General features: G+C 36.2%; 1 protein-coding gene across 1 annotated transcript; it reads right to left on the bottom strand.

The window, feature by feature from the left end:
- Positions 1-115,525: 115,525 nt before the first annotated feature.
- Positions 115,526-119,925, bottom strand: LOC131044664 (exocyst complex component SEC15B). Its single transcript, XM_057978034.2, has 2 exons — positions 118,695-119,925; positions 115,526-118,286 (listed from the first exon to the last, which is right to left on the bottom strand). Exons 1-2 carry the CDS (start codon positions 119,091-119,093, stop codon positions 116,310-116,312), a joined length of 2,376 nt encoding a protein of 791 aa, XP_057834017.2. The 5' UTR covers positions 119,094-119,925; the 3' UTR covers positions 115,526-116,309.
- Positions 119,926-144,179: the final 24,254 nt, after the last annotated feature.

The raw sequence follows: 144,179 nt of genomic DNA, 5'->3' as shown, positions 1-144,179 counted from the left end.
CCCATGTGTACCTTTTATTATTGTTGCTCCTCTTGGAACAGCTCTTTTCTTTATTTTGATTAATACGGCAATTTATTTGTCCGGCAATTTATTTGTTCTCCCATGTGTACCATGTGTAACACCTCCTTTTATTATTGTTGTTCGTCTTGGAGCAGCCATTTTGGATCCAAGTTGGACCCCTTGCAAGATGTGAGTGGAAAATTCCCTTTTCGTTCTCAATTCTGTTTGGAAACGTCATTTTGCAACTGTGCATTTGACGTCAATATGGACACAAATTTCTTCCATCCAATGAATGAATGTGGAGCAAAATTCAACACGTACACCTTGGTGGAAGACAATTTCAAAACGGAATGCTTGTACTAAAAAGCAATCAGTGTGTAGTAAATAGGTGAAACATTTAACCTAGTAAGACATTCACGTACTTACAAAAGTGTTGCCCATGTTTCATTTAGTTTCATTACATCAATGATACCAATAACTCAGTCATTGTGAATGCCTCAAGTCTTAGAAACTTAGCTTGATCATAATGCGTGGGAAAAGCAATTTGTTTTCGATTTTCCGAGAGTCAATGTATTTTTGAGTGACGTAAGAGATTGCTTAATAAGATTCAGCTTCATCAAGGATAACTAAGGCTTATCTCTGACGTCATATTCACACATGAATTGCGCCTGCCCTCGCCTTTTGGGATACAGCTGCATACCAATAATTGGACGTATTAGTTTACCCAATTTAACTTTCAACATTTAGCATGCTTCCTGGGGAATTGATTACGAAAGCTTCAATGATTTATTTGTTGAGCTCATCTCATTTCAGATATTAAATTTCAGCTGTCTTTATTGTAGGAAAATATGATAACCTAATTCATTGAATGCATACTTTCTGTTTAAAGGTAGAGCAGATATATGAATGAAGTATGAACAGAAAAGTGTCATTGTTATGTGTGGTGACAGTGTCTGTATTTATATATCATGCATTAAATATACATACATGTGCAGAGAATGCCATTTTCATTGGTGACAGTGTCTGTATTTATATATCATGCATTAAATATACATACATGTGCAGAGAATGCCATTTTCATTGTTGTCAATGAATGCTAGCCATCTCATGGGTCCATCCTAAATAGTGTTTATACCGCAGGCAACTTACATGATTTTATTTAGATATCCACACAGACATAGCCGTGTAGTCTGTTCACATACTTTGACAATGGCATATCAGTACCTGCTGGCATGCCTGTTCTCATGCACAATAGCTGTTATAGTCTTAGTTAAGGAATGTAATATAAGTTTCTTGAGATGTGGGAACTTTAGCTGAAATGGTTTGATTACTCCTTTTCCATCAGGTGCTAATATAATGCATTTGGGCTTTAAATTTCCATGACTTTTGTGCATGCCAACATGATGAAAATGAATACATACCATTTGTCAGTACAACATTTATAACATGACTAACCACTTAAACAAGCTTTCTTTGGCTCAATAACATGGGACCAAGACCGTTTTAGGTTCCTGGAGACTTCATATGTAATATATTAGGGAAGGAGACTAGGCATAGGACACGAGATACTAGCCAATCAAGGATAGCTTGCATCAATATCATTGTAGAGGGATAAGAATTATAAGGGCTATGAAAAAAATGTAATATGAGTTTCTTGAGATGTGGGAACTTTAGCTGAAATGGTTTGATTACTCCTTTTCCATCAGGTGCCAATATAATGCACTTGGGCTTTAAATTTCCATGACTTTTGTGCATGCCAACATGATGAAAATGAATACATACCATTTGTCAGTACAACATTTATAACATGACTAACCACTTAAACAAGCTTTCTTTGGCTCAATAACATGGGACCAAGACCGTTTTAGGTTCCTGGAGACTTCATATGTAATATATTAGGGAAGGAGACTAGGCATAGGACACGAGATACTAGCCAATCAAGGATAGCTTCCATCAATATCATTGTAGAGGGATAAGAATTATAAGGGCTATGAAAAATGGATGAGAAAGTAATATATCAAACTAAAAAAAAACCATTAAGAAATATAGTGTAAAATCTAAGTTACAATTCTTATGCTATTTCTAATTTTTTTTGTTTGTGTCCATGTATTATTTTTATGCTAGTAGTTACTAATATGCAACACTATATTCTAATATACTTCGCTGAACTTGTAAGAAAGTTTGATATCATTGTAGAGTTCTACCTATCAATGCAATATTTTAAAAGACATTTTAATACACCAAGAAAAATGAGCCAACTTAGACTCGACAATGGCAACCATATAGTTTGAAAGATCTGTGATGCCATATATGTGTTGCAATGACTGCAAATGCCATTGGAGATTCATAGTCGAGACTATAGGAAATACAGGCACAAGCCAATGGTAACCCAACTTGGGCTTGTAATTGCAAAAGCGCATGTTGGGAAACAATGCCAATCTTTCCACTAGGGTTTGATGGACTGAATGCCCAATTATAATTTTGATGAAAACATATATTTGTTTTTATGTGGTGTTTAGTTTGGAATTATTATGTTTACAATTCTATGTAAAATACATTGATAGATATCAAATTTTAAAAATATAATTAAAGTAGAGAAAGTAATCTTTATCTAGCACAATCATTTGCTCTTTTTCTTAAAAAACCAAGATAAAGATAACTTGCACAACAAATCCCAAAAATAAAATAAAAAACTTACCTTCCAAATAATTAGAAAAATAATAAAAATGAAAAAAAATTAACCATTTTCAAAAACAAAACTAAATATCAACCATTGTAGATCGTTCATCTATGCAAAGTGGTATTAGAGAAAGAGTTGAATCCTTTGGGAGTAAATTAATTTGAAAATATCCTAAGGTGAATAGATCACCAACTTGAGGCAACCTATAAGTGATTGCCAACATAGTGTTGATTGTGAGGTAATTGCAACCTTGTTGCTAGATCACCAACTTGAGAAAATTTCTCTAGATCCAAAGGAGGATGTTATTAAAAGGATGCTTGATATGGCCAATGCTATTGGAAGAATGGAAGAAATTCTATATACGATGAAGATTCAACAGGATGATGTAGAAGAAGATAGGAAAAGAGGTCTAAAACCTAGACATGAGGATGAGGATGATGATGATGAAAAATTAAGTGCTCCATATTTGAATGAGGAAACCATAAAGAAGAATAATTAGACCAAATCAAGATCTGTTCAAATCCATCTCCAAAATTGGTAAGAGACTTAGAATTGAAATTTTTAATAATAGTAGTAATTTTAATCCTTGGGAATTGATTGATTGGATAAATGATATGGAAGAATATTTCGAGTATGAATAAATTGAAGATATAGAAAGGGTGAAATTTGTATAAATTAAGATGAAAGGTCATGCTGCTATTTGGTGGAGGGAAGTTCAGTAAGATAAAAGTAGGAGAGGAAAGAAAGGAATAAAAAAATGGGATAGCATAGTGATAAAGTGACAAAATCAATTCATACCTATGATTATGAATTAGAATTACCAAAAAGATTGCAAAACCTAAGGTAAAAGGACAAGACAATGATGGAGTACATAGAAAAATTCCATAAAATGATCATCAAAACTGGACATAGTCAAGCCAACAAGGAGAAAGTGGCATGGTACATAAATAGCCTAGAATAAACATTTGAAAATAATTAAGCTTGATAAGGATGAAACATTTAAATAATCCTATTGATTTGTACTAAAATTTGAACAAATGTTTTTAATAAAAGGATGAAATTCTAGTTTTAATATGAAGGATCCCCTGAAAAAAGATCTTTGTCCCAATTCATGATTACATGCATAATCCCCATAATATCTCAATAAGTATAAAAATAAAGAAGTGTGAAAGCATACAAGATACAACATATGTATTACATGCCCCCTTGGTTAAGTTTTAGAGACCCCTAGTTACAATTGCCACTTTATGGGTGTAGTGTATAGGAATGTTCACAAATTGGAGTGAAAATTGACAATGTATAATGTGTTGGCATTATGTGAACCGACATGAGCCTTATGTAAACTGGCATGAAGACATAATGATATTGTATGTTGTCATTGATGTCAATATGAGACATGGTAAGAACCAACACATGTGATAGGTGAAGAGAGAGGAACCGGCATATGTATGAACCGGTTTATATGCCAAAGTAAAGCGGCACATTTGTTCAAGGTGAACCAGCATGTAGTTATGTGAACTGGCACATGGAAGCACTGTATGGTTATCGGGTTGTAGGTAGCTTCCACTTTAGGGTTTCCGGTTGGAGCAACTCAAGTGACTCAATCGGTAATCTTTGTGTGATGAGTTAGCAGTATGATGGAGGACAGATCGTGTTGCCACGTAAGCTCTATGCGCGTGAAGGATCTTGCATGAAGAAGATTATTCCTATCCACCTCGGGAAAGTGCGAAGTCTGTCAAACGGTGATAATGCGTGATGGGTTATCAGCCGCCATGAAAACGGTGGATAATGGATGATGGAGAATGTCTTGAAATTGATTCAAGATTGTTGCATTTAATGCAGTATGATTCAACGGTTAGGATCGAACCGTTTGAATTGCTTAACCTAATAGGTTTAGGGTTTAGGGTTTTTGCTACTGACCTGTATGTTTCCTATAAGGTCGATGTTGGGCTTCTATCTGAGGTTGTTGGCAAAAGTTGTGAGTGTGTATCCAAGGAAAGTGATACGAGATTCTTGCCAGACCATAGGAGAGAAGAGATACCTGCAAAGTGAATGTGTAGAAGGAAAAGAGGAGCCTAAACGGATCTGCATTAGCATTAAGTGCTGTTAACAGATCATTGTAATACCTGTTGATTTCTAACCACTTCAACAGTTGTAAAATCCCCTAACAGGGTAGCCTTAACTGGCTTGATTCAAAATCCCTTAAATCGGGTGGTCTTAACCAGCTTGTTTCAAATCCCTTAACTAGGTAACTCGAGGCTAATGAGTTCTGAGAAGATTGAGAAGCTTAGGAGATCCTTTCAGCTATTAAGTTCTTGAAATCCTCTAACAAGGTGACCCTACTGGGTTTAACCCTTAACCGGGTGATCCCTAACAGGATCGGTTCCTACCAGAACCTATTGTAATGTTCTTAACCGGACAAGGCTCCTAACAGAGTAGACTTCTAAAGAGTTCAAAAAGTAGCTTGTGGGTATTCATCCCCACCATGGTTTTTTCTAGTTGGGTTTCCATGTGAAAAATATGTGTGTCATGTGAAATGCTTTTGTCTTGTGATGCTTTGTCTTACCTGTTAAGCATATGAAGGTTCTATGTTTTATGCCTGTCTATAAAACACATTGAACTCACTGTTGTGAAGATCTGATGGTTAAGTTTACTTATTTATGCATGAGAATATAATGATATTGTGGTATTAGGCCAAGAGGAAAGCTTATTGAGTGATTGGTTCAAGACTGGTTGAGCTATACTGGATGTTGCCGGTTGCACTTTGTTTTACTGGTATCCCTGTTTGTTAGTCTTTTGGAGTATTTGCTGTCAAACCGGTTTTGTATGATATTGGTGTTTGTACTGATTCACCCCCCCCCTCTCAGTACCGATTTGGTACTAGTGGTTCATCATTGAGTTATCAATTGGTATCAGAGCACTCTAGGTCCTCTGTGTTGTAAGCTTAACTGCTTGAGGAAAAGATCCTAGCCAAATGATGAAGAGGGAAGGTCCAAAGTTCAACAGGGAAAACTTTGGTATATGGAAGGACAGGATGAAGATATTCATCAAAAGCATGGGTGTTCAACACTGGAGTTATGTTGAAAATGTATATTTTGTTCCTACCGGTACTCTCACCGATGACCAAAAGAGAGAGATACAAGAAAATGGGCAAGTCATGGAAGCCCTCATCAGTAGTCTTTCTGACATTGAGTTTATTGATGTTCAGGACAAGGCAAATCCCAAAGAGGTATGGGATGCTCTTGAAAATATCTATGGTGGTGATGAGCATGTAAAACAGGCTAAGGAAGAGAGCCTGAGAGGAAAGTTTGAAGACATGCGAATGGTTGAAGGAGAGACCATTCAGCAGTATGGAATAAGAATCAAAATAGTTGTTGGAGAAATAAAGAGTGCAGGTGGCAAAATAGAAGATTCCACTGTGGTAAGTAAATTCCTGAGATCCCTGTTGCCGGTCTATGCAATAAGGGTTGTTGCTATTCAAGAGCTGAGATCAATAGACAAGTCTAAGGTGTCCTTGGACTCCATCATAGCCAAGTTGACAGCCTATGAGCTGAATAGCTTTGATGGTAGTGTTCAAAAGTCAGAATCAGCTTTTAAAGCTTCTGCTATACCATCTAGAAAAGGAAAAGAGGCTAGCACTAGTGGGGAACCCAATCAGAACAGAGAAATGAAGGATGAAGAGTTTCTGATGGAATTTGAAGCTCTTCTTGCCAGGAGATTTCCAAAAGGGATTGGTAAATACAAAGGTAAGCTTCCTTTGAAATGTTTCTCTTGTAACCGGATAGGAAATATTGCTATGAACTGTCCTATTAGTGACAACAAGGACAAACCGGAAAGGTTCAAGAAATTCAAAGGAGGAAACCAGAGAAATTGTTTTGTGGCAGTTGATGAAGGTGTCACAGATGAGGAATCAAAAGATGAAGAGAATGAAGACATTGTGTTCGTTGTTGTAAAGGAAGATGAAGCAGACAAGAAGGCTCTTGTCTCCCAGTTTGATGATTCCAATGAGTGGATCATTGACAGTGGCTGCTCTCACCATATGACTGGTGATCGGAGCAAGTTTCTATCATTAGAAGAGTATGATGGTGGTGTGGTTCACTTTGGGAATGATGCACCATGCATGGTCAAAGGCAGAGGGTCCATCTCCTTGAATGGAAAGAGTAGTGCTGACAATGTGTATTGGGTTGATGGTCTCAGACACAACCTTCTAAGTGTTGCCCAGTTAAATGACAGTGGACTCACTCTGCAATTCAAGAATGGAGTTTGCAGAATCAAAGGTGAAGATGGTAAATTGGTAGCCACTGGCATGCAGACTAAAGGTAACCTATTTCATCTAAATGCTAATATAAGTACATGTCTTATGGCTAAGCTTGATGATAGCTGGATATGGCATAGGAGATTCTGTCATGTGAACTTTGACAACATTGTGAAGGCTAGTAAGATCAAGGCAGTTAGAGGGTTGCTGGTGCTGAGCAAACCGAATAATACCTTGTGTAGAGAATGTCAATTGGGGAAAATGTCTTCCTCAACTTTTAAAGGTAAATCTTTCACTGTTGACAACTTGCTTGATCTTGTGCATACTGATTTATGTGGTCCTACGAAAACTAGAAGTGTGCAGGGTGATAAGTACTTCATGATTCTCACTGATGACTGCTCAAGAATGATGTGGGTCACATCCTTGAAAGACAAGTCTGAAGCTTTTGGGAAATTCAAAGCTTTCAAAGCATTAGTGGAGAAGGAAAGCGGTAAAAGGATCAAGTGTCTCAGAACTGATCAAGGAGGGGAATTCACTTCCAGTGAATTCAACAAGTACTGTGAAGAATTTGGCATCAAGAGACAACTGTCTGCCCCCTGGACTCCACAACAGAATGGCCTAGCAGAGAGGAATAACCGGACTGTGGTTGAAGCAGCTAGAACTATGTTGATCCAAGGAAAGGTTGCTCACACCTTTTGGAGAGAAGCGGTGAGCACTGCAGTCTACACTATGAACCGGGTACTCATCAAAAAGGGTAAGGACAAAACTCCTTATGAGTATGGGACCAGTAAGACACCTATGGTTAACTACTTTAAAGTATTTGGTAGCAAATGTTACATCAAGAGGAGTGAACATTAGGGCAAATTTGAAGCTAAATGTGATGAAGGAATATTTCTAAGATATTCCACCAAGAGTAAAGCTTTCAAGTGCTACAACAATAGGACTCAAAGAATTATGGAAAACATCAATGTAAGAGTTGATGAATCCTCTGAGAAGACTGAGGAAACCGGTAGTGAGCAAGTTGTAAATGAACCAATTGCAACCTTATGGGAATCGTTTGTCAGTCAACCTAGTACCAGTAACAGTGTTCCTAAACCGGTGAATGCTGATACCGATGAAGAAGAAAAGCAAGAAGAACCAGTTAAGATCATTCCTCGGTATGTCAAGTTGAGTCATGATCCTAAGCAGATCATAGGTGATAAGGATGCAGGAATCCTTACCAGAAGAAAGATTAGAGAAAACTCATGTATGATCTTTGAATTTGAGCCCAAGTCATTCAAAGAGGCTCATAAAGATGAAGACTAGATCAAGGCAATGGAAGAAGAACTTGACCAGATAGAGAAAAATGGTACATGGTCCTTGGTATCCAGACCAAAGCATAAAAATGTCATTGGCACCAAATGGGTGTTCAGAAATAAGTTGAATGAGGATGGCACAGTGATTAGGAATAAAGCCAGATTGGTATACAAAGGATATGCTCAAGAAGAAGGTGAAGACTATGGGGAAACCTTTGCTCCTGTAGCCAGATTGGAAGGAGTTCGTATGCTTCTTGCATATGCAGCTTTTAAGAGATTCAAGTTATATCAAATGGATGTAAAATCTGCATTCCTAAATGGTGTACTTGAAGAGGAGGTGTTTATTGAGCAACCAGATGGGTTTATCCTATCTGAAGACAGTGACATGGTATGCAGGCTACACAAAGCATTATATGGTCTAAAGCAAGCACCTAGGGCATGGTATGAGTGCCTACATTCCCATCTTGTGAAGATTGGATTTGAGAGAACAAGTGAAGATAGCAATATCTACTTGAAGTCTGAAGAAGATCAGATTCTGATCTGTGAAGTTTTTGTTGATGACATTATCTTTGGAGGAGATGACAAGATTAGTCATGAGTTTGCTGATGAAATGAAGAAAGAGTTTGAGATGTCACTCATAGGGGAGATTAAGTTCTTCATTGGACTGCAAATCCAGTAGATGAATGATGGAATCTTCATCACTCAGTCCAAATATGTCAAAGAGGTGTTGAAGAATTTTGGCATGGAAGATAGCAAACCGGTTGGTACACCAATGGTGACCGGTTGCAAATTGACAAAGGAGGATGATTCTGCACCGGTTGATGAGAAGGAATACCGGTCAATGATTGGTAAGTTGCATTATGTAGTGCATAGCAGTCTGGATATTGCACATGCAGTTGGCATCACTGCAAGGTTCTAGAAGAGTCTAAGAGAATCTCACTTGAGTGCAGTCAAGCGGATTCTTAGGTATCTGAAGGGAACAATTGACTATGGATTGTGGTACCCATACATCAATAATTTCAATTTGAAAGTATTCATAGATGCTGATTGGGCCGATAATATGGATGAACGGAAGAGCACAACCGGTGGTGCATTCTTTCTCAGTGGTAGACTGGTCTCATGGATGAGTAAAAAGCAGAGTTGCATCTCTCAGTCTACAATGGAAGCAGAGTATGTTGCAGCTTTCATGAACCGCACTCAGACAATCTGGATGAAGCATGTACTGAAAGGCTTCAAGATCCTTGTATCTGAACTGGTAAGTATATTCTATGATAACACAAGTGCTATCAATATATCAAAGAATCTGGTTTTACATTCTAGAACCAAGCATTTTGAGCTTAAGTATCATTTCTTAAGGGAAAAGGTTCAGAACAAAGAGATTGCACTGGAGCATGTGTCCAGTAAGGAGCAGTTAGCAGACATATTCACCAAGCCTCTCCCAAAGGCAACATTTGTGCATTTGAGAGGTGAATTAGGGGTATTGCCCCTTCAGGAGGTGAACTAAAAGTGATTGTTCCACATCAGTCAGGTACTGAAAAGACAAATCTTTTGTTGATTGGTGTGTTTATGGATGCTATTCCTCAGGGGGAGCAGAATGATGAAACAGTGATGATTGTACCTCCACTTTGGCATTGTTGTCAAAGGGGGAGAAGGAGTGAGAGTGAAGCGAAAAGATATCTGCAACAAATGGGGAGAAGATGTGAAGCAGAGAAGATATCTTTTGTATATTGCCATCAATGCCAAAGGGGGAGATTGTTGGCATTATGTGAACCGGCATGAGCCTTATGTAAACTGGCATGAAGACATAATGATATTGTATGTTGTCATTGATGTCAATATGAGACATGGTAAGAACCGGCACATGTGATAGGTGAAGAGAGAAGAACCGGCATATGTATGAATTAGTTTATATGCCAAAGTAAAGCGACACATTTGTTCAAGGTGAACCGACATGTAGCTATGTGAACCGACACATGGAAGCACTGTATGGTTATCGGGTCGTAGGTAGCTTCCACTTCAGGGTTTCCGATTGGAGAAACTCAAGTGACTCAATCGGTAATCTTTGTGTGATGAGTTAGCAGTATGATGGAGGACAGATCGTGTTGCCACGTAAGCTCTATGCGCTTGAAGGATCTTGCATGAAGAAGACCATTCCTATCCACCTCGGGAAAGTGCGAAGTCTGTCAAACGGTGATAATGCATGATGGGTTATCAGTCACCATGAAAACGGTGGATAATGGACGATGGAGAATGTCTTGAAATCGATTCAAGATTGTTGCATTTAATGCAGTATGATTCAACGATCAGGATCGAACCGTTTGAATTGCTTAACCTAACAGGTTTAGGGTTTAGGGTTTTTGCTACCGACCTATATGTTTCCTATAAGGTCAATGTTGGGCTTCTATCTGAGGTTGTTGGCAAAAGTTGTGAGTGTGTATCCAAGGAAAGTGATACGAGATTCTTGCCAGACCATAGGAGAGAAGAGATACCTGCAAAGTGAATGTGTAGAAGGAAAAGAGGAGCCTAAACGGATCTGCATTAGCATTAAGTGCTGTTAACAGATCATTGTAATACTTGTTGATTTCTAACCACTTCAACAGTTGTAAAATCCCCTAACAGGGTAGCCTTAACTGGCTTGATTCAAAATCCCTTAAATTGGGTGGTCTTAACCGGCTTGTTTCAAATCCCTTAACCAGGTAACTCAAGGCTAATGAGTTCTGAGAAGATTGAGAAGCTTAGGAGATCCTTTCGGCTATTGAGTTCTTGAAATTCTCTAACAAGGTGATCCTACCGGGTTTAACCCTTAACCGGGTATCCCTTAACCGGGTGATCCCTAACAGGATCAGTTCCTACCAGAACCTATTACAATGTCCTTAACCGGACAAGGCTACTAACAGAGTGGACTTCTAAAGAGTTCAAAAAGTAGCTTGTGGGTATTCATCCCCACCGTGGTTTTTCCCAGTTGGGTTTCCATGTGAAAAATATGTGTGTCATGTGAAATGCTTTTGTCTTGTGATGCTTTGTCTTACCTGTTAAGCATATGAAGGTTCTATGTTTTATGCCTGTCTATAAAACACATTGAACTCACTGTTTTGAAGATTTGATGGTTAAGTTTACTTATTTATGCATGAGAATATAATGATACTATGGTATTAGGCCAAGAGGAAAGCTTATTGAGTGATTGGTTCAAGACTGGTTGAGCTATACTGGATGTTGCCGGCTGCACTCTGTTTTACCGGTATCCCTGTTTGTTAGTCTTTTGGAGTATTTGCTGTCAAATCGGTTTTGTATGATATTGGTGTTTGTACTGATTCACCCCCCCTCCCCCTCTCAGTACCAGTTTGGTACTAGTGGTTCATCATTGAGTTATCATAATGAAAGAGCAGAATCATCTCCATTTGATTGGGTTCAAAAAAGAAAACTTTAGAAAATAAAAATGAGAGAGCGTAATCATCTCCATTTGATTGATTTTGAAAAACAAAATGAAACTCAAATTGGAGTTACCAAATGAAAGTCATGAAATTTTTGAGTTTTTTAGGGTTGCCTTAAAATGCATTAAAACATTAAATGCTTGGCAATTTTTTTTTCTTTTAAAAATTTAGAGGGAAAAAGTGAGAGGAGAAAATGAGGAGAAGTTAATCCCCCTTGGGTTGGAATTCAAACCAAGCGTTAAACATCCATGTGACAAAAAATGTTTCCTACATGCAAATAGAATGCCGAATATGTGCATTTAGAAGGCTAGATTGCTAAAAGAAAAAATGAGAGGAAAACTTTGAAAATTAAATTGCAAATTTTTCCCTCTAAGATTCCTACAACCCTTTTCTACTCAAATTGCCACAAATTCTACACAAAATCAAGGAAAAAATGAACTATAAATGATGCCAGATGGTAGATGAATGAACTCGTCGAACTGGATGGAGTAATTGGTTTTTAAATGGTTGTTGCTTTACAAAAGAGAGATTACCACAAATTGACTAGGTCGAAGAACCTTCAAGATTTTCTAAAGCAATGCCAAAGTTCCCACCAATTACAACATAAATTCATGCCTCTTTTGACCAGAGAGTTCTTTCATGCCAAATAGTCTAGTCACTAGTTTTTGAGAAAACTCTAATTTTGACCAGATATTTACACCTAATTTTGAGTAGATATTTACACCTCTGTTCACGCACAAGAAAGCCAAAATTGCAACCCTCACTCCAACTCTTCATGAAGAACTTTCTTGCAAAATAATTGCATCTCTATTGTACTAGGACCTGAGTCTTTGATACCATGTGAGATTAGCCAAGAACACTAGGAAAATAGAAACAACAAAAGAGAGAGAATTGCAAACAAATGAATATGAAATTCCATAGAATGAGTGAGTATATAGGATAGGAGTGGAGGTATATAAAGAAAAAATGTCACAACTAACACCCTACCTAGCTTTCCACATGGAAAATCCACCTAAGCACCTGAGCATGATTGCACATCGACTACTTTTTTTTTGTGATTTTCCCTTTGTATCTACTTCTCTAATTGAAATTTGTTGGCATGATTAGTGATGCAGGAGCATCCCTGGTTCACAACAATCTTGCATCAACCAAAAACATTTTCCTTTCTATTTTGTTTGTAGTTTCAGTTTTCTTTCTGTGTGTCCCAGTTTTGGCTCATCAGATCCTGTGGAGTTGTATTCTACTTGAAGACTTGATCATCTTTCTTTCTTTTAGACTGCATCTCATTTGGATCACTTTCCAGCAAGATATCGCCACCGGTTTCCATGACAGTTTCTTGTTATCGGTTGTTCCTTTGTTATCGATTGCCTAAGACCTATTCTGGTGATCTAACGAAACCCATTTCGAAGCTTGCAGAGCCTTGGGTGTTTATTGCAATGTTCCTTCACATGTGACTGACCTTCTACGTTTCATCCTTTCGATTTTCTGAAGGAATCTCTTGGTGGAGGTTGACCTTATTCATTTTGCATGTTAGGTCTTGTTCTTTGGGTTTTGATCCCTTTTGGACCGACTGGATTGTTTGGATTGATATATATATATATATATATATATTTGTAATCATGCTTTAGAATGTAATCAATGAGAATAAATCAGAGTATCAGATAGATAGACTATGCCTAGATGATAGACCTTTCGATTCAAGGTCCCAGTTGTGACATATTCTACCAAGCTTGTGTGTCAGTATGTTGTAACCCGATTGTTACCAGTTAGATGTAATCAAATTTCATGCAATAAAACTATTTGTTTTGCATTGCCTCCATCATATCTCTGTGTTTTTGTTCTGTTTACTCTTGTTGACCGGTCCAAACTGATCTCCTTGAGGTCCCTCCTCACCGGTGACTGCTTCAAGTGGTATTATAGCGAAGTTTCCTTATGGAGGTTGCATGTCCTGAATTTTGTTGTAGGGCGACGGATTGTGGATCCGTTCTACAATCGCAGAGGACTAGCATGAATCAATGGCGTGAAGAGGAATCAGGAATGGTGGAGCACGTGGGAATGCTGACCCTGCTGTGATGGAGATGTTGCGAGGAATAACAACCCGGTTAGAAGTTGTGGAGACAGCCCAGAGAAGAGGCCAAAATATTGAAGATGTAAGTGAAGTGTTAGTTAAGATGAGAGGGGGGGGTGAATCATAAAAACTTCACTATACAATATATTCACCAGATTCAACCTCGGTAGCCTTTATTGATATGCAACTATGACTGTAAATCATTCAATACTCATAAACGGATACTCTAAACATCATAACACATTTAACACCAGATTTAATGTGGAAACCCAAATAGGGAAAAACCATTGTGGGATTTCAGACCCACTAAGAAATATACCCTTCTAGAGTATGCTCGGTTAAAAGCTAATCCAGTTACAGATTACAAAAACACATTGCTAGATGTGACCCGGTTAAGGGATTTCCCTCAGACTTGTTAGAGTCTTGCACTTTGTTAGAAGTGACCTTGTCAAAGGATTTCAAACACTCATTTAGAATGTTACCTTGCTAGAGGGTTTACAAATAAGACTGTTAAGTCTACTCGGTTAAGAGATTTCCTATCACTTACAAAATAAATAACAATAATAAAATATATTTGCAACTTCACATCTGAAATGCTAAAGCAGATTCTATATGCTCAAAACAATCTTGTCATAAGACTTATCTTGCTTCTTGTTGGGCTTCTAAATCTGTTCTCCAATTAGATCTTCAATCTTCTGTGCTCGGTGATCACTACTATCGTGTCACTTTTCTTCTATTTTGCCCGCATGCATTGTTCATCAACAATTTCTTATTTATGAACAATACCTTACAACTTAATCTCCTTGATCACATTCCCATGATCACTCTTAGCCATCAGATCTTTAAACGTGACTAGGTTCATTGTATCCTTCGATCTCAAAATGTTTTACCTTGCCTTGGAACTTGTGCTAGGTTATGGCCGTTCAATCTGCGATGTGGATCTTATCTCTTGTATTTTCGATGTCGTAGATCCTCAACAAACTTCTTGCACGACATACCAATCATCTGATCACCTCCAGCTCATTGGTATTCTACATTTAATAATGTATTTATCCATCCAATGCATTCTGTTATTACTCGGTTGTTACTCGGTAAATATTGAACTTCACTCGGTAGATATTCTGCCTTCTTTAACCGATAGTGATAACCTTAGGGTTTACCGACTAGCATCTTGCTTGGTAACATAGAACAGTATCAAGCCTTAACTAATTCTATAGCTTGAAATCTTTTCTCCTTTTTGTTCAGTCTTTGAATACTCATATATAGGATATCAAAACAATCAAAACAACATAATCTCATCACTGTCTAACTCGGTAATAGTTTCCCATTGAATAACTTATTATTCACCTTTTATTTTCACATTCATTATGTGTCTCTTACCAACATCTTTATACTTATCAAAAAATACTCATTAAGATATGGCAACATCATACTGAATCAGAAAATCAATTGCTTGACATCAATGACAAAATAATATTATTAAGATAGTAATCATCCTTTCTCAATTATATCAACAATCTCCAACAACCTTCTCAATATCCTCATACCAACAAACTTATTGAGATGCTAACAATCTCCCCCTTTGGTATTGATGGCAAAACCAACTTTAATGGCAATACCAACATGATTTATTTCAATTGATTCGGATTCGGATTGCGGTTTAAACTTCACTGAAATTTTCTGGAATTCTCCCCCAGTCATTAGTCTTCTCCCAACTTCTTCTGTTAGTTCCTTACAAATTAGTCTTCTCCCCCTTTGACAACAATGCCAAAAAGAAAAACTAATTCATGATTTCTTCCTTTGTGAAGTAATTTCCTTGCAGTCTCATTCACGGTCAGAGCATCTTTGACTTCAATCACTTTTTCTTGTACAACTTTAGGCAACGTCCTAAAGTGTGTAAAGCAGCATCAACTCATAAATAGTTATCCTTTAGATTCATAGAATTGATGCTTTCACCGAACTCTGTCAGTGAGTACTAGATAGGGGTAGGACCCCTAACTGACTTCTGAGATACTCAAAAGTGTCCCTTGACAATGGCTTTGTGAAAATATCTGCTATTTGTTCCTTTGAACTGATATATTCCAGCACAACTTTCTTCTCTTGAACTTCTTTTCTGAGATAATGATACTTTATAGAGATATGCTTTTTCTTAGAGTGCATTACCGGATTCTTTGAAATGTTAATGGCACTAGTATTATCACAGAATATAGTTACTGGCTCGGTAACTTTCTCATTCATACCTTCCAACAGTTGTTTGATCCATGCTATATTGGTACAATTCAATGCTGCAGTGAAATATTCAGCTTTAGCTGTTGACTGTGAAATGCATCCTTGTTTCTTGCTTAGCCAACTTACTAGTCTATCTGCCAAAAAGAAAGCTCCATCGCTTGTGCTTTTCCTGTCATCAATGTTTCCTGCCCAATTAGCATCAGTATAGACTTTTAAGTCAAAAACATTTCTCTTTTGATACACTAAGCCATAATCTTCAGTGCCTCTCAGGTATCTGAAAATTCTCTTGATTGCTGTCAAATGAGTTTCTTTGGGATCTACAGAAAATCTTGCAAGTATACCTACTGCATGTGCTATATCTGGCCTGCTGTGAACCACATATTGCAACTTTCCAATCATAGATCGGTAAAGTGTCTGATCAACAGATGCAGATTCATCACTCTTTGATAGTTTACAATTGGTAGTCATAGGAGTACTTACAGGTTTAGAATCTTCCATTCCAAATTTCTTCAAGATTTCCTTTATATACTTGGATTGAGTAATGAAAATCTCATTTTTCATTTGTAGTATTTTTAAACCTATAAAATATTTTATTTCACCGATTAATGACATCTCAAATTCTTTGCACATTTCATTTTCAAAGTTCTTGCATAAGGAGTCATTACCACAAAAAATAATATCATCAACAAATATGGTTGAAAGTAGTATACCATTGTTTTCATCATTTTTCATATACATGTTGCTGTTTTCACTTGTCCTTATCAATCCAATCTTGATCAAATAAGAGTGCAGTCTTTCATACCATCCTCTAGGTGCTTGCTTTAAACCATATAATGCTTTGTTCAGCTTACATACCTGATCTTTATTCTTGTCTTCAATAAATCCTTCAGGCTGTTCAATATAAACTTCTTCTTCTAGTATACCATTCAAAAATGTAGATTTAACATCCATTTGATATACCTTGAAATGTTTGTAAGTAGAATATGCCAACAATGTTCTCACTCCTTCAAGTCTTGCCACAGGTGCAAAAGTCTCACCATAATCAATTCTTTCTTCTTGAGCATATCCTTTGCAAACTAGTCTTGCTTTATTCCGAATGACCTCTCCTTTTTCATTTAGCTTATTTCTAAAAATCCACTTTGTACTGATTACAATTTTCTCTTTTGGTCTTGGGACCAGTGTCCATGTTTTATTCTTCTTGATTTGTTCAATTTCTTCTGTCATAGCATTTATCCAATCTTTATTACTAAATGCCTCTTTTACTATCCTCGGGTAAAATTCAGATATCAGACATGTGTTTTGTCTCAGTTTGTTCCTGTCATCACTAGATCATCCTTATCTCCTATAATCTGACTTGATGCATTATTTCTTTTGACATACTTGGCTAATATGGGCTCGGTATGCTCTGTTTGATCTTCTTCATCACCCGGTAACTAAGTATTTTCTTCATTTTCTTCATCAACTTTCTCGGTAGGATTTCTCAATTGAACATAAACAAATTCTTTAAATTTTTTTGGTTCTTTGGAATTTCCTTCATCATTTCTTTCTGGAAATTCATCAATTTTCACATTTGCACTTTCTACTATTTTGTTAGATGATTTGATCAGACATTTAAATGCTTTACTTCTAGAAGAATAGCCAAGAAATGTTCCTTCCTCGCTTTTCTGATCAAACTTTCCATTTCTGTCATCTTTGTGAACATAACAACTACTTCCAAATATTTTAAAATAACTTACATTGGGTTTCTTATCATACCAGATTTCATATGGTGTCTTCAAAGTTCCTTTCTTCAGTTGCACTCGGTTCAAGGTGTAAACTGCAGTGCTGATTGCTTCTCTCCAAAATGTTTGAGGTACCCTCTTTTCTATCATTAGGGTTTTGGCACAATCTACAATTGATCTGTTTCTTCTTTCAGCTATCCCATTTTGCTGAGGTGTTCTTGGTGCAGACACTTGTCTCTTTATACCATGATCATTGCAAAATAGGTTAAATTCATCAAAAATGAATTCTCCTCCTCTATCAGATCTTAGACATTTCAAATGTCTTCCTATTTCTTTTTCAACTCTAGCCTTATACCATTTGAACATTTGAAAGGCTTCTGATTTTTCTTTTAAAAATATAACTGACATCATTTTTGAGTAATCATCCACAAATAATATGAAGTATCTATCTCCATAATAACTTTGAACTTTCATAGGACCACAAAGATCAGTGTGCACTAGATCTAAAATTCCTTTAGAAGTGTAAGACTTACTTGTAAAGCTTGACTTTGTCATCTTTCCCATCTAGAATCCTTGACATATTGCATTCTCTGGTTTTTCCAGGCTTGGTAGACCTCTTACTTAGTGCTTCTTACTTATTTTGATCAGGTTATCAAAATTTACATGACAAAACCTTTTATGCCATAACCATGTATCTTCTAGTTTGGCATACAGACAATTGTTCCGAGTTGAGTCAAGATGAAATGTATTACCTTTTGTTTGTGTCCCGGTAGCAGCCAACTTTCCATGTTTGTCATGAACTTTGACACATCCCTTCTGGAATTCTATTCGGTATCCTATATTGTTTAGTTGTGCTACACTCAACAAATTGTATTTCAAACCTTCAACCCAGTATACATCATCACATTTAGCATTGTCAAGAAGTGTTATAGATCCTTTACCTTTCACCGGACATGGTGCATCATTACCAAATCTTACATATCCTCCATCATAGTCTTCTAATTTAACAAAATTGTGTTTATCACCTGTCATGTGATGTGAGCATCCACTATCTATGATCCAAGAATCATTTTTATTTATGTGAGATATTAGGGATTTTTCTTCATACCTTTCTTCATCTGATCCATCTTTGATAGCCACATAAACAACTTCCTTTGTATCAGTCCCATCAGATTTATCATCATTGGATTCCTCATCAGCTACTAGGCATGTCTTTCTATCTTTCCTTCTGAAGTCTCAGTGTCCTTTATATTGGTCGTCTTTCTGTCTGTCATCTCGGTATTCTCTCTTTTCACTAGATTCTTTGTTAGGACAATTAGAAGCCATATGTCCTATTCTATCACAGTTAAAACATTTTAAAGGTAACTTTCCTTTATACTTACCTTTGCCTCTCGGTAACCTTCTGGCTAATAATGCTTCAAACTCTTCTTCCTTTTTGATTTCTTCATATAGTTTGTGTACCTTTTCCATGTTTTTGTGAAATCTTTCACTTGCTCCACTGTGATTTCCTTCAGTATACTTATACATTCTATCATTGTAATCATCAGATTCACCAATATGAAAAGAATTGAATGCAGATTCAACTTTATTTATCGAGGACCCACTGTTATCAAAATTACTTAACTCAAATGCATGTAGCTTACTAAAGAGGGGAAAACAGATTAGAAGGTCAAATGATTAAAAACATAACGAAATAAACATGCAAAATGCTAAAATATCATGAAAAGACCATTTCACCTTGCTATTTTACCTTCTCCTTCGGATTGAGCTTGATGAAGTGAAGGCGCCCCTCGATAATGCTCCACTTGATGTGCTCCCTTGATTGCTGGATGTGGATGGCTCTCCAATATTGTGCACAAATGGAATGGATTTGGAAAATGATAAGGATGAGATGATCAAGTTTCCAAGATGATTTCCCGGGCTCAAAAGGGCAGCATGAGCTTACTGGATTTCGAGATGTTTTTTGAATGAAGGGATGGAACCCTTTATTTATAGGAAGAGGAGAGAAAAATGGATGACTAGGTTGGATTCGAGATGAAGGGCTAGGATTTACTTGTGAGCTCACACAAGGTCCAAGAGAGGGTGTGGAGACCAAGAATTATGCCTTAAAGGCATTTCGTATCTCCACACTCTACAAGGTGCATTGGAGGAATTAAAAATTCTCCAAAAAAAGATATCATGGGGATTGGAGGAATAAAAAAGAATTAAAAATTCCTCGGGAGAGGGGATGCTTGGAGGAATGTGAGATTTCAAAAATCTTACATTCACCTAGGAAAAGAGTATTTAAAAGCAAGGAGTTGACTTTGTGGCTAATCATGCTGATTAGCCATTAACGATTCATTAAGAGGGGGATTAGAGGAAATATTAGGTGGGATTAGGATAATTTGACTAGGAGAGAGAATGAGTGGAGGGAATAAAAAAAATTAGAAGAATAATGTTAAGTGAGTTTAGGGAGTTTCTAGAAGAATTTATTAGGTTAATGATGAATTAAGAAGATGATTTTTAGGAATCATGTAGGTTAACTAATTAATTGAAATTAATTAGCTAAGAGGAAGATTTGTGAGGATTTGATTTTTTAGAAGAATAAAGAAAGGGATTTATTTATTAAATAAATCAATCACATGCTATAGTGACAATATTAATTATATTTAATTAATATTGAGGAGAATTTGAATTAACATAATTAATTAATTAATTATGTGAGGAATTAAAAATAATTAAAATAATTATTTTTAAGTGTCTACATTTTGCCCTTCTTTGAAGCGAGGTGTGATGACGCATTGATTCAAAGAATAATCTTGTTTTGGTGCTGATATTGGTTTGATAGGATGCCTTGGCTCTTGATTGATAGATTACGGTATGGTGATGCCCCCTTGGGAGATCAGTTGAGGTAATTGATCTTTGGAGTTTCGCGAGATTGATTTCCCGATAGATTTGATTTGATTTGATTGATAAGATCTAGATTCAGTTTGGTTTCAGGAAGGATTCATCCTGTATAAGACAAACATGATCAAAGCGTCTAGTTTCAGGAAGGATTCATCCTATATAAGACATAATCGATCACAACGTCTGGATTCAGAAAGGATTCATCCTGTATAAGACATGATCGATCAAAACATCTGGTTTTAGGAAGGATTCATCCTGTTTAATACATGATCGATCACAACGTCTGGTTTCAGGAAGGATTCATCCTGTATAAGACATGATCGATCACAACGTCTGGTTTCAGGAAGGATTCCTCCTGTATAAGACATGATCAGAGCGTTTGGTTTCAGGAAGGATACATCCTGTATAAGACATGATCGATCACAACGTCTGGTTTCAGGAAGGATTCATCCTATATAAGACATGATCAGAGCGTCTAGTTTCAGGAAGGATACATCCTGTATAAGACATGATTGATCACAACGTCTGGTTTCAGGAAGGATTCATCCTGTATAAGACATGATCGATCACAACGTCTGGTTTCAGGAAGGATTCATCCTGTATAAGACATGATCGATCACAATGTCTGGTTTCAGGAAGGATTCATCCTGTATAAGACATGATCGATCACAATGTCTGGTTTCCGAAAGGATTCATCCTGTATAAGACATGATCGATCACAACGTCTAGTTTCAGGAAGGATTCATCCTGTATAAGACATGATCGATCACAACGTCTGGTTTCAGGAAGGATTCATCCTGTATAAGACATGATCGATCACAACGTCTGGTTTCCAAAAGGATTCATCCTGTATAAGACATGATCGATCACAACGTCTAGTTTCAGGAAGGATTCATCCTATATAAGACATGATTGATCACAACGTTTGGTTTTAGGAAGGATTCATCCTATATAAGACATGATTAGAGCGTCTGGTTTTAGGAAGGATACATCCTGTATAAGACATGATCGATCACAATGTCTGGTTTCAGGAAGGATTCATTCTGTATAAGACATGATCAGAGCGTCTGGTTTCAGGAAGGATACATCCTGTATAAGACATGATCGATCACAACGTCTGGTTTCAGGGAGGATTCATCTTGTATAAGACATGATCGATCACAACGTCTGGTTTTAGGAAGGATTCATCCTATATAAGACATGATCAGAGTGTCTGGTTTAGGAAGGATACATCCTATATAAGACATGAATTAGAATCAAAATTGATTATGTGAGGAAGAAATAGAGGAAGAAAAATTAGGGTGGAAGGGATAAATGAGGAATAAATATGAAGCAGTCGTGAGGTATTTGGAAAGAAGAATATGAGATGTGAGACCGCGGAGGAAAATGGGGGCAATTGAGAACTCCATGGGATTATTGAGTTTAGGGTTTTGATGGAAGGATGGTGAGATTTTGTGCACAACAAATGTGGAGAGCCAACCTAGTTTGATGTTGCCCTGACTGACTTGCACCACTGATTATAGAAATCAGGATGCCATGAGAAACCCAGGGCGTGGACTGACTTTGTAGACAAACGGGAATTTCTCGCACACAATAATGCAAGTCTTAAGAAACACTAATACAAAGTTGTGGGTTCATGCAAGGAAACCCTCAAACACACCAATACCTCTTGTACACAAGAAGGTAAGTGTTGATAAACACTAGTACCAGGTTGCCGGTTTATACAAGAAGGATCCAAAACATGCCATACTATGAAATATGCCCCAGTATACGCCTATCATAACATACATGGATATGAAAGAATCTAGGCAGTCGTAAATAGTGGCAGTCGTAGGGCAAAAGATGCAAGTCTATATGAAAAGATCTAACAAAATCTAACAAGTCTCTTCCTTGTGACCAAATGATACCTCTTGCCAAGAGTAGAACTAGGATGGAGGATTAGGTTTCCAGGCGAGGGAAGGAGTCATCCTTAGGGCAAAGTGGGCTTTTGGATTAGGCAAGCGATTTAATAGTTTTGGAGAGTGACCTGTGGACTTGGGATTGTTTCTCAAGACTTCTTGAAGCTTACACAGAGGCATAAAAGCTCAGTTTCAATGGGACATTCCTTGTTCATGACTCAGGTGAAGACTCATCATCATATACATGTTTTATTGGGAGGCGGAAAAGAAGGAATGTTGCGCATGGGTGGGCTGGATGGCGGATGATTTGTAGTATCGACATGATAGACAATGGATCCGATTATTTACCTTGGCACCTGCACATAGGTTTTCACCAAGGTACTTGTCCATAGCGCCACCAAGTGGTTTTCACTAATGGATGAATTGTTTTTCTTTCTTTTTCTATTTTTTTCATTTTTTTTTGTGTCATAAGGCACCTGTTTGCCAGGTTTTTCACCAAAGTGATGATTTTTTTTTTAGGATCTTTTTCTCATTTTTTATATTTTTATTGATTTTTTTTTTTTTGACAATTTAAGACTTTCTGAGGACTAAGCATAAATTCTTTTGAGGTGCATGATATTCATTGGATCATCCATAGGATCACCTTCAGGAGTTGCCAACTGATAAGCTCCTGATCCATATTTCGCTATGATTACATATGGTCCAAGCCAATTAGGCTCGAACTTGCCTTTCTTTTCTCTTTCTTGTAGATTTTTCTGATTCTCCATGAGGACAAGATCACCAACTTGGAATTCTCAGGTTCTGACTTTTTTATGATAACTCATGCACAGACGGTTTTGATATACCCGGAGATGATTCAAGACCTTGAGGCACCTTTCATCTGATAATTCTAGCTCTTGTAAGCGAGCAATTCTGTATTCTTCCTCTGGTAGGATGCTTTGTAGTGATACCCTTAGAGAGGGGATCTCGATCTCAATGGGAAGGATGAATTCGAAACCAAATACTAGGGAATAAGGAGTGGGACTTGTGGGGGTGCAGATGGAGGTGCAGTAGGCCCACAATGCAGGATGGATTTGGAGGTGCCAATCACGATCCACTTCATTGACTATCTTTTTGAGGATTTTTATTAGGGTTTTATTAGAAGCCTCAGCTTGGCCATTGCCTTGGGGGTAATATGGAGTGGAGAAGCGGTGCTGGATGTTGAATTTTTGGTAGAGTTCTTTGACATCCTGGTTTTTAAATTATTTACCATTATCTGTGATGATAACTTTTGGGATGCCATACCGACAGATTAGGTAGTTCAGGATGAACTTGGATATTTGCTTGCCGGTGGTGAAAGTAAGAGGGATAGCCTCTACCCACTTGGTGAAGTATTCGTGGCAGTGATAATGAATTTATGTCCATTGGAAGATGAAGGGTGAATTTTCCCAATGAGATCGAGCCCCCACTACGAGAAGGGCCATGGTGTAATGAATGGCTGCAATTTTTGTGACAGTGCATGAATCTTGTCGCCATGCTACTGGCAAGGGATGCATTTCTTCACATAGTTGTATGCATCTTCTTCCATTTTAGGCCAATAGTATCCTGTTCTCAAAAGTTTTTTAGCCAATGTGAGTCCACTTGAGTGTGCCCCACAGATACCCTCGTGTACTTTGCGTAATGCCCATTCTACTTCTTGTTTATCTAAACACCTTAGGAGGGAACCATCAAAATGCCTTTTGAACAAGGTGTCTGCAAGGATGGTGTAACGGGCACATCAGCGGATGAAAGTTTGTTGTTGGGTTTCGGTGAGGTGTGAGGGAATGGTGTTGTCTTTGAGGAAAGCGAAGGTTTCTTGGTACCAAGGGGACTCGGGACCAACGATAACACACACCATTTCAGACTCTGGTAGGTCATATGCCGGTATAAACAATTACTCGACCAAGAACTCACACTTCTGACTGTGTGCTGGCATTTGAAGGAGGGAGCCAATGGTGGCCATTGCATCTGCAACCCTGTTGTTTGTTCATGGGATTTGATCAAACTTGATTACCATGAAATGTTGCTTAAGATCTTCAACCATGGTATGGTAGGGAAGGAGTTTATCATCTTTTGTCTGGTATTCATCATTGACTTGTTTTATGACAAGTTGGGAATCGCCATAGACTTGTAATTCCTTTATTTTCCAGTGAATAGCCAAGCGTAAACCTATGATGAGGGCCTCGTATTCTGCTATGTTGTTGGTACATGCAAAGGCTATCTTATATGATTTTGGGATGCCATCTCCTTGAGGTGTGACCAATAATATTCCTGCCCCCTATCCATTTTGAGTGTAGGAGCCATCAAAATACAATTGCCATGTGGAGGATGTGGTAACAGTCATAATGAACTCATCTGGTAATTCTGTGAGAAGAGGATGGTCACCTGGAAGTGGAGCTTCAACCAACTAATCTGCAATGACTTGTCCCTTGATTGCTTTTCTGTCCACATATTCAATGTCAAACTCACTTAAGAGCATGACCCATTTAGCTGTTCGGCTAGTGAGAGCAGCTTTGGACAAGAGATATTTAAGTGGATCGATTTTAGCAATTATTTTTGTTTTGTTGTTTAGCATATAGTTTCGGAGTTTTTGTGTGCTAAACACCAATGCCAAGCATGCTCTTTCAATGGGGGTATAATTGAGTTCATACCCTACTAGTGTACGACTGATGTAGTAAACGTCTTATTCTTTCCCTTGATCATCTGTCTGTGCCAATAATGCCCCCAATGCCACTGCAGTAACACATATATACAAAATAAGGGGTTTCCAGGAGCAAGAGGCATCAATACCGAAGGTGATGCTAGATGTTCTTTTAGTTTCTCAAAGGCCTTTTGGCATAAGCAGTCCCATTTGAATTTTGTGTCCTTGCGCAAGAGGTGTGCAAATGGATGGCACTTATCTGTTAGTTGTGAAATGAAACGATTGACAGGTTGAAGTTTTCCCTGGAGACTGCATAGTTGTCTAAGAGTTTTTGGTGGAGGCATTTCCATGATAGCTTTTACTTTTGCAGGATCGACCTCGATGCCTCTGCGGGAAATAATGAATCTTAATAGTTTTCTCGATGTGACTCCAAACACACTTTTTTGGATTCAACCGTAGTTTGTATTTTTCTAATCTTTCAAAGATCTGCTTTAGAATGGGGATGTGTTCTTTTCTTGTCTTAGATTTGCCTAGTAGATCATCCACATAGTCCTCCAGAATTTTGTGTAAGAGGTCATGAAAAATTGTTGTCATTGCACGTTGGTATGTAGCTCCAGCATTTTTGAGACCAAAAGGCATGACCCGATAACAGAAAGTCCCCCATGTTGTTGTGAATGCAGTTTTATGCTGATCCTCGTCTGCAATCCTAATTTGGTTGTATCCAAAGAATCCATCCATAAGCGACAACATCTCATGTCCTGCTGTAAGGTCCACAATCATATCTATGTTTGGGAGCAGGAAATCGTCTTTAGGACAAGCTATATTTAGATCTCGAAAATCTGTGCAGATGCGGATGCCCCCAGCAAGTTTTTCGACAGGTACAATGTTGGAGACCCATTTAGCATAATCTATTGGTTTGATAAATTCTGTGTCTAACATCTTTTGGAGTTCCGCCTTGACTAGGAGTGCAATATGTGGGTGCATTTTGCGCAATTTTTGTTTTACAAGTTTTGCGTCTGGGCGGACGACGAGATTGTGAACCACCAAGGTAGGATCCAACCCTGACATATCGGAATAGGACCATGCAAAATTGATTTTTACCTCTATAAGGAAGTTGACGAAGTCTTGTTTCTCTATTTCTGTGAGGGATTTGGCAATGAGCACATTTTTTGGAATGACTTCGGTGCCCATGTTGATGCTATCTGTTTCTTCTATTAGCAAATTTGATTTGTCCTGTGGAAGGTAACCAATGGTAGGGAGGTTAAATCCCTCATCGTTAAGTGCCTTTTCTAGGTTTTCACTTTCGGATACACCCTTTGTTTTTATTTTTTGCTCATCCAAAGGTGCCTTAGGGAGGTTTTCACCTAGGGAATCATGTCTTTTCCTTTTATTATCTTTTTTGTGGCTAAGGGCATTGACCTGACTACCAAAGTATCCCTTTTCGTGTAGTTGAATACCCTCGATTCTGTTACAATCTTTTTTTTTTTTTTTTTTTGCGCTGTCAGGAGAGCAATAAGAGCATTATCGTCGGCATAGATATCTAAAGTGGGTTTGTCTCGTTGGCCCTAGTCGATGAGTTCAGGATGGACAAGATGTAGCTTGTGTGAAGTGGGAAGGGTTATGGGGGTGATGGTATTGATGTAAGCGTCCAAGAAGATATCTTTCTCGTATTCATAAGGCATTTCATGGAATTCCTCTTCGTCAGCGCTTTCGATATCCGAAGAAGGACTAGAAGGGGCACCAACAATAGTAATCTTAGGCACCGGAGTGTACCCCAAGCCTCTATTGTATCTATAGGAGATAGGATTTATGGGTGCTTTTCTTCCTTTCTCCTCTGGTCCTAGGCCGTGTCCTTTGTAACCCATTTTTTAAACTATGGTAGATGCTTTTGGGTACATTTTTCTAGATATTCTTGCTGGATCTTCATCCTCTTCCCGGTATAGCCATAAAGAGATATCTGCTTCGAGGCTCTCGTTATCAAGTGGGCCCCATTGTTGGAAGGTGGTGTTTTGGCATTGCATGACTAGTTTCGGGTCCTTTTTGAGCTCTTTTGGTTTGCCAAATGACTTAGGAGAGAGAGGGAGGTTGCCTATCAATAAGACGTCCTCCAATTTGTATTCTCCACAACCATTGTCCAAGATCTTGATTTGATTATTTGGTTGGGATGATGTGGAGACAACATTTGATGTGTCAGATGGAGGCGTTGGCGAGGGTCTATTTAGTGGGCAATGATACAGATGTTTCCCCTCTAATAGTTTGCAATATTGAAAAGGTTGGGGATCACCTTTGATAGTGATCACTCTTCCATTATAGGGGAATTTGTTGCATTGGTGATAGGTGGAGGGTACGGCCTGCAAGGAATGAATCCATGGCCTCCCGAGGAGAATGTTGTAGTGGAGATCAAGATCTAGTACTTAGCAAGGGGCTTCAATTGTAATGGGGCCCACTTGAAGAGGTAAGGTTATCATGCCCTTTGAAAGTCTTTCTGCATCATCATATGCCTTTATTGTGATCCTTCCTGATGTGTCTATCAGATCCTCAGAAAGTCCCAATTGTTTTATTAATTTGTAGGTGCATAGATTAAGCCCGGATCCATCGTCTATCAGGATACGTTTGACCTTGTGCTTGTGGATGGGAGCTTCGATGTGCAAAGGTTTGTTATGGTCTTCATCTGAGGGAGCATCTTTGGAGTTAAATACAATGTGTTGCTGGGCAGCAAGGTTTCCAATGAGGGCTTGGAATTAGGTGGCGTTGATGTTATCAGGAACGCATGATTGGAGAAGGGCTTGTTCCAAAATTTCTTTATGAACCGGGGAAGTCTTGAGAAGTTCTAAAACGAAGATCTGCGCAGGTGTCTTCCCAAGTTGATCACAGAGGTCATATCGGTGGGTGGAAGACATGGGTGGGGGGTTTGGTGGGGGAGGGACTCCTTGGATGGTGACTTTACCTTGGTGTGTAGTTGCATTGTAGTCATTCTAGAAATGGGAGGTGGAAGGCGTGGCGCCTTGAATGACTATCCTAGCAGGATTTGGTCTGCTTTGGGAAGGAGGATTGACTCCTTGGATGGTTATGACATTGACATGATTGTCTGCAGGTTCAATGCGACCTACTAAAAAATCAAAGCTGATTATGTGATTAGCGTAGTCATAACCCATTGTGTTAGATGATGAGCCTTTTCCTTTATCATGATTCGGGGTGGGTTCCTGGTACATTTTGAGTTTGTCATTGTTATTACCAGGTTTTGCATTTGCTACTTCAATCTCACCTTTATCAATGAGATCTTGTATGTAGATCTTCAGTTTCATACACTTGCGTGTATCATGTCCCTTGATATGATGGTATTCACAATACTCATTTTCATTATACTATCTTGGTTTAGGTTGATTGGGGTCAAACGGGCGAGTGATTGGAAAAACCACTGCACCTGCTTGGACAAGTTTCTGAAACACCATTTCAATAGGCTTAGCTAGAGGAGTGAAAACTCTTGGAGTCCTGTTATTTGATCAGGGTGGTCGTCCTTGGATTGAGACATTGTTGTGAGGTTTTTGGGATTGATTTTGATTATTTTTATTGTTGAATTGATGATTATTGGTGGTGGATTTTGGGGGAGCAGCCACGGTTTGGACCCGCTTTGCATCAGTTACACCATCATTGACCACGTTTTTATTCTTGGACCCGAATTTTGGCTTGTCATTATGATAAGAGGAATAACTTTGTGTCGACTTTTGGTAATGTTTCAAGGTTCCTTCCTCCAACAAGACACGTTCGAGGGCGAGGCCCTTATCGATCAATTTTTGGAAGGATTTGATACATTGGGATATTAAGGGTCTTGAAAGTTCAGGCACCAAGTTCTTTTGGAATAGTTCAATTTGATGTTGTTCTGGCATGTCCCACTGGAATTTATTAATAAGATGTCACCATCTTTGTAGGAAATTAGCGAAGGCTTCTTCGGGCCTTTGTTTTGTATTACATAGGTCCATCATAGAAACATCATTACCCATGTTGTATGCATAGTGGGCCACAAATTTTTCTACCAAGTGTGGAAAAGAGACAATGGCACCTCGTGGTAAAGATGAGAACCATGCTAGGGCATCTCCCGTGAGACTCTTGGGAAAGAGTCTGCGAAGATAAAGGTCACTATAGGAGACTTCTTGGCATAAGATGTGGAATTCTCGAACATGATCGCGGGGGTCTCCTTTGCCTTCATACTTGGTGAATTTAGGGATCTCAAATCCTGGAGGATATGGTGCAACTAATATAGACGGGTCATAAGGACAAGGGAAAAAATCTTCGAATGAGTAAGTTTTTCTTTTATTAGTCCTTTGTTTCATGTCCTTGATGATATTTTTCATGTCTTGAATTTCCTTGATGAGGTCTTGTTGTGGGCTTTGATAATGATGAATTGTATTTGCCCCAAGAATTGGATGAGCCAAAGAAGGTGCACCACCACCAATATATTGATATGATGAGGAGGTGAGAACGTGGGATGTGATGACCGATGTCGCTGGGGTTTGAGTGACAACTGGTTGTGGTCCGTAAACGGTTGTGACAGGATTGAATACGGCCCGAATAAAATTTGCGACATTGTTGGGAGGAAGGGAAGTTTGTGGAATAGAAATATGTGGTTGAATAGAAGGAGGTGGTATAGAAGTTTGTTGGAGAATAGATGAGATCAGATTTGATAGTGGTATGGATGGTAAGGAGGAAGAAGGTGGGATGGAGACCACGGTGGGAGGTACCGTGGGTGGCATTGATTGAACTTGGATGATTGATGGGGCTGCAATTGATTGAATTTGAATAGTAGGTGCAACACTTTGTGTGGGAGCAAGGTCTCCTTGTGGTTGTTGGGCGAAAGTGGATCTATTAAACTCAAGTGGAAGTTGAGCTCCATTTTCAAGAAGAGATTTTAGAAGTGCAGTAGGATTGTGTTTAATAAACTTGTCCATCATCTCTTGGTTATAAGAATCTGCTAGGAAAGTTTGCACTTCCGGACAAAGTTCATCTTGGCTAACCATGTCAGGATTTTGGCTTTGATCTTGATTGCTAGGTTGCCTAGTTTGTGTATGATCTTGCATGGGATCTTCATATAGGACGCCAATGTCCGACATGCCATATTGTTGTTCAACCATCTTTTTCTTTTGGGATCGAGTTGCAACCATACAGGATATTTGTGATGAAAGGACTTAAGAAATTTGAGGATGAAAGGACTTAGGAAATTTGAGGATGATTGATGGAGGAGGTATGGTAGTGATGGTTTATAAGAAATTTGATGACTAGGTTGTCTTTGGCATGAACATGAAGGATTGATTCGAATGACAAGTTGTATGAAGGGATACGACCACCCTGATTTGGATGATAATTGGTGTTTCAAAGGACAAACTTGAATGTTGATGGAGAGGACAGACTCTTAGCTTCTCTCTTAGGCTTATGAAATATGGGATGGACAAAGCTTTGATGCAATTTTTGGACTTGGTGTGGGTAATGACTTGGACAATTGTTTGTGTCTTGACAAGTGTTTTTGCAAAGTGTTTGGGGATAGTGATGTTTTTTTAGTCTTCTCTTGACAAGTATGTATTAAACAAAGCAAACACAATGATCAAATGCATATTATCTCAAAGACACTCATGCTCATATACAACATTCTTAAGGCTGACAAGGACAATAGTCATTGAATCCCAATTGGTTTCCCAGCTATGCTTACCTAGAGCAGACACTTGGATGCTTGACCCCACTGGCTCCCCTCCACGACACTCACTTCTCGGGGCAGCCAAGCATCAATTCCCATGAAAACTCCTCATGGCGAACTTTGTGTCTCTACTAAGGGCCGGAAAAATATGGGTGGCTTTAGAGGTTCGACCTCCTGCACCAATGACTAGAAAGTTTTTGGCCACTATGAACAAGGTGTTTAGTAAGTCTTCCCATTAGGAGCTACCCTTCGAAGTTGCGCAAGCGCAATTGAGGCCTATAGCCCAACGAAGCACCAAGAACTTAGTAGTCACGCAAGCGTGATTGAGATCTCTAGGACCCTACTAAGCACCCAATGTGAGAGTGAACTCTCATATAGCCCCAACCATTAACCCTTTCCTAGTCAATGGCCTATTTATTATAGTGAGTTGGGAAGGGTCGTTCCTCTCTTACCTTCTCAAAGAGCAAGTTGGGAGGGCAGGCCCGCTAGAGGTAAACACACAATCAAACAAGAAAAGGTTGGAGGGTCTAGATTTCTGATCGTCTAGCAAGACGAGAGCATACTCTCCTACCTTTACGCTTTTCTTAAAGACACATAAGACAATGGTTCATTCCATTTTAATTAATATCTAGGTGCCTAATTTAAATAAATGCACAATATTTGGTTGAATCAGCTAGGCAACCTGCAAAACAACTTGATTAGTAGTTTGAAAAATGGAGTCTTCAAAAAACGTCTTGCAAAACAACTAGATTAGTAGTTTGAAAAATGGATTCTTCAACAAGCGTCCTGCAAAACAACTTGATTAGTAGTTTGAAAAATAGAGTCTTCAACAAGCGTCCTGCAAAAGACAACAAAATGACAAAAATATTAATTTTTTTGATTTTTTGGGAATAAGTAGAAAAACATGAATAAAAACTTTTTCACTAATGACAAATGTGGATTTGGAGGAAGCTTTGATGGGTAAATGGGGTTTGACTAGGTTTTTGCCACTTTCCAAGGGATAAGCAAGCAAAAAATGGGGATTTTAGAGGAGAGATGAAGGAATGAGAAAATTTGTCCAAGAGGGACAAAGAAGCAAAAGTTGGAGATGGATAATATGGGAAAAATTTGGAGGTGGTTGGATAAAAGGGGAAGGAGTTATGGCAACCCTAAAAATAGAGGAATGTGGGATTTTTGGCTTCAAAAAGTGGATTTTTGGGATAAGGCCCCCAAGGAAGGAAATGTGGAGAATCCGGTGAAGTTGGAAGGAAAATGGAGAATTTGGTGAAGTTTTAAACCCTAGATTTAACAGAGTAGACATACCCTAGATTTAACAAAGCAGACAGTCGCACTAAACAGAATAATAAAAATGAAAAAATGTCAAAGGTCCGGATTTTTGATTGTCTAGATAGACAAGAGCATACTCTCCTACTTTCACACTTTCTTGTGGTCAGACAGATTATGATTAAACAGAGCAAATAACAGGAAATGAAAAGAAAATGTAGACTACAGTTAGCACCTAAAAATTTCAGACAGATTAACAGAGTAGATAATAGAGCAGACAGTCACACTAATCAGATGGAAAAGTGCCAAAGGTCTGGATTTCTGATTGTCTAGATAGACAAGAGCATACTCTCCTATTTTCACACTTTCCTACGGTCAGAACATACAGTCGCACTAAATAAAAAAAAAAAAAAGTGCCAAAGGTCTGGATTTCTGATTGTCTATATAGACAAGAGCATACTCTCCTACCTTCACATAGATTATAATAAAACATAGCAGATAACAAATCATATAAGAGAGTTATCGTGTTGAAATAGAAACAAAAAAGAAACAGAAACAAAAACAGAAAAGAAACAAAATGAGGAGCTGTTGTGCAGAAATACAGAGCCGCTATTCTGGAACGAAAAAGATATATATATATATATATATTTTGTAGTCACGCTATTCTGGAACCTGCATCTCACAGCTCACAAAAACTTAAAAAAACATTAGTTCTTAAGGACGTGGGTCCCACCAGACGTGTCAAAATGAAGAGGGGAAAATAGATTAGAAGGTCAAATGATAAAAAACATAATGAAATAAACATGCAAAATGCTAAAATATCATGAAAAGACCATTTCACCTTGCTATTTTACCTTCTCCTTCAGATTGAGCTTGATGAAGTGAAGGCACCCCTTGATAATGCTCCACTTGATGTGCTCCCTTGATTGATGGATGTGGATGGCTCTCCAATGTTATGCACAAATGGAATGGATTTGGAAAATGATAAGGATGAGATGATCAAGTCGCCAAGATGATTTCCTGGGCTCAAAAGGGCAACATAAGCTTACTAGATTTCGAGATGTTTTTTGAATGAAGGGATGGAGCCCTTTATTTATAGGAAGAGGAGAGAAAAACAGATGGCTAGGATGGATTCGAGATGAAGGGCTAGGATTTACTTGTGAGCTCACATAAGGTCCAAGAGAGGGTGTGGAGACCAAGAATTATGCCTTAAAGGCATTTCGTATCTCCACACTCCACAAGGTGCATTGGAGGAATTAAAAATTCTCCAAAAAAGGATATCATGGGGATTGGAGGAATAAAAAAGAATTAAAAATTCCTTGGGAGAGGGGATGCTTGGAGGAATGTGAGATTTCAAAAATCTTACATTCACCTAGGAAAAGAGTATTTAAAAGCAAGGAGTTGACTTTGTGGCTAATCATGCTGATTAGCCATTAACGATTCATTAAGAGGGGGATTAGAGGAAATGTTAGGTGGGATTAGGATAATTTGACTAGGAGAGAGAATGAGTGGAGGGAATAAAAAAAATTAGAAGAATAATGTTAAGTGAGTTTAGGGAGTTTCTAGAAAAATTTATTAGGTTAATGATGAATTAAGAAGATGATTTGTAGGAATCATGTAGGTTAACTAATTAATTGAAATTAATTAGCTAAGAGGAAGATTTGTGAGGATTTGATTTTTTAGAAGAATAAAGAAAGGGATTTATTTATTAAATAAATCAATCACATGCTATAGTGACAATATTAATTATATTTAATTAATATTGAGGAGAATTTGAATTAACATAATTAATTAATTAATTATGTGAGGAATTAAAAATAATTAAAATAATTATTTTTAAGTGTCTAAACTTACCTATAGTAGCATCCAAAGAGACTGGCATGTTTGGCACAGACCTTAATTCATTGATTGCAGAGAATCAAATGGCATAAGCATGTAGAAGTGTTCTAAGCAACTTACTTGTTACATCCTTTTCTTCAATAGTTCCTCCTGCTCCTCTAATTTGATTGACAGTTTCCTTTAACCTTGTACTGTATTGGGTATGTTCTCACCTTCATTCATTCTCATGGATTCAAGTTGACCTCTTAGACTGTCTACTTTTGCTCTCTAAACATGTTCATCACCACCATACATAGATATAAGCTTGGTCCACATCGCTTTGACATCATTGCAGCCTTCTAGATCATTAAACTCTGAATTGATTAATGCAAATGTTATTTCAATCATAGCTTGAATATGTTCTTTCTTTGCCTTTATCTCTCCCATTGTCATTGGGTTGGTGCTAGGTGCTATGTAATCATTCTCCAGATAATATGTTGCATATTCTCCAATTCTTGATAAATGTAGCTTCATCCTTTTCTGCCATGTGGAGAAACTTGACTTGTTCAGCTTTGGTGCATCCCTTTTATAAATCTTCGGATCTTGCCTCAAGTACCTTTAAACTTTTCTTCTGGAGTCCAAAGCTCTGGTACCAATTGCTAGTTAAGATGAGAGGGGGGGGGGTGAATCATAAAAACTTCACTATACAATATATTCACCAGATTCAGCCTCGATAGCCTTTACTAATATGCAACTATGACTGTGAATCATTCAATACTCATAAACAGATACTTAAAACATCATAACACATTTAACACAATATTTAACGTGGAAACCTAAATAGGGAAAAACCACTGTGGGATTTCGGACCCACTAAGAAATATACCCTTCTAGAGTATGCTCGGTTAAAAGCTAATCCAGTTACAGATTACAAAAACACATTGCTAGATGTGACCCTGTTAAGGGATTTCCCTCAGACTTGTTAGAGTCTTGCACTTTGTTAGAAGTGACCTTGTCAAAGGATTTCAAACACTCATTTAGAATGTTACCTTGCTAGAGGGTTTACAAATAAGACTGTTAAGTCTACTCGGTTAAGAGATTTCCTGTCACTTACAAAATAAATAATAGTAATAAAATATATTTGCAACTTCACATATGAAATGCTAAAGCATATTCTATATGCTCAAAACAATCTTGTCATAAGACTTATCTTTCTTCTTGCTGGGCTTCTCAATCTGTTCTCCAATTAGATCTTCAATCTTCTGTGCTCGGTGATCACTATTATCGTGTCACTTTTCTTCTATTTTTCTCGCATGCATTGTTCATCAACAGTTTCTTATTTATGAACAATACCTAACCGCTTAATCTCCTTGATCACATTTCCCATGATCAATCTTAGCCATCCGATCTTAAAACGTGACTAGGTTCATTGTATCCTTTGATTTGAAAACGTTTTACCTTACCTTGGAACTTGTGCTAGGTTATGGCCGTTCAATCTGCGCTGTAGATCTTATCTCTTGTATTTTCGATGTCGTAGATCCTCAACAAACTTCTTGCACGACATACCAATCATCTGATCACCTCCAACTCATTGGTATTCTACATTTAATAATGTATTTATCTCGGTTGTTACTCGGTAAATACTGAACTTCACTCAGTAGATATTCTGCCTTCTTTAACCGATAGTGATAACCTTAGGGTTTACTGACTAGCATCTTGCTCGGTAACATAGAAGAGTATCAAGCCTTAACTAATTCTATAGCGTGAAATCTTTTCTCCTTTTTGTTCAGTCTTTGAATACTCATATATAGGATATCAAAACAATCAAAATGACATAATCTTATCACTGTCTAACTCGGTAATAGTTGCCCATTGAATAACTTATTATTCCCCTTTTATTTTCACATTCATCCTGTGTCTCTTACCGACATCTTTATACTTATCAAAACATACTCATTAAGATATGGCAACATCATACTGAATCAGAAAATCAATTGCTTGACATCAATGACAAAATAATATTATTAAGATAGTAATCATCCTTTCTCAATTATATCAACAATCTCCAACAACCTTCTCAATATCCTCATACCAACAAACTTATTGAGATGCTAACAATCTCCTTTTGTGAAAATGCTAACACGAAGATGAAGGAGAAGAAGCCCTAACAAAACAAGTGAACCTATCGGCAGTCGATTTAGATGAAGAAAGGTTTTTAAGGGTTTTTAGAAGGGAGAACACTAAACCTCATTTTACCCCAATGAAATATAATGGGAAGTTAGATTCAAATGAATTGATGGATAGGATCTCAGAGATGGAGAAGCATTTTAGTTTTGAAAAAACCGCAAAAGAGAGGAAGGTGAAAAATGCATGTACCCGATTGAAAGGTCATGCATCTCTTTGGTGGGAGCACTTTCAAGTTGATAGACAAAGAAGAGGTAAATAAAGGATTAAGACATGAGATTGAATGATTGCTAAGTTGAAATCAAAGTTTACCCCGATGAATTATCAAGTGGATTTGTTCTGAAAATTCCAAAACTTGAGACAAAATGAATCTAGTGTGAAGGAGTACATTGAAGCATTTTACAAATTGAACATCAGATCCAGACATGTTGATGATGAAGTTGAACAAATTGCAAGATATTTGAACAAATTACAGATGTTTATATAAGATGAACTCAGTATGATCAAATTGGAGAATGTTGAAGAGGCTTACTAGTATGCACTAAATGCTGAAGAGAAATTGAACAAAAGACACGAGCAGAGACAGAGAGGTAGAGGTGGAAGGTTTACCTGAGGAATATACCAGAGGAAGAGGAACCATTACAAATCAAAACAAGGACAAGGAAGTGAGAAAAGAAGGTAATTCATATCCAAAGGATGATAGAAATTTTTTACCAGAGGAGAGAACCAGCTGGTTACTAGACTGAGAACTTTGGAAGATAAGACATGAGGACATTCAGAGGAGCTTGCTTTAACTGTGGAGGAGAAGGACACCGTGCATTTGAATGTAAGAAGACAAAGGCTACCAGAAGAGCAACAGTGGTGGAAGAGAACCCCATCGGATTAGAAAATAAACCAGAAGATGGAGAACTGCTGATGATGAGGAGAGCTTTGTGTCATATCGGAGGAGATGACGAACCCTTGCAGAGGAAGAATATGTTCAAGACAAGATGTAAGGTATTCGATAATTGTTGTAAAGTTGTTATTGATACTGGTAATTTAGATAATCTTGTTTCAGAAGAGATGGTGAATAAGTTGAAATTGGAGAGATTGAAACACCCTAAACCTTATCAGATAGCATGGATTCTAGATGAACATAAGTTGCTAGTAAGTGAACAATGTTTGGTAAAATTGAAAAATTGGGAATTATCATGATGAAGTCTTGTGTGATATTATGCCTATGGATATTTGACATCTTTTATTGGGAAGACCTTGGTAGTTTGATAGACAAACAATACATGATGGGAGGAAGAATACATACACTATATTGTGGCCAATGGGATGAAGCAAACCTTGTTACCTTTGGAGGAATCTTTGAAGGGTGAAGTCTATACAAATACTAGAATATATTTAGTAGATGGAAGGAAATTCATGGATGGACTGAGACATGAGAATGTGTGTTTTGCCTTAATTCCTAAGAAGAATGGGAGACTGGAACCAGAAGGAGAACACCCGTAAGAGATAAGAGATTTACTGACAGAATATGAGGACATCATTTCAGATAATGTACCTGATGGATTGCCACCTATTAGAAGTATTAGTCATTGCATGGACTTGGTTCCTGGAGCTAGTTTTCCTAACAAAGCTGCACATCAGCTGACACCGATAGAGAATTAAGAATTGAATAAACAAGTGCAAGAGTTGTTTAAGAAGGTTTTGATCAGGGAGAGTTTGAGCCCTTGTGCAATACCAATAGTATTAGCACCTAAGAAGAATGGACAATGGAGGATGTGTACCGATTCAAAGCAATAAACAAGATCACAGTGAAATATCAGTTTCTTTTGCCTAGGATGGATGACATAATGGACTGTTTGAGTGGAGCAAAATACTTTACAAAGATAGATTGAAAGAGAGCATATCATCAGATTAGGATCAGAGAAGGTGATGAGTGGAAGACAACATTTAAGACAAATGAAGGACTATATGAATGGTTGGTGATACCTTTTGGATTGACTAATACACTGAGCACTTTCATGAGGCTGATGAATGAGGTATTGAAGAAATTTTGGGTAAGTTTGTTATTGTGTATTTGGATGATATTCTAATTTTTAGTAAAACAAAAGAGGAGCATTTGTTGTAGTTAAGACAAGTTTTATAGAGGTTGAGAGAAGAAAAGTAGCTGATCAATATCAAGAAGTGTACTTTCATGAAGGATGAATTAGTCTATTTAAGATTTGTGATATCTGAGGATGGTTTAAAGATGGACCCTGAGAAAGTAAAAGCCATTTTTGAGTGGCCTACACCGGAAAGGATTGGAGAGGTAAGATCATTTCATGGATTGACTAGTTTTTACTTGAAGTTTATCAAAAATTTGAGTTCAGTTTGTAACCTATGATTGAGACCATGAAAGGAGATCAGAAGGGATTCAAGTGGACCACCAGAGCAAACAATTTTTTTGAAATGTTGAAGCAGAAAGTGACTGAGTAACCTGTGTTAATTTTATCGAATTTCAATATGGTATTTAAAGTGGATTGTGATGCAAGTGGAACAACAATAGGAGCAATTTTGAGTCAAGAAGGGAGAGCAGTAGCATATTTCAGTGAGAAATTGAATGATGCCCAGAAGAGATATTCAGTGTATGATCAGGAATTTTATGCCATAGTTCAAGCCTTGAAGAAATGGAGACACTACCTGTTGCCTAAGGAGTTTGTGTTGTCTACACATCATCAAGCTTTGCAGTATTTGGACAATTAGAGGAAGTTGAATCAGAGAAATATGAGATGGGTAGAATTCTTGCAGAGTTACACCTTTGTGTTGAAGCATAGAAGTGGGAAATCTAACAAAGTTGCTGATGTATTGAGTAGGAGAAGGAATTTGCTAACAAAAATGAGAGTGACAATATTAGATTTTGAAGATTTGAAGACCTTGTATGATGAAGACCCGGATTTTGTAGATCCTTGGAAAGAATGTAGAGAATTGGTTATGGTTAATAGGAGCAAATGGTTGGATTATTTCATTCAGGATGGACTGTTATTCATGAGAGTTCAGTTGTGCATACCTAAGAGTTCCATAAGAGAGAACCTAATAAAAGAGAAGCATAGTGGAGGTTTAGCTAGACATTTTGGCATTGACAAAACAGTTGCATTGGTGAATGAGAAGTACTTTTGGCCCCAGATTCATAAGGATGTTAAGAGATATGTGCAGATTTGTAGAGTTTGTCAAGTTGCAAAAGGTAGTAGTCAGAATGTGGGATTGAATAAACATTTGATAGTATCGGTAAGACCATGGGAGGATATAAGCATGGATTTTGTACTTGGACTTCCTAAGACATCAAGAGGGAATGATTCTATATTTGTGGTGGTGGGTAGATTTTCAAAGATGTCTCATTTCATGCCTTGTAAGAAGACATCATATGCATTACATGTAGCAAACCTATTTTTCAAGGAAGTGATGAGATTACATAGATTACCTAAGAGCATAGTTTCAGACAGAGACACTAAGTTTGTTGGCTATTTTTGGAGAACACTTCGGAAGAAGATGAAGACAAATTTGAAGTTCAATTCTACTTTTCATCCACAGATTGATGGACAGACAAAAGTTGTTAACTAGAGCTTGGGAAACTTATTGAGATGTTTAGTGGGAGATAAAACCCAAAGTTGGGATTTGATCCTTGCCCATGCAAAGTTTTCCTACAACAATTCAGTGAATAGAAGTACCAGAAAGACACCTTTTGAGATTGTTATCGGAGTGTATCCTAGAGGAATAATAGAATTGAGAGACATTAGCAGTGAAGACTAGAAGAGTTCAGAAGCAAACGTTTTAGATCACATGGAAGCATTGCATATTTAGGTTAAACAACATTTGGAAGACATGGACATCAAATACAAGGAGAAGGAAGATGAGAAGAGGAGACATAAGGACTTTGAAGCTAGCGATGAAGTGATGGTATATTTGAGAAAAGAGAGGTTCCCGGTTGGAACTTATAATAAGTTGCAGATGAAGAAGTTTGGAACCTGTAAGATTTTGAGAAAGTTTAGTTTTGGAAATGCATATGAAGTGGAGCTACCAAATAGTCTAAGTATTTCACCTATATTAAACATTGTAGATCTTCATGAGTACCATGAACCATAATTCAATGAGGATAGTATTGCAGGCCTTGAGAAACAATTGCCCCAGAAGGATCCAGATTAGATTGAATAGATTTTGGACAGTAGGATTGGGCGTAGTACCCGGAACAGTTAGTACAAAGAATATCTTATGAAGTGGAAGAGAAGACTAGTTGAAGATTCATCTTGGTTTTCTCAGGTAGAGGTCGACCACCTTGGTTTCCCTCTAACCCCAACAAAGTGAGAGGCTTAATTTTCATTAACCCCAGATGTTTGACGCAGGAGTATTTGCGGTTCACAACAATCTTGCATCAACCAAAAAAAAATTCCTTTCTATTTTGTTGGCAGTTTGAGTTTTCTTTCCGTGTGTTCTGGTTTTGGCTCACTGGACCCTTTGTAGTTGGATTCTACTTGAAGACTTGATCATCTTTCTTTCTTTTAGATCGCATCTCATTTGGATCACTTTTCGACAAGATATCGGTTCCTTTGTTACCAGTTGCCTGAGACCTATTTTGGTGATCTATCGGAACCCATTCCATAGCTTGCAGAGCCTTGGGTATTGATTTCGATGTTCCTTGGCATGTGGCCAACCTTCTATGTTTCATCCTTTCGATTTTTCGGAGGAATCTCTTGGTGGAGGCTGACCTTGTTCATTTTGCATGTTAGGTCTATTTCTTCAAGTTTTGATCCATTTTGGGCTGATTATATCCTTTGTATCGATATATATCTATATATATATATATATATATATAATCATGCTTTAGAATGTAATCAATGAGAATAAATCTGAGTATCAGATAGATAGATTGTGCCTAGAAGATAGATCTTTCAATTCAAGGTCCTAGTTGTGACGTATTCTACCAAGTCTGTGTGCCGGTATGTTGTAACCCGATTGTTACTGGTTGGATGTAATTAAATTTCATACAATAAAACTATCTATTCTGCATTTCCTCCATGATATCTGTGTGTTTTCATTGTGTTTACTCTTGCTAACTGGTCTGTACTAATCTCCTTGAGGTCCCTCCTCACCAGTGACTGCTTCAATTAGCTATGTTGAAACCCTATCTAGATATACCTTCATATCCAATTTTTCTCAAGTAGATCATTCTTATTCCCATTTTGGATTGTTTTCTTGTGCTAGAATTGTTTCAACTCTCCTTAATTTAGGGAATTTTGTTTTTTATTTCTCTATAGATCACCTTGAAACCCTAACTTACTAGTTCTCCAATGTTAAGTAAGGAATACCACCTTTTCTAACCATGTTTTTTATCTTCTTGATAAAGATTTTTCCTTTCATAGTTCCTTCTCTCTCTCATTGATCCAATGACTATTTACCTTTACCTTCTTTCAATTTTATTCTTGTATTACATTTCCTTCCATCAATCTACTATTATATTTTTTAGTTTCTTCTTTTTTTTTTTCATTACTTTGGACTCACATTTGCCTCGCACCAATCTACTATTATTTTTTTCTACCTTTTTTCACTCTTCAAAGCTTTTTCTTTACATTTTTCTAAGAATACATAAACAATTTTTTTTAATCGGTAATGGTTTTTTATGTAGTGCTTTTAAAATATGTTACAATAGTAGAATTATCTCTTATCATTTTTTAGAACCCCACTATATAAAAGATATCTATCGACAATATTATCAAAAATATTTCTTCTCAGTTTCTAAGTTGATATTGAAAACCAACATACTACAATCTTCCCAAAATTACAACATATACATCGTTCTCGTATCCCTAATTCTAGAATAATATTAACAAAAACACTATTATATCAAAATAAAAAACATATCTACTATCCTATTTATTTGTTTTCTCCTCTTGTCATCCGTCCCAATAGTCCTGCTTTCCAAATTTTAGTTGCCTACTTCTCGTGTGCTTCCTCTCACCATCTCCTGTCTTCCCCTCCACCTCCCTTTCTTGAAGTTAGTCAGCTTCATGAATCTCCAACCAATTTGAGCCTCATCCCTATGATCCTCCTTGTCACATGATGCAATCAAATGTGGAAGGGTTGAAGTAGAGGGGTGTATTCCGCTACATGGAACCAATCACCTCTTGATGCCATGAAGCCCTTGCCAGGTTTGGAAATTGCAATGAAATCCTTGAAACTCCCCAACACCATTTATCTCTTACACACTGGTTCATGACCCAGTGTGCCTTTTTTTGGTTGTCCAATTCTAGGCACCTTGCCAGAAAAGTGATGCCACGTCTACGCTTGTGCAGTATTTATATTCTGCCTTCAAAAATTATTCGCCTAATATCATTTTTACCACCTGAAGGAACATAATATCCTCTATTTTGAATACATTTCTGTAGTTTGTCATAAAAAAATCTTCCCCCAAAATGTGATCATTTCTTTGTGGTTTGCAATGAGAAGTTAGCTTCCATACTTCATAAAATTCTCTCTACCTTTCATCGCTAATATTTCCACAATGAAATGCGGATGCCAACTAGTCATTGCCTTTAAAATTTCTTCACACTTCAAGCATCTTGGGAGGGGCATCACACTCAATGACCTATCCTATCAAGGTGTATTTACTATATCTTGTACACTTTCATCCTCAAGGGCCACCTCCCAAAGATCATCTCATATCCCCTATTCGATGCCAGTCATTAAATTAGTCACCCACTTGGACAAACCATTTGCCACCTCATTTCCCTCTCACCTTATGTAAGATATTTTAAAATTTTGAAATGAATTGAGCTTATTTATAATAATTTTAATGAACTTATTCAATTTCAACATCTGCATCTTCCCTTTGATGATTATTTGTGAATCAACCTCTAAGTGAATTTTGGAAGCCAAAATTTTTCTTGCCAAGTTTATAGTGAGAAAAGTATCATTTTCTTTGGCTTTGCTGTTCAGTCCATCCTCAAACCTCTATATAATCCATGAAATTATATTCCCACACCAATCTCGAGCAACACATCTTTCCTCAGATGGACCTAGGTTTCCTTTCAAGGCCCCATCAAAATTTATCTTGATTCATCCCTCTTCCAGTTTCATCCACTCAATCTTTTTATCTTTTTTGGTAGATGGATTAATCGATCGAGGCCCATTAACGAGCTTGATTCTTATCATCGACCAATTTTCTTGGATTTGACTATATGCTAATCCCTAAAGTTACTTACTAGGATTTATTATTGATGCAATTGAGCTCACTAATTCTGAACTGGAATTATCAATATGACTAAATATCCAAGACAATGATTTTCCTTCTCCTAGAAGATCCGTCTGTTCCGCTCTTTCCATACTTCCTAGATTATTGTTGATGGACAAACCTACCAAAAATACTTGAAAATGTGGATTTTCTATTTTCTATCCTCCAACCTTGAAACGTCTTCTTTGTTGTTGCTAGAAATGGATAAAGCCTAGCATACCGTTCTCTTTTCCCTAATATCTTTCTCATCATCCATATATAAAATATTCTCTTCCTTTGAGACTGACAAGTTCTATCCTCCATGTTTTGTTCTTAGAGTTGTAATCAAAGGCATTTATTCACTCTCTGGACACATGCTTTGAATGGGAGAAGCAAAAAAATTAGAGTCCATCCTTGGTGTGTCTATGTTGTTATCTTGCACTCTTTGAATGACCATCTAACTTAAATTCCTCTTGGAAATTCTATTAGTTTATGATAGTGGTGTTGTTGTGTAATCCTCCATGACTTCCCCATCCCCATTAGTAACCCATTTGTTTGGAGTCAAAACTTTTGAGTTTTTTAGATACTCATGAATCTTTGCTAGACTATCACAACTGTAAAAATAATTGGGGTTTGTCACAGGAAAAAGATACTAGCTCCATTTTCATAAAACTGGATCCAATAACACTGTTTTTAGGTTCTAGCTCATCCTCTATTCGACTTCTTTGCATCCATATTTTTAAGCTTGTGTCATTTTCCTTAGTATCCTAAATTACATCCCTTTCACATAATGTCTCTCCAAGATGTTCTTTTCATACATTTTCGGGTAAGTGCACCAAGATGGTGTGCAAAAAAGTGGACACCCCCCCCCCCAAAAAAATAAAATAAAATGAAAATACTAATAACACAAACGGGTTATTTAAAATTTTAAATAACTCGTTTATGTTTTGGCTCATTTTATCGAGCCTAAATGAAGCAGAAATGTGTACGAGGTTTATATTAGAATAAATGCGTACTAGTTTTAGTTTTTAAAACCCCGTACGATTTTGCTGTGAATAATTTTTTTTACTGCGGCCGACTGGGTCATTTTCACTTGCGACCACACAAAATTATTTGGAAGGGTTTTGGAGCAACAAATACACAAACAGGGTTTTGAAGACCAAAGCCATCCACAATGCCAAGGCAACCAAGAGGTATAAAGCTCAGTATTTTTCATCCATTTTATCTATTTGATAAATTCTATTTGGAATTTGAATGTGAATTCATTTTTTATTATTATTATTTTCTATTTTTTGTTATAAATGCATGCCAGATTTTGAAAATACTGCCCCCCAGCAAGGCACACCTCCCGGGAACTTAGGGAAAAACCCATAGGATAACCCACAACCAGACCCTAAAGATACAAACCCTCCATCTCCCCCAATAGACTATTCACAAGCTACACATGAGGATTTGATAAATCAATTAACACAAAACGCTACCAAAATAACTAGATTGGTGAATAGATTGAAGGCATCTGAGCATGAGCATCATAAATCCCTTGCCACAAACCTAGAATCAATGGGTAGTAGTGCCAATGAAGTTTCCAAACAAGTTAAAAAATGGGAAAGCTATAGGGATTGATGTCGTGCTTTTTATGCTAGTGGGTTCTCCTGTAATGAAGTGAAAATAAATAAATAAGTAAAACACAAATATGTACTCTTTTTAATGACCACAAAACCACTGAGACCTTACATCTTAATTCAAAGAGGTTTCCTATACACTGGTGTAACCATTTGGCAATGAAAAATGCTTTTTGGAATAGGTGGTGGATGGTCTTTGACCAACCACCTTGTAATAATTTTGAGGTTCCATTATATTTTTTGAGGAAACTATATTGCAAGTTTATCCTTAATGAGAGGCCAAACTATTTTGATATGAGAGAGTTTTAGGGTAGAGGTGGAGGCTCTGCCCAAGATAGACCTAGAGCCCAGAGGGTACTAAACCCCCAAATTTGCATCCCTCTAGCAGCAAAACCTGTGGTCCATGTCACGGTCCTAGTAGCCTTGAAAGAGTCGATGGAGGTACAAACTCTTTAGGCAGCCATTGCATTGACTGATGTCATCATTCAGCATGACACATAGTTATCACACCCTCTTGGCCCAGACGATGATGTAGTAGTTGAATCATCTAGCCTTGGTGAGCCCATTCAACATGTGTGTCCTACTTGTTCAAGTATATGCTCTGGGATAAATATCAAGGCCAATGCAGATGGTTCCATGTACCATCTGTGTACATGTTGCAGGGGTAGATGTCAAGCTAGCACTGCAGAGGATGTGGCACTGACTGATGATTTGATGAATATGGTGTTTGGTGGTTTGACGTAGACACAGGTGTGTTTATTTGAATTGATAAAATTTCATTTATCAGTCACTTAAAACTTGTAAATATAAATAAATTTTCATTTATAGATCAATTTAAATTGATACAAACAATATGCATTTCAGGATACAATAGTTGGTGTTAATACACCATCTCATATTCCTCCCACTACTGTTGCAACTTCAACTTCGATGCCTGAGGTAAAATTTTTGTAACATGTTAAAATAGAATAGTACCTTGAATTCAATTTTTTTTATAAGATATATTAACTCTCTTTAATGTATATTTATTTTACATTTTATAGGCATTGTTAGGGGATCAAATGTCCCAGATTGATAATGTCACATTTTCGACAATTGATTTTGGCCTAGAAAGCTACGTGGTATCATATTTTGCACACCTCTTATTTATGTATCTTTTTGAATATGCAAGTAATTTAAATTTAGATTTGTTAAATTATATTTAGTATTATCTACTGATATCTCTTGTGTTAATTTTGTTTCTTTTAAGGTACACCACGTGTGTCTAGGACACCTCCTGGGTGAAAGAAATCCTCGACGACACCGAAACGTCAAAAGGTAATTGAACATATTTCTAATTGACACAATTGTTTGAAAAGATTGAAATTGTCTTAATTGGAACTTGTAGATTGATTAGTCTTTTGTGTCTCTTTTATATACAACGACATTTGGGCTTTGTTGAATTGATGAATGCACTTGATATGCCAGAGGATCAAGAGAGGGAAGAGGTATGTATTTCTACTTTATTTTCTTGATTTGATGATTATATACACATGTACATGTGAACTTTAGATAAATTATAATCTTATCATTTTTCATACAGGAAATAGCCATAGTTTCTTCATCAATGGTGAGCCCTGCTAGGTCAGCAGGAGAAGCATCCGAGGCTTTGGTACACGCTTTTGTTCTATATATTGTAGATTTTTAGTGTTTTCGATCTATATATGTTATTACCTTGTAATAATTGTATTTAACCTATAATAGGCTCCTTTGCAGTTTGGCCATAACATGGATCCTCTCAAGTACCAATTTAAGAGGACTCCTGAGACTAACAAGGCAAGGAGAGAAAAGACGGTAGATCACATATCAACATATGAGGTAATATACAATTCAATTGCAAAGAAATTATAGTTGAATGTATAGTTATGTTGATAATTGTGAACTATTTTTTACAAAAGGATTCTAACTTGGCTTTTGAATTGTAGTTGTGTATCCATCTATAGAGCCACATACTGCATCAATGAGGCTCAATTTTGATGATCCACCCCAACTATAGGATCATATAGTGTTAGTTGTGGTCATCGAAGGACCAATATATCTATATATTCTATATTTTAATTGTATATCAATCTGGACATGACATATGCCACATTTTTGTATAACTTTTATTGACTTGGCATAGATGCCATTTTTGTATACATACACAATTATTGTGCATTTTGATATATATAAACATTGATATTCAATCCACTTTGTTCATTATGTGCATGTATTTGTACTTTGAAACTTAAATATTTACAATTGAAATGTGATCCAATTATAACATACTGTGGATTTATCAAATTAGAATCCAATGAAATTGATTATTTTTTACAATAGTCTCTACATAGTGGTATGAGTCATGACGATTACATGAAATTTGTTTGACAATTTTATCATTGATGTGCATCCAAATCTTATAAGATGTATACTGTATTTGCGTATATTTACATGATGAAGACACATCAGTCATGAGACACATTAAGACATATGTTGAAAACATATCAGACATGAAGCGATCACGTGAATACATAAGACATATGAATACACTTAAGAAAAAAATAACTCCTTCACGTAGGAAGTATTCACATGAATGCACATGAATGCACGAAGACACAAAGCATAATCAAAATATCCACTCAATAAATGACTTGTTAGATTCTTTCTTGTTAACTCAAGTGTCAATCTTTGTTAATGCAAGTGTCAACCTTTGTTACTACTTTGGTTTTAAGAAGAAGAGGATGTGAATGTAACCAAAGTGCTTAGAGACCAAATACAATAGGATCCCTCAAAGTTTATAGAGACCGAATACAATTATGATCACATTTGATCCATGATAATGATCACTGGATGGTTTTGATTCCTTTCCTTTATATCTCTCAATGTGATTTGTGCGGGAGCACCCTCATTCTCACAATGGTCAAATTTGAGATTTTGTCTTGTTTCATATAAATAAGGTCATTTGGGACCATTAATGATCATTTGGAGTCATTTGTGAAAGTTTGGGGTCATTTGGATAAAAGATGTAAAAGGTGCTCAGTTGTTGTCAAAGTTATCAAAGTTTGGGGCCGGATGATGGAAACCACTTGTGTGGTCATAAATAGGCATCTTCAAAGAAACCCAAGAGTTGAAAAACTTTGTATTTAAGTTTTGAATAAATTTGGAATCATTTTGGAGACTATTTTTATGTATTTTCTTGAAATATTGCTGCTCTTTCACATTGTGTGGATTGTATGAATTAAATAAAGACCCGACACTTGTTTGAAAGGTTAGATATGTGAATCTAGTTTCATTTGCACTTGGTTTCATCAATTTTCACCCAAAAGTTTAGGAGATATTGCAATTTTAAAAAAAAATGTGAATACCGTCAGATGCATGCAATGCAAGGTTGCAAGATAGGCTAACTTTCATTCTATTTGTCATGGGCACGAACTACCAACACGAGATATGTGTATGCATTATGTACTCATAAAATAGTTTCTCTTGAAACATTTTCATAAATTCAGCTACACATATATCCATTTTCACTAACTCACATCTCTTCAATTCTTTTCTTTTACCCCATATGTGATTGTCTTGTATTTTCCAAAAGAAACTAGTTTCTTACCAATTTCATGTGTTCTTTCCAAATGTACACATATTGGTAAATGTTGGAAACCACCACATGTAGCACAAGAACCTTTCAAACACATCATCTTATAATAAATGCAATCATCATCTCTTTTACATAACACACTTGAAATAAATTCTCTTGGTGACTTAGGAGGTGCTTGTATATTGCGTTCATGCAAAACATCGTTAGTGTGCAAAGTAAAACATATATGACGATAAATATCATAGTGCATGGAAAATTCAATATGCACCCTACAACAAAATGTGGCACGCACATGATTAATCTTAACATAAAAAGGTTTTTCCATTTCAAAAAATCTTTGACTAATTCTTATTTGAGGAAACTTTTGAAGGAATCTTTCATTTAATTTTATTTGAGTCATATCCAAATAGTGTTTGGCATGTGGCTCATAATTTCTAGATCCAATTCGCCTTCTAACAACATCTCTTTGGTTGGGCGAAACCTTTGTGTTGTCATGCCAAAAAAATTTCAATTAATATTTTTAGTGCATCAACAACAACCTTGTCTTTGTATGGTAGTCTACCCAAGAATGCCCAAAGAGAATTATTGTTAGGGTCCTCTATTTTCTCCCACCTCTCTAATGCTTTACGTAATGTTGTTCTACTTATGTTTAATGACTTACTTGTTTTGCTTATTAAACACTCTTTATTTTATTTTATTGCCCATTATGGTTGAAGTGATAACATATCGAGTAACCTTAGAATCTTTAGTACGCGATTTTGTACCAATTTCTTGATATGCATCAAATAGATTTTTCATAATACTTATTTCAGTATTATTTTCGGATGAACTTAAGTCAAGAATTTTCATTGTCTTTCGAAATTTCAGATTTCTAATCATTTCAAATATTAATTGGCATCTTGTAGTTTGATTTAAGCTTTCAAAATAGAGTTGCCATATTCTTTTAACCATTATTCTACAAGTTCGCTTGTGTAATTTATCAAGCATTGGATTCAAAATATTCTCATTGATGTCAATTAGATACTTTGGTTTCCTACGAATAATTCTAGGAGGTGTTAACATTGGTGCATTATGTGCATTAGGTACATTCATTGCATCAATTTGAGCTGGTTTGTGTTCATCATTTGATTGATTATTCATTGTGGTCTCTTCTTCAATTGAATTAGGTTCATTTGGTAAATCAAATTGAGTTGGTGCATGTGCATCATTTAATTTATTATTAATCATGTGATCTCTTCTTCAATTGCATTAGGTTTATTTGTTAAATCAAATATTGTTGGTGCATGTTCATTGTTTGTTTGATTATTGATTATGATTTCTTCTTCAATTGCATTAGGTTCATTTGGTACATCTAATTGAGATGTTGTAGATGACATACCTTCTTGTCCCATTATTCTTAGTTTACGTAATCTCTTCATATGCTGCCTTTGTCTTTCCTTTTCAGCCTCTCATTGTTCGGATGTTCCTTGCTTAATCTTTCCCATCATTAATAACTATTTTCCTAAATAGAATCATTTTGTACATATACATTACAAAAACTTATACAATCAAATCACCATAAAATGAGTATTTTAATGAAACTATTGAACAATCAAAATAACATTGAACAAACTAATTAGAACAACAATTCAATTATTTGAAAGGGATATAGAGTGGGGAGAGAGAGAGAGAGAGAGAGAGAGAGAGAGAGAGAGAGAGAGAGAGAGAGAGAGAGAGAGAGAGAGAGAGATTCTTGAACCTCATGCTCGCTCTCAAGAGGTGATCTAAACTTATTTTTGTAGGCAGTATTGGTATTGCTTTTTATATTGTAATAATGGTTCACATTTACCCCTTAGGACACCTTATGATCCCTTAGGACACCATACGACCCCTTAGAACATCATATGGTCCTAAGGGGTCATATGGTGTGCTAAGGGGTCATATGGTGTTGTTAAGGGTCATGTTGGGTCCTGATGGTGCCACACATGTGTTAGAACACCATATGACCCCTTACGACACAATAATATGGTCCTAAGGCATCATGTGGTGTGCTAAGGGGTCATATGGTGTGGTTAGGGGTCATATGGTGTGCTAAGGGGTCATATAGTGTCTTTAGGGGTCTTGTGGGGTCCTAATGGGGCCACACATGTGTTACAACACCATATGACCCCTTAAGACATCATACAGACCCTTAGGACATCAAATGGTCCTAAGGGGTCATGCAGTATGGTAAGGGGTCTTATGGTGTCATTAGGGGTCACGTGGGGTCCTAATGGTGCCACAAGTGTTACAACACCATATGACCCCTTAGGACACCATACGACCCCTTAGGACACCATATGGTCGTAAGGGGTCATGTGGTGTGCTAAGGGATTTTATGGTGTCGTTAGGGGTCATGTGGGGTCCTAATGGCGCCACAAATGTGTTACAACACCAAATAACCTCTTAGGACACCATATGACCCCTTAGGACATCGTATGGTCTTAAGGGGTCATGTGGTGTGCCAAGGGGTCTTATGGTGTTGTTAGGGGTCATGTGGGGTCCTAATTGGACCACACATGTTTTACAACACCATATGACCCCTTAGGACACCATACGACCCCTTAGGATATCATATGGTCCTAAGGGATTGTGTGTTGTGCTAAGGGGTCATATGGTGTCGTCAGGGGTCTTGCGGGGTCATACTGGGGCCACACATGTGTTACAACATCATATGACCCATTAGGACACCATATGACCCCTTATGACATCATATGCTCGTAAGGGGTCATGTGGTGTGCTAAGGGGTCACGTGATATTGTTAGGGGTCATGCGGGGTCCTAATTGGGCCGCACATGTGTTACAACACCATATGACCCCTTAGGACACCATACGACCCCTTAGGATATCATATGGTACTAAGAGGTCATATGTAGTGCTAAGGGGTCATATGGTGTCTTTAGGGGCCTTGTGGGGTCCTAATGGGGCCACACATGTGTTAGAACACCATACCACCCCTAAGGACATCATATTATCATAAGGGGTCATGTGGTGTGCTAATGGGTCATATGGTGTCATTAGGGGTCTTGTGGGGTCCTAATGGGGCCACACATGTGTTAGAACACCATATGACCCCTTAGGACACCATACTACCCCTTAGGACATCATATGGTCCTAAGGGGTCATTTGGTGTGCTAAGGACTCATATGGTGTCAATAGGGGTCATGTGGTGTCCTAATGGTGCCACACATGTGTTACAACGCCATATGATTGATTAGGACACCATATGACCCCTTAGGACATCATATGGTCCTAAGGGGTCATGTGGTGTGCTAAGGGATCACATGATGCTATTAGGGGTCATGTGGGGTCCTAATGGGGCCACACATGTGTTACAACACCACATGACCCCTTAGGACATCATATGCTCCTAAGGGGTCATATGGTGTCGTTAGGGGTCCTAAGGGGCCACACATGTATTAGAACACCATATGACCCCTTAGGATATCATACATGGTCCTAAGGGGTCATATGGTGTCATTGGGGGTCATGCGGGGTCCTAATGAGGCCGCACATGTGTTGAACATAATATGACCCCTTAGGACATCATATGGTTTTAAGGGGTCATATGGTGTGCTAAGGGACCTTATATGATGTCGTTAGGGGTCATGTGGGGTCCAGAGAGAGAGAGAATACAATGTGCTCAGATATTGAGAGACAATATATATGCATATATTTTACATACATATATGTATACATACACATACAAATATTATATACATATACATACACATACACATACACATGCACATATTATATACATATAGACATAGACATGTTATATACATATGTATACACATATTAGATACATAAATATCTATTTCTATATGTTGGAATATTTTTATGTTAACATAACCTGTACGATTTTTTTGCTCTCTAAAATGCGTACGAGCTTTTGTTTTTATAACCCCGTACGTGCTTTTGTTTCTTTAAACCTGTTTGCGCTTTTAGTTAAAAACACCCATTCACATATAGCACGTTTAGGCTTGTGAATAGGTGTGGATGACAAAGTTGGGGATTGGGAGTTTGATTTTCGTCCATTTACCTCTTTTTTGACGTGTTTTGTTTTATCAAATTGGTTTCTCAACTTTGTCGTTAGCAGGTTTACACCTCATCAACTAGGTATTTCTAAAATTTTTACCATAATTTCACTCATCCTAACAATATAATTTAAAAAAAATTTGAACAACATTAACATATTAATTTTGAATTTCTTTTACCAGCGTTTCCATAGTTCTCTAAGACATGCGTGTACCATTTTTTTAATAACTTTTGATCTACTTAACCAAATTTTAAAAAACTTTATATATAATTGCAGTGCACTTTATTCTTTACACCTTTTTTAAAATAAAATTGCATTTTCAATTATTTTGGTGCAAGTTACGCTTCACGCACAAAGAGGTACCTAATTTTTCAGGATGTGCCCATTTCAAAAAAATCATAACAACAGAAATACTCAATAGAAAATTACAAAAAAATACACAACTTCTAGTGCCCACTCTTAGCTATCTTTATACCAAAGGATTTGTCAAAATACTAAATCTAAATATGACTTTTTTGATGCGCATGCCAGACACTATGTTATGTTTTAAAAAATAAATCAGGAACTATTTTTCGTGCATGAAGGATTTGACCCCCTTAATCTTATTCAATTTTTTTTTTTTTAAAGTAGTTTGGGAACTAGATTCAGAGTACTACAATATTTGTTCTTTGAGTATCTTCATATTTTTAGTGGAGGAGTCTCAAATTTCTCCTCCAAGTTTAGGTTTAGCTGATTTCAGAAAAAAAAGGTGTCCACTTATACCCCCCCTTTTGCACACCATCTTGGTGCACTTACCCTTTCCTTTTCTAGCATAGAACCATCATCCTATAAATTATCTGTGAGGGTCTCTTCCCTTGTGTCTTTTATGTTCTCATTAGCTAGGGATGTGATTTTTCTTTTGTGATATTAGTTTGGTCTTCTCCTTTCCCTTATTGTTTGTAACACACTCCTATGTGAATGACTATCCCTATTGTAAATTGTTTAGTTTTCCACAATCTTCTCTACTTCTATTTGTTTCCGCCAAACACCTTCATTTGACCATATTTTGATATCTTTGGGAAGAGGGGGAAAGGTTCTCCAGAAAATACAAATTCTTGCATAAATACTAAAATTGTTCTTTTGACCACTTCATGAACCTTGATAAAGTGACCTAGTTTATTCCCTATGAGTTTTAGGGTTTATAATTCCCAGTATTCTTGAGGGAGATTGTAAAGTCTTATTTAGATTGGAACTTCATGAATAGTAGCCATTAATGGATTAAAATTTGGTGTCCAATATGAGATGTAAAATCCCAGACCCACCATTAAGAATGGTCCATTATTCAAGATCCATTTCTTTTCTTTGGCACTCTCGAAGATTACTAAATTGAAGCCATTCAGAAGGGTCTTTAGGACAACGTTTATTTTTAGATTTTGTCACATTGTTTTCTAACCCTAGCATAATTAGGCCATTCTCCAACCCATTTCATGAAGAAGGCTCTATCTCTACTTGATTCTTAACAACTTCTTTCAATTCCATATTATCTATATTAAAAGAGAGGGTCCTACTACGATCAATTTGAATATGAACTTGATCATATTTTGCTAGGCTTGCAATAATCTTCTACCTCCACATCTTTCATTCAATGTCTTTGAATTGTGAATCCTTCCAAAAAGAGTTGGACATAACCCCATTCAGAAGGTGGGGTTCTTGCTCTTGTGCTTCCCTCTAGATTACGAAAACCAAGTTTGCACTGTCTTTTATTTTGTTGATCCTCCCAAACCCTTGTCAGAGGGTGCCATAACAATGTTCTACCTTTCTGTAAACCATGACCATGTCCCAAGAACTAGTTCGATTAACCATGACCTCCCGTCTGAAACCCTAGTTGACCACCATGAGAAACCATTTGCAATCATGAAGATGATAATATAATTATTTTTATGTTAGAGAAAAATATTAATTTTCAAACATTATAAATGGATTGAGACCCCTACTAACATTATTCTCTAACATTTTTTTTGGAAGGGAGCATTGAGAGGGATTGAGATATTTTTTGGTGTTCCTTATGGTTTCTTGAGGTCATGAGTGTATTTTATTGGATTTGTGGGAAATTTGGGAGGTTGGACAAAATCTTAAAGGATGAAGAATATATTTATATTTCAACACGATTATTTTTAAGAGAGAATTCCTTTTCCTCTTATTTCTATCTAATTTTCATATACCTAAATGTGTGTATAAAGTAGATAAAGAGTTATCTTTTTTTATTGTACTTTAGAGTAACATTTTCTCCCCCCATTTTTTTTCTCTATAAGTTTAGTATTCCATCCCCATGTATGTGTGTGTATTTAAGAAGTAACAATTCTCTCTTTTAGACATTAATGAATTATGTTTGAGACCAATCCCTCAACATGGTGTATATTGTTGTATTTTTCATGTAATTATTTTGGGTATGAGTACTCATTCTCGCATGCATTGTATATAATTTTATTCCTCTAATTTTTTTCTTTTGTATGAATCAATGAGCTGGTTTTGTTCAAACTTTACATGTGTATGCATTGATTTATTTTTTTCTTATTCAACTTATTCCTGGTTAGTTATTCTAGTTAGTTATGGAGTTAGAAGTTATACAAGATTGTGGAAAATAATTTTTTATTATTTTCAAGGATCTATTTAAAAAAAAAAATCTTGTAAGCTTTTAAAGTTTCCAAGATATTGTATATCTCCATTTGTAAATTTTCAAGGTATTGTGAGTTAATTTCTTGTATTTGTAGTCATAAATAAATTGGAAATTGATACTGTTTATTTGTTTCTCAAGGTGAAATGTGAGTCAAGGTGAAATGTGAGTCAAATATTTGGTGTATGTTAGTTTGAGTTTTGAATATGCATGTTAGATTTTGTTGGATGAATTTACTTTGTATTGATCAATTATATAACATGTAAAATAGTGTTTTCATTTTAAATATATGAAGAAACATTGATTTTGAGTGAGAAAAGATATGCAATTTTCCTTTGAATTCAATTTGGCTTCAAATCTCATCTTAGAGTGTCATTCTGTAAACTCTAATCTCATCTTAGGTTGTCATTTTATAAAATATAGATTACATCATAATTTTATGGACATCTCTAGATTTATTTACTAAAAGAAAGACAAGTTAAATTTTATTATATTTGGAGGTTTTGTGAGTTCATTACTAGTCAGAGGTGGAAATGATGTGTCCACCAGGGTGACTTATGTTTTCCACAAAGACTCAAATTTGTTATAATGAATTCAATACTCATCAAGATGAGTATGTAACTATTGACACTAGTAAATTCTATTAGAATTCATGAAATGCGAATCCCACAAGACCAATTATCTTCTACAGGAATACCTGTCACACATAAAGAGAGAATTGAATAACAAAATAATTGAAGACAATAACAATGAAATTGATTGAATTGCTTTGAAATTTCTTGAGTTACAATGAAGGATATGACATCCTTATAAATAAATCTAACTCTAAAGATAGAAACCCTAAATGGTAGAGTTTACAAGATGTATTGAGAGTTAAAATAGAATGCACGAATCAGTCATGTATGCACAAAAAGCATAATAGACCAATTAAATACGTGAAACTCTCGAAATCTAAACATAGCTTCCTTGTCCTAGTTTGCATTATGCATGGAGATAAATATTAATTAATTATCCATAATTAATTAATTAACTAAATAATAAATGCCAATAATTAAATACTAATTAAGGCACATATTATTTAGTGAATCAATACAATTAAGTGAATAATTAATATATAAACTCCAACATTCCCTTGAACGCACAACTAGGGAGAGAGGCAAAAAAGATGTAGGAAAAAAACATGCAAAGATGAATGCAAGATGGGTCTCAGCATAAAGACTGATGAGGTACCCATGAACAAACATGCAAGTTTTTCAAAAATAGAGCAAAGGAGAAAACCCAGTGGGAACAAAACTCTTCTCCAAAAGAGAAAGAAAAGACGAGCATGAAGAAGATGCAAAATTTGTCGTAGAAAGACTGCTATGATGCTGAAAAAAGAACCTCCAGAAATAGGAATGCAAGAGTGTCCATATGGTAAGTATTTCATCTCACCAAAATGCATGGGTAAATAGCTGTTGCATCTCCTAGTACATAGGAATAAGTACTGAATACATAGCTAACTCCAACGCGAAACCAAGGAAGCATTATCACCAATAGTAGAACCCCCCCCATAATTCTAACAAGGGAGAGGCATGACATGTACATTGAATATGAATTCTATTCTACATGATTTAAAAAAATAGAGATCTGAGACAAGAAATATGGAGCTCAGATCACAGGAAGGCAAAAAAGGACCAAAAAAGAACGGTTGAATTTGGAAAGAAGAGACAATGGTTTGATAAGTAGTCTGTAAAAATGGACCTGAGATCTGGATAGAGCTTTGAATCATCTTTTTGATGATATCTCATTTTTGAAAAATAGAGTCCAGATGTACAAGATATGCCTCCAGGAGTGCAAAAAAAACTTCCATATCTGGATCGGGCTCAAAAAGATCTTTCCAACGATATATGGTTTTCCCAATTTTGACTCCGTATGCTCAAGTTATGGTGAAAAGAATAAAACCCCTCTTTTAGGGCATAAAGAGGGTCCAAAGTGCCAATATATGTTGATTGTACTATTGACATCATGCTGTTGTCAGTGTTGATGCAATGTACTTTTGCTGCAAAGGGTTGACCTTTTCTTTTTTTAAATTAAAAAAAATAACCGTTTGGTAACAACATGCCCAACAATTATTCTTATTATTATTATTATTTTTACCAGCCCATTGATTTTTTTTAGAAAAAATTTTCTGACGCAGGTATTGACGTGCGTGCAGGCAGTATGACCATATGGATTTTTCGTGCCTTGTAAAGCATGCCAATAAAAAATCATGCCCCAGATGTCCCTGTCACCAAAAATAGGCAAATTATATATCAAAATTCGTGCAAACGGCCTTTTGAATCCAACTGTGAGGTCCTTTTGGGCCCTAAACACTGCCAATTTTTAGGCTCTCTCTGGAATAGAGAAAACTCTCGAACTTCAAACCCTTGCAAAATAGACTTCGTGTATCTGATTCCAGCTTAACAAAATATGATCCTAACTTTTTCAAGCCTTTTGGAACTGATTGTGTGCTCCAAATTAACCCAAGATGAATGATTTGTTGTGTATGCAAATAATCTCCAAAAAAAGTGAACAAGAATCTTCAGATCTGGAGCTTTGATACCATTTTAGAATTCGTGAAATGTGAATCTCACAAGCCCAATTATCTTTTGCAAGAATACCTGTCACACATAAAGAGAGAATTAAACAGAAAAATAATTGAAGACAATAATAATGACATTGATTGAATGGCTTTGAAATTGCTTGAGTTACAATGAAGGAAATGACATCTTTATAAAGAAATCTAACTCTAAAGATAGAAACCTTAAATGATGGAGTTTAAAAGATAGACTGAGAGTTAAATTAGAATGCATGAATCAGTCATATATGCACAAAAAGCATAATAGACTAATTAAATGCACGAAACTCTCGAAATCTAAACATAGTTTGCTTTTCCTAGTTTGCATTGTGCATGGAGATAAATATTAATTAATTATCCGTAATTAATTAATTAAATTAATAATAAATGCCAATAATTAATTACTAATTAAGGCACATATTATTTAGTGAATTAATGCAATTAAGTGAAAAATTTATATATAAATTATTTACTCCAACAAATTGTATTAATTAGGGTGACTACATGTTCATCATTTATGTCATAGTGATGATTAGCCTTTACGTTGTTCAATTATTAAAATTTAGTTTTGTTGATTCTTTGATGTAGGTGTGATATAAGTAAAGATACAAGATAGATTTTGTAATAATTTTACCATATTAGTTAATGTCTTATTATGCTTTGCGTCAAATTTGATTTTAAGAAAAAAATGATCTTGAGATGGTTAAAAATGATCTCATTTAATATTTAATGTTTGCACCTTGGTTTGTTACTTTCTTTATGTAATAACAAAATGAGTTTAGAATAATATCACTCCTCCCTTCTCTCTACTCTTTATTTGTATGATCAAAGAAAAGAATCTCATATTTATTTAGAATTTGTAGTCGATTAAACATTTCTTTGTTGAACCTCTAATGTGGTCATTTAGTAGATGTTATGAAATGTATCTTTGTTTCATATAATCTCTAACTCTCTCTAGTTTAAATTCAAAATGAATTAAGACTTTTATTAGTGTTATTTATGTTTGAAGGAAAAATAAATGAGAGGATAGTTTAAGCATGTGGTTGTGCTATAATTTGGATGAATGAGAAGAACTAGTTAAGTAGACACACTAGTTGGCTTACTATGATTAATATGCTTGCTTAATTTACTTGTTCAAATACATTTATATTAGTTAAATGCTGAGAATGGAATGCCCCTTTGCATTCTCATTTAGGACCTTGGTGGAGTGATCATGTAATGAGGATCCCATTCTCTTAAGATGCTACTTGAATCAATACCTTATGTTTTATTATGGCTCTATTGGTGCATAGGGTGTGTCTACCACTCAAATGTTCGTAATGTTTTCACTATTCTTTTTCCTTTTGTGTGTGATTTAGTGTTTGTTGGTATTATATATGACAACAACACATGTATGCACAACACATTGTTGTTGTGTGGTGCTTCATGCTTTAAAACAAATTTATTGGTTGCATTTTTGTAGGATTTTGTCCATGCTTTAGATTATGAGCATAAAGAGAAGTGGTGTTAATGGACATCATTTAGGAGTTTTCTAGGTAAGGAATGTTCTACTTTGATCAAAAACTTATTATGAATTCAATGTTTTGGTGTAAATAATAAAAGACAACAAGTGAACATGTAGTGGTGCCTAGGATGTTGATGTAAGTTGGTGATGCAATATTGATGTTCTATGAATATCAGTAAGTGGTAACATGAATTCAAATGAGAGCTTCTAGATCACATCAAAAAAGAATTAAGGCTTTCCTTTTATGTAGAATATTCTAGCACACTAGTTAATAAATTTTACACTTAAGCCGACAAATAAGTATGAGAGAGTTGGCTTCGACTCAAATTTAGAATGTTCTAAGATAATTTCTATGCATATAGATTTGATGTGGATCAACTATATGTCTATATATTTGATTTCAAATAAGAAACAAAGAAACTAAAGATCTAGACTAATCCTTATAGATATGTACAAATATTATAAAATCATATTCAAATTAATTACCAACATTTTCAATCTTTTTCTCCTCACCTAATAATAATTAATAAAAAAATCAAAATTATTGACAATAATTTACCATAATTATATAAAATCATTCTAATCATTAGTATAAGCTATTACATTTAAAAGCAAACATTACATAAGTGACTATAATACAAAGGGAAAAAATACATGGGATTCATTTTTCACCATGATTAGACAAATGATTGAGGCGGTTGACTACCTCGAATCGCGGGTGGGAAATCAGAATCCTCGTAAATTAGGGTTTTAAGAGAAGCAACTTTTACTTATACTCGTACCTGTAGCTATCTTGAGCAATTTCAAGAGATCCAATCTTTAAGAGAACTTAAAACTCCACAGATATGATTCCTGTAAAGCTTGAGGATCTCCCAGTACGGAGGGCTCAGGGTTGTGGCCCATCCATCTACACACCCACATGGAATATGAGATCATTAACAGTGACTCGCAACGGCTCTATTATTGTACAGTGGACCCCCTAACTGAAGTTTTTCATGATGTTACCCAGAGAGATGATATTTTCAAAGATTTCACACTCTATAACATTTTTTTCTCCGGGCTTATGTTACTTATGAGTTCGATTGGTTAATTCAATACGAGTTTAAATCTATATTGATATCTCTTGTACTAAAAATCAATAACGGATGGGTGTTCATTTGTGTCGAAATTGTACAGACACATTGGTATTCATTTCTGTCAAAATTGTACTACAGATTATACACATTGAAACCTGATCCATTATATCATACTTTGGCTGCAAACTGCGCAACATAAACAGTGTTTTTGTAAACAATATGGCCTTGTCACACTGTTACAGCTGCTGGGTTGCCTCCACGCAGAGGTACAGAGGGATGAGACAGATTTTACAGAAGCAGAGACGGCCATTTTTGTATTGTCTTTAGTGAAGGCCACTGTAATTGAGAGTTATATGTTAGAATTTAGTGTAAGTAATTGATAGGAGATGTAATCAGTCATGTTGGCTTGGTTGCCTTACACTGGAAAAGTTACTTGTTCATACAATCAGTGGCTTCCAACTCACAATTTTCTCATTTTCATAAGTTATGTTCTATCATTTTCTTAAGTTTGAAAATTGAGATATTGTTGCTTTTCTTATATTGTATTTAGTAGACAAAGATAAGAGAGAAAGACAGCTGTACAAATCAAAGCTGATATTGAAAAGTTAGAAAGTTCAAGAGGAGGACTATCAGATACTCAAAAATATTAGTAGGTACGAGATTTTTTATTAAAGTTGTATGAAGTTGATTGAAAGTGCATGCGAATCATATACGATTGAATTTATGAGCACTTTCAGTCAATTTAAGATATTATTGGTTTGTGTTAAATATGGAATATTTTTGTGAGGTGTTTTTATTGTTATAAAATTTAATTTTTCTGTTAACATTTTTAGAAAAGGAAATTTGAGTAGGGGAAGAGGTTTATGATTCAATTATAGTGCGCTCTTTGTTCATCTAACTTTTCAATTACTAATTTTAAAGAAACCAAAAAAATGATAACTAAATGTTCATTAATAAATTTCACATGTACTATGGATTAAAAATCCTTAGTCCCCCTTTAGGCCCATTCCCTTGTTTACTTTTGGGTGCCCCAATTTATTGAAGCCCTTTCTTCCACTTGCACCACGTGTCAACAGCGCACGTTTTTTAGATCATCGCTCTTGTCTTAGCCTCGCCAAGCTTCGCTATGCTGCCGCATGTCCTTTCCCTGCGTTCTTGCTTGGGCCCTTGAGCAAATTGAATCCTTCATGCCAGGTCCGCCACGTGTCACACCAGTGGGATTTTCTTGGAGAAAGAAAGCGAGAGGCACCAAAATTATCCACTAGTTCGCCACGTGGCTCGCCCACGGGTCTTTCAGGAGAAGGGAAATAAAAAGTGAGAAGAGTCTCCGCTCGAACGCCATGTGTACATCCAGCCAAACAATCAATCACATGTTGGAAATAAAAAATGTCGATGGATCATCACGGCTCAGAAATCAATCAGAAGCGTGATCTGATGCTAAGCATCCGCTTGGAAATTTGTGTAGGCAAATGCAGAGAACTAGTTCGTTGGAGTAGTTGTACATCAAAATGACGATCCAAGGTGATAGATAAATTCTCATGAAAGGAATATGATGGCATCCTCAAGGTGTATTTCCATGCAACCATAGGGTAATCTTTTTTGTTTCCTTGGGTATTTTATTTTGTAGCAGGGGAGGCTATAAAAAGGCAATTGTTATCAATTTTAGGGGGTTCATTCTTAGAAGAAATTTGGATGTTCTGCTCAGATTAAATAACATTTCACAATTTATGCAAATAAGCTTTTAGAGTGTGCCGATTTTAGGCCTTTATGTTGTTTATTTCATTTATGTTGTGTCATGTTTTATATCATTTTCAGTAAGGATTGAAGAATAGTAATATGTGAAAACTTTTGATATTTCAATATAATTTTTGCTGGTCGAATCATGTTAAATACTCTTTCAAATTAGTAATGATGTTTGAAATTACATTATGCTTATGAATGAGCTTATGGTATGAATTTATGTTTGATTAGTATACTATCATCGAGCCTTTTATCTATGCATTCATGTATGGCTTTCTGTGCTCTAAGTGTTTTGAATCTTTGAGTGTCTAGCGCATCGCCTTAGTTTAGTTAGTTATTTCAATTTAATCTCTTCCCCTTTTCCCTTTTTTGATGAAGAGCCAACTTCTAAAATCCCGAAGGTTGTTTAGTGGAGCACAATAGGTTCCCCATTCACTGAACTTCCCATAAGGTTGTTGTCCTGAAGGAAACTTTAGGCATCAACATGTACTAATAGCTGTCCACATTACTTGAGTAGTTATAATTTTTGGACTTTAATTGGACGAGTTGTGCAACTTTATTGGTACCCATAGCATGTGACTATTGAGGCATTTATGCATAAATATTGGTCATTTTGAGGTGGTTGTAGTGTATGGCTATTGGGGCATCATCTTTAAGTAAGTATCAAATGACACTTTGAAATGACCACTTTTTAACATTGCATGCATAATAGATACCACAGTGTGCATCTTTACTATCTAGAATCCAAAACAATAGAACATTAGCTATAAGCAATTAAGTCGCATATGGAGACAACTAAAATAAAATCGTTAAAATTCGATGTATCGTTTACAATCTGTGGGTGCACGAAGTTAGATATAATGGCTATTGGTATGCTTCCCCTCTATAATTAATTAATTTGGTTAATTTGTATGTTATTAGTTAAGTTATATGTTTGAGTATTGTAATGTTGTATTTGAAATAAAAGTAATTTATTTGATATTTTTAAATTATTTTCATCAAATTATTTAAAAAGTTAATTTGTGGAAGTGTATTTATTCCTAAGTAGTTATAATTTATGAGATTATGTTTCCTTTGTAATAGTCACAATAATTCTAAATATTTATTTTATTGATTAATAATATTATTACTGAGACATTTTACTATCACTAATATAACTAAATAGTTATATATTAATTTAAATTGTGCTAGATTCCCAACAACATCTTAGTAGCTCTATAATGCACAAAACCTTGATAAATGTTAATATCTTCAAAATTTAAAATGGATGAAAGTAAACAAAAGTTAATAAAGAATTGACTAATGAAACACTCAAAATAAAAACAAAAACTTCTAAAATGAGAATGTCCTTTCACATGACTTAGTATATACATCCATCAATCCACTTACAAAACAAGGAAAACCAACAAATGAAAGATAGAAACAAAAACAAGACACACAAAACAAATGATACAAGAACCTAACCTAACTATAATACAACGTGTTTCTATTTTCCGTACACGAAGTATAGGTTGACGTACTTCCCATTGAATGGCAATAGGAGATGTTCCCAATCAAGGAACTATCTTGACTGCATTTTTTCACTAATATTTTGAGTATGTAGGAGAGGCCTAGTTGTTGTTTCAAAAATTTCTAGGTATCTTTTATTTCCATGAGGTTTGTCTCATAGAAGTGTAATATAAAAAATCATGCCCTATGCAACTCAACACAACAAATGGTGCCTTCCACCACGTCATCAAAGGTCGTGTGCCGCCATCTTTGTCCTTTTTTCCATCAAGATCGCCTTTTCAACTTAAAACCAGAATTTTACCAACTTTGTCGATTTGTCACCTTCAGGACTATAACACGACGCACTAGCGTCTTGCGAATCTGACAGTCTGCAGGTGGGCATTTGAGTGTTACACCTACGTGTGGAAGAAATCATAGTGCCCCTGCATGCACCCACCAACTTGGTTTTTCAACCAGGGCATAAATCTCTCTTGTTTGAAAGCATTTTGAGGATCTTTTGGCACTTTGAGATCTCTTCTTGCAGGTTGGAGCTCTTGGCGACCTTCTTAAGCATTAATAACATATTTTCCAACACTCTACAGTCCACCATTGTTGCAATCCTTCAAGTAATTCATAGTACTATCCTCGTGAATCTTAGAAGGGGAGTTGCTTTGCCTTTTTGTTGATTCATTGCATATTTACATTCATTTATTTTGAATCTATTGTCATTTCTATATTGTCTTTAAATCATACATATTTCCCTGTGGCTTTATTTGGGTTGTTTGTGGTGGTGGAAACACCAAAACGGGGGTTTGACTTAGGCAGACTAAAGCACAACCCCAACATTTTCCCTTCTTGCTTGTGTGTAGGTTCATAATTGTAGGAGAGCTATTTTACTGTAGGAGGCTCCAATTGTGGACCGATTGTGAGTTCTTTTCATTTCTTCCCTTTATTTTATCTTAGTCATTTCGTGTTTCACATCTACTAGCTTAGTTTCATCATTTTTTGTGTTTTTGTCATGTTATCCCCATGTTTGGTGCTTTCTGTACATCATCCATACAGGATGATAGTGTGCCACACTAGTGTCCTAGACTTGCATGCTTGTCCTTTGTATAGAGGCTTGGCAAAGCTGTCTGAGAGCCCCGGGTTGCGTTTTGTTGGTCCAACTTTACCAAAAGACAAAGCACTTCGTATCCCTGTAGTGTAGTCTCAATATCGAAAGACTCGCCTATGAGCTTTACAACCCAGATTGCCACATGAGTCGTAGTCAGGAGGTCATCTAGACAAAGTTTTCCTCTCGACCGTTATAGTCCCCCGTTTCCCAACATGATGTTTAACGATCAACTTCCTGACCCGAATGGCTTCTTGGCTTCTTATCCACTTAAGTCCATTTTAATAGGGGGCCCCTCTCCACCTGGTTCGCAATCCAACTCTCAGAGAAACTCTCCGAGGAATTCCACTCCATCTTCCCCTTCTATTGTTGATCATGACTCTACTCTTACTATTGAATTTGAACAAATCGACATGATTGAGTAGAATCTGAGAGGCTTTGAGGGTTTCCTAAATCAAGAGAATATGCTCCCCCAGGATGGAAATGTCGTCAACGCTCTGAGAGACATGTTTATCTCAAACAGGAGAGGCCTGAAGATGTTGAGGGTATTATCTATGATTGTTAGGAATCATGCACCTTTAGCTAGCGCCTCTCCTTAGGCTAGCCAGTTCGACATTTGTGGCTCTCAGCTTTGTGTGGCCATGCCTAGTTTAGTAGTGCACATGGTTGATCCCGAGCCTACTATTATTCCTAGTATCACTACTTCATCTACCCCCTTGGGCTATATGGGTATGTGTTGGATATTGCTATTGCTAGGATATGTTGTTGTCATTGATGTCAACATATTCCTGTGTTATGGTGTTGCAGAGAGCTGTTTGGTGTTCTGGTGATTGCATTGAGTTGATATGGTTGGTTTATCTATTTGAGATGTTGGAATAACTTATTCATTATTGGTTTATGTGATCCAGAAGTTTACTTGATCATATTATTTGATTCGGTTTATGTTTCAATCTTTCTGTTATGTGGTTGGCAGAGTTTGGTACTTGATCCAGCGAGGTCCGCTATGATCATATCTTTGGATGTGGATTTGGGAGAATGTTTTCGATGTTTATGTTTATCTTCAGTATAGATGGTTCATGATTTGGTGCTCCACAAGCTATCTTTCTAGTCTGAATTGCTACTGTTGAGTGTTCTTGTGAGTTAGTGTGTTGATCGATGAAGATTTGCATAAGTGGCATTGGTGTAGCTATTGTGGATGGTTCTAATGTACTTGTTGGTGTTTCCTGATCCTGTCCTATTTTTCTTGGTGGTCCACATTCATCTTTGTGCACATTCTTAGTGATTTTTTTGATCTAGTGATATTCTTCATGTTATGTTGTATTCTTGATGGTGTAGCATGTTGCGGTTGATCTTGGCAAGATTTACGGTGGTGATGCATGTTTGGAGATTTTGTTTAGGTCCATTCTATGTCATATATGTCATCATATTGGTCCGATGGTTGATTTATGTATCGTGAGATGTAATTTTGTAATTGAGAGTTGAGGGTTTGATTGACCTTGTAGTCAAGGTTGATGATTTCTATAAATAGGTGGTATAGTCATGTAATTTGGTTGTCGATGTTATGTTTGCATTATTAGTGAGTGGTTTATGTGGTTCATAAGAGAATTCATCCTTCAGTGTGGATTATTGAGCAAAGATTGTTGTAGGGCCGACAAATGTGCTTAACTGGAACTGTCATTAGGCATAAGGAGATGCTAATTTTGTAGTTCATGTAGTCTGGATTGTAGTTCGAATCTTATTGTAAGGTAGCGAGCCTTTCCTGAGGGTTGGAGCCTTTTCGGTTATCTTATTTTGAGCAGTGAGCTCTAGGTAGTGTGCATTCCCCATTGTAATATTTACACATACTACTGCAAAGTATCATCTTATTGTGGGTAGGTTCCCACCATGGTCTTTCCCTTAACCGAGTTTTCCATGTCAAAATATTGGTGTTATGTATTTTGGTGCTGTTTTGTTTATCTTTATTCTTGATGTAGTTGTTTAGATATGAGATTGTGCTTAATTTGATTAATCCGGTGAAAACTGATTCACCCCCCCTCTCAGTTTTCCTTCTTGGTTGCTGCTAACAGTATGTCTAGTGGTTCAACCTTTGCCTCTGTTGCAGCTCACGTGTTTATAATTAGCATTAGCACTACATCCGCTGGTGGCATTGGTCCTTCCAGAGGTTTCGATGGAGGTGGTGGCAGATCTGGTCCACCTCCACCTCCTCTACCTAGTAAACCAGTCTTGAACACCATCTTACAAAACATGGGGCAGTTGCAGTTGCAACTCACGAACCTGGATTTTTCTTCTGGTCAATCGTCTATGCCTACGTATTACAGGAAGAGTCCCCTTGATATTTCCATCTTGAACACTATCCCTCCTAGTGTATCTGAAACATTGAAGTTTGATAGGTTCAAATGTGATGGGTACCTTGATGTGCACATCGATTCTTTCATGACCATGTACAAAAGCTATCATAGCTTGGATTTTGTGCTACTTAAAATATTATCACGGTCCCTTAAAGGAACCACCTTATAGTGGCATAGCTCCTTACCAAACCATTCCATTCATACCTTTGATCTACTCATGGACCTTTTTCTGAAATGGTTTCAGGCCAGCATTCGCAGCAAGGTCACCATTTTTTGACCTTGTTCATTGCAAGTAGAAACCTAATGAGAAGATCATAGACTTTATCTCAAGGTGCCAATTGATCTCTACTAGAATCCCCTTTCCCTTGCTAGATAGTGATATGTAGATTATGTTTATTGGCAATCTACAACCAACATTGAGGGAGAATCTATCTCTCAACCAATACCAAAACTTTGCTAGCATGTGTTCTGCGCTTATGAACTTCCAACACACCATGTCACAGTTTTAAGATTCTACTTCAAACCCTTGAGGTGGGTCCTTTGTAGGCACATCCACAAAAGGGTCTAGGAAGAATAAGCTTGTAGCTAATGTCGTGGTTATTCCTCTGACAATTTTCACACAAGGATCGCAACAAAATAGGATTTTCACAAAAGTGAATTACTCTTATTTGAGCATAATGCAATGATTATTGAAAGACAATTTAATCACCCTTGATGAGATTAGACTGTTGTTCGATAGTAGACCTTATTTACACTAGTATGATGGATCAAAATTTTGTCATTATTATCATGTGCCTGGTCATGATACTGAGTGGTGTTATAATCTTCAACACATTGTCTAGGACTACATCGACAGTGGTGCAATCAAGGTTGATGCGTGAAAACATAAATCAAACAAGTCTGTTTACAAAACTAAAAAGGATTTACAGATTTAAACTAATCCATTTCTACTGTATTCGATGAATTTCATCTCTGCATTAGAGCCTTCTTTAAATGATGGTCCATTTGTGAACATGGTCACCATCACTCCTATTTGCTTGCCTCCTAGCCTGAAAGATAACATGTCTGACATGTCCTTCACCCCTCTGGATGCCCCGTATTGCAAAGAGCCTACTCCTTTGTACATCCCTGCTAAGTTGAACACTCAAACTATCATAGGTGTGATGGTTGACCCATCTTGTAGAGTCGATGTTATCACAGAGGAGACTCTATTTGTGAACGATTGACATAGAACCACATATGATGAATGTTAGGCAACCCTAAGAACACATGATGGTTCTTCTATCTCTCCTTTGGGTAGCATCACCTTGACAGTCATCGTAAGACCCAAGGTAGTATCTTCCACTTTTGTGATCATTCATGAGTTGGACCTATTTCGAGCTAAACTAGGAATTCCCTGGTTGATTTCTATGGAGGCGGTCCTGTCAGTAATTCATAAGTGCCTCAAGTTTCCCCATGAGGGTTTAGTGCATGTCACCTAGGACACTGGATATCCACCCCCAGTAGCCAGCGGGGATTTTTCGTTACATCATTTCTGACCTGCTTCGGTGGGGCCCATGCTTCCCCATGGTGATTTAATGTATCACACATATTATTAGTCTAAGATTGGGGAGTCAGCCCCTAAATCAAATCAGCCTAGCTATTTGTTGCCTCTTCCTGCATCGACCTTTGCTCCGTCTATCTTGGTCTTGGAGCAGGTTGTGCCTCATGTCCCCTCATCATTTAAGGCCAAGGCTAAGCTTGTTCTTCTAGCTAGACCTTTTCCTCTGCATAGGATTGTGTAGCTTCTACTGGCATCTTTTGTTCCTGCGACTGCACCTTTTCCAGTCAAGGGAAAGACACCCATGCTATCAAAGTTTGCGGCTCGCCCTTCCTTCGAGCTCCCGATCATGGCTGATATCCCTCAACCCTCTTGTTATGAAAAAGGGAGGCGTTCCTCTCGTACTCGTTCATCCCCGCTTGCTTCTGCTTCACATCCTACTTCAACACCTTCTGTTTCTCCCACTTCTCCCCATACAAAGAAGAGTCGAGCACTAGTTACTATCAATGTCGTGCCTATTTTGGGTGCACCTCCTATTTCATCGGTTGGGCCTTCTATTGTCCCTGACGCAGCTCCAAAGGCCTCTCCCGTGGAGCATGATGCTCTTGAATCCTCTCAGGCTTCAATAGGTGGCCCTCATATCAGTCGTAATCAGCATGGACATGAGCATAAAATATTTTGATGGGCCAAGGCTCATGAGCATGAGGATTCTTTGAATTCTGTTGGTGCATCTTCAACGCCCAATCTTGCCGCCTCAACTCCTATTTTGTTAGGTACTCTTGTTCCCGCACCATCCTTGGTTTTTCTTCCTGCTACTTCAAGGCTTGTTGATGAGCCTCCCCCTAAATGGGTGCAGGTTTTCATCGTTCTTTCTTTGGAGTCTCTCCTCATCACCTCTTTGCTGTATGTACCTCCATTATCCCAACCTATCGATATGTTGCATATGCAGGTGGTGTCTAGCGCATCTCTGTCTACTTCCCCTGCTTTCCAATCATTCCAGCATCAGAGATTTCCTCGAGTTCTTCAACCTACTACGGTTGATAGGAGACCTGCTTCTCTCGTCTGACCTAAACACAAGCTTGAACAGGGCCCCATTCTAGAGTTTTGATAGTGGAAATACTCATAGGTATGTTCCTCACCCTCTTCTATGGCTATTTCAATGTCTACTGGTTTGCCTATTTCTATGTGTGTGATTGAGAAATCCTTGCCTTCTCCTGAGTTTGTCATTGTCCCTCTTTTAGAGGCTGGAAATCCTGTTATGATTTCATCTTCTCTGAGTGAGCCACCTGCTTCCTCTATGGAGGCTTGCATGTTTGAATCCTTGGAGGAAATCCTGGCCTTGTCTACAATCTTCACGCGATCGTTGACCCTTACCTCCTCCAAGCTTTTGACACAAACGTTGCTGTTGCTTTGTCCCTCGTCCTCACTGCAGTTGAGGTGTCTGGTGAAGCTCATGTAGTGGTCCCTCTCCGAGCTCGTCCTCCTTCTCCCTATGATCTATATTGGGAGGATGATGATCTCCTACGGGATGACCTTTAGGGTGTTTATCTATTCCCTCCATCTTTTTGTGTGTGTGCGCTTGATTGTGTTCCCCCGCATGACTTGATTTATATGTTTGTGTTGGCATTATGGATAAATTGATTATGTGTTGCATTGATGTTTTGTCATTGATGTCAACACTAGCTATTATGGATGGTTATCGATGGACAGGTTTTGGTTACCAATAGAAGATCTAGTGTTATCGACAGAAGAGATAATCTATTGGACATTTTCGATATGTTTGGATCTATGGAATGTGATTGGTTACATGTGATACATGCTTCTGGAGCATGTTTTAGTCAGTTGGTATTGGCTTGATAATTGGATGCTATCATATACTCTTGTAAACCCTTACCGACATTGTTTTAAGGCTTTACCAACAGAGCTTTCACTGAGAAATCGTGACAGGATGCATAAGTGGTGTTGGTGTGGCTTCTCGATGGATTTCAGGATGCTGAAGATGTTCTTTGATCATGCTTCAACTGCTTGAAGATATTGCTTTAGCATGGTGGACCCATAATAGGTCCGATTCCTATCTAGGTTATGGACCGGTATAATGCTAATGTGTACTCTACACATTACCAGGATGTTTTGGGATGATTTATGGATTTGTAATTGTTGTTTTGGTCTTAAGACGACATGGCATATCATTGTAAAATGGATTTATGTAATGATCTTATTGTAATATCTTTTAGGTGGTCGACCTAGTTGGTTTAGGTCTTAGGGTTGGTATAAATGATTGTAAGATCTCATTGTAGATCGGGTATCATGGTCATGAATTGTAATATCTTATGCGAAGGATCAGGTTGATCATAGGTGATCGAATTGGGATTAAGGAAGAGGTCAAAGGCCTATGGTATTTATCTTAACCGAGACTGTAATGAGGCATGGTATATGCTATCTCTAGCAGTTCACTCTATTGGATTGTTGTCCAAATATCTTGAGGTGGTTTTAACCTCTGTAGTCAATGAGACTCTTTTGTAATGAGCAGTACACTCTAGGCAGTCTTCCGTCCTATATGTGCATACCCCTCTTTGTAACATATACTTTCTGCAGAAGTATCATCTGACTCTAGGTAGGCTTTTCACCGTGGTTTTTCCCTTTCTAGCTTTTCCACCTACAAATCATGGTGTTATGTGGTATGGATGCTTTACATTGATTATCTTTTTAATTGTTAAGTTTCATTGTTTACCGATATCTGTGTCTACCGACATCTATTTTTGCTTTACCGGTATTTGAATACTTATGTGCTCCGGTTTGGAGTTGTATTGTGGATCAAATGTTATAATCTCTTAACAACTGATTCACAACCCCCCCCCCCCCCCCTTGCTTAGTTGTTCACTGATTATCCTAACAATTGGTATCAACGCTTTGGTCCTCTTTTGCATAAGCTTAACTGCTTGAGGTAGATCCTATGACAGCTAACACTTCTAATCCACCAGCAACTATTTTCAGAAGAGAAATCCCTAAGCTTGATGGAACAAATTATGGGATATGGAAAATTCAAATGGAGACTCATCTTAGATGTCTTGGCAAGGATATTTGGGAGATCACTGAGAAATGATACACACCTTATGATCCGACATCGGATAATCCTGCTCCTATAGACTTGGATAAGAATATTGAAAATGATTGCAGAGCTAGAGAAGCCCTCTTGTGTGCACTTACTAATTAGCAGATCATGGGATTGACTAATAAATCATTGGCAAAAGTTATGTGGGACAAATTGCAAACTTTGAATGAAGGTGACCCTACTGTCGAAATTGCTAAACTTGATGGTTACCGGGTAAGATATGAAAACTTGAAAATGGAAGATAATGAAATAATTGTTGTATTTATGGAAAGAGTAAATGAGATTGTTATGGGAATACAATGTTGTGGAGGATTTATAAGTGAAGATGAAATAGTTTCCAAATTCTTGAGAGCCCTTCCACCGGCTTACAAGATGAATGCAACTACAACTAATGAGCTACGAACAATGGCAAAGACTTCAGTTAACAAAGACATTCTGATTGGGATGATTGGGAAATTATCTGCTTTTGAGCTTGAAGAATTTGGATCTTCTGGAGCTGTAAAGTTTGAACTTGCTTTTCATGCATCATCATCATCATCTACCGACAAAAGTGATTGGAAAGTCCTATATGCAAAAGAATTGGAGGACATGATGAAAGAAGATGAAGAACTTGAGCAACTTGAAGCCTTATTTGCTAGAAGAGTACCTAAAGGACCGATAGAAGGTAAGTATGAAGGAACAACACCTTTTAATTGTTTTACATGTAATAAGATTGGTCATTTTGCATTTAAATATCCTGAAAGGAATGCAAGGTTTGAGGAAAGAGTTAAGAAATCTTTTAAGCCTCATCAGAACATATATATATTCAAGAAAAGTAAACAATGCTACATAGCAGATGAGGAAGGAGGAACTGATGACTCTGGGGATGAACCGACAAAAGACTCTACTAGTGGATCCAGAAATGGAAAGGAATGGGTGTTCTATGCTTTGAAGGAAGATGAACCAGAATTGGATATCAAGATTGAAGAAAAGGCCCTGGTTGCAAAAGTTGAAGATAAGGATGAATGGGTAATTGATAGTGGATGTTCACATTCATATGACTGGAGATAAAAGGAAATTTCTGTCCCTGCAAGAATACAATGGCGGTCAAGTCAGATTTGGAGATGACAAAGAATGTATGATCAAAGGTAGAGGTATTATTTCTTTGGATGGCAAGCATAATACTGATAATGCCTATTATGTAGAAGGTTTAAAGCATAATCTTTTGAGTGTTGGTCAATTCGTTGATAAGGGTTTTCAACTTGAGTTTAAAGATAGAAAATGCAAAATGATTAACAAGACTGGCTTGGAGATTGCAACCAGTATTCAGACAAGAAGTAATATCTTCCACTTGAACACTGGTAATAAGACATGCTTAATTTCTCATATTAATGAGAGTTGGTTATGGCATAAGAGGTTGTGTCATGTTAATTTTGATTGTATTGTTAAGATTAGTTCAACTAAGGCAGTTAGAGATATACCTAAGATTATGAAGCCTCATAATCTGGTATGTAAGGAATGTCAATTGGGTAAGCAAGTTAGAAATTATTTTAAGAGCATACATGATAAATCTAATGATGTACTTGATTTGATTCACACTGACTTATGTGGTCCAACAAGGACTAGAAGCTTTCAAAGTGATAGGTATTTCATGTTGGTTATTGATGACTATTCTAGAATGATGTGGGTGACTTTTCTAAGGGAGAAGTCTAAAGATTTTGAGAAATTAAAGATCTTTAAAGAAAAGGTTGAAACTGAAACTGGATTGAAAATCAAATGTCTAATATCATATCAAGGAGGTGAGTTCACTTCTCATGAATTTAACAGTTATTGTGAAACAAATAGAATCGGGAGACAACTATCTGCACCTAGGACTCCTCAATAAAATAGAGTAGTGGAAAGAAAGAACATAACTAATTTGGATGCAACAAGATCTATGATGATGGAAGCCAAATTGCCTCATATCTACTGGAGAGAAGCAGTGAGTACATCAGCCTACACATTCAATAGAGTTCACATCAAAGGTGAAACCGGTAAGACCCCTTATGAACTATGGTTTGGACATACACCTACTATTAAATATTTCATAATTTTTGGAAGTAAATGCTATATCAAAAGAGATTATTCGATTGGAAAGTTTGATCCTAGATGTGATGAAGGGATATTTCTTGGATACTCAATTCAGAGAAAAGCATATAGATGTTATAAAAAAAGATTATAGAAAATTGTTGGGAGTGCTAATGTAAAAGTGGATGAGCAGTACATAAATCATTCTATATCATACGATGGGGAACCAACAATGGAAATGATCATAACTGAACCGACAATGCCTCAATCGGTATAGGAAGCTGAGACAGTTACACCGACACAATCAAAAAATTCAACTGTGACTGATGATCAAAGCAGTGAACTTGAAGTTCAAAAGACACCAAGGTATGTAAGATTAAATCATTCTAAAGATCAAATCATTGGAGACAAGAACAAGGGAGTTATGACTAGAAGGAAACTGGCTAATGAAGAGGTATGTCTTATTTCTCAAGTTGAATCGACAACTGTTATTGAAGCTTGTAAGGATAAATATTGGTTAAAGGCTATGGAAGATGAATTAGATTAGATAGAGAAGAATGGAACTTGGACTCTAGTTACCCAGCCTAAAAATAAGAATGTTATTGGAACTAAATGGGTTTTTAGGACTAAACTGAATGAGGATGGTCAAGTTAAAAGAAACAAGGCTAGATTGGTTTGTAAATGATATTCTCAAATGGAAGGAATTGATTATGGTGAGACATTTGCACTTGCAGCTAGAATTGAAGCTGTTAGACTATTTCTTGCCTATGCAGCTTATAAGAACTATAAAGTTTATCAAATGGACGTTAAATGTGCATTTTTGAAAGGTGAACTTGAGGAAGAAGTATACATTGAGAAGCCTGATGGATTTACTGACAAATGATAAAGATATGGTTTGCAGATTGAAGAAAGCTTTATATGGTTTGAAACAAGCTCCTAGAGCTTGGTATGCACGGTTGGATAAATATCTTTTGAAGCTTGGTTTTACTAAAGGTAGTGCTGATAGTAATTTATATTATAAGATTACTGCTAATGATATTTTGATTATTGAAGTATTTGTTGATAATATTATTTTTGGAGGAGAAGATAAGTTATGCATGGAATTTGCTAACAATATGAAGAATGAATTTGAAATGTCCATGATTGGTGACATGAAGTTTTTCTTAGGTTTGCAGATTACTCAAACTAACAAAGGCGTTTTTATCTGTCAAACTAAGTATCTGAGGGAATTGTTGAAGAAGTTTGGTATGGGTAATTCCAAACTGGTAAGTACTCCTATGGTGACAAGTGAGAAATTATCTATTAAGGATACTTCTACACTGGTAAATCCAACAAGGTACAAGTCTATAATTGGTGGTCTATTATATCTAACTCAGACTAGACCTGATATTGTGAATGCAGTAAGTATTGTTTCAAGATATCAAAGTAATCCTAAAGAAAATCATTAATGTGCAGTAAAGAGGATATTCTGGTATTTGCAAGGAACACCAGAATATGGTTTATGGTATTCTAAAAATGATGATTTCACTTTATGCGCATATACTGACTTAGATTGGGAAGGTGATACTGATGAAAGAAAGAGCACTTCTGGTGGAGCTTTCTTTCTTGGAAAGAAACTGGTTTCATGGATCAACAAAAAACAGTCATGCATTTCTTTATCTACTGCATAAGCTGAGTATGTTGCAGCAACAACTAGTTGCACTCAAGTCATGTGAATGAAGCAAATGTTGAAGGATATCAGGGTAAATTATAATGAACCGGTAGTTATCTACTGTGGTAACTCTGCAACATTGACATGTCTAAGAATCTGGTATTTCACTCTAAGACTAAGCATATATCAATAAAATACAACTTTCTAAAGGACAAGGTAGAAGAAAAGGAAGTCAAGTTGGTTTATGTGAACACTAAAGAACATATTGCAAACATATTCACTAAACCATTGTCTAAGGAATCATTTGAGTATTTGAGAGACAAGTTAGAGGTTTCTGCCCCTCTAACAAAGACTTGATTGATGAAGTTTTATCATCAGTCTGACATGCATTATCATATACTATTCATTCCGACACTAATGAGTGGTGCTACTACTCAGGGGGAGTAGTCTTTGAGGTTTACATTATTTCTTTGATATTTTTGTTAGATTTCTGGCATTGATGTCGAAGGGGGAGAGATATTAATGTGAAAATAAAGAAAAAGGAGTTGTATACATTAGGGGGAGAGATTTATTCAAAACTTTATAGAGATATCATTCAGATTTTTGGTTGTCTTCCACAGGGGGAGATTTGTTTTGCACTTCTTGGTACTTAGATGTTTTTCACATCTAGCGTTGCCATCAATGCCAAAGGGGGAGATTGTTGGCATTATGGATAAATTGATTATGTGTTGCATTGAAGTTTTGTCATTGATGTCAACACTAGCTATTATGGATGGTTACTGACAGACATGTTTTGGTTACTAGTAGAAGATATAGTGTTACCGACAGAAGAGATTATCTGTGGACACTTTCAATATGTTTGGATCTATGGAATGTGATTGGTTACATGTGATACGTGCTTCTGGAGCATGTTTTGGTCAGCTGGTATTGGCTTGATAACTGGATGCTATCATATACTCTTGTAAACCCTTACCGATATTGGTTTAAGGCTTTACCGACAAAGCTTTCACCGAGGAATCATGACAGGATGCATAAGTGGTGTTGGTGTGGCTTCTAGATGGATTTCAGGATGCTAAAGATGTTCTTTGATCGTGCTTCAACTACTTGAAGACATTGCTTTAGTGTGGTGGACCCAGAATAGGTCTGGTGCCTATCTAGGTTATGGACCGATATCATGCTAACGTGTACTCTACATGTTATCGGGATGTTTCAGAATGATTTATGGATTTTTAACTATTGTTTTGGTCTTAAGCCGACATGGCATATCATTGTAAAATGGATTTATGTAATGATCTTATTGTAATATCTTTGAGGTGGCCAACCTAGTTGGTTTAGGTCTTAAGGTTGGTATAAATGATTGTAAGATCTCATTGTAGATCGGGTATCATGGTCATGAATTGTAATATCTTATGCGAAGGATCAGGTCGATCATAGGTGATCAAATTGGGATTAAGGAAGAGGTCAAAGGCCTACGGTATTAAGCTTAACTGGGACTGTAATGAGGCATGGTAGATGCTATCTCTGGAAGTTCACTCTATTGGATTGTTGTCCAAATATTTTGAGGTGGTTTTAACCTCTGTAGTCAGTGAGACTCTTTTGTAATGAGTAGTACGCTCTAGGCAGTGTGTCTTCTTGCATGTGTAGGCCCCTCTTTGTAACACATACTTTTTGTAGAAGTATCATCTGACTGTGGGTAGGCTTCCCACCATGGTTTTTTCCTTTCTGGATTTTCCACGTACAAATCATGGTGTTATGTGGTATGGTTGCTTTTCATTGATTATCTATTTAATTGTTAAGTTGCATTGTTTACCGATATCTATGTCTACCGACATCTGTTTCTGCTTTACCAGTATTTGAATACTTATGTGCTCTAGTTTGAAGTTGTATTGTGGATTAAATGTTATAATCTGTTAACAACTGGTTCACCCCCCCTCTCAGTTGTTCATCGGTTATCCTAACAATTCGTTCCCTCCCATAGGACCCAGGTTACTTCGTAGGTACTTGGATACGTGAGGTTGACTGTCTATCTATTGTGCTCTCCTGAAGGGCTTGAGTTACTCTATAGGTTCTCAGATACAAAATATTCTATGTCATACATCTTCTTCTATTTCTCTCTATATTTCTTCTATCTATTGTATCTTGCTTTTTCGCTATTTGAGGACGATTCCAAGTATTGGGGGCATCTTTGGCCTTCTTCCATGTTGACCCAAATTTTTATTTTATCTTTGTCTTGATGTGCTCTTCCTCAGATCTGAGAACTTTGGCGCTATGACGATATACCCATCTCGTAGTTGTATTGCATATCTCTTCTCACTGCTATGGGTTCTGATGCCAAACTATCAGATCCCCCTGTCCCCTTAGCTTTTAGTTTTGATGTTGTGGACATTTATGTGTTAGCACCTACTGGTGACATTCCACGGAAACATCTTGCTATGTTGACATGCCACTACTCTTTTTATCCTTAGAATGATATGCCTTTCATGCATATCATTCTAAGGGGGGGCCATCATATCTGCATTTCAGCATAATCTACTTTTATCATTCAGTCTTTTGCATTAGCATTCCTTGTGTGATCATATTTTCATGCTTGCTTAGGTGGGGGCCAAACCACTTGATCTTTTGCTTTATATTTTTTGCCTAGATGGTGGCCAAACCATTTGATCTATCTCTTTTATTTTCCTTGGTAGGGGCCAATCTACTACTTACCAAATCTATCTTTGATCTCCCAATCGCATTGGTAATCAATGTATCACTACCCATGCCGATAAAACCTATCTATCTTATCTCCCTATCATATGGTCATCCATACTGGCATATATCTCACCCTATTGTATGGTTATCCATATTGGCATATATCATCGCCCTATCGTATGGCTATCTAGCATAATGCACTTTTCTTTCCATATCGATGCATCTCATATCATGGAAGCCATTTATCTTGCATCTTTTCATAACTAGGGGCTTTCCTCCAATGTGAGGCTTGTTTCTGTTACGCTATCTTACCAATCTTAAATCTATCCCTTATCTTGCCATCCGACAAGTTAGATTGCAGCTAGCATGTTTGTGATGCATCGGTTAGCAATATCTATTCCAAATCTTAGCTTCATCTCACTAGGAGCAACCTCGTCTAATCAACGAAAATTTGCCTCCCTATCGCGACTCTCTATCTTCCTCTACTTTAGCTTCGCATCTCTCGACAAAGACATGCTCGCTAAAGTGGGGGCAAAATGTAATATCAAAAATCATGCCCTATGCAACTCAATGCAACAAATGGTGTCTTCCACCACGTCATCAGAGGTCGTGTGCCACCATTTTTTTCCTTTTGTCCATCGGGATCGCCTTGTCAGCTTAAAACTAGAATTTTACCAACTTTTTCAATCTGTCACCTTCAGGACTATAGAGCGGCGTGCTAGTGTCCCGCAAATCTGACAGTCTACAAGTGGCCATTTGAGCATTACGTTTGTGCCTAGAAGGAATCGTAATGCCCCTGCATGTGCCCACGACATCGGTTTTTCGTCTAGGGCCTATATCTCTTATGTTTGAAAAAAATTGAGGATATTTTGGCACTTTGGGATCTCTTCTTGTAGGTTGGAGCTCTTGGCAACCTTCTTAAGCATTAATCACATATTTTCCAACACTCTACAGTCCACCATTGTTGCAATCCTTCAAGCAATTCACAATACTATCCTCACGAATCTTAGAAGGGGAGTTGCCTTGCCTTTTTCTTGATTTATTGCACATTTACATTCATTTATTTTGAATCTATTGTCATTTCTATATTGTCTTTATCATACATATTTCCTCGTGGCTTTATTTGGGTTGTCCGTGGCAGTGGAAACACCAAAATGGGGGTTTGACTTAGGCAGACTCGAAAACACAACCCCAACATTTTCCCTTCTTGCTTGTGTGCAGGTTCATAATCGCAGATGAGCTATTTTCCTAGCGGAAGGCTCCAATCATGGACTAGTTGTGAGCTCTTTTCTTCTCTTCCCTTTATTTTATCTTAGTCATTTTGTGTTTCACATCTACTAGCTTAGTTTCATCATTTTCTGTGTTTTTGTCATGTTATCCTTGCGTTCGGTACTTTTTGAATGGGTTTTGTACCTCGTTCGTATAGGACGATAGTGTGTTGCGCTAGTGTCCCAGACTTGCGCACTCATCCCCTGAACAGAGGCTTGGCAGAGCCATCTGAGAGCCCTGGGTTGTGTTTTGTTGGTCCAACTTGTTATTTTCATCCCTGGCTCACCCTTAGCGCCTGTTCGAGTGAGCTATCAGAGGGTTGATTTGTTCTCTAGGATTCATCATCCTTGAGGTAGCAAATTTCCTCCGTTACAGGAAGAACCAAATAAATATTCTAAAGGTTTTTATTCACACATTTGTCAAACTATTGTGGATAAAAGTACAAAGTTGTGTCACACTTTTATAAGGAAAATTACCAATGTTGATTCAACTTTTTAAATTGAATCACTAGAAAGTGACATATATGTTTTGAATTTTAAAATGATGTAAACTAATAAAATGTATATTTTTAGTATATTTTATGTTTGTATTTCTCTTAAAAAATCATTTAAATATAGTTTTTATAAAATAAAAACTAAAATTTAATTGTTGATAAAATGCTAAAATTGAAGTTACATGGAGTGTCACTTTTTATATAATAAATTTTATCTTTTTTTCTTCAAATTTTTTGTTTGTATTAATAACTTGAAACTTTAGTGCATGGGTATATTATTTTACTTTTTAAAAAAAAAAATATATGTTTAAATAAATTTGAAAATTTTCATGCACTGAAATATAACTCTTTCCATTTGGTGCCACATTTATCTTAATTATTTATCCGAAATAGAAAATATTTTTATCATCTTAACATATATTCTTTTCTCTATTGCGTCAATTTTTTAAAATTAAAAAAAAAAAAAGAATTTTTGTATTTTTTCCTTGATAAGATAATCAACCTTATATTTTAGTGTTGATGACATACTTTCAAAAAAATAAAATATAAAATATAAAAACTAACAAAATATTAAGAGAAATATAGTTTAGAAAACATTCACTTATAAATCTACAAAAGAGTATTTTTATTTTTTTATTTTAGATATTATTTATAGGAGTAGGAGTTGTTGAAACATTGAGTTTTTCATATATATATATATATATATATTGGTGATTGGCCTAAAAGTGGTATAAAATATGCATTAAGTAGACACTTTCAATTGGAAAAGTTGTTGCCCAAATCCAACTTAACTAGAATGAATCTAACTAGACCATATGTTTGACCAAAATTAATTTTTAGTTATAAATACTTAAATTCACTTGTGCTGATAAGTTGGCCTAAAGTGTGACATAAATTTGTACCTTCACCTTTGGTAGCAAACTTGTATTTCAAAAATGTTGTAAAGTAACATCTATTTTCTCTTCTAAACCAAGAAAATTTAGAAGTCTAGCTTCAATTTGATGATCTACATAAGAATATTCACAAATTGTAAAGCTGGGATCTTTAGGTTCATAGGGAAGATAGGGCCCAAATTGTAGACCAAATGCTAAGGTGATGTCTATATGGAGGACTTGACCCAAATTTCATCAACAACTTTTTAATGACTTCTATAAAATTCTACTTGGTGGATTCAACTACCTCATTCCCTTAAGGATAATGATTTGAATAAAATTTGAAGTAATACTATATAAATGCAAGATCATAATTTTCACATACTAGAGCAAAAGGAAATGCAAAGCTTGTAGTGATTTTTTCTTCAAAGAATTTAATTATCACTTCCATAATGCAATTATTATAGGTTTGTTCTTCTGTCCAATGTGTGTAAATAGTCTGTTACAATGATGATAAATTTGTATCTTGTAAAATAAATAGGATTAGTAATATGAATGAAATAGAAGCCCTATTGGGTGAATAGTTTCACTTCATACATGTTGAAGTGGTATAATTGGATTCTCATCTCCAGTTGTAGTACATTGATAGCACATGTTGATGGGAACCCTAGAAAATATATGGTTGATCGTATCCAAAATAAATATTATAATGGAAAATAGCATCTCCGAAACCATGACCAATATTATAGTGTCAATGAAATTCTACTAAAACCTTATGTGGTTTAGCATGATCAAAACACCTCTAATATATTCCTTCATAGTTCTTTATGTATAATACCACATATTTGATCTTATAATTTTTACTCTTCAACTTAAATGCTCTCTTTTAGGTAAAGTTTAAGTGAGCTAGACACTAGCTATTTAGAAGGTATAACATAATGGCTTCATATCAATCATCCTAATTACAATACTCATTGTATACCATTGACAACTAATCTATGTATCAAACTATGCTAAAGTTTGGGATATTCTTTTTCCCCTTGCTAGCTTGAAAGAATAGATTTCTAGGTGGAATTATTATAGTATGGTTATTAATTTTCCTCATCTTTAACCCAATTCACTCTCCATTAGCAATGATTTAAAAAACATTGAAGGGACAACAACAAATACCTTGATTCTCAAGATGTAATTTCTTAATTACTCTTACTAGTGTAAATGATTATTTCTCTAATGGTATCTCAATTTAACATTCTTGAAAGGGGATCTTATAAATCTAATTTTCCTTTCATCCCAAATTCCTTCTTGGTGTGTTAAAATAACTATTTTTAGATGTGAAAGAGAATATATATAATAATTAAATGAATAGTTTGAAACGATCAAGACTACAATTTTTGTGATACATTAGTCAATATTTTTTTTCTTTAGTTATCCACTTGATCTTAAGCATCTTTCTTATACATTTTAGTTAATGGCTTTATGAATTCTACAAATCTTGCACAATGAAATTCCTAACAAAGTTTATCTTCCAAAACAAGGATTTCATTTCCTCTTTGCTATAAGGCACATGAAATTTCAAGATCAATTCTCTATCTAGATATATGAAAATATCTCTCTCAAATATTATGTGACCTATGAGTTTTATGGATCACTCCAAAGATGCATTTCTTAGGATTCAATGAAATACCATGATATTTGCACATTGTTAAAGTATTTTTCTGAGGTTTGCAACATGATATGCTCTTTCTTTAAGAATAAATTCAACTCATCTATGCAAATGATGATACATTCCCCAAATAATCCTTTGAATGCAACATTCATAGCTCTCTAGAAGGTCATTCCTACAATGATAATTCTAAAAGACATTCTTCTATATGCAAACATTCCCATTTTGGCAGTGAACACAATTTTCAACCTCTCTTAACGATTCACCAAAAAATGGTTATAACTTAAACATTCATCTAGGAATGACATCATCTAAGAGCCACTAATTTTTTCTAAACTCGTCTAGGGAGGGTAGTGGATATTTATTGTTTTTAGATGGTGTGTTTAGGTTTCTAAAATAAAAAAAGTCTAATTTTTCCATTCTTTTTTGTAGAATGCCTAACTAAGAATATAATCTTTATTGTTATAAATTTATGGTTTTCCTTTTAAAAGATAGGAGGCTCTAACAAAGTGTTAACACGCCTTTTCTTCTATAAAAAATGGCTTCATGTTTTATTTCAAGGGAACACTATGGGTAATGATTAATGTATCAAACATCTTGAGAACCTTACAACCCAAGCTATAACTTATTTAAAATATTCTAAGACAACAATGATATCCTACTTTTCCTTCGAAGAGAAGGTCTTTCTAATGGATACATGTTTAATTTGTTGACCATCACCCATTCTATAAGGATCATATCACATGTCTTAAGATTCTAGAGGAATTATTTGTTTTACCTTGTGAATAGAATAAAATATTCTCTCCAAGCCTACCATTCCTTTTTAAATTCTATTTGTTCTTAGATTGATTATCTCTTTTGCTTCTTTCTCTACTGCTTCATTGATGATATGGTTTTGAGGATACCCAAGTTACTTATGATTTCTTTATCATGTCATTGATACCGATCTCTTCGATCAAGAAGTCGATCGAAAGGAGTTTTGGGTTTGTAAGTTGTGTTTTGGTCTAGTGCATTCGTGGTTTGATCTTGAAGAGTTTTGTGTATAGATATTATTATTGGATTTTACCAAAAGACTATTTCATGTCTTGGTTGACGATCTCAGAATTTCCTTTTTGGTCCAAAGTTTCTCGGTTGGTTTTGTCTTTGATCTGGATTAAGATCAATACATTTCTAGTTTTGGGTCCGATTGTATATTTTGGGTTAGAGGCGTGCATACATGTTACAATCTCTTTTGTGGTGACTTGGTGAAGATGATTGTTCTGGATTGGTATATATGTACAGATGCAGGATAGATATAATATGTGTGTATGCGAAAAAGTAGAATACAATGAATGATTGTGCGACTTAATGCAAGGATGAAGATGTAAGTAATGCAAAGATTATCGATATAAGGTTAGTGATCCAGAGACTTGGTGCTCTGGATATTTTGTTAGGTCTAGATTTATGCTATAGAGGAAACTATGATTAGCATACAAATATGTTTTTTCTCGTGTAGTTCTTTTTCTATAAATTGTAAAACTGTGTCTTGCCCTTGCAGTTAGCTTCAGTGCACAAGTCCCTTTTTTGTATCTTGCCCCAAGAGTAGTTAGCCTTGGTTTGCAAGTCCGAAGCAGTGAGCTCCCTTCTATAAACATTTCTATATAGTGAATTAATTTTGTGAGTTGACACTTATCGTGGTTTTTCCTAGTTTGGGTTTTCCATATATAAAATATTGGTGTTTCTGTGTGAATTTTTTATGATTTCTTTATTCAATTCTCCTTGTTGTTCATATCTGGAATAAAATGGTTAATGCAAGATTGAAGTCTAGAATTTTCATTTATGTTGATTCACCCCCCTCTTAGCATCCGGTGTGTTTTCAACAATTGGTATTAGAGCTTGGTTCCTCTTGAGAAGGTTAACCGCTTGAAGTAGATTCAAAGTTTTGAACACTATGTTTGAAGAAGAACTAAATAATATGGATGCCATGGGACATAGTGACTATGAATGTGAAGGTGTAGTTGACATGGAAGGAGAACTGAGATCCGCTCTTGTAGATCTAGATGAGAGAAGATTTAAATTAAAGAAAGTCAAAGATAAGATTGCATACCTGAGAAAGTTACTAGATAAAGGAATAAAGCAAATGGATGATCTTGATACAAAGTTGAATAGAAAAATAGAGGATTGTAATAAACTTGAGAAAGAGGCACATAAGATGAAAAAGGAATTGAAGGAGGCAAAGGAACATGGATTGACAAAGGTCTAAAGTTGAAAGGAAAAAGTTAAGTTCTTGATGCTATACTTAGTGCTCAAAAACAAAGCAAAGACAATGAAGCCTTGGAATATGAAGAAGGAGAATGTTCTAAAAAGAAAGGGTACAACAATGATCCTTCGACTCAGAATGTCTAGAAGTCTCCTATGATTTCTAACACGTACACTTTTAAGGATAATTGTTTTACATGCAATAGATTTGGATATAGAGCTAGTGAATGAAAAACTTAGATAAGAAATCAACCTATTGTGATAATATGTTATTCATGCAACAAGTTTGGACATAAAGAAAATGAGTGTAGGAATAGGATGATTTGGAATGGATACAAAAATACAAACGTTGGACAATCATTTCATGAAATATTTTACTCTTTTAATATATATGGGCATACATAATTTGAATGTAGAGCATCTAATAGATCTGGAAGTAATGGAAGGTATGGAAATCATCATGAGAGGAGTTTGGTTTGCTACAATTGCAAAAAAGTAGGGCATATAGAAAGAGATTGCAGAAACATATCTAATATGTCTTTTAGATCGATAAAAGTGGGCATTAACCTTGAAAAAGACAAAATGAAAAATATGTGGGTTAAGAAATCTGATGAGAAGACAAAGCAAAATACAGAAGTTGTATCAGCACCGGCTAATGGTGTTGCCTCCTTCGAAAATTGAATTCGCTTGCTGGACCAAGGGGGGATAATTGAAAGAAAAATCTTATACCCCCTCAAATTTGGAACAATAGGTTAGAAGATAGTTTTTTGGTTCCTTGGAATGTTTTTGGGTGTTACCAGAAAAGGAAGTCAAAAAGGGGAAGTTGTTTTTTGGAAGTACGCTTGTCATTAATGCCTATTCGTTCGAAAGAAAATATATTGTGAAGACACTTGATTATCTTGATCATTTGTGAGAATAAAGCCTAAGGAATTTCAATGCGAAGAGGAGATCAAATTTTTGTGTAGAGAAAACCCTCAGTCTGTGATATGTTAATTCTAGTTGTCATTGATCCAAAATTGAAGCCTCAATTAGTGTTGAAGCCATATCTATTCATCACAATGTTGATCGATAAGGATGGGGCATTTTCTAGGGTAGCCACTCACTATTTATATACTGAAGATGTACGTGATTACATTCATGTTGAAATAGAAGAGGTGAGTCATTTAAAATTTAATGACCAATGGGAAAAAGTGACTGAGGATGATGGTGTGACTATGAAGAAGAAATACAAAAAAAATGGAGCTGGTGGATTAAACATTTGGAGAGTTTTTCTCGATTTTTCTGATGAAACCGAATGAATTAGAATAATTTTTGAGTCGTATTCATGGAGACACAATTTATCTTGACAAACCCTACTAGATTATGAAGGATGTTCTCTGAACCCTAACCGGTTTGTGTCAAATGGTAGAAGTACTAGTTAAGTGATTTGTAAAGAATGATAGCGTTACCACTTTGACAAAAGAAAAATGCAAGAAGCTTGCAACAAAATACTTGGCATACAAAATCTATTTTTAGAATTGTGAAGGTACAACTACAACTATAGCAATTCATATAATCTTCAGAATTAGGGTATGTAATGAATCCTTTGATCTATGTGAACTTATTTTGGGAGAATTAATGGAAAACCTAAATAAAAAAAGGAAGAGAAAATATCCTTTCAAGTTTGTCTCATTGATAATTTGTCTAGCATTCATGTTCTTGAATGAACTTCTCGGAAGATATAATGTTGTATGAAAGAAAACATCTCCTTTGGGAATGCAGATAGGGGATTATGTAAGAAGATGTATGTTGGATAACAAGAAATATTGAAGGGATTTTAGTGGTTGCTTTAAGGAATTGCGATAATTTATGCAACAAAGATATAGGTTTTCATTTGACTTGGTGAATGGATATAGAGACACATTTACTTTTGTTGTCAGTAGGTACAATTTCTATATCATTGTAGTGTTGGAATGCATGAACACTGAGAGGGGGGGGGGTGAATCAATGTTTTGCAATTTACAAAATTATTAAGTTGATTCTTAAACCACCAGATACATAAGAATGAAAGTAAAGTGCAGAAGCATAAAGCAATCAACCACACAACCATAACACCAAGATTTTTATGTGGAAATCTGTAAAGGGAAAAACCACAGTGGGGTTTGAACCCACAATATCATTATACTATGGCCAGAAGTATGATAATATTACATAAGGGGAATGCACTTGCATTCAGGCACACTGCCTAGAGCTCACTGCTTAAATACAAAAGGGCTACAACCTAGAGGAAGGATCACTTCCTTACATGCATTTACAATTGATTACAATAATGAATGAACTAAAGTATAGCATTGACATATGCCAAAAAGCAATTCCGGTTAGGCTCAAATTGACTTCTGCAACTATTTTGTCTTTCTGCTTTGTTTTCTTTCTTTATCATACACTAGAGCACCTAAACCTTCAATCATTTTCACCAACTTTGCACATTCGCTCATACAGACTTCACATACTCATCTCATACATCAAAATGCTCAAATGAATTGATCTTATATATCCGCATCAACAAAATGAATCATTTACTATGCCGGCTTCCAAAAACTGCATAGCACACAACATGAAATGTGTAACCTTAAGCCAACTCAATCCATCCACAAATCCATATGCACACCCAAACAAAATGATAACACGATTCACACAAGTCAGCCCAAACTCCCCGAACATGAAAGAAAACACAGAAATCAACCCTAAGGTTCCACAACACACGTTACACCAAAATAGCCTTGTTCTAACTGAATTACCAGATACCAGATCTTTAATCTTGCTCATGAATCAACACCGGATATTAGGATTTAAGAATAATCTACCTCGAACCTCGAATCATCTGCCTCTATCACCACAACCAAAGTTACACAACCAAAATTAAGATATGCACATTGTACTCAAAATCTACTGGTTACTGTGTTCCACCTTCCAGACTTATGCCTTATGAACAATATGACTTCCAGTAAATCAAATCTATGTACACCGGATATGATTTTGAAACTGAGTTGTCATCAATGAAAACTCATAAGAATCATTCTTCACCAGAATAGTGTCTCTTGCCAATCTCCCCATTTGGCATTGATGGCAACACTGTGAAAAATGAACTATACACTCAAAGCTACAAAACTTCAAAATTTGAAAAAATCTGCAAGACTCAACAATGACAACAAGCTCCCCCTAAGAATTTGCACCATTTTTCACTACGCTCTCTCCCCCTTTGACAACAATGCCAAAGATAGGAATCCACCAAAACTTATATACAAGGATATGTACAGTTGCTTACAAAAATTTGCTGCAAAATTTGTCCTTAGGGACATCAAGTGATTATCCCATGCCTTCTTTAGACTCTCCAAAATACTGATCATCCGATTAAAGAGATGGGCATGCATCTCTGCTCTTCTTCTATCTGTCAGAACACTCTTATTTATAGCATCTTTTGCATCTCGCATACTACTCATCAGAGAATCTATCCAAGGAGTGATAAAACTCCTTACTTCTCCCACTCTACCCAAAATTATGTCCTTTTCTTGATTTAAACTCTTAATCTTATCCAATATGATCAAAACTTGACCTTCAAAATTGCTAGTCGGGACTGATTGAGGTGCATATGACTGAGATATGCTAGCAAGCTGGCCTTCACATTCTTTTATTTTCTTGTCAATGTCCATAGTAAACTTCATTTGGCAAAATTAGACATGACTTGTATATTTGACCATCTTCATCTAATGCATCTTGAATACCCTTCATAGCAGTTATTAAACTTAGCCTATCACTCTCAATCATCTTCAAAAATGTTTTCAGTCTCACAACATTAAACTAATTCAAAACTCTAGTATCTGTTGCCTTCTCCAAAGACACAAAATGAGAATCTACAACATTTAGCATACTTCTAAGCTTACCAGAGGGATTATCATTTGTGTCCAGTTTAAAAGATGGAAAAGTTTCTCCAATACCTCTCCCACCAATGTTATTCTCTTTATGCAGTATGGGACTTGAGTAAATCCTCACTAGCTTTTGATTGTGCAAGAGTTGCTAGCTTCAATGCTTGAATAGGAGATAGTGAACTTAGATGAATAGGACCTTGAGCAAAATCATCTGAATCGGTAGTATTCTGTTTTCCTTTGATAGTGTCTCTTGCCACTGTCACTAGAGTCTGATCATCCTTCTCTTCTCCTTTCTCCTTTCCTATTGCCTCTGCATTCGCATCTTTACCATCATCTTCACCCTTTTCAGCATCGTCTCCTCAGCTACCTTTTCTGAAACAACTTCTATCACCGGAGGATCCTGTTCAGCTTCACTGGAGTTATCAACCCTCTGATCAAAATCAACTACTGCACACACATTGGTCTGCTCTGCCAGAATGACCTTCTCAGATGTTTGATCTTTCTGCACATCAGGAACGACTGCATGAACTTCCAGAATAGATGTGTCAGGTGATTTCTCTCCTTGTTGAGTGTCATTATGTGCCGGATTCATATCATACCTATGCTATATAAAAAAATGTCTCAAAATTTCTTCAGTCTCTTTAGTTACTTCATCAATTTTGTCGAGCATGATTTTATTGACTCTCTCCTTACTTCTGAATCTATCCTTAGCAATCTTTAACAATCTAACAACTTCAACTTTAGAAATGATAGAAGATAAATTCACTAATACGTACTCTTTTATTTTTTCATCCTCTAAACTTGTTGTATGCCTTCTTGCATCCAAAATATCATATAGGATCTTGGGTATCATGGATGATAATTCTATTAATGCTTTACTATACACATCCATATACTGTACAACAACTTCCTCTATAGCTCTTTGATATTTATCATCAAAATTCTCATAATATACAAGTACATTCTTCAAATTTCCATCCTTAAGCACTTCATCAATTACTTCATTCAAAGTCATTGGGGGTACAACATCATAAGTACCTTCAACTTTTTCAGACTTCAGAGCTTCATCCAATTCAGATTTTTGCTTCTTGCTCACTCTGCCTCTACCAAATGTCTCAGCTTTAGCTCTTCGCTTCTTGGTTTAAAGTTTTGATGCCAATAGCTAACAAGATGAGAGGGGGGGGGGTGAATCATACAACCTTAATCTTCCATAAAATCAATAGATTCAACCTCGGTAACTTATACTTCAGCAATATAATCAAAAATTGCTAAACATGCAAACTCATAAATACATAATCATCATAACACATATAACACCAGATTTAACATGGAAACCCAAATAGGGAAAAACCACTGTGGGATTTCGGATCCACTAAGAAATATACTCTTCTAGAGTATGCTTAGTTAAAAGAAAATCCTATTAAAGATTACAAACACATTGCTAGATGTGACCCGGTTAAGGGATTTCCCTCAGATCTGTTAGGATCTTCACTTTGTTAGAAGTGACCTTGTTAAAGGATTTCAAACACTCATTTAGAATGTTACCTTGCTAGAGGGTTTACAAATAAGACTGTTAAGTCCACTCGGTTAAGAGATTTTATGTCACTTACAAAATAACAGTAATAAAAATATATCTGCAACTTCACATCTAAAATGCTAAAGTAGATTCTTATTTTGCTCAAAACAATCTAGTCATATGACTTATCTTGTCCCTTTGTTGGGCTCCTTACTCTGTTATCAAACAGGTCTTCAAGCTTCTATGCTTGGTAATCACTATGTAGCATCCTTGTGCTTACACTTGCCCACATACATTGTTCATCAATAATTTCTTATTTATAAACAATTTGCTAACTGCTTAATCTCCTTGATCACATTTCCCATGATCAATCTTAGCCATCAGATCTTCAATCGTGACTAGGTTCAATGCATCTTTTGATCTGAAAATGTTTTACTTTGCCTAGGGACTTGCATTCCTTTCTTGGAACTTGCATAAGGTTATTGCGGTTCAATCTGCGTTGTAGATCTTTCCGCCGATCTTCTATTGCCATAGATCCTTAACAAACTTCATGCATGACATACCAATCATTTATATATCTCCAGCTGATCATTGTCCTTCATTAAATAATGCTTTTATCCATCCAATGCGATCTGTCATAACTCGGTTGCAACTCAGTAAATAGTAAACTTTTCTCGGTAGACATTCCGCCTTCATTAACCGATATCAATAACCTTAGGGTTTACCGACTAGGTTCCTTAGGGTTTACCGACTAGGTTCTTTGCTCGGTGACATAGTATAGCATTAACCTTACAATCAACAACATATGTAGGATATCAAAACAATCTAAACATCATGATCTCATCATTGTCTAACTCAGCAATAGTTGCCCATTGAATAACTTATTTCTCCCCTTATTCATCACATTCTTTTTGTGTCTTTTACCGACATCGTAATTCTCATCAAAATATACTTCTTAAGATATGGCAACATCATACTGAATCAGAAAATCAATTTCTTGACATCAATGACAAAATAATGTTATAAAGATAGTTATCATCCTTTTTTAGTTATATCAATAATCTTCAACAACCTTCTCAACATCCTTAATGAATATCAACAATCTCCTTCTATTGAAATGCCAACAATCTCCCCCTTTGGCATTGATGGCAAAACCAACTTTTAAATGGTAATACCAACAAGATATTCAAATTGATTCGGATTCATATTGCTGTTAGACTTCTCCTATTATCCTTGAGATGTTAAAAATCATCTGAAGTCTTCTCCCTTTTTCATTAGGCTTCTGAGTTGTTGTCTTGCATTTAGTCCGCTCCCTTTTGTAATCTTCTCCCCCTGTCATTAGTCTTCCGTTATCTTCTTCATTTAGGATTTTACCATTTAGTCTTCCCCCCTTTGACAAAAATGCCAAAAAGTAAAAGAACTAAATCATGATTTCTTCCTCTGTGAAGTGATTTGCCTTGCTGTGTATCATCTCAGTCTCGATCAGAGCAACTTGTCTCTATTCACTATTTCCTCCACACCTTTAGAAAACCTTCTAAAGTGTGTAAATCAGCATCAATCCACACATAATATTCTGTAGATTCATCGAATTGATGCTTTCACCAAACTTTGTCAGTGAGTAGAAGATAGGGGTAGGACCCCTAGCTTGCTTCTGAGATACTCAAAAGTGTCCCTTAACAGTGGCTTTGTGAAGATGTCTGCAAATTGCTCCTTTGAATTGATATAGTCCAGCACAACTTTCTTCTCTTGAACTTTTTCTCTGAGATAATGATACTTTATAGAGATATGCTTTGTCTTAGAGTGCATTACCAGATTCTTTGAAATGTTAATGGCACTAGTATTATCACAGAATATAGTTACTGGCTCAGTAACTTTCTCATTTATACCTTCCAATAGTTGTTTGATCCATGCTATATTGGTACAATTCAATGCTACAACAACATATTCAGCTTCTGCTGTTGACTGTGAAATACATCCTTGTTTCTTGCTAAGCCAACTTACTAGTCTTTCTCCCAAAAAGAAAGCTCCGCCACTTGTGTTTTACCTGTCATCTATGTTGCCTGCCCAACCAGCATCAGTATAAACTTTTAAATCAAAATCGTTTCTCTATTCATATACTAAGCCATAATTTTCAGTGCCTCTCAGGTATCTGAAAATTCTCTTGATTGTTGTCATTGTTAGGCTCAATATGGAAAGCTAATGTACTGAGAGGGGAGGGGTGAATCAGTACTTCAAAACTTTTCTTCAATAAGAACTTTATTGTTATGCATAAACCGAATAGTGCAGTAACATAATATAAAGCTAAAACAAATAGATAACAATCATACATGATTCACTCCATAACACATATATTTTGGTTACGCAGAAACTCTTCGTTAGAGAGAAAAACTATGGTGGGGATGACACCCACAACTTCACTACTGCAATAATAAAGAGTGCTCAGTTAGAGCTACATGTTTAGCTATTTCTGATAGCGTACCCTGTTAGGAGTAATAAGATATGTTAGATCTACCTTGCTAAAGGATTTTACAACACTTAAATTAAATGTTGCACCTGGTTAGAGGCTTTACAATTTATAGACTTGATTAGAGTCTTTTACCCTGTTAAAGGTTTCTCTTACAACTTCAAAATATTACAATAAAATCATTACAAATATCTGCAACTTTACATCTGGAATGTTATAGCAGATTCTATGTGCTCAGAATATGATTACCTTGCTTATAGCATACCTCGGTAACCCATATATTAACTCGGTAAACCCTTCTATTTACTCTGGTCTTTTAACTGTTCTCTGAAAACCTTCTCGGTGACCTTTGTGTCTCTGTAACAGTCTTCTTACACTCATGCACACACCTAGTTAATTCTTAACTCATGTTGTAGAAATAGATTTCTTATGTCGGTGATCCATTCATTGCTTCGATCTTACAAATATGATTTATCGAATGAATAACCATGCAAGATATTTCATTGGTTAGATGACCTCAAAATCATACACAATCTTTAAGTGCAATTTCCAATATGATAACGGTTAGATGTTCCTCGATCTTGTAACACGTTTTTATATGCATGTCTAGGTTCAATGAATCTGGTATCACATTTCACTCGGTGTGTCATCTTTGCTGCTCGGTAGACATGGAATGATACTCGGTAGACAACTCGGTGTATACTACGTTCTGAGACTACTTTCTTCAATAACCGACTAGACTGTGCATACCGACTGAATATTTTGGTAGTAGTAACCGACTAGAGTATATAGTATAACTTTGACATGAAACTAATGGCAACTTGATAAGTAGTAACAATCTCCCCTTTTGACATTAGTTGAGATGTTTGACAAAAAACTACTTTCAAAGTTATAACTCAAAATCTATATACTTGCAAAATTTGACTATACTGACAATATGTACAATAGTCAATAAAATAATATATCCAGATATACTCCCCTTATCGATATACTATACAAAACTCTAATTTTGCATGATCGGTGATTAATGTTCCGTGTGCTGCTCTTGATCTTTGCTTACTATCCTGTTCACTGCTCTTGGATACTCTGTTTGCTCTGCTCGGTATACTCCCCCTGTATACTATACTCTTTTTGTTTGATACTTTTAATACTATATCACTCCCCCAATACTGTATTACTCCCCCTTTTTGACAAACATCAAAACTTAATTACCATTCGGGGGTGGTAACTGATCAAAAATGGATTTGTACTTGGTCCGAGCTTCGGGGAGAGCGACATAGAGTGCATTCCTTACACTGTCCATTAAAAAATTATGTGCTTGAATATCAGCCAATAATGATATTAAGTCATCTAGAGTGCTTCCCTCTTGTGTAGTAGATAAGGAGGTGGCTCAGTTGATCTGTTCTTGGACGGATGAAAGATGAGGAAGGAATAATGTCTGTAGTGTCATTATATCCATCATGATCTTGTGTTCTTCATTTCTTAAGTCCAATTGTTGAGCCATGAGTTGTTGTAGCTTTGTATAAAAATTCTGAACTGAATTTGGCTCTGTAGTCAGCTTATTTGAGAGATCGGTGATCTCTTTCTCAATTGCCTCTATTTTATTTTTAATGTCTTTAATGAATAAAGAAAATGTGCAGAGTTTCTAAAATAAATAAAGAATGTGCTTGAGTTGAGGAGTCAACTCAGCAATAAATTTGACAAGTTTAACTTTGCCAATAGCTATAGCTTTCTGTACCTCTTCTATCATTTTTGCAGTGAGCTCTTTGTCTTTTAGTTTGCTCAAATACTCTGATGCATCTACTCCAGATGTCTCTAGTTTTGTTAGGATTTCATCCAGTTGAATGTGGATGGCTGCATCAGTGGATACTGCAGCTTCAGGTAGCATATCTATTAAGAGTGCTTTCACCTTCTAAAGTACTTTATTTTTCTTTTGAATCGCTATTTGCTTCTCTTGTTCGGCCTTTGCTTTGCATAGTTCACCGAAATCAATGAGTGCTTGCCCCTTTAATTTTGATATATCAACATTGGGCAACATTATTGGTTTTGACAAATCAACTTTCAAACTATGCTTTTTCATTTTCTTTTCTTTACCTTTCACCGATGGAACTAAGACAATGGCTTGTGAGGCTTGATGACCCTAGATAGGTTGCTTGTTAGAGGCAACATTTTGATCGGTTTCTTTATCTTCTATAGTGTCCTTCGGTGTCTCGATACTCGGTGTCTCATTTGCAACATTCTCAGTGCTAGAAGGTGCTTGAGATGTCTGTTCTTTAGTAGTACCTTCTCCTGTTGTAGACTTGAGACCTTCGGTGCCTTGATCCGTGTCATGAGGGATTTCGGTTGAGATAGGTTGCTTGACTGGTGTATAAGGCTAAACTTGTTCCAAGACTGATTCACTAGATACAAGTTTTGCATATGCATTGCTTTCTATCATTTCCTGTTCCGGTGCCTCTGTATCCATTACATCTTCATCTATTTGTATAGTGTCAGCAGGGTCTTGCTCGGTAACATCAGGATCTTGCTCAGTGACATCAACAATTTCAATTGTAGCTTGCTCACCGACATCCTTGATTTTAAATATTTCCTGCCACTTTGCTTTTGTCTCATTTTCAACTTCAATGTACAACCCATTCATCAATTTTAAGGCTCTTTGTTTGACAAGAAACTTTGAGTTGTAGGTTGTCAGATGTTCTTTTATTTCAGCTACTGACATGTCAGGAAATAGATGAACCAGACTTCTCTCTCTGATCTGTTTCTCTAAGTCCATTTCTTACTTCCACCTATTATCAATATGCAAGTAAAGTTCATTTGGAAGAGACTTTGCTAGTTCCAATGGAGCTAACCGGAATTTTAGAAGTGTGCAGATGACAACTTCTTCAATTTGTCTCTTCTCATCATTATTTTTGGTTTCATACTTTACATATATGAATGAACCAAATCCTCCATATTCTTTCAGATTAGCACAGAAGTTTTCAACACTATGTACATTTACCTTCTTGCTTTTGACAATCTGAAATTTGCTTGCATCCTCTGATTCGGTATCACTAGACTCTTTTGCCAAAATGAGTCTCCGAGTAGATTTCTTGTAGTTCTTTGTTACCTTGGGAGCAGTAACACTTTTTGTTTTCTTACTCGGTGAGGCTGCAGATGCTCTTGTGTTAGGTCGCTTTGGAGGTGGAGTCGGCGAGGCCTTTGATGTGTCCTGTTTCTTTCTCTTCAACACTTTACCCTTAGGCAATTCAGTGCTTAGTGTTATTGCTGGCTCTTGGGCTTCAGATTCCTCTTCGGTAATGGCAATGGTGCCTTTGACAAGTGTAGAGGAAGAGTCTTCTCCGAATTTCTCTCACAATGCCTTTATCATTTTTGTTGCCTTTCTTGTATCTTTGGGTACTACAATGCTCATCTTTACCTTTTCCTTTACTTCCTCATAGGTTCCATACCTTAGCTCAGTATCATGCCTCGGTAATGTGAGAAATGCATCAATTTGCTGTTGTGTGATGTCAAAATCAATCTCGTATCCCATATGTGACAAAGATTGAGTTATCGGTTCCACAACATTCACATAACAATAATCAGTGTCAACTTCAAAACATATATCATTTTTGTATTTCTCTACTAGCTGGGGTGGAATCCGATATCTGTTATGCATTTTCTCTTGAAATTTGCTGAAGTATTCATCCATAATATCATTGAAATTATCACCTAACTTCTTGATGAAGTCTTTTATCTGATGGGTGATTGGTCGGTGTAGTTCCCAAACAACTTTACTGACTGATGGAAAGAATTTTTCAAAATAGAAAAACATGCATACAAGTAATGATCCAAACTTTAGTGTATTAGCCGAGTTGTTTTTCTTCGGCTTCCTGATGGTGTTCAGATTCTCAAACAGGTTTTTTAGCAACACCTCACATAGATCAATTTTCATTCCCTTTTTCACAATTTTGTATGCCAAGTCTACTGCTGCACAGGGTACACTATTTTCCCTTGCTGATTGGAAGAAACAATAACTCATTACTCTTATGGCAAATTTTAGTTCTTCATCAGTTACATTATTTAGTTTCAATCCTCTGCAATCTGATTCCACTTCGGTTAAACTGATTAATTCCTTCTGTGATATCATCTTTTGGGCTCGGGCATGATCATAAATGGGGTAAATGGTAATCAGATGAATGATCTCCTTGGTAATCTTAAATGGTTGCTCTTCTAGCCACATGAAATCATCGTGAACTTTGCTTAGGACAAACTTAACCCACTGGGGTTTGAACACACGGGGATAGGTTAGGGCTTTAGTTAATCCCTTGATCTTGATGTGTTCATACTTGCTATTCAATTTACCATCTGTGCACAGTTCATCATAGGTGTCTTTAATTTCAACATGACCGAGTTCTTCAACATGACATTTGGTGAAGAATCTCACATCTTCGACTAACAACACTCTATCCGGGATGAGTGAAAAAGCAGTTTTGTCATCCGGTTCAGATGCAACTTTGGGAGTCAAAGAGTATTTTAGTGAGGGCTTCTCTACATTGTTGACAACAATGGGATCTTGGATCTTAGGTGCCATTGTAGATTTCAGATAAAAGCTAACAAAGAATCCTTAGGGTTTTAGGATTTTCAAATGACAAACACTTTATACTTAGTAGATAATGGCAACTAGATAAGATCGCTAAATCAGCTTAACAATGCATTGAGATAGATGTAAATACCTTGAATTTGCTTTGTAGGAGGTTTTGATCGCCTTGGATTCGCTTTGCTCTGCTCTCTCGAAAACTTGGTAAGTGAAAATGACCGCGAAAATGCTTTTAAGTACACATTATACCTTATCGGGCTCCGTGCGGGTTAGGTCAAAAAATATTAAATGCTTTCGGTTCACTTTAACTTTCTTTCCTTTTTCCGCTTTAACCGAGTAACCAAACTTCCTTCATTCATCGACTAGACAAGTTTCCTGTATTCACCGACTTGACAGTTTTTCTGTATAGTGCTTTAAAAGACTTTGATAGAATTTCAAACTTACTATTACATCTTAATTATGTAGATTTTGAATTAAGTACATAATAAAATAGAAACTGTTAAGATTTAGCCTTGAGATAATGCAGTCCCTTCATACCTTTACCAATTAATTTGGAATAGGTGCACCTAACTCAGTAGGTAAGGTGCTTACTTCATTTGACACAATTTTCTTCTTTTTCCAGATCATCTTTAATTTTTCTTTTATTTCCTCAGTGTCTTTTCTAAGTTGGTCTCTACAATCTCCATCTAAGTGTCCAACTTTGTGACAATGAAAACATGCCATACCAGGATTTCTCCATGATCTTCGGTTGTTCATTCCAAACCTTATAAAGCAGTTGGCACTTATATGTCCATATCTTCCACAACATTCACACCATATCCTTGTATTGTAATCCCATGGTACTACAGAATACTGTCGGTAAGAATGTGTGTGAGTTCGGTAACCTCTAGCATTTGCTCAGTGTGCATACCACATATAGTTCTTTTGCTTAAACCAACACTTATCGGTACTATGTCCATATCTATTGCAGTTTTTACAAAACCCTTTGAATTTTGCCTTCTGATAATTGTTAACAGACTTTGTCCTACATTGATTAGATGTGTGACCATATTTATTACAATTGTAACAATAACCATTGGACTTAGTGACATTCGGTTGCTTACCTTTTCTGATTTGGCACATGTTGGCAGTGTGACCTTGATTTCCATAGTGGTTGCAAATAGGCTTCTTTCTTTTGATGTTATTCTTATTTCCAGCTTGCTTTGATGATTCTCCTATCTCGGTAGTATGAATTCCCTTCTCAGTAGAGTCTTTTCCTTTGTAACCGAGTCCTGCATCCTTGTTGGGTCTTCTTGTATTCAGTTGTTCATCCAACATCTTTGATGCTTCATAACTCTTCTTCAGTGTTTCTTTGGATTTATTCTCTGATTCAAGTTCATCGGTCAACCTTGATACTTCAAGTTTCAATGCTTGATTCTCATCATTTTTCAGAATTGCTTTATGATGTGCATAACCTAGTTATCCTGACAAATTTTGTTGAATTCCAATCATCCTTGTGATTTCATCGTTCTTATCAGATACTAAATCTTCAAGTTGTTGTTTCTCTCTTTCTAGATCTCTTACTTTATCCTCGGTTGTCTTCAATGCATCAAGATTTTCAGTCATCTACGTGCTGAAATGTTCATGTTCTCTTTTCATTGCTTTTAGTTGATCAGCCAGTGCTTTGTTATTTTCTTTCAATACTCCAATCATTTCTTCAGTTTCTTCAGATATACCGTTCTAAGATGATGTCTCAATTTGTTCCACTAACTCTTGAGAGTCTTGCAAATCATCAGATAATCTTCTTCTCACTTTCAGAGATTTTTGCATTTGCCTTTGCATGTCTACAATCACTTGATTAGCATGATCTAGTTCTTCTTGCAGATACACAATCCTCTGAGATTGTTTATAGCCTTCCATTGATAAGATCTTTCTCTTTAGGTAGTTAAACCTTTTTTCAAGATTGAAGCTCTGATACCAATTGTTAGGCCCAATATGGAAAACTAATGTACTGAGAGGGGAGGGGTGAATTAGTACTTCAAAACTTTTCTTCAATAAGAACTTTACTGTTATGCATAAACCGAATAGTGCAGTAACATAATATAAAGCTAAAACAAATAGATAACAATCATACATGATTCACTCCATAACACATATATTTTGGTTACGCAGAAACTCTTGGTTAGAGATAAAAACTGTAGTGGGGATGGCACCCACAACTTCACTACTGCAATAATAAAGAGTGCTCGGTTAGAGCTACATGTTTAGCTATTTCTAATAGCTTACCCTGTTAGGAGTAATAAGATCTGTTAGATCTACCTTGCTAAAGGATTTTACAACACTTAAACTAAATGATGCACCTGGTTAGAGGCTTTACAATTTATAGACTTGATTAGAGTCTTTTACCCTGTTAAAGGTTTCTCTTACAACTTCAAAATATTACAATAAAATCATTACAAATATCTGCAACTTTACATCTGGAATGTTATAGCAGATTCTATGTGCTCAGAATATGATTACTTTGCTTATAGCATACCTCGGTAACCCATATAGTAACTCGGTAAACCCTTCTGTTTACTTTGTTCTTTAACTGTTCTCTGAAAACTTTCTCGGTGACCTTTGTGTCTCTGTAACAGTCTTCTTACACTCATGCACACACCTGGTTAATTCTTAACTCATGCTATATAAATAGATTTCTTATGTCGGTGATCCATTCATTGCTTCGATCTTACAAATATGATTTATCGAATGAATAACCATGCAAGATATTTCATTGGTTAGATGACCTCAAAATCATACACAATCTTTAAGTGCAATTTCCAATGTGATAACGATTAGATGTTCCTCGATCTTGTAACACGTTTTCATATGCATGTCCAGGTTCAATGAATCTGGTAACATGTTTCAATCGGTGTATATCAACTCGGTGTGTCATCTTTGCTGCTCGGTAGACATGGAATGATACTCGGTAGACAACTCGGTGTATACTATGTTCTGAGACTACTTTCTTCAATAACCGACTAGACTGTGCATACCGACTGAATATTTCAGTAGTAGTAAACGACTAGAGTATATAGTATAACTTTGACATGAAACTAATGACAACTTGATAAGTAGTAACAATCATATGGGTTTCCTTGGGATTTGTAGAAAATCTTGCAACAATACCTACTGCATGTGCTATATCCGGTCTACTATGCACAACATATTCCAACTTCCCAATCATAGATCGGTAAATTTTCTCATCAACAGATGCAGATTCATCATTCTTTGATAGTTTACAGTTAGAAGTCATAGGAGTACTTACTGGTTTAGAATCCTCCATTCCAAATTTCTTCAAGATTTCCTTTATGTACTTGGATTGAGTAATGAAAATTTTATCTTTCATTTGCAGTATCTGTAAACCTATAAAATATTTTATCTCACCAATTAATGACATCTCAAATTCTTTGCACATTTCATTTCCAAAATTCTTGCATAAGGAGTCATTACCACAAAAAAAGTATCATCAACAAATATAGCTGAGATCAGTATTCCATTGTCCTCATCCCTCTTTATGTACATCATGTTGTTTTCGCTTGTCCTTATAAAACCAATCTTGATCAAATAAGAGTGCGGTCTCTCATACCATGCTCTAGGTGCTTGTTTCAGACCATATAAAACTTTGTTTAGTTTACATACTTGATCTTTACTATTGTCTTCAACAAATCCTTCAGGCTGTTCAATATAAACTTCTTCTTCTAGTATACCATTCAAAAATGCAGATTTAACATCCATTTGATATACCTTGAAATTTTTGAAAGAAACATATGCCAACAATATTCTTACTCCCTCAAGTCTAGCCACAGGTGCAAAAGTCTCACCATAATCTATTCCTTCTTCTTGAGCATAACCTTTGCAAACTAGTCTTGCTTTGTTCCGAATGACTTCACCTTTTTCATTTAGCTTGTTTCTAAAAATCCACTTTGTACCGATTACATTTTTGTCCTTGGATCTTGGGATCAGTGTCCATGTGTCATTCTTCTTGATTGGATCAATCTCTTCTGTCATAGCATTTACCCAATCTTCACTGTTAAATGCCTCTTTTACTATTCTCGGTTCAAATTTAGATATCAGACATGTGTTCTGTCTCAGTTTGTTCCTTGTCATCACTGGATCATCCTTATCTCTTATAATCTGACTTGATGCATGATGTCTTCTGACATATTTGGCTAATATAGGCTCGGTAGATTCTGTATGATCTTCTTCATCACTCAGTAACTGGACATTATCTTCATTTTCTTCAGCAGCTTTCTCGGTAGGACTTCTCGGTTGAACATAAACGAATTCTTCATAATCTTCTGGTTCTTTGGAATTTCTTTCATCATTTCTTTCTGCAAATTCATCAATTTTCACATTTGCACTTTGGACTATTTTGTTAGATGATTTGATCAGACATTTAAATGCTTTACTTCTAGAAGAATAACCAAGAAATGTTCCTTCTTCACTTTTCTGATCAAACTTTCCATTCCTGTCATCTTTGTGAACATAGCATCTACTTCCAAAGATTTTAAAATAACTTACATTAGGTTTCTTGTCATACCAGATCTCATATGGTGTCTTCATAGTTCCTTTCTTCAGTTGAACTCGGTTTAGGGTGTAAACTGCAGTGTTGATTGCTTCTCTCTAAAATGTTTGAGGTACCCTCTTTTCTATCATCAGGGTTCTAGCACAATCTACAATTGATCTGTTTCTTCTCTCGGCTATCCCATTTTGCTGAGGTGTTCTCAGTGCAGATACTTGTCTTTTTATACCATGATCATTGCAGAATAAGTTAAATTCATTAGAAGTGAACTCTCCTCCTCTATCAGATCTAAGACATTTCAGATGTCTTCCTGTTTCATTTTCAACTCTTGCCTTGTACCATTTAAACATTTGAAAAGCTTCTAATTTTTCTTTTAAAAACATAACTGACATCATCCTTGAGTAATCATCCACAAATAATATGAAATATTTATCACCATAATAACTTTGAATTTTCATGGGACCACAAAGATCAGTGTGTACTAGATCTAAAATTCCTTTAGAAGTGTAGGACTTACTTGTAAAGCTTGATCTTGTCATCTTACCCATCTGGCATCCTCGACACATAGCATTCTCAGGTTTTTCCAAACTCGGTAGACCTTTTACTCGGTGCTTCTTACTTATTTTGATCAGATTATCAAAATTTACATGACAAAACATTTTATGCCATAACCAGGTATCATCTATCTTAGCATAAAGACACTTGTTCCGAGTTGAGTCAAGATGAAATGTATTACCTTTTGTTTGTGTCCCGGTAGTAGCTAACTTTCCATGCTTGTCATGAACTTTGACAATTCCTTTCTGAAATTCTATTCGGTATCTTGTATTGTTTAGCTGTGCTACACTCAACAAATTGTATTTCAATCCTTCAACCCAGTATAGATCATCACATTTAGCATTGTCAAGAAGTGTTATAGATCCTTTACCTTTCACCGGACATGGTGCATCATTACCAAATCTTACATAGTCTCCATCATAGTCTTCTAATTTAACAAACTTGTGTTTATCACCTGTCATGTGATGTGAGCATCCACTGTTTATGATCCAAGAATCATTATTATTTATGTGAGATACTAGGGCTTTTTCTTCATACCTTTCTTCATCTGATCCATCTTTAATAGCCACATAAACAACTTCCTCAGTATCAGTTTCATCAGATTTATCATTGTTGGATTCCTCATCAACTACTAGGCATGTCTTTCTGTCTCTCCTTCTGAAGTCTTGGTGTCCTCTATATTGGTTGTCTTTTTGCCTGTTATCTCGGTATTCTCTCTTTTCACTAGATTATTTGCCAGGACAGTTAGAAGCCATGTCCTATTTTATCACAATTGAAACATTTTAAAGGTAGCTTTCCTTTATACTTACCTTTTCCTCTCGGTAACCTTCTGGCTAATAATGCTTCAAACTCTTCTTGCTTCTTGATTTCCTCATACAGTTTGTGCACTTCTTCCATGTTCTGACGAAATCTTTCACTTGCTCCACTGTGATTCCCTTCATAGTACTTACTCATTCTATCATTGTAATCATCAGATTCACCAATATGAAAAGAACTGAATGCAGATTCTATTTTATTTACCGAAGGCCCACTGTTATCAAAATTACTTAACTCAAATGCATGCAGCTTACTAATAGTAGCATCCAAAGAAACTGGCATGTTAGGTACAGACCCCAATTCATTGATTGCAGAGACTCGAATGACATAAGCAGGTATAAGGGCTCTCAACAACTTACTTGTTACATCCTTTTCTTCAATAGTTCCTCCTGCTCCTTTAATTTGATTGATAGTCTCCTTTAACCTTGTACTGTATTGGGTTATGTTCTCACCTTCATTCATTGTCATGGATTCAATTTGTCCTCTTAGACTATCTACTTTTGCTCTTTGAACATGCTCATCACTGCCATACACAGATATGAGCTTGGTCCACATTGCTTTTGCATCATTACAGCCTTCTAGATCATTAAACTCTGAGTCAGTCAATGCTGATGTTATTTCAATCATAGCTTGAATATGTTTTTGCTTTGCCTTTATCTCTTCCAAGGTCATCGGGTTGGTGCTTGGTGGTATGTAATCATTCTCCAAATAATATTTTGCATATTCTCCAATTCCTGATAAATGCAGCTTCATCCTTTTCTGCCATGTGGAGAAACTTGACTCGTTCAGCTTTGGTGCATCCCTTTTATACATCTTTGGATCTTTACCTCAAGTACAGTTAAACTTTTCTTCTGGAGTCCAAAGCTTTGATACCAATTGTAAAGTGCTGATGCCAATAGCTAACAAGATGAGAGAGGGGGGGGGGGAGGGGGTGGATCATACAACCTTAATCTTCCATAAAATCAACAAATTCAACCTCGGTAACTTATACTTCAGCAATATAATAAAAAACTGCTAAACATGCAAACTCATAAACACATAATCATCATAACACATATAACACCAGATTTAACATGAAAACCCAAATAGGGAAAAACCACTATGGGATTTCGGACCCACTAAGAAATATACTCTTCTAGAGTATGCTCGGTTAAAAGAAAATCCTGTTAAAGATTACAAACACATTGCTAGATGTGACCCAGTTAAGGGATTTCCCTCAGATCTGTTAGGATCTTCACTTTGTTAGAAGTGACATTGTTAAAGCATTTCAAACACTCATTTAGAATGTTACCTTGCTAGAGGGTTTACAAATAAGATTGTTAAGTCCACTCGGTTAAGAGATTTTATGTCACTTACAAAATAACAGTAATAAAAATATATCTGCAACTTCACATCTAAAATGTTAAGGCATATTCTTATTTTGCTCAAAACAATCTAGTCATAGGACTTATCTTGTCCCTCTACTGGGCTCCTTACTCTATTATTCAAATAGGTCTTCAAGCTTCTGTGCTCGGTAATCACTATGTAGCGTCCCTCTGCTTACACTTGCCTGCATACATTGTTCATCAATAATTTCTTATTTATAAACAATTTGCTAACCGCTTAATCTCCTTGATCACATTTCCCATGATCAATCTTAGCCATCAGATCTTCAATCTTGACTAGGTTCAATGCATCTTTCGATCTGAAAATGTTTTACCTTGCCTAGGGACTTGCATTCCTTTCTTGGAACTTGCACAAGGTTATTGCGGTTCAATCTGCGCTGTAGATCTTTCTGTCGATCTTCTATTGCCATAGATCCTTAACAAACTTCATGCATGACATACCAATCATTTATATATCTCCAGCTGATCATTGTCCTTCATTAAATAATGCTTTTATCCATTCAATGTGATCTGTCATAACTCGGTTGCAACTCAGTAAATACTAAACTTTACTCGGTAGACATTCTGCCTTCATTAACCAATATCGATAACCTTAGGGTTTACCGACTAGGTTCTTTGCTCGGTGACATAGTATAGTATTAACCTTACAATCAACAACATATGTAGGATATCAAAACAATCTAAACATCATGATCTTATCATTGTCTAACTTGGCAATAGTTGCCCATTGAATAACTTATTTCTCCCCTTATTCATCACATTCTTTCTATGTCTTTTACCGACATCTTAAATCTCATCAAAACATACTTCTTAAGATATGGCAACATCATACTGAATCAGAAAATCAATTTCTTGACATCAATGACAAAATAATGTTATAAAGATAGTTATCATCCTTTTTCAGTTATATCAATAATCTTCAACAACCTTTTCAATATCCTTAATGAATATCAACAATCTCCTTCTATTGAAATGCCAACACTTGGTAGGCTGGGCTCCACCGGATTGAGGTTTCCTCACTACCCTAGCATAGGTAGCTATCCTCTTTACCTCTTTCACCACTTCATCAGATTTAGTTTCTACATCTTCAGCAGTGGCTACAACATATTCCCTTTGTGGCTTCTCCTTCTTCCTCTTGTCAGTTCCATCAATTGACTTGGCTTGTGGCTTGGGTGGAGGGATAGGCTTCTAAACACTGGAGGTAGGTGTAGACTGGGATTGCCTTGGCTTGGATTGCTTGGGAGGAGTGGATACTGGTTTTGTCTTTTTAGGCTTCACCGTGTCCTCCTCCTTCAGTATATTTTTCTCTCTAGCCCTTTGTACAACTTCTTTTGATATTCCCATTTGTTTAGGAAGCTCTTCAACTTCCTTTATGACTTTCCTCTTCCTTGTCGTCTCAATGATTTTCTTATGCAAATCTAAGTCTTTTTCCTTGTAAGTACCGAACCTCTCTTCCTTCTCATCTACCAGTTTACTCAATAGGTGTTGAGCATATGCATCAAATGTGTTTCCATCTACCTCATACTCCATGGACATGATCCAAACAGTTCTAGGTTCAACTGTCTCCATGTGACATTGATCTTTGTCTACCATGAAACAAATTGTATTCTCATATTTTTCAACAATATCTTTTGGAATCCTCTCTGCTTTACATCATTGCTTGAAATGATTTAAAGTAACCCCATAAAGCAGATTTCTAAGCTGCAGTATCACCCAATCCCTGCAAACCTTCCTTGATTTGGACTGCCACCGGTTTATTTAAGCCCATTGAACTTTTCCTATTCTGGGGATTACATTCAAGAAGTAAAGTGCTAGACAGACAATCAGAGAACTGAATTTGAAAACATGTTTCTTATCTTGTTTTATCTTCTTTAGGTTGCTCATTAGCTCACTGAGAAGCACTCCACACAGATCATACCTTTTGTCCTCAAGCATTTGATAGGTTGCAAATATAGCAGTATCAGATACTGAATTCTGCCTACTAGACTGGTACACCTTGTATCCCGTTACCATTGAGGCAAATTTCACATCATGTTCAATGATATCACTAATGGTCATCGATCAATTATCATGCTGGGATCCAGTAACTACGTTCATTGTTGTGTTCTAAACTTTTCTCAAACCAAGGATCTCACTAGTTGCATTCAAATAGGTTATTGCTTGTGGCTTGCTTCATAATCTTGTGAGGTGTATCCAACCACATAAACTCATCATGGATTCGGCTCAAGATAAACTTGACCCATTTGGGTTCATCGAACACCGAAAAATGAACAAACTGGATAAAACCCTTGTCTTGCAATGTTTTGAATTCAGGCTACGGATTCCCCATTCCATCCATCATATGCCTAGAGTATAGTGATAGCATGTCCGCATTTCCAAGCTCCTCGATATTACAGTGAATATATGCCCTAATGTCTTCATTATGCAACACATCATACGTGACATAGGAAAATGCACCTTCCAGATCATCTTCAATGGATTTGAATGGATGTCGCTTAAACACTGGCCTTTCCCTTTTAGTAATCTCAACTACCAATGGAGTTGCAATAACAGATGAAGATGCCATTACGAAATTAGTGTATGAAAAATAGCTTGAACATGAATAAATACCTTCTCAAATTCAATCGAATGCTAGGAATCGCTTCAAGCTTAGTTATCACCACTCAATCTCGTTTGTCTCACTCTTCTGCTCTTTCTCTTCATTCACAATGTGAATAATGAATGATTGAAATGCCTTTTTATCCATTGAAAACCTAACTTTAATTTGTAATAAATGCACAACCCTAATGGCTTTCCGGATACCCTATTTTTTCAAAAATTCATCACCGGATACTCAGATAGACATGTGATCTATGGCACAACTAATATCCTTCATCTGCAACCATCCTCGACTGGTTACAGATCTCCGAAAGGGGGTGTTTTAAGGATCTTCATGAAAAGCTTCCCCCTAAGGCCAAACTGCCTTAGTTATTGAATGAGGTTCCAACACCAAAATCAAGTGTGGAGCCCTTCTTAACATTTGAATCTTCCTTAACCTAAATCTTCTTATGCTTCTCTCTGACTTCTTCAATCTTTTCTTTTCCCTTCTCATATGATTTGTTCTTATCTACTAGAGCATTCTTGCTTACATTCTTGCTTCTACAATATTTTGCAATGTGACTGAATTTGTTGCATGCATAGAAAACAACATTTCCTTGCATAGGTCTGAAGTTCATTTGATTTTGTCTCATTCTACATTGATTAGAAATGTGTCCAAACATTCCACAAGCATAAAATCTGTTACTCTGGAAATTATTCATCATTGTTTTGCACATGTTTGACTTATGTCCAAAGTTGTTGCATTTGAAACATTGACCGGTAAAGGTAGGACCATTATTCATCATCCTATTTCTGCATTCTTTTGCCATATGGCCGAATTTACCACAAACAAAACATTTACCATTGAGTTTATAAGCATTAGGCTTTCTTACCAGAGGTTTTTTGTTCTTTTGATGACTGCTTTGTTCAGAACCGGAGGATTCTCCTTTCTCATACCCAAGTTCTTGCATGTCCCTCCCATGTCTCTGACTTTCCAGCATCTCATCTAACCAGGCTGAGCTAGCTTTGAATTTTTCTTTGTACTCATTAGCAATAGAAAGCTCATCTCTCAAAATTATGACATCATTCTTGCATTGCATCAATTCAAGTTTCAACTGATCATTCTCATAGTTCAATCTGCAACATTCATCAGATCTATCCTTTGATGACTGAGTCATATTTTCTTCATTCTTCTTCCTATCTTGAATCTCCTTTGTCAGCTTCATCATAATGGATTGCATCTCATTCTTCAAGACTACATTCTCTCTAGCAAGCTTCTCACATTCATATGTCTTGTCTTGTAAGGCTTGATTGTCAATGCTTTGTTCTTCTTTCTCCTTGAGTTTATCCATCAATTCATTTCTCTTCTCTCTTGATATGTTGACTTGTTCCTTCAGAGATCCAATGAAATTTTAAGCTACTACTAGACTTCTCCTTAGGCTACTCTTCTCTTTCATAGTTGCATCAAGATCTTCAAGTGCCACAGTAAGTTGCTTCTGCAAACCGGAGTCCATTGATTCAATCTTCAAGATCTTCCTTAAGCTGTTAGGCTTCTTCCAAGAAACTAAGCTCTGATACCAATTGTTGGAATCAATGAACACTGAGCCGGGGGGGGCGTGGGGGGGTGTTCTCTTTCCAATTTGTCGAAGAGAGCATGTGTACCTTGCAAGGAGGGCCTTGTTTTGGAAAATATCTTCTTTCCTTGAAAAGATGGGTCTATTGGGTTCAATGCTACCAAGGAAAAATCTAACTAGGTCTCTATATAGGTAAGGCTCCTAGCACTCCCTTTAGAATATTACGATGAAGAGATCATATAGGTATTACTAATGCCCTTGGTTCATTTTTAACTATTGGCATAGTCAAGAAATCTACAAAATTATTGATTTTTCCTAGATTTTGTGTGTCGATATTGATAAGGTGTTGCCGAACACTATTAAGTTGCATTCTAAGTTGGGTCTTTGGGCTTAAAAAATCCATTATGAGTCATCCTTGGCGGTTTGCTTTCATTGCCATAGAGTTGGCCATTTTTCCCATTCATGTCAAGATATCAAAGAGAAGTTCTACATTTAATAAAAAAGGATCTTTCCTTCTCTTGGTCATAGGAGCTCATCAACTAGGTTTGAAGGAAATGATTGGGGCTTCACAGTTGTAAGCCCCACAAGAAAAACTTAGGGGTCTTCCCTAAAGGGCAAGCAAAAATCAAATGTTGAATGTCCTTTGGCACCTAATTCTTCTTTGAATTTAGGTAAGCATTTGGACTTAGTAGTAGTTTATCCCATTAGGAAAATGAGGGTCTCTCCCTTTAAGGAAAAAAGTAAACTAGATGGTGTTTCTTTGGTTGAGATTATTTCATTGAAAAAACGAGTAGGATGACCCAATCAAGTCAAACTTTAATTTCGCTTCAAAGCTCTTTTGTTGCAAACATCCTTGACTATGACTTTCATTGTCCCTTTGATGTAGTTTTGTTGTTTGTTTTACAAAAGCATTTCTAGTCTTTGGGCCAATTTCATTGTGGGTTCTAGTTCCATGTTGTTGTTGTCTTTCTTGACATACAAGATTTAGGGAAGTTTTCAAAACCCTAATCCAATTCATAGCTCCAGTAAAAAACATTTACCTAATCAGCATTACTTCTAATGAATTCAATTATAAAACTAAACAATATCCAACTTCCAAGCCATTCAGGTTCAAAATAAAAAAAACAAATTCAAAGTTTACCAAATATTCAACAACCAACAATAATAAATAAAGAAAGAAAGAAAAGAAAATAAAATTACTAAACTCAATGCTTGACAAAACAATATTATCAAGTGACAAAGAGCTTCGATCAAGAAAGGTTCCTCCTCTCGAAAGATTTAGCAATTGTCCCCCAATGCCTCTAATATACTTATGGTAAGCCTTAACATTTCCAATCAATCATATGAAGTTCACCATCACTTTGTTCTCAAAATATTTATATATCTTACTAAGATGCATTCACTTGTTTGCCAGCGTATAACCTCTTCTAGATTACCCACTCACACTATGTAACCTTCCATCCGCTTCAAACCTACCCAAACCTCCTCCTCCATGTGATTACCCATATTTCCTCGTTAAACACTTCAATCCCTATCATCAGAATCTTCATCCCTACCTACGCTCTCCCACTAGTCATCTAGATGAAGCTACTACCCTTGAAAATCCCTACTTGGCTACCCACCGAGTGGTTAAGCTTCATGCCTCTAATGCTTTTGATCAAACTAACCATGCTGGTAACAATTCAACAAATGCAAGTCATGTAGCCCTCTCCAATTCCCTATCCCAACTTGAACAAATCTCCACCAACTTAATCATCACCCAGGCATCCATAAGTCACTTGCCCCTCTCATGCAGAAATATTTGTTTAATATGGCAATTCCTCACGCTCAGGGCGGTACTCTTCATCTTCAACAATATCAAAATGTAACTCTTCTGCAGCAAAATCTTGAGTCCCAACATTTAAGGATCCAAAATTTGGAAAAGGTCCTCTTATTTGACCCACTCAAGTACCTGATTGAAAGGGCTATCCCTGAAAATCCCAACACGGTATTGACTTCAACAAACAATGCAATGAGTGATTCAACCAAACTTCTGATTGGTAATTTACAATTTATTAGTCAGCAACAACTTCCAAGAGCATTCCTCCTCTCTCCAATGACAGTAAGCATATTTCGAAGTTCTGATCCTCGGTGGCATTGTTTTCTTGGCTTCCATCAACTTGCATTTATCATATAATTCTATATATGCTAGTTGTATCTCGTCCTAACACGCACTATCATATTCAATCGTATAAATTTATACCTTTTTTTATCTTTTGCTGATTCTTGCCTCTCTGAATGTTTCTTCCACTGTGGTTTTACTTGGAGCTTCTCAGTGACTACTGTTTGATTGGCTTTTCTGCCATGATTCTACCTTCTTTGCATTCATGACTTTATGCAGTCAAGGACTGCAATTTTGTAACTACATCTCTCCTACTTATATATATATAATAATAACCTTTTTCAAAAAATTAAAAAGGCAATTCACGCATACATTGTGAATGTAAAAGAATGCCAACATGTAGATTAAGGCTTTAATATACTTTGTTCAAGAGTGGCGTTTCTCTCCTCCATGTTACATGTAATTGCATCACTAGAAATAGAAAGTTGGAGATGTCCCAGAACTTCTAAATTTCGTGAATGCAAAAGAAGGCCAATAAGTAGAACTAACTCTGGATCAAAAATGGATGTTTCATGCCCTCATTTTGTGTGCATAAGGATGTGCATCTAAATCCTACATTCTCATAAGTCATAACAATACGAATTCTCTATAAAACCCAGTTTTTAAAAGATATTCCATATTCAAGAATTGCATGTGTACTGTAGTACTTTAGGTGTATAAGGTTCCTTCAACCTGTCATTAACAGGAGGGCTTTCTGTAAACCAGATGAAAACCAATTTTTAAATAGCATTTGACATTGGCAATAGTGAATGGGAAGCTCTCTACTACTGTGAAAAAAAACGAAGAGTCACCTTATCACCAATTAGATTGAAAGCAACTGTATGTGCCTTCTTCCATTAGTCAAGAGACTAGCGGTTGTGCATGGCGCACACAACCCAGCCTGTGTTAATTTCCTTTACAGTCATTTGTAATTACTGCAACAATCTGCAATATAGGTGCATGTTTGTATAGCACAAACTACAGAAGAAGGGGAGGATGTGCTTACGAAGGGACATACAGGCACCTACTGCTTAGGACTGAGACAATTCAACCTTTGATGATAGGCAAAACAATCTGATCAAAGACAAATGAAGTTACAAATATTTTACACAGAATTATATGTGCTTCTTAATTTTCATTTAGATGCATAACACTTATATAGGAGTTTAATCTCCTACATTATAGGAACCACTCCCTAATAATATGAGTTGTTCTAACAACTCACATACCTATAATCTCTTGTACAACTAATAAGAAGTAGACTGCAATTCAAGTCTGAGAGACAAATATAAATAGATGGCTGATTGAAGAATCCACACAATGGCACTAATCTTCAAGGATAGCACAATGAACTAAGCATGGGTAGGTGAATCAGCACAATGAACTAAACATAGACAGGTAAATCAATAGAAACCAAGTAATGGAATCCTACTCGTCTCTTTTATCTTGTATATGGCTCCATTTAGAGGGGACGATTGGCAAGTTGTATGAAAAATATTTGTGGTATTTCAACATAGTTTCCCAAATTCCCATGACAGAGACAATTTGCAGATCTAAGGTCGAACTCCATTGTAAATTGACAGACATTTACAATCAAAACAAATTTGGACACGCTGTCATTTATGGAGTTTCTCCTTTGGGTACTAAGACAAATTTAATTAATGCCTGAAAATTTACAAGAACTTGGCTATTTCTGTTAAGAAAACTTGCCTTTGAAATCACTAGGAACAAACCTTCGAACCAAACAGAAGCCAGGTAGGAGTATAGTGTGATGTAAAGTATTAGCAAACCGTGCAAACAATACACCATGGAGGAAACATGCTGTTCAAATTACTACCAAAAGATTACATAGGTTCAAATTTGTTCTATGTTCCTCTGAGTTTCCTAATGCGAGGATGGGGGGACGCTTTCAGGGACAGGGGTATGGGAGGCCTAAGTTTGGGGGTGGTGGGGGGATGGGGGAGGAGGGTGGTGCTGAATTACATATAGTACTTGAAAAATTAGTTATAAAAAGATATAAACTGTATTAGAAATAAATAAACACGTTGCAATAATTGCATTGAACTTTGAACACTAAATTATAATTAGAAAGATTGGGCTGGAGTATCTTAAAAGGATTTAACCCTAAAGATAGTAAACGCTCTAATTACTCCTATCATTTCAACTCAAAGTATGGAAATAATAGCATAAATCTATTTCAATTTTGTCGACATTAAAAACCCTAGATGATCTTTTATTTTTTAACAAGCATAAGAACCATGCAAACTGAAACAATGCCATCTCTGCTATTTGAGTACTGTTAATGATTACAAGCTGATACAAATGCTGGTACAAGGCAGCACATTGATAAGACACTTTCTAGATTGCCAAAATTGCATGAAACTAGCACCCAATAGAAAACAAAAAAGGAAAACACCTTGAAAAGAGAGCTGGAATGATCACAGCAAGTAGGGAACACACATTTAAATTACTGTAAACAACAATGCAGGTCTGATACAACTGGAAAATATGTTGAAGGTCTGGAACATCACTATTATAGGTCCAAACAACCCCTTAAAGCCTCTTAAAACTCACTCTATGCAACCATGTTTGCCCCCAAACAATGCCAAACAGCCTAAGATATACTCAATGATACTGAACAGCCTTAAAAATTTGCAGGTCCCCTCCAAGGTCGAGGGACATATGGGAGTCTCAGGGACATCCCAACATCCCCTTATGGCTTTTCCACGCATGAAACATCTCAGAGACATTCCCTATCAGAGGAAACATCCCGGAAACGGCAAAGGGTGCATGATGGTGGTGGAGGAATGGCAGGGGGACGTTCCCTTGGAGTTTCCAAGCCTCAAGGACATCTCCATCTCGGAAATGCATGGTTTTTCCGGGTGACGTGTCACCATGGAACGAATTAAAAGGAGATTTCCTTGACATTCTGGCATCAGAGACACCAACTTTAGCAACATTCCACATGTCAATCTTCTGTTTCAGTATCATTCTTATCAAGGAATTGCATAAACATGAAAAACATTTTTTGTCATATCTTAATTCCACACTTATCTAGTGTTAGATTTACCATCTTGAATATCCTCAATTTTGGTTGTAAAAATTGTAAAGCCAACTTATAATGTAGCACTTGAAATCCTGGACAGATGGCATGGGCTTCGAAGCTTTCTCATATTTGAGACTTTTATCCCTCTGAATGGTCCTTGACCATTCTGCTTTGCTAGAGTCAGCTTCTTTGTAATCATGTTCTGTTTTCTGTGCTATGGACACTGTCAATTGTTTGATCTTTTTCCCTGCTCCAAAAGAGAAATTTGATATCTAGCTATCAGAAAGATTTGTCTCTTTATCCGTATGTTCTCTCCCCCTCAGATTCCAACCTTGTTTTATGTAATATATTTATGACAACAAAATAAACAAGTCAGCAGTGCCAGAGGCATTAACACAGATAGTAAACTGGGGTTTAAAACTTGTTGAACAGTTTGTACCAGATCAAAGTTAATCAGGGTATGAAACGCACATGCAGACCGAGGGAACATACAGCATCATAAGCAGATTGAGTGACATATAAAGAGCATATCCTCATCACCAGGCTTAACGACATATAGATAATGTTTACATAATTTTATGATGCTTTTACCAAAAGGTCACTAACTCATTTTTCCTGCATTTAGCATTGAGCTTGTAAACAATAGCTTGAAACTATTTATTATTCCCAGGCTATTTATTACACCAAATAAAGCTAAGGCCTCACAATGTTACAAAGCACTACCTCGTTGTAAATTAACTTTCTAGAACTATTATATGGTGAGTAGACCCAAGGGCCTGGCCTAAACAGGTGTACCTCTTCAAAATTCATCACATCAATTGAAAATGTTCATATAATGTATTTCACCAGACAGTTAAGAATACAGCCTGAAAACTCAGGCCTCAAAAGCCTTAAGCTTAGCTTGAAAAGTTACAGCACAAGAACACAAAAGTTAACAGAAAATTTCCTGAAGAACTGAAGGTAATACAGGAATTAACTTACCAATAGCTCCGTTCAATATGTGAAAATTTGACTAACATTCTTTAATGAGCTGTGAATCAAGAAATGATCTAGATTTGTGCTCGAAAGAATCTTGATTCAACTGATCCAGGTAGTAAAAGTATTAACTATTGTACTGCTTAACAGCAACCAAGGTTTCTAAGGCAAAAATAAAGCTCTGCAGTACGTTTGTATCCAGAAGTGTTAAAATACACACTACCATGACAAGGTACAAGGACAATCCATTTTTTTCCATGTCTTATATATCCCTAGTGACTCATCGACATCTCAATAGAACATATTGAGTACTTACCCCTATGGCACTATGTTTGAAACTTTAAACAGAATACCCATAGCTATACATATAAGAAACTTACAGAGGTTGTATGCGAATTTATCCATGGAGTTGCTGGTTCCTAAGTTAACTATGTTGGATAGTAAAAAAGTTTTTTCTGGAATGTATTCACAAATTTGAACATTTCAGAATTGACAGCCACTTATTTATTATATCAAATCAATATACCCAACATCCAGCAGATAAATGTGCAATACAATTTGTGTGCATTATCACACTAAATTCTACAATAAAGAACCTCTAATTGAGGAAAAAGCCTGTTTTTAATGAACATATCAGATGCACGCTGCTTCTAATCATTCAAAACACAAGCATGAGAACAAAATGAATGAATATTTATAACAGGACTATCTATGATAGAATTTAACACAACTTCATAGAAAATGAGCTGCTTTTCTGAGCCAAATATGATAAAGCAAATTACTTCTTTTCTCCTTCCTTTTTCTCCTACACAAGCATGCCCATCTGCATGTCATTTGCTAGAATCACTACATTACATTTCCTTAAGTGGCAAGGAAGATTGATAAATCTCCTATTCTGGAGTAACAATTCGTTCAAGCATTGTGGACCTACCAAAGTAGATACAGATCAACTAACTGATGTGTTCAGATGCTGTTTTGATAAATGTGTATGAAATGGAAATAAAAATGCATTAGAGATGGTACTTCTAGATTGCAGCAGAAGAGCTTGCACAATATATAACAATGCATCTCGCACAGTCTCCTCTTAGTATTTACATTGCCGGGGCTCCAAACTCTAAAATGAAATTCTTTTGAAAACTTGGCAGCTAAGATTCCTTTCTTCTTCTAATAAAGAAGTGAAAAAGACTCTCTGATTCAACATGTTAATGTTCTGGGTTCAAGGCCATCCAGAAAGATTAAAAATAACAACTGGAAAGAAGAGAAAAGAGAATGCAGATCCAGAAGTTTTGCTTTTGTTACATGTGCACGAGAATAGAATAAAAATGCATTAAAGATGGCAGTTCCAGAACTGACTTCAGAAGGGCTTACCCAGCACGAGTGATGATGCAACTAATACATAGTCCCCTCTTAGTATTTATATTGTTGGTCTCCAAACTTATTATGAATTTATCTAGAAAAATTCAGAAACTTCTTGATAAGACACTGGGTTGGCAAAAGATTAGCAACATACACATACCTACTCTGTATAATAAAACATTGTCCTCTATGAATCAATTCAACTCTTTCAATCTCTTTATCAATGTATCCAGTGATTTTTTCTTTGGATTTTGCTTTAAAGTACGCCCACCAAAGCTCCCAAATAGTCTGTCAGATGAATCCTTAAATTTTTCAGAGATGATGGCTACCTTTCTGTAATCCAAAGCACTATAATGTTTCTCCCTAATAACAGGATTGAGAAAAGTTTCTGGATGGTTGCTCAATAAAAGATTAACCAGCTGCCTTGCCTCTTCCAAGAAGTGCTTTGGATGTACTGCGCCTTCAAGCTCGTGCAATCCACTCTCATTAAATTGATTATCAGCAAAAGACTCTAACAGTTTCAAATCGGTATCAATTCCCATAACAGCACTCATATTGTACCTCTTCACATTATCGCCAAGAAATGTGGCTACAATGCAATCTGATATGTGCTTAAGAACACCATTGATCATTTTATCTAAAGCATGCAATGGCAATATTTGTTGTGCTGTTGAAACAAGTGTCTCCAAATAAATTATCACCTCATTAACATACTCATTACCATTTTGTGGAAAATCCTCAGCTGCCCAGTTGATATTATCAGTAAGCGTCATAAACTCTTCAATCTTAGAATTGACAAGCCTTAGCATAGTCTCATAAGCAGCATCTTGAGGATTATTCAATACAGACTGTGCACGAGGTCTTTCAGCCAAACGTAATGGAATGCCACAAAGTTGGGCAGCATGCTTTATAAAAAAATCACAAGCACGTTCCAAAATGGACAAATTAGCAGCAAGCTGCATGGCTTGAGATACCCCAAATGTTGAATTTCGGATAAATTTAACCAGGCACTCATTTAAAACTTCTGTCAACAGTTTATCCAAATACTTCTTCACCACATCATAGAAATCCATATGACCTCCATATGACATATAGCTCACTGAATCCTCAATAAATGATCTCACAATTCGGCAACATTCTGGAACTGCAGAAGAAAATGGGGCAATGTAAGGGAACGCAGGCATGATATCTGATGTCTGTATATGGAATGCCAAAACATTCATGTTGTACTCATACTCTTTCTTCATCACCATCTGTTCATACTTGTCATTGACAATAACATCACTGAACTGTTTCTTACAATCACTGAGTAGAAGTTCATGGTATTTGTCCCTATTTCTATTCAATACATCAAGAAGAGGATCAACTCGATAACCATACCTTTTCAAGGTCACTCCTAATAGGCTAACATAATCCTTAATGAGAAGAAGATGATTTGCAGTCTGCATTCTGGAGAACTGATCCTCCAAAACAGAACACATCTTGTTGACAGCCATATCCCATATATCCTCCACCTTCTGCCTAGAGATCAACCCACCCCCAGTCCGCAGAACCCGCTCCTCCACAATGAAAAAACCAGCAATCTGTGCAAAGAAAATCTGATGAAACTCAAGAAAAGCTTGCATAGAAGAAATTTGAAAATCTGAATTCAGCTGCAACTTGCGATTCTCATAATAGTACTCCTTAAATTGCTCCTCCAATCCAAGGCATGTATTTATATGGTATGCTCTATAAACAGGAGTCAAATCAAACTTCAAGAAAGATTCAGTGTCCTCCATATCCTCTGTCTCCAAGACATAAACACAATCCCTTAAACTCACCCTGCTCTTTTCCTCTGCCTCTCTCTGCCTCCTCCTCAATTCCTCCTCTCGTTGACGAGAGGATGAAGCTTGACCAATGGCCAACTGCCCAATTTCCCTGGAAGTAGATCTGATCTGCACAAGCCAATCATTGAACTCCAATGTAACTCTCTTCTCCACATGACTCCTCATTGCAGGAATCTGCCTTTCCACCATCTGTCTTAAAGTCGAAGATGGTATCTTCACCAGGTAATCCCTTTCAATCACATCCAAGCTCTTCAACACCATGTAATAATTATCATTCAAAATGTGCTTGTTTGCCTTGGCACACAGTTCCATGACCTCTGCACATAATTTAACCCCCTGCATTGCCTGTTAAGGAAAATTCTCAGTGGCTAGTAGTCACCTATTGCTTTTTTATGGCAAACATTTTTCAACATATTCCTCAGTTTAAATTTAAATAGAGATTGATATCAACTTCTATAAAGCAATTTATTATCGAATTCGCCAATCCTTTTGCTCTAAATACATAAAATGATGAAACCAAACGCAAATTGTAAAAACGCTTCTATATTAACACCCAACATAGAAAATATAAAAACGCATCTAGATTGACACCCAAAATAGTAAATTGAATTTTCAAAACTCAAAAAAAACCCATGCCTGTGATAAGTTCTTTATCTACACACCAAAAAAAGGTCTTACGCAAAATGCAATAGCAGTTTAAGAATAACACCCATCTTCACAAATTAAGAATTCCAAGGGGGCAATTTTTCTTACCTCTGATATATTCTTCTTCACCCCCTCCGCTTCTATGTACTCTTCAAGCTTACCTAGAAGAGGATTCCCCACCTCCTGCATATCCGAATTCACGCCAGCAAGGGAATTTTTAAGCGTATCTGCATCAACTAAAAGCCCCCGGAGCTCATCCACCGCATGAATAAAATCCTGGTAGTGTAATTTACACACATCCTCGATCTCCACTTCCTTTTTCTTGACAAAATAGCGCAGCTGGTGGAGCAAAGATTCGGGCTTGCCCACCTCAAAAACTTTTCTAACAAGGGGACCTAGATCCTCACCATTGGCTATAGTTAGAGCCACCGCTAAGTCTTCCTCTCTTTCTTCCTTATCTCCATTCTCCAAAGGAGCCATCCTTCTCCTCGGCTTAGGCTGCGCCATATTTACTCAGATCTTAACCCAGTTCCTTCAAAATTAAAACAAATAATGCCCAAGCCTGTAGTTTTTACTCAAAATCATTTGTCTTTTGATCATGTGGACAGGAAAAGAATCTGATCCCTGGGCCTTAACTAACTAAAACTGTTTAGTACCCAATTCAGATCAATGGACTTTACAAAAGTTAAAATGAAAAGCTGCACAAGTTGTGTCAGAATTGAATTTAATTGTCACGCAGGGCATGTGTTCTGTGCAGCACTTCTGGGTGGGCGGTTTTTCTGTAAAAGCTCATTTTGGTTGCATTGAAAAGGTATTGTAAGAATTGGGTTTCGTAGTTAAAATTATCATCATCTCAGATGGGGCTCTAATCCCAATGTTGCTTTCATTACAGCAAATTAGCCTATGAACTATATCATTGTCTGACCATTATGAACCCAATTTGCTATTCAATTTATGCATTTGGTCAACCTACGAAGCGATTAAGAAGCTTCATTAAATACAAATCCAGTGTATACTCTTCTTGGGGAATGATAAAAATAAAGGGTTAAGAGTATCCTCCATTAAAGAGCACCACATGCCAGAGAAGAAATTTATATTGAACGTGTGGACAGATAATTTAGCCCGATGACCTGTTGGAATATTAAATGCCCTTTCGTTGAAAATCCGATCTTAAAATCCACGATCAACTCTAAAAAAATATCTTTTCATCGGGATTTTCGTATCTTGCACAGTTGAAAAGGGCCGGCGCCACGGCCTATTCAACTTTAGAATGATTCCTACTAGTAGTATTGTATTCCTCGGGGAATTCCAGTTGCCATAGAAAGGAAACAATCTTCATCTCAAGCCATTCAAAGTGAATACTTTTGTCTCTTTTTGATCTACATCATTTTGGACATGAGTTTATGATATTAGAATTAGCCAATTTTGCATATTAATCCGTTATAATGGATTCCTTTTATAATGTGTGCACATATTTATGTTGTTAGAGGGGTTTTAAAAGATTGAGTCAGTTTAGGATATATTTATTGTTAAGGTAATTTTATCATATTTATTTTATGTATGTCTTGTTTTAGGTTATTATCATTTTTTTTTTATATTGTAGTATATCTATATTAAGTGTCAAATTACCTAATTAAGTGTCAAATTACCTAATTAAGTTGATAGGCTTCCTCTCTGGTCTTTTTAGCTCGAAAAATTGTCAGTCTTGTCGTCGTTTTCTATTGGCGGCAATCTTCCAGTGAGTTCGGGGGCATGTGGCAAGGTTTTTGCTGACGGTGTTTTTGTGCGCGCGAAAATTTTCCCTGCGGTTATCTTTCGACAAGTTTTAAGGACATGTCGGTCGGGCTTTAGCGGTCTTCTTCTGTTGATGACAATGGAGTACCGTCTGATTATGTCAGCGAAGTTATTTCGCCTTTGCTAAACATTAATCGTTGTGCGAACGAGAAAATGTGCTTTTGTGTGATGAGTCTTGAGAAAATGGAAGCATTTGGTAGGTTAAGCTTAGCAATAAGCGCAAGGTTTTCAATTGGGTTTCCTGCGTTGGGGGCGTTGTGCAGAGTTTCAACTTCTAATTGGTGGTGTTATCCCGCCCTTTGTTTTTTGGGGAGAAAGAGGGTATTCAAAGGTTATGTTTTTGGAGAACAAAAGGGTATTGATAGTTTCACTGATATCTATAGGTCAGTCCTTGGCTTCCTTGGATAAGAGGGTGTACTGGGTTGGCTGCAATTTTGTTCGATTTTTTATGTGTTTGTTTAATAGTTGATGTTTTGGTGTTTATGGGTGTCAAATGTTTGCTTTCTTGTAGGGTTACAGGTTGCTTTTCGGAATTGCATAGGAGGGAAACATGTGTGTTGGAAAACGAAGTGGAGAGAGCAAGGAGATCAAACCTTGCAAATTGGGTACGTATGCCTGGATCTTATATTAGTAAAAAATGTTGGGGTTTGTGAATATGAGTCCTCGAAATTGTATTCAATGGTTTAAAGGGTTTATAATGTTGGGTTATGTTGAAAAATTTCTCAACTGTTGATTTGATCTCTTCCCCTGTAATATGTGGCCTGCAAATTGTGTTTGCATTCCATGTAATAGTTTCTAGAAAGTTGTGAAAGGTTTAAATGTGGGATTAAGATTAGAAAATTTGTAGCTCTTTGGTTTTTACCGAAGACCGATTATTTGGGGGGGTCTGCATTTTATTTTCAGGGGTTTGCATCTCAAGTGTTCTCCTGTAATATGTGTCGTGGAAATGGTATTCGGTGGCTGAAAGAGATAATGTTGTGGAAATTGTATTTAGTGGCTTAAAGGGTTTATAATGCTAAGTTACGTTGAGAACTATAATTCTAAGTGGTATTTGCACAAACCATTACATGCATATAGTCTTGTGTCTGCCTCTATCTGCATACGTCCCCCCCCCCCCCCTCCCACACACACACACACACACACACACATATGTACATATGTACATATATATATATACATATGTACATATATATATATATACATATGTACATATATATATGTATATGTATATACATAATATATATACATATATATACATACATACATATATGTGTGTGTGTATATATGTATATATATGTATATGAATATCTATATCTATATATATATATGTATATTTATATATATGCATACATATATATATATGTACCATGTGTCTAAGCATGTATATATATCCACACACACACACACACATACATACATATATACATACATACATACATACATACATACATACATACATACATATGTGTAGATAGACACACACACACATGCATATATATGTGTGTGTGTGTGTGTGTGTGTGTGTGTGTGTACACACACACACACACACAAATATACATATATGCACATACATATACATATATACATACATACATAAATATATGTGTGTGTGTACATATATATGTACACACACACACACGCACACACACGCACACACACACACACATACATATATATACATATATATACATATATGTATGTATGTATGTATGTATATTTATATGCATATATATGTGTGTGTGTGTGTGTGTGTGTGTGTGTGTGTGTGTGTGTGTGTGTGTGTGTGTACATATATATGTGTATATATGTATATTTATATGCATGTATACATATACATACATACAAAAATACATACATACACACATACATATATGTATATATTTATGTGTGTATATGTGTGTGTGTGTGTGTGTGTGTGTGTGTGTATATATATATATATATATATATATATATATATATATATATATATATATATATACATATATACATTAAAATACATAGGCAAAAAAATGCATATAGCTATACAAATACATGTATACATATAGACCAAACTAATAAACATTTCTAATAAGTTTCTTTCTTTAACATACACAATCTTAATACATTCTACCCCTACAACATGTTACAGACATGTCTTTAGGGTTCGATAGAAGAGCTTGATTACAAGAAAGCCAAAAAGAAAGAAAGCATTAAAAAATACTCTGCAAGGCACAAAGAAGAAATTTCTAGAAAGCGTCGTATTCAATGACAGTCAAAAAATGGCCTCTTATATGTTAGCAACTTCCCAAATTGCAGAAACCACAAAACTACACCCAAAAGCATTGAAATGCAGGGCCAATATGCAAAAAGCATGGCTTCTATTGAAATGCACGACCGCGACCCAAGAAATCCTATAATTCAACAAGTAGAGCTACCATTACTTGAGCAAGTTGTCGTTGGACAAGTAATGCCAAACAATACACTTGGTAATCACTTCATTACAAATTGTTTATACTCTACACAATACAAACAAGCATTGATATCTTTCCGAAAACGCATAGATTCATTGTCACACGTCCAAACATGTAGTATTTTCAAGGAAAGGTATATAGGTATGTTGATACGGTCAACCCAACTGCATATTATTTGCTCAAGATGTTTTGTTGAAAAGGGCATTCATCGTTTTTCTATGGCAAATAATTTAGATCTTGGTGAGTAGCCTGTAGTTTTAAAAAGGCTTTCCCAGGTAGAGGAAATGCTTATAGCTAGAGTTGCACCTATTTTACAAGTTACCCATGCAAGAGGAGGCTAATATAAATGCATTGGTCACACTATAAGTTTTCTGCAAGATATTTTAGAGATTGCAAAAGTCTTGCCACGTAGGTTGCAAGACCTTGAAGTCCTCATAATCTGTAAGAACAATATGCAAGGCAAAAATATGGTTGTTATGTAAATAAATTTCATGTTTTTGATGCAATGACTTACAAAATGCAGCATGACCGATACTATCATGATGTTGTCATAGATTATGATGTTGCAAATTTATTGCCTGAGACTAACATAAATATTTCAAATTTGCTGCACACATTAGAAGGAATTGGTGATGAAACACCAATATCATTGGAAAAAGAAAATATAGGTGGACAAAATGAAGAAGATTTAGAAAATTCTTCATCATTTATCCCTAAGCTGCCATGTGCAACATGCAAACTTGACACAATAAAGAAAATTTTGCAATTGGAAAGTGTTGAAAACAACATCTTGCCTTGGATTGAAATAAATTCATGTCTTATAAATGAATACAATACTAAAAGCTTGCTTGACATGTCATTCCCAACATTGTTCCCAACTATTTCTGCACTCTCACTTCAGCCATGCCCAAAACATGTGCAGTTGCATGAGTATGCTCTGCACTTAATCAAGTACAATGATCAAAGATTTTGAAAACATGTTAGGTTTTGGTATTATATTTGCAACCTTATGATGAGGCATCGTTTGCAACAATCAACTGTTGTTTTTTTTAGAACTAGTTTGGAAGAACCTTTGACAGATACTTTGCAGGCTTTGTGCCAACATTTGCAGAACACACCTGTTGATCAACTGCCTCACCAAATAATGTGATTTGAAGCGTCCCTTTGAGGGACACACACTTATTGGATAAAATTGCATAAAGAGATAACCACAATGATCTTCCTGCTGGGAACCCCAACGCTCTTTTTCACTCTAAGTTGCGCTGATACAAAATGGCCAGACCTACATAAAGTTTTCTTAGACAATGGTTGACCTAATGTACAACCTCCAAAAAAATAGCTTATAGAAAATGTAATCCAAAATCCACACATAACAGTGTTGTACTTGTATTGTAAATTTATAATATTTCAATAGGAAATTATCGAAAATTTATTTGGTGCAGAAGACTATTGGTATAGATATGAATGGCAACATCGTGGATTTGCATATGTATATGGTTTTTTGTGGTTGCCTGGAGCTCCCAATATGGATGCTATTAACTGGTCTAACAGTCATGAACTACAATCTCCAAAATATTACTTTGACAGATATGTTTCAGCATGGAATCCTTGTAGCCATATCGAATGATTGAGTAGGGTTTACCACCCTCTATTGTCTCATCCATGCCTTGTTGATACACCACACATTTTATTGTCTGACCCAACATTAGATTATGCAGAATTGGTGAATACAGTCCAAGACACACAAAATATGCAAAACTTACATGCCTAAAAAAAAGGCCACACATTGGAATGCCCCTATAAAGCACCAAGGCCTGAATAGTAAACTTCAACATTGTTGATCGACAATGACAACAACCTATCATATAAGCCTGCAAGAAATGACAATCATTTAAACATTCACAATTCTGTGATGCTTGCAATTTGGAGAGAAAATGTTGATTGTCAACCTATCATTTAAAGAAAAGTTTTCTTGCATACATTTCAAAATATGCTTCTAAATGAGAAAAGAAATAAAAAAGCTACGTTGAAATGCTAAAGAAGGTAGTATATGTAACAAAAGTTGAACATATCGTATTGTTAGCATGCCAAAAAATCACGATGGGAATCATAGTAGATTGTGACATAAGTGCTCAAGAATCATTCCATATGTTACAAAAATTGCCACTTGTATGTTGTAGCCGACAATTTACATCACTGAATATTGGTAGAAAGATCATTCTACGTGTCACACAATCAACTGATGGTGATCAACTTTCTATGTATTTTATCTATGCTTGCATGGAATGCCCTATTGAAATGGACAACATATGTATGATAGATGCAACACAAAAAAATTAATATAATCCTCATCGTAGAAAACAAAAATGGCAAAAGAGGAAAAGTAAAACTATTGTCAGCAGCTATCCACTATTTAAAGTGGCCCCAAATGAAGATGATGACCAATTTAAACATTCTGTTGGAGTGAGATACTACTATATAGACACTTTTGTGACATCTCTATAGATATCAACACTTCAAAAGAACAAATAATAACAAATTGGAAATTGTTGAAGGTGGGTGGCTACTCTCGTTGGCACATTGACAAAATTACTAACAATTACATTTATGCAAATAATGATAACAATGACAACGATAGTTCTCAAAATGCAGATGAGATAGACCTTTATGAATGGGAATACCTTTCATAGATGGGTGCCACTAATAAATTTAACAAAAATGACCTACAAATTCTTGGAAGACGTGAGTATGATATTAAGTTCCTTAGGAATCACAATAATGTTCTTGAACATCTGGATACAATTGTTGTTTGGTTTGAAGCTTCGAGTAAAAACATTTCCAATCTCCCCCTTCACAATCAACAGTTGTAAACAAATCAGCTTGCCAATTGGCAACTAAACAACAATTGGCACATGATATCATCCTCCATCATCATAATACACAAAGTGATGCACCATCTTTGCAGATGATTATACAAGGAACAATAGGCACTGGCAAATCATTTTTAATAGGCTGCCTTAGGAAAAGTATAAACACTGCTACAACTAATGGTAAAAATCCATTGTTGGTGCTTGCACCAATTGGCGTTGTTGCATATAATGTTCATGCAACTACAATCCATGTAGCGCTCTGAATACCTATTAAACAAATGTACCCTTTGATAGGGGAGTCATTGATGTTGTTTCAAGAACAATTTAAACATCTCAAATACATTTTAATAGATGAGATGAGTTTTTTTGGTCCTAAATTGATGCTCAAAATAGACAATCGCTTACGCCAAGCATTCCCTCATAGAAAACATGAAGCATTTGGTGGTATCTCAATGATTCTTGTAGGTGACCTTGGGTAGCTACTTCCAGTGATGGACAAACTGATATATGCATCACATTCTACAACTATAAACTTATGGCAGTCTTTTACTAAAGTTGTTACATTAGATACTATTTTCCGTCAATAAGGTGAATCTAAACTACAACAAAGATTCTGCAATGTCCTCTATAATATAAGAAATTATTTACCTCTGCTACATGATTGGGAAATTCTTATGGAACAAACAAATACAAAATTGAGCTGCGATCAAAACACACAACTTAATAACTCAATTCACCTATTTGCCACAAATGAATCAGTAAAATTACATAATAGAAAAATGTTGAAGAATTTGAACTTGTTTATTGCTAGAAGTATAGTTGTACTTCCAAGCCAAACAAAATCTGAATGCAACGATGATGAATGGCTTCCATTTGGACTACTCCCTGTATTAAACAACAAGTAATGTTGATAGCTAATGTATGGATTGAAGTTGGTCTTGTTAATGGCTCTCTGGGACAAATTAAAACAATTGTCTATCATCCCAATTCAAAACCACTTGAGTTGCCAAAGTATGTAGTTGTCGAATTCTATAGTTATAATGGTCCACCATGGGACACTACAAATCCAAAATGTGTGCCCATACCTACCATCACTCGAGGTAACTACACACAAATTCCATTAACAATGGCTTGGGCTATCATGATACACAAATCTCAAGGTTTGACATTAAAAAGAGCTACAGTGGACATAGGAAAAACCGAAAAGAAAGGACTTACATTTACAAAAATTTTGAGAGTAAGATCATTCGATGATTTGCAGATTGAACCACCCTTTACATTTGAAAGTTATTATAAAATGCAGAAAATTGCCTATACTACAATTAGAAAAAAAGAAGAGGTTGGGTTGCTAGTCTTGTCCAATCAAACTACCACCTACCAAACCTGAATTAGTGATGCATCCACTAATTGATATGCTTTATTTTTATTCACATCACCTTTGCTGTCTTCATCTTAGGTGACTACACAAGGGCTTTACTGGCTAGGCAATATTATATCATGTGCATTCATATTGGGGGTTTAATATCCCAAAAATGAGGGTGCAATATATTGCCTATCGGTGAAAATAGGGTTTTTTTTAATTTCGACTATGAAAAAATACAATATTTGGTGAAAATTGTCTGGCTTTTAATTTGGGATGTGTATTGGGAGTGGGTGGCAAAAAAGGAGTTTAGGGAAATATTTTTTGAAAATAGGGGGATTCTTTAGTATGCCATGAACGCACGTGCTATAACCTAGGTTCACTAAGTGAAGCCCCCATGGTGACTACAACTTCCCCTTGATTGCATCCTTCACATTGTTTTGCTTCCCACCAACAAGACGAATAATCAGGTTTGCAACTTTCTAATTTATATTATTTTGTCAGATTTAAGTGTATATATTTTTCACATTATTCTCATTTTACATAGATATTCACTCCATTTCTCCAAGATACTTCACTTATTAAATTATTATTGCATACTTTATCTGCTCTTCCACAGATGCAAACTTCACATACGAGAAGCGATTTTTCCATCTTCTATTGCTGCCATGTATGCATTCCTAATCTACAAATCTTTTTACTATTTCCCTATTGCAAATTCAATTCTTGCATTTCCATATATGTTATTGCCATATTTTTTGAAACCTTCTTCCTATTTTTATCTACATATCCTTTTGCCCATCTATTATAATATGAGTATATTCACTATACACTTTCCATTGTGTTCAATGTTACTTTACTTTGACATTTATTGACTAGACATTTTCAATAATTGTCGTTTTAACATTGCTCGCTACAAGTTCAATTTTTTTTATATTTGCATTTTCAATATCTTCCTTGGCTATGTATGGTCCATGTATAATATCTATTGATCTCCCAGGTATGCTTTCTATTGAATTTTCCATTGGTGCTTATTCATTTTTTCTGCTCCAATTGTTCTAATATAACAATCTTCTTCAACTTTCAGATCGCTATAGCTTTGGCAAGTCCCTACCAAGATACCTTGTTTATTGACTGTCTATTCACTTTACATGTCAAGATACTCATGTAATGGTTCTATTCCACTATGTCTATAAAAACTAATATCACTTGAAAATACCATATCAAGAACACAAATGATCACATAAAAGAGAAAAGCAAGCATCATCCATGAACTGTCAATAGCAACACTACGAGTTCATGAGAGGAAGAATAAAGAGCATGAATACATGCTAGATGTGTTTATCCAAGTGATCCATGAGAAGAATAATGAGAGAGAGCATGGAAAAATCTCCCTAGATGTTTTTATCTAGGTGATCCATGCGGAGAAAAGGAAATGGACAACTTGCCCCTAGATGTTTTTATCTAGGTGATCCAAGTGGGGAGGAGAGTAAGAATAGTCTAGCCATTTTTAGCTAGTTCCACCCATCCTCATGCGTGTGTGCAATTGATGTTTGGTTTCAAGTGTATGTCACCCCATGTAAGAGTCTTTTCTCTATTTTTGAGTGTGCTTCAACCTGTTTAAGACATGTAGTGTAAATGCAAATGCCAAGGGGTGATTGTGTGTGCAAATGTGTAAATGCCAAGTGGCGAAGATACATGCCTGGTTTCGAGGCCATCCCGTTTAAGAATTTGCTATTTTTGGTGATGTGTTAACCCCATCTAAGACATATATCAAATGTTGTGTCTATTTTTGAGTGTGAATCATCTCGCTCTAAGAGTTTTACTTTGGTTCTGAGAATGAACACCCCATTTAAGACATGCAAAAATGATATGCAAGAGCATAGTATAATATGGTACAAGGGAGAGATGTGGGTGCCCCCCCTTAAGATGTCAACATAGTTCCATGTCAATGTCTTAAGGAAGCTAGAGACAAGGATACCTTATCTTCAACACCAAGGAGATATCCTTTAGGAAACAATGTCATAAATCCAAGCTAGAGATGGAATACACTTCAAGAAAGGATAAGATAGTTGAAAAAGAGATATCTTGCAACAAGTGTAAAGGAGATCCTTGGAGGAGAAGATATCTTTTATCAAAAAGACATCTACCCCAAAGAGGAGATACCTTGAACAAACATAACATCTTCTATCAAAATAAAGGAAGGAGAACAAGAATTCATACCTTCTTCCTATTTATAGGTGAAAGGGATTCTTGATGAAGGATGACACACTTTTGACCCAATGTGAGGGGTAAGTATATGATAGATATACATTGCCAAGTGAAGAATAGGTTGTAGCCAAGGACTTACACCTCTTGTATAAGAGAGAATCCTTGAGCAAACAATAACTTCGCACAAGGAATGACACCAAATCATGAACAAACACCACTCCACAAAGGAAAAGTAGATCCCTAGAGAGGAGAGAGAGGAAGAGAAATCAATTGTTTCCTCCCAAGTGTAAGGACAATGAGAATAATTACACAATCTTCGAAGGAGAGATTAAGCATAAGGAAATGCATAATAAACTCACATGAATGAATATCCAATGCAAGAAAAGACATTAGTTTATGTTAAATGAATCTCAAAAGAAGTGGTAATCTTCGAAGAGAGAGAGAGATTTAAAGATCACATATTCCCCTAAGGAGGGATTAGACATGCCATTGAAATAAAGGATATCAACACATGAAAAATGCAACACCTAAAGGTAATAGTGGTACATTAGATAGAGAGAGGGTGAAAAAGCCATCCTCCCCCCCCAAGCAAGAGGACAAAGAGGAAAATTACACATCTTCTAAAGAGAGGTTATTCATAAGAGATGTGACATTTCATGAAAATAATAGGTCCTAGCCAAGGAACAAACATGTTCTTGTATGAAGAATAACTCTATGCAAGAAAGGACATCAAGTGATGAATAACACAACATGAAAGAAGGGGTAATTTTCAATGAGAAAGGAAAGGGAAGAAGAAGGTTCACAAAAGTTCTTAAGAGAGAGATTATTCATAATAGATACATCATTTCAATCAAGAAATAGGTTCCAATCAAGGAACAAACATGTGCTCACATGAAGAATAATTCCATGCAAGAAAAGTGCATCAACTTTTGAATAATGCAATTACAAAGAACATAGTGAAACCTTAGAAAAAGGAAAGAAAGAGGGGAAATCGTGTTGCTACCCCCAAGATATTTGAAATTAAAGAAGTACCACCTCTAATGACAAAGATATCCCAATTAAGTTAACTTATTATGTCATAGGGTGAGGAACAACATGAGGGTGAGAGGAGTGCTAAGGCACTACCTTTTCACCTAGAAAGAGAGAAAGATAGATCTGTTGAAAGACATATACGAGCACGATCGTATTGTTCTTTAACAAATTCCTTAAATTATTTACACTTTCCAAGAGAATGAGAACCACCATGATTAAAAAGACAATATCCATTTCCTTCTTTATGTTTATTGCTAAACTTCACAAAAGAAAAGACAACATTCGTATCATACTTCAATTTCCAAAAGATTCTAGTTGTTAATCTTTCTTGATCATTAATAGATGTAGGTTCATTTTTTGGAGATTGAGGACAATATTTATTTTTAGAAGATGAAGGATTGCCATACATGATTCTAACTTTACCATTATCAATAAGCTGTTTTATTGAATTTTGAAAATCAGGACAATCATCGACATGGTGATCATGGGTTTGATGAAATGAACAAAAAGGAGTTTTTGAAGAAGAATCTCTTTTGCGAGCACTAATGGCTTGTTGTCTTGCAAGATGATTTTTGAAGTCTGAATCCTAAGGAAATTTATTATCATTTCATAGGCCTTCTGTGGTGATTTGTGTAGGAGGGTTTATAGGGACTCAAATTCCTTGTTCAAACTTTCCAAGTCCTTGTCCTCTAAAACCTTGTTTTGATATTATGTTGAAGCCACTCCTATAAGAATACTTTAATTGAGAAGGAGGGGGAAAATTATAATAAATTTCTTTGAAGTTTTTAGTGTAAGGATGTTTAGAAGGGATGAAAGGATTAGTAGATGAAGAAGGAATATCTTTTAGAGGAGGATTTTCCTTTCTTTCATCATGCATATCCTCTTTGGTAGATTGGGAAGGAAGATCCTTACCATCTAAGGCCTCATATTTGCTTAATGTTATATGGGAGAGAGATCATTAATTAAATGCATGAAATCATCTTCTCTACAAATGTTTTGATGTTTAAGATAGGCTCTAGGAGAATAAGGAGGATCTAGAGAGATGGAAATACCAATATTTTGACCTTGCCCCCCTTGTGCAAGGGTATGTGTATGAGAAGAAGATGGGGCCATGTTTCTCTTCAAGGCTTGCTCTCTATTAAAGAGATCATTGATAGGAGTATTATCTTTTTGTTCATTCACATTAGATACCCTAGGAGAGGTACAAGTATTAGGTTTCTCATTGTCATCTCTAGGATTAGGATCTACAAAAGCTTTTAGGTGATCTACGTATGAAATGCATTTGCCAAAAAACATTATCATAATACAACATACATGAAAAATGAAAGCTTTGAGATCTAATCTATGAAAAGGAATCAACTTGGAAATCCAAAATATGCAATATATCCACGTGCTATGAATAAAAAGAAGTAACATGAAGTGAAAAAAGTCACTATCCAACACATGATTATAGTAAATGTATGTTAAAAACAATGTAAGCATATGTAAAATAGAAAATAGATCAAATCCATTAATTGCCATGATGAATATTGAAATTTAAGTAAATTATTTGAAAATAAATTAGGATTTTTAAAACCACTTAATTTATTTAAATTGATGAAATTCAAATTTGAATTTTTGTTTTTAAATTGTGAAAAATGTGAAATGAAAAATTGAAAATAAGAATTTGAAAATTGAGATTTGGAAATTGGAATTTGAATAATTCAAAATTTTAGAAAAAATGTTTTGCAAGACCGAGTGGCTTTCCTTTCTAACATCAAAGATCAACTTATTTGGTGCCCTTCTAAATTGGGAAACTACTCTGTTAAAGAAGGATATTTTGTTGTTCAACAAATGGCCAATCAAAATGCTCCTCATCGTGCCTTTTTGTTATGTTGGTGTAGACGTCTAAAAATGGTCAACGCTTGCGGAGTCATACTTTAACATTGACGCATTGCCTTATTTTAGGGTTTTTGCATCGCATTAACATTTCTTCTATGTTGCGCACTTGGTCTTTATCATTTGCGAGCATCGAGTCCTTCTTCTGCATTCTTCATTTATCTCGCTTTCGAATTTGGTCTTGCCGACAATAATCTTTAGTCATGATTTTGGTCGATCTTATCCCGTCGCATCAATGTGCGTATTCATTTGTCATATTTTGGACATCGTCAATCCTAATTAGGGTTTTGTCCTCTTATCAATCTTGTCATCTTGCGATCGTTGTCGTTTTCAATCTTATCATCTTGGGATCGATTTGTCATTGATCGTGGTCATTTTCAATCTTGTCATCTTGCGATCTATTTTGTCATTGATCCTTGTCCTCTTGTCAACTTTGTCATTTTGCGATCGATTTGTCATCGATCATCGTCGTCCTTCTCAATCATGTCAATTTGGATCAATTAGTCATTGTTCCTCATCAATTGGCGCATTTATTAATCAAATCGTTTGTCAGCATTGGTCTTTTATCAAGTCAGAATCATGATCAAATCGAATCGATATCAATTATCCCTCATCAAGACCTAATTGTCATCCTTGCATTGCTAATTCATCTTCTAGGGTTTCATGATTTAATCATTTAACCTTGTTTGTCATTTCTCCCTCTAGGTTAAATAGTTGATTTATCCTAGGTCTTCGTGTCGCAATTAAATGTTTATTTAATTGGCTAACTAATTCCTCCCTCTTTGTGAATTGATTAATAAATGAAAAATTGTTAATTAATTCACTTAATTCCTAATTTCTCCATTTTCTAATTTTCCTGATTCCTTAATTCCTAATTTTCATCAATTTCTAATTCCTAATTTCCTATTTTCTAATTCATCTATTTTCTCCTATTTTTCTCCTAATTTCATGGGAATGATATTCCAAGTTGTCATAATTTGTCATAATTGACAATCAATCAATTTTGACATAGAAATTTGTCATAATTTTGTCAAATTTATCAATCAATCAATCTTGCATAGAAAGTGCAAATTTGTCATAATTTGTCATATTTGTCATCCTTGATTTGAAATTGCCATTCGAATCAAATTCATGCTAATCTTGTCATCTCTCCAATTTGTCTATAAATTGGATGAATTTCTTCAATCCCAACTAATCACTTTTTCGAATCGATCCTCGAATCAATCACGCTTCTAGTATTCTTGCGCTACCATCTTGTCTACATGCTTTCACATCATGCTTATGCACTAGTAGGTGAGATCCACAAACAAAGCCATTTGAAGGAGAAAGAAGGACAATGGAGCCACATGAAGGAGACATTCAAGTTTGCAATGGTTTGTGTTTGAATTGATGTCTTGTTTTCATGTCTTTATTGAGTGTAATTAGGATTGTTATCACTGCATTTGAGTTTTCGTGATTGAACTAGACTAATATTGTTATTGCTTTGATGATTTCCGATTTCCTAGCTACAGTTGGAATAATTCAGTATTACCTAAAGTTGGCATTTTTTCCTGGCTCGCGCTGCAAAATAGAATTTTGACTAGTGATCATTTAGTCAAATTTAATATTGTAGCCTCCTTTTCTTGTGTCTTATGTGGTAAAGCTCTTGAAGATGTCAATCATCTTTTTCTTCATTGTGAGTTTGCGAGTAGTTGTTGGCATTTTGTCCTCCAAAATTTATCTCTTTCATTCCCTTTGCCTTTATCTTTATGGGACATGTTTCAGTCTTGGCCAATTTTGTATTCATCTTCTCTATTTTCTTGTTTATGGTTTATAATTCCCTCTTCAATCATATGGGCCATTTGGTGGGAAAGAAACAAGCACAGTTTTAGATGCGACTCATCGGATTTATCTATTGTTCTTGGGATTTTGGAAAGAAGTATTATTGAGCAAGTTAATGCTCATGTTCAGAAATATTTTAATATGAATTCAGAGTTCTCTTCCTAGGACAATTTTATGATTTCTTCTTGGAAAAGTATCATTATTCCTGTATCACCCGCCTTTCCAAGGATTCAAAAAACACCTGTAAACAAATTTTTTATAAAATGGCATCCTCCTAATGCCCCTTTTTGTAAATTGAATTTTGATGGATCCTCTCGTGGAAATCCTGGTGATTTAGGAATATGGATAGTTTTTCGTGATCATTTGGGTTCTTTATTAGCATTAATAGCTATGCCAATTTCTTCTGGCACAAATAATATGGCCAAGGTTTGTGCTCTTTTAGAAGGTCTTGTTATGGATAAGGATTTGAATTTCAAATGCCTTCATATTGAAGGTGATTCGACTATTGTCAATAATGCTTCCAAGGCAAGAAACACTGATAATTGGCATTTCCGGTATATTCTTGAACAAATATGGACTCTTTTTGATACGTTTGAGCACCTCATCATCTCACATGTTTATCATGAAGGTAATGCATTGGCTGAATGCCTTGCTAATATGGGTTGTGACAAAACTGTTATTGATTCCTCTCGATTGGGGTGTGATTTGATGAGATTCCCAAACCTATTAAGTATAGCCTTAGAGAGTCGAGTATTTAATCTTTCTTATTATATGATTGCTCATTTATACGAGTTGATATTCTCTCCTCTTGGTGAGGTATTCCTTTTCATAATTCCATTTGGTTTTGATTTGAGGTACTTTGCTTTACTCGATCATCACTTGGCATTCATTAATGATGAGTTCATTGTTATTGATGTTGTTAATGTGTTTGGTACTCTCTCCTGGTGTGAAATCTGGAGATATTTATTTTCACATTGGGATCCGTCCTTCATATGCCATTTAAAGTTTGGCGTGGCGTTGTTTTCATGATTATCTCTGTATGCCACTTCTTTTGGTTTGTCAATTTTTTTATGATATATCTCCTCTTTTTTTTCATTTACGACATAAAATTTTTGGGCTTCATTTCTCTCTAGCATTTCCACATTCACCTCTTCTCCTTTGGCATTTATCTATAATGGCAGACCGCAGATCTCATGTCGTTGGTGTTAGTTATGTTTTGGACCCTTGTGTTTCTTGTAATTTCTCTGTATTTTGTAGTATATATATATATATATTTTGGTTGTAGGTGTTTTTTGGTGCAGGGGCATGCCAATTTTGGTTGCAGGAGTTCTTTATTGCAAGGCCTTCAAGATATCCCATGAAGATGGATCTATCCTTCAATGCTGGTTTAGTCCTCTTGCTTTTGGAGTTGTCTTCTTCATTCACTGGGCAACCTATGTTATTTCTTTTTCATGTCCTTATTTTGTAAATAAGCTTGCATGCTCCTATTTTGTAAAATGAGCTTGCATGCTCCTATTTGTAAATGAGCCTGCATGCTCCTTTGCTGATCTCTATTTTGTAACTAGCTCCGGCTAGAGGATTGTTCACTACTTCTCTTCTATAGTCATGTTGATGAGCAATGACTGGAGTTTTTCTTGCTGGTTCTTTTCTTCGGGAGCTTAGTTTGAACCAGTTTTTAAATATATTGTAAAAATTATATAATATTAATAAAATATATCAAGTGGCATTGCCACCTTGCCAAAAAAAATTAAAAAATTTATGCAACCTCTTATGAAATTTAAATTTATAATTAGGGTATTGAAAAAACTCCGTAATTTAAATTTAAAATTACCCACTAGAAGATTTGAATTTGTCCACTGAAAAATGAAATTTTAAAATTAGGGCTTTGTTAAATAACCTCTTAATTTTAAAATTTAAATTTGAGAATAGAAAGAATTAATTTAATTTTATTAGGGCTCTTTTAAGTAACCTCTTAATTTTTTAAAATTTAAATTTGAAATTGTCCACAAGCGAATTAAAATTAAAATTAGGGTCTTGTAAAAAGAACCACTTAAAATTTGAAAATAGATCTAAGGTGGGAATTTGAAAATTGAAAAATTGGAAAATGCACAAGATTTTAATTTAAATTTAGAAATTAGGGTTTGTTTAATTAATCACTTAGTTTTAAAATTAAAAATTTGAAATTGAATTTTAATGTACCAACCAAATTTGAAGAGGAAAAATTTAAAAATTAGGGTTTTTTAAATGAACCACTTAATTTTAAAATTTAATTGTGAAATTTGAATTGTAGATGAAAATTTGAATTTGCAAATTAAATGAATGCTTAGATCATAAATAATTAATCCAAATTATACAAATCACAAGCTCAATTTTGAAAATAAAAATTAGGGTTTTAATGAAATCAACCTCTAAATTTTAAAAATTTGCAAAGAAATCAAACTTGTAAATGGAAATTTGAATTTTAAATTGCATATGCTCAAATCTGAAAAACAAAAATCAGAATTAATTATGTAAGGAGTCAGGTTCACCAAAATGTAAAGTGGAAAATTGGAGGCTTGGCCAATTCGTCATCTGGAAGAAGAGGGAATTAACTAAGCTCAATTTTCACTTGGGGGACTTTACATTCAAAAGAGGGAATGAATCCACTAGATCCAATCCTAAATGATGCAAGGACTGAATACTAAGTAGATTGGTTGGAATTGGAATGTGTTTGACCCTCTTTTGCAAGTTGAATAGATGAAGTACTGAAATTGAAGACAAAGTATGCAAAAACAATGAGCTATAGACTCGGGATTCAATTGTGCACCTGGATATGAGAAGTTTGAGATGATTCGGATCTTCTCTAGAAAAATCGAACAAAAGATGCAGGGACTGTGTGTCAGGATAGGGGCGTCCTCCTATCGATTCTCTGAACTTTCCGCACGTCGAAAAGGGTTTTTTCGTCTTTATGAATAAAGCTTAATTCTAGAAGTACAGTTGCACACTTTCTTCTTGTACATAGAAAGAAGAAGAAAGGGGTTGGGAATAGTGGTTTTCCTGTCAAACCCCAATTTGGAATCAACCTTGAATGAAATACTACAAATGCTTTAAATAAATGAAGGAAAGGTATACCTTCAGATCTGCAATAGATGATAATGATGATTTGCTTCTTAGATGTAATCACATACATTGTATGAAATGGCATGAACATGAAAAAAACCCTAACACACACATGATTGCAAATGAATGGTGTAATGTTGCTCTAATGGGTAGATGAAGAGTATGCAACCTTGAGGAATGAAGAATGCTTGATGTAGTCTCCTTGCCTTATGATCGCTATCATGTTCTCACCTTATGATGATGATGGATGGATGACAAATGAGAGAGGAAAATATCATTATATACTTGCCTTTTGTCAAATATCTTAATTTTCTAATAGAGGTCGACATAGGGGATTATTTCTCGCTCACTTTTGAGATAATTCCAAGGGAGAGGGGCCAAGATAGGTCCCCTTTAGGGGATTCCAGGGTGCCACACCCTAGTCCTGGTGGGGACCAGGGTTCCATGCTCTGGTCTTTCCCTATTTTGGGGTAGGATCAAGGTGGCCATGCAAGGTGCAAGGTGAAAAATGAAGTTTGGTTGCATAAAAGAGGCATGAACAGGTCCCATTCAAGCATGGGGATGATACCGGTAAGATGAGGGCCCAAAATACAGTCAAAATTACAAGGGGTGTAATTTTAGGACACTACATCTTCATCTAGGACCCTCTTATTATCATCTCTCCTTGAATTTCCACTTATCTTAATTAAAATTAGTGTTTTTAAAAAAAAATGTAGAAACTAGGCTTCCCGGGGAAATTGAAAATTGAAAATTTCTTAATACAATTTAACAATTATTTAGCATTCAGACTACACATTTTTAACAACTAAGACCTATAAAACTGAGAAGACCCTTTTGCAAATAGAAATGAACAACAAGTGGCCCTAAAATTAAACTTGTTATCACCATATACAAAATCAAACCCTTGTAGTTACCTGTAAATTTGAAATTGGTCGCACTGCTTCAATTATAGTGTATACCAACTCTTCTTATTTCTTAGCTGATGCAGGAGCATCCCTGGTTTTTGGCAATCTTGCATCAACCGATTTTTTTTTTTTCAGTTTGTTCCTGTTTTACAGTTTCAACATTTCATTATGCGTTTCTTTGTATTTCTTTACCAGATCTTGCGGAGCTGGACTTTGATTGAGGAAATGTTCATTTACCTTATCCTAAATCTAGAGGACGTTTGGATCTTTTCCCGAAAAGTTATTGCTTTTGAAATCCGCGACAATTTTCTAGCTTAGAACACCGAAACCACTTGGACCTATTTTTTGTTATTGTGAGGATCCGGTTATTATTGAGAGGGGGGTGAATCAGTAATAACAATAAACTGAAATCTTTTATCAATATGAAAAACACTTCTCAAAAATAGTTCATAACCAGTACTGGTACCTACTCAATCAATCACTTAAAGAAAATTTACCAAACTACTCATTCATGTGTTCATCAACATGTAAGCAATGTAATGATATCAAATCCACACATAAAAAAATCAACCACCATATGAACACAGATTTTTTATGTGGAAACCCAAATGGGAAAAACCACGGTGGGAATTGATACCCAAAAAATTTGCACTCTTTCAGAATACACCATGTTAAAGGTCTAGCTCAATTAGGAGCTTTACAATAATGCCCGGTTAAGAGAAGACCTTGTTACGAGTCACCCAGTGAAGGGATTTTAACCTTAGCTTCATTAGGATCTCTACCCTATTAGGAGTAACCTTTCTAAAGGATTTAAACTCAAGTTAACGAGCCACCTGGTGAAGGGATTTATAATAGAAGGCTTGTCAGGACCTACCTGGTTAAGGGATTTTAATACTGTTGTAACTATTAGGGAACAACGGGTAAATGATCTGATCACAACACTCTCTACTTGCTAGTACAAATCCATTTCAGCTCCAATCTGCTTCACACATGCAAACATCTCAATTTGGTTCGGCACACTCTCCTTCTCTAATCACCAACACAAAATCTCATCTCAAACTCTACCTAAATACAATTATCAACTACGTCAGTTACATAACCTTAACAACATTCAAAATACATTGAATTTGCATTTTAGATCATTATAGATCATTGCAAATGATTTACATATCATCATTATATATCATTACAAAAAATTTCAAGATATTTATAGTCGTTGAATGATCATAACACATCACCACACATTGATCCGATAAGCTATCAAACCCTTAACACATTCTGCTAAGCAATTAATTGTTTCCCAAGAAATTCGCTGCTTGATCATGCTGAAACAACATCTTATCCATTCACACAGATTTTGACACATCACCACTAAGATAAGATCATGAAAAGATCCACCGCCAAACCATAAAACATTACCGATTAAAGATCTTGACACCGGTTCTCAAACTGCACTGAATATACAACAATCAATTACAAACATGACTTTTGGTTCTCCAAACATGATGCAGTTCCTGTCATAGACTCATTGTAATGCTATAAGCATACATTCCAAACCGCAAAACCTAACTCAACACAGATATCTACCACAACCATCTCCTTCTTTGTTCCTGCTTACCGGTTGACTACAAATTAGCAGTTTTGTTGTCCAACTCAATCCATTACCGGTTAGGCTATACTTAGATAAATTAGATGATATACCAAACATAAACAAACATGGTTGCCATTAATGACAAAATAAATAAATAATCATAAAGCATCATATCACAATTATATCATCACCAACAATCCATCAATATATCATCATCAATAGTTCATCAATATATAATCATCATCCTTTTCTGGTACATCATTATCTATATCAGTTACGCCAACATGCCAACATTCTCCCCCTTTGGCATTGATGGCAACACTAAAAGAATACAACACCAAAACAATCAACTGATGACAAATACCAGGAACTCGTCATGCCATGTTGTACTGATTTGTGCTTCACTTGATCTTCTCCTCCTTTGCATTACTTCTCCCTATCATTATTCTTCTCCCCCTTTGACAACAATGCCAAAGGTGCAAAGAAATATTCTGTCTTCATTACTGTTGCTTCATCTCTCATGCTCCCCCTGAGGAGTAGCCCTCTTCTCATTAATCCATAGTGAAAGATATTCAAGAAGTCAACTGGATTGATGCACCACTAGCATCCTAGTTGATCTTGTGTAGGGGTATAACCCCTAGCTTGCCTCTGAGATATTCAAAGGTTTCCTTAGGAAATGGCTTAGTGAATGTATCTACCAACTACTCCTTACTTGACACATGCTCCAATCTCACTTTCTTTTCCTGCACTCTTTCTCTTAGAAAGTGATACTTCAATTCAATATGTTTAGTCCTAGTATGCAGTATCAGATTCTTTGAGATGTTTATTGCACTTTTGTTATCACAGTATATGATCACTGGTGTAAGCTAGGAAATTAGAGAAATCATCAAAGCAATATCACAAATTGGACTAGTTCAATCACAAAAACTAAAATGCGGTCATAACAATCCTAATTACACTCAATGAAAACATGAAAATAAGACATCTATTCAAGATTGAAAACTAAGCAAACCAAATGCAGACTTGGATGTCTCCTTCATGTGGCTCCATTGTCCTTCTTTCTCCTTCAAATAGATTTGTTTGTGGATCTCACCTACTAGTGCATAAGCATGATGTGAAAGCAAGTAGACAAGATTGTAGCGCAAGAATACTCGAAGCGTGATTGATTCGACCAGGTAGGGATTCGAAAAAGTGATTAGTTGGGATTGAAGAAATTCATCTAATTTATAGACAAATTGGAGAGAAGATCAAATTAGCATGAATTAGATTCAAACGGAAATTGCAAATCAAGAATGACAAACATGACAAATTATGACAAATTTGCACTTTTTATGCAAGATTGATTGATTGATAATTATGACAAAATTATGACAAATTTCTATGTCAAAATTGATTGATTGTCAATTATGACAAATTATGACAAATCGAAATGTCATTCCCATGAAATTAGGAGAAAAATAGGAGAGAATTGAAATTAGATGAAATAGAAATTAGGAAATTAGGAATTGATGAAAATTAGGAAATTAGGAATTAAGAAAATTAGAAAATGAGGAAATTAGGAATTAGGAAAATTAGAAAATGAGGAAATTAGGAATTAAGTGAATTAATTAACAATTTTTCATTTATTAATTAATTCACAAAGAGGGAGGAATTAGTTAGCCAATTAAATAAACATTTAATTGTGACACGAAGACTTAGGATAAATAAATAATTTATTTAAATAGAGGGAGAAATGACAAACAAGGTTAAATGAATAAATCTTGAAACCCTAGAAGATGAATTAGAAAATGCAAGAATGACAATTAGGTCCTGATTTGAAGGATCGATTTGATCATGATTCTGTCTGACAAAGGACCAATGCTGACAAATGGTTTGACTGATAAATGCGCCAATTGACAAGGAACAATGACTAATTGATCCAAATTGACATGATTGAGAAAGACGACGATCGATGACAAATCGATCACAAAATGACAAAATTGACAAGAGGACAAGGATCGATGACAAAATAGATTGCAAAATGACAAGATTGAAAATGTCAACGATCGATGACAAATCGATCACAAGACGACAAGATTGATGACAAATTGATCAAAGGACAAGGATCGATGACAAATCGATCGCAAGATAATAAGATTGAAAATGACAACAATCGATGACAAATCAATCGCATGATGACAAGATTGATAAGAGGACAAAACCCTAATTAGGATTGACGATGTCCAAAATGATGACAAATTAACACGCACATTGATACGACAGGATAAGATCGACCAAAATCATGACTGAAGATTGCTATTGACAAGACCAAATTCGAAAGCGAGACAAATGAAGAATGCAGAAGAAGGACTCGATGCTCGCAAATGATAAAGACCAAGTGCGCGACATAGAAGAAATGTTAATGCGACGCAAAAACCCTAAAATAAGGCAATGCGCAAATGTTAAAGTATGACTCCGCAAGCGTTGACCATTTTTAGACATCTACATTTTGCCCCTCTTTGAGACAATGCGATTCTAAGCATTGTTTCAAAGAACAATAATGAAAATTCCCTAGATGCTGACAATGACATATGGATGCCCCCTCGAGGAATTGGCCGGAAACATCCAGAAAAGAGGCCAATTGATCGATAAGAATGATAGAAAATGATAGGAGCAAACAGACTGACAATCAGGGATCGGATGCACAAATGACAAGCAATTAAAGGTGCAAATGACCACGACCAACATGAGATGGAGAGAGTGCACGTCCATCTATGCACTGACAAAGAGCTATAAATGAGACAAAGAGAGTGAAAATTGCTCATTTGCACTAGCCAAGGAGGAGAATTTGTTGCTCTGGAAAAGGACACTTGCAGAGAGATGGTGAACATTCCAATGGTAGATCACCTTGGAGAACATGTACACACCTACAGACGACCGGACGACGCGAGAGCAGCGATATGTATCTCAAAAATCCATATTGTCAATTTTATGAATTTTGATCGGTTGCGGGACATTGCAGGGCCCACAGGGGATGCAGAAACTGACTTCTGCGCCTGTGTGAGTGCATCCTGCGCTTGTGTAGGGTACACAGGTGCAGGTTGTGCTACACAGGCGTAGGACTTATCACACAGGCGCAGTTATGCTCTGGCAACCCTAATTTGGTCAAAAATGGCATGTGAATGATCCCGAAAAGGGGGATAAGAATAGGATAGGTCAGAATAGATAAAGAACACCCTGATTTGGCCATGAAACAAGGAAATGCAGCCCGTAGGAGAAAACCCTGACAAAATGTGCCCCAATTGTGATGCAGAGTCGACAGTATCCATTGATCACACGGGAGAACCAACCTGACTGCTTCATGTTATGACATAGACTCAGGAGCACGGACAGAGATACATTAGCAGGACTTGGAAATACTATATCACATTCATGCCTGAGATTAGGGCAAACACAGGACTACTCACTGCATTGGCAGAGCGATGGCATTCAGAGACCTCCTCATTCCATTTGGCGACTGGAGAGGCGACGGTGACACTAGAGGATGTATGGCGTATCCTCCGCATTCTGATTCATGGGGAGATGATAGAGTATGACCCAGTGATAGGGAGAGATGCTTTGTGCAGATTATTTGAGTGCGACGCAGATGATCTAGATATCGTAGAGAGGGAGATTGGCTGGGAGACCATGGCATTAGAGTATAATCAACGATATGTGGTGATAGCAGTGGTGATAGCATGCGTACTAGCAGGAGACAGACGAGAAAATGGATTCCCTATTGGATGGGGAAGAGTGCTAGAGTGGATGGCGATAGAGGGGACGGTGTATGCATGGGGACCATGTGTACTTGCTATGCTATATTTTCAGCTACATCAGATAGCATATCAAGGGGTGTAGACTTTGAGCTGTGGAGTCACATTGCTACAGGTATGGGCATTTGAGCACATAGCCATATGTCGGTCGATTGCAGAGAGACAGGTAGTACCACACCGACCATATGTGTACTGTTATGGGGGATCACTGAGACAGGGTCCTTTCGGATACATATTATATTGGCGACATGAGCTAGACAGACTGAGAGAGTTCACATGGAGGCCATATCTTGATTGCCCTGGATGGTCAAATGATAGTGATGAGCTAGCGTATTGCAGACAGGAGAGATACCTGATTGGGCGACCAGTGAATTGCTAGAGAGTGATTGAGATGTACCTGCTAGAGAGAGTCAGATGACAGTTTGGAGAGAGGCAGGATGTACCTAGAAGGACTGCACACTTTGACTGATCTCACAGAGAGACGAGTCAGTGGGGGAGTATGATTCAGCCACACGTAGCATATGCTGATTTCACACAGCTACAACGGAGACAGTGGGATTGGAGATCAGATGTGGTGGACGCTGGGACGACAGAGGAGTATGAGCGATGGTTTGCACGACGATGGCCAGTGCCATTGACAGATCCTGATATTCCAGTACCGAGGAGATAGGAGGACTTCCCACTCATAGGAGAGGAGGAGGGAGATGGTGAGGATGGGGAGGATGAGGGCGGTGATGAGGATGAGGGGGATGATGAGGATGGAGATGACGAGGGGGATGAGGAGGATAGAG

This window comes from Cryptomeria japonica, chromosome 2, assembly GCF_030272615.1.
Source record: "Cryptomeria japonica chromosome 2, Sugi_1.0, whole genome shotgun sequence".
Taxonomy (NCBI): Eukaryota; Viridiplantae; Streptophyta; class Pinopsida; order Cupressales; family Cupressaceae; genus Cryptomeria; species Cryptomeria japonica.
The sequence above is the reverse complement of the archived record's forward strand: the minus strand, read 5'-3'. Positions and strand labels throughout refer to the sequence as shown.

What these genes read in the sequence shown, in the direction of transcription:
- LOC131044664 (XM_057978034.2), bottom strand. Translation starts at nt 119,093, where the DNA reads ATGGCGCAGCCTAAGCCGAGGAGAAGGATGGCTCCTTTGGAGAATGGA. An exon ending in TGAAGAAGAATATATCAGAG is followed by an intron (nt 118,287 to 118,694) that starts GTAAGAAAAATT and finishes TTTCCTTAACAG; the next exon opens with GCAATGCAGGGGGTTAAATT.